Here is a 144,179-nt window from a genome sequence, read left to right as displayed (position 1 = left end):
GCGAGGTACCATAAGTAGCATGTACTTTACTTTTCTGTCTGTACGTACCTTTCCATTTATGTTTCAAAATTCTGAAAGTCAAATCTTACACAGGGCTATGCACACACCCTGTCACCAACCCTTTGTATTGTGGGGAGGCAGAGAGGACTGTAATGTGTACCCCTTACCTAAAAGTAGCAGATATTTCCTGGGGTTCTGGGCAGATGTGCAGGGACAAGCTATTTATGGTGCCTCCTGTTCAGTAAATGTTAGTCTGGGTAAGTTTTTTGGTAAGGAACTGCCACCAGAATGCAGTTTATTTGGATTTAACAATTTACTATAGTGCTCCAGGAGCAGAGGGGACTATACCTATTACCTAAAAGGAATCAGTATTTCTTGGGGTGCTGAAGTGTACATAAACCTGAGCTGAAAAGGCTGAGCTCAGAACCACTTTCTTCAGTCTCCTACAACTCCCAATTGCCTATTATACATGATTAGCAAATACTGACCATTATATTGTAGGTGTGATGGCAGGCCATAGCTTGACCTTCTGAGCTCCTTCAGTATTTGCATAACTGAGTACCCTAGGTTTTCAAGCTCGCAGTGTGCGCTGAAGAAATAATCTGAAATTGGTTGTGAAGCTTCAGTTCCTACTAAAATAAAGAAAGGGATGCAACAGACCTTAAAAAAACTTTTGTGGGGGTGACTGGTGGTTGGGATGTAGCATAGATGGAGAACCGACTATGGAATATAAAGGCACTGAACAGTAAGTCAGTAGATGTAAAATGACCACACAAGCACAGATAGGCTAACCAAAGTAGGGATAATTAAAGTGACACATAGCTAAAAAGTATATTTTAAGGTATGAGACATGTAACATTAAATACCTTTTTCCCTTGTATCCATGTGGCAGTTTATCAGCATTAAGAAATGTAGGAGAACCTTTAAAGCTACCATTTGCAAAACCAAAGAGGTTAGCTGTTAGAAATTCTGTATATAGCCCTACAGAACACACAGTGCACAGTCCACATGTGCTCTTCTGCTTCACTTCAACAAGGAAACAGGAAACTTTATTTCAGAGAAAAGACATACAGTTTACAGTACCATAGATGCAGCCACAAACGTATAAACACTGCTATCTACTTGCTGAAGACTATATTTCTACTAAATGCTGATGTAGTTGCTGCACAAAATACATGAACACCGTATTCCAACATTAGCAGACCTTGGTACTGAGTAGTGTGACTTGTACACATTGATATGAAGCTCAACCCATACCTGTATATGGACATATATATAACAAACTGTTAGCTGTTAACACAACAATGTCATTATACAGGTACAAGGCTGCCTAAACAACCAGTCAGCTGATTGTATGGTATGGACCTCATGGGGTCTTGTTCCAGAATGAACTGTGCATTCAAAATAGCTAATACTGAAGATGTCATATCACAGTAAATACTCTGAAAATGAGATCAAATTATTCAGCCTCTTTGAATACATCAATGTGCTGGCATATGTGTGTATGATCTAGTATATCAAGCCCAGCAAGTCAATTAGTTATGGGGAACAATACGACTGTTCATATGTGTGTTTAACAGTAAAATTAGTGAATTGTTTTTTGTGTACCTTCACATCATTATGTGCTGCCTGTTTAATGCATACTGGCACCTTGCAGATTACCCTCTCTTTGCAACCAACATCATAAAACTCTACCCATGACATTCTTTATGACATTTTTTTCTATTGATTAGACTCTAGTATCCTCCAGAGTAGGTTATGATGACAGGTATGATACAGCAGAGCCTGATTTGTTATAGTGTATCCAGAATTTCTTTAGAAGAGTGCTGGCACTATAGGGAATAAATGATTGTGCCTTGACATCCCTCGTATTTAATATCTCCTTGATGATAATGACTTTTGGTGCACACTAATCAAAAAAATAAATCCTTGCCAAAGGACAACTGGGTTCTTATGACATCTAAATGGTGAATATTTATAGCATTAGTCCTTGGATTTTATGGGCGATAAAAAAAATGGCCCAAATGGAAGAAATTCGATTTTCTTTTTAAACCAACTTTTTTATTTTACTTTTGTCTGTTATATAAATCTTTAGTTTAAGTAAATGATTAGCTATGAAGTATAGTATATTTTCCTTTGTGAATCAAGGTGTTAAAAAAAGGCAAAACAGACTTTTTTTTTAAAAAAAAAGGGAAAATGACTGAATGCTCCAAAAGCAGTACATATAAACCCTTTGTATTTTATAGTATGTATGCATAAATATAGCAAAGATAAGAAAAAAAAATTTTCAACTTCTATTAGGTTAGTTATCAATAAAGCAGAACTCCACAAAGTTTTGGATGGTGATGGAAAGGTTTGATTACCTGCAGGGTCTTTATGACTTTTTGTGACCCCCAGCTTACTCATGCTCTCAAAAAATCTTTTGTATATTGTAGCCTGGTCAGTGAAAGATGTAGTTTGATTGGCTGCTTTTGGTAACTGTTTTGTATTTCTTGGATTTTTGAACTGGCCCAATAATACAAGACCATTGCCAGTTGCTTACTGATTGTAGACTTCTGATTGGATAGATTGAATTAAGATCAGCAGGTGGACTAAAGATTTTATCCAAGGGAAAAGCTTACTGACTTTAAGTATTACAGGATCCATCTGAGTTGAGACCACTACAACCCTTGTTCTTACTACACTAGTCTCCAGTGGAAAGGCATCAAAAAAGTGTATTTGTTATCATTATTGTTTTATATTAAACTGCAAAGTAATAGTCTTGAAATGGTCTCTCAAAAAAAAATAAATGAGACATTTAACATACAGGTCAGTTTAGCAGTTCACATAAAGTAAGGAAACATAACATCATAATTCAAGCCATGTGTTTACTAGACAGTAGAAAGTTCAAATTACGAGGCTGTTATATTTATGGATCCTGTCACTGGATCCTCCTCTGACCAGTTAGTCGTGGAAAGAATCACATCATAATATTAACGCACGCCGTGAATATAGATTAACTGGAGGATATTTCCTATATGCTGGCATCTCAGGGACAGCAGAGGGCTCCTGCAAGAGACTAGAGGTGATTTCCCATCAGGCTCATAAAATGTCATAAGCCCTCAGTTGCTCGTAGACTATGAAGCTTGCTAGTGGTTTTATGGCTCATTATGCGTATCACTAAACTTTTATCTTCACTCTACTCTATAGATCGATAGTAAATGTGTTTTCATGTAATATAATTATCTATCAATATTATGCACCTGTACAGAATGCAGCTTACCACTTTTCTGTGTGTGAATAGCTCACATAGATGGCATTGTGAACCATGTGCATAAAGAAAAATAATAAGATCATTAAAGTCATGAGGTTACCTGTTCTCTCCTTTCTGCTTGTAATTGTATTTAAAAGTTATAGGACCTGAGTGCTGTCTTTGCTTGTTTGTCCACCATTACTGTACACATAGGACCACATGTATGTGTAAGGAAGAATGCTTACTTAAATCTGATTATAACTGATAGTCAATTATAGTGCAACTAATAACAATACAGAGAAAAAAGCAGTGCCTTCATAGTAGAAAAATCAACACTAATAGAATAGGGATGTATTAAACCTTTGTGAAATTTCTATTGCTGCCCCTGTCTTAATTACATTATTTGTCCTGGTGCTCATTGTCACCAGGACAGGAAGTGATGGGAAATCCAAATGTCTACAGTATACTGGAACAGGAGGAGATAGGACTGCAACTCCTTTTTTGGGTGACCACTCTCTAACAGGTGAAAGGATTGCAACACCTTTTTCATTGACAAATGTACATAGATACTCAATGGGGGAGATTTATTAAAACTGGTTGATGGAGAAATTTCATAGTTCTTTGTTAAAGTTGTCCCACAATATCTGAGAAAGCCTCCAATATCCTGGTTACCTTAGTTGACTTCATACCAAACTAATTTCATTACAAACTGACCAAGCCCTTGAAAGGCCATGTTGCTTGCATGGGGAGTTCCTTACATACAAGTCGTTTATATAACACAGCTAAAAACAGGGAATATTCATATATAAATATAAATAGCAGGACCTCACTGCAGATAACACAATATATAAAAAACTGAAAAAGTCCAAGACAAATGCTGGAACCTCACAAATCTTCTAATAGGGTTCTCCCATATAAAAGAATACAATTCTCATAAACTTTTGAAGAATACAATCCTCATAAAATTTTCAATAATCAGATAAGATGAAAATCTTTGTGAGCTTGTATAGAAAGAATCCCTTCCATCCGTGTGCTCAAAGTGCCAATAAATTAAATCACCACTAGTGAGGAACCATCACCTTCAGCCTCTCACCTGATGAATAGACCTACGAAACATCAGTCTAATCAAGCCTTTAACCCTATTATCCCTGGGTTATGGGAATATTCTTCATCTACGGATCCTCCAGATTGCCACTGTGAGCGGGTCATTGGTTTACATAAAAAGAAATGCTGATATAGTGTGTACCCATGTATATCATTTATTAAAAAAAGTTAAAAACAACACTCACAAGTAAAGTGCACTTTTATGGTGCACTACAGGTACCAGCGGTATCAGAACTAATCCTCCATATGACTGCCGCGGCAGGTGGAAACTTCGTGAGCAGGGTCAGTGTCATCCCTCCCTTCTTATCCCCTGGTGTTCTCCTGTCAATGTAATCTGTGTAGTCCAGTCAACAGGAAAGCGTTGTGCCGGTATAGCGTGTCACTCACTCCACATAGCTCCCTTACGCGTTACGCCTGCGTGGCTTCATCAGAGGTTCGTGGAATAGTGACAGATTGCCTTTTATAGATGTAGTGGTGGGCGGTTGTCACAGCAACTTCCTGCATAAATGCCATGCTGGTGTTTTAAACCTATTGGACTCATGAATATGCTATTAACAGCTGCAGACGAACGAATGAATCCCCTGGGTGGCCAAGATAATATGTAAATGTATGAAATAATATCAAATTAATGAACCAATCCACAAAATATACACCAATTGCCGCAGTCATTAAAATTAATTTATAAAACAGTTCAACATTCTAGCCTCTTGGTGTTAGCCAATATTCAACATTCTAGCCTCTTGGTGTTAAAGTTTTCAGTATAAAAGTCCACTTTGATTCTGCTTTACTCAGGGTTTTCCAGTTCTTTTTATATTTTTCTATACCCCAGAATTGCATTAAGGAGGGGTCACTATTGTGGTGTTCTTTAAAGTGTAGTGACAAGTTGTGTTTAGGGAAACCTCTAGATATATTATAAGAATGTTCCTTTAATCTTTCTGCTAGATTCCTTTTTGTCCTACCTATATATTGTAATCCACAGGGATATGAGATAGCATACATCACCCCTTCTGTCTGGCATGTGATACAATCCTTAATCTCTAATTCTTCACCTGTGACAAATGATGACAAAACGTTTCTCCATTTCTGGTTGCATTTGGACCTACTACACGCATAACATCTGCCACATTCATATAATCCTTTCATGTCAAAGAGGGTCATTGTGTTCTTCTTTGGTGGATCAATAACATTTTTAACTATCCTTTTTCTGAGAGTAGGAGCTTTCCAATAAATACATTTGGGTCTTTCCGGTAATACAGTTTTTAAATGTTTGTCTCTCCTAAATTTGCCAATATTTAATAAAGATATGTTCTACTACTTTATATTGTTTATTATAATCCAATAAAACTGGTAATAAAAATGTGTTATTAATGGGGAGATCTTTATCCACAATGAGGTTCTGTCTGTCATATTCACCTATTTTCTCAATCTGTGTACTAATTGTGCCATCATCATAGCCCTAATCTACAAACATTTACCTAAATGGTTGGCCTGAAGGTCATAATCCATCTGGTGGGAACAATTCCTTTTGATCCTAAGTAACTGGCCTTTGGGGATATTCATTAGCCATGTTTTATGATGTTGGGACATAACTGTTCCTATCAGTAGGTTTAAAATATGTGTGGGTATGAATGAATACCCCCCAGAGTCTTAAATATTTCCAAATCCAAAAAAATGGATAGTTTTTGTATTGATTTCCCAAGTAAGGGTTATATTTTTATATTTATATTTTTTGTTGTTTATATATTCTTTCCTCTTCCCATTTGGCCATGAAGAGGTTAGCAACTCCTCTGGTCTGTTTATAGTACTTGTCTTTGTATCAAAAATAGTTATGGTCCAGACAAAAGTCCAAACATTTAAGGCTGAATTTTTTTTGTCTGTGACACAGGACCCGATCTTGATCCAGGGCCCATTTGGCAGCATCGATAGCATCTGTATGGTCTATTATGGTGTATAAGGATCCCACATCTCCCGTGGCGAATGTTAACAAATGTACCTCTGTCATGGTATTAAGTATTTGTAATAAATGTTTAGTATCTTAAAATTATGCTTTCGTTTTTTTGGACAAGTGGTTGTAAATATTAATCTACATATTTTCCTACAGTATATGTTCATTAACTGATCCTATACCATTAACTATCGGTCGTCCAGGTGAAGTAATTTTATTCTTATGAATTTTTGGAACATGGTATATAATAGGGATCCTGCAAATTTCTGGTATAAGGTATTCTCCTTCTTTTTAATTAAGATGTCTTTCTCTAGTCCTTCTTTTATTCATTTTTTTAATGCCTTTTTATATTTAGTTGTTGGATCATGTGTAAGAATGTTGTAGGTGTCTGCATCCCCTAATAATCTCTCTATTTCTTCGGTGTAGTAATCTTTGGACAATAATACTATCCCTCCTCCTTTGTCTGCTGGACATATGATTACATCACGTCTCTCCTCAATGCTTTTTATACCCCTCCTGATAAATTTGGGGTCTCTGTGGGTATTGATGTTAATGTTATCCAAATCCTCTGAGACCATTCTATTAAAGACCTCTACAAACTTTTTTTCCTTAAGGTTGAAAGTGGATTTATTTTTTAAGTCACTGTGAACTATTCAAGAATTTGTCATCACTTGAGTATTTGCCAGTCCTCTGTGGTTGGAAATGAAGTATTATTGTATGTTAATTTGTCTTATAAACTTTTGTAGATTAACATAAGTATCAAATTTGTTGATGTTTTTATGTGGTGCAAACTTTAGACGTTTAATCTCCTCTGTGGTGAGGTCTACACCACTTAAATTGTAAATACCCTCCCCTAATTTTCTCTTTTCCTTTTTAGCTCTCTATCTTTTTCCTCCTCTACATCCTTTCTTCTGTCCCTGCTTTGTCCTCTTCCTTGGAGGTGTTTGGGATTGTGATGTAAATGATGATTCTTCCCATTCTCTAAAAAGTGGAATATTCAGTCTCCTCTCCAGAGCTTTATTATGCATATGGCTGGTCTGATTGTCTATGCCATGCCGTGCAAGTGGGCAGGACTCCGTGGCGAAAAAGGCATCATTAATTAAGTATTCTTGTTATATTTTCATATTTTCTAATATTATTACTTTCTTTATCTGTCATTACTTAATTAAATGTTATCAATTATATCAAAAGGGCGCCTGCTCCTGCCAATCAAATAATCATTAAAAGTGAAGCTGCCCTCTTGTAGTGATACAAAATCACTCTAAGTACCAAAAAAAAGGAAAGGAGTATAAAGGCGCTATTAGAATAAACATTAATATTAACACCAGTTTAATGAACATAATACGTCTCTAAATAAAGTCCACTGCCCCTGTGCATATAATTCTCCATGCTTCTATTGTCAGATCTTGTAACAGTGCCACCATGGTTCCCCACCACAGTAAGAAATACACACTCACCGACATTCCAGTGACCTCTGTTTTACTAAAGGTCAAAATGCGCTGTGGGTTATATAATTTCCTCCAAAGTAGGTAATGGCCATCTAATTCACTTCCTTCATAGTCTCCTTTCTTGTGGGAACATCCCTCCAAAAATTACCACCAAACCAAAGAAAAAAAAACGATAGTGTAGTTTTATTTATTAATATGTAGGAATAAAACTATTGCACTCACATAAGCTTGTGCCCAAGATTGGATCGGAAACCGGATATGACGACTCTCAAGGGCCTTGACTAGTTTCACTCATCGCGTCCTCTGGGAAGCCACCACACTACCAGGTGGCTTCCCGAGGATGCAATTAGTGAAACTAGTTGAGGCCCTTGAGAGTCGTCATATCCAGTTCCAGTGACGTCATGTCCGACGCGCTCCTTTCTGGTCGGTGGTACGCATGCTGATCCCAGGAGGGATCGCAATGCAACACAGGCTTTTTACACCTATGCCAATCTTGGGGGTCACTGGAATGTTGGTGAGTGTGCAGTGTGGGAACCGTGGTGCACTGTTACAAGATTTGACAATAGAAACACGGAAGATTATATGCACGGGGGGCATTTGACTTTATTTCCAGGCTTTTTATGTTGATTAAATGGGTGTTACTATTAATGTTTATTTTAACAGCGCCTATATACTCCTTTCCTTTTTTTGTTTGTAATTAAATTTTATACCTGCAAGTGTTTGTGTGATCTCTATTTGCCCATCTCGAATACAACCCCAAGAACATAAAGTATCACGTATCCATGATAAAATATTGGTGCACACAGAATCTGATGCAGCAGCGCATAATATCCAATCATCTTCTGGCTTAAACTTGTTCAATTTAACTTTTACAATAAAACCTAAAAGCTGATTATTAACCTTGCACAGCTGCACCAGAATCTGTGTGCAACAGTTTTAGTAAATCTCCCTTTCAATGAGCTGCTCTTGAGGATGTCACACATGAATGACAAAACGGATAGGGTGGGACTTCCAATAACATCGCTTCCTTTTTCCCATTTTCTGAGCCCTCGGCTTTTGTGTATTACTGTGTAAAGGCAATATTATTTTATCCTATGCTATAATAAATAGTTTACACTATGAGAAGATTTTCATTTCCTTTCCAGTGGACCTGCTATGTACATCCGGTGGCTCTGGGATTAAGCAAATTTAACTTTCTTGTTTTTACAAGAGGTCAATACGGTCTGGTGAATGCGATGTGTTGAATAAGATCACGGTGGAGTGGATGAAGCATTTTTTCTATTTGTAGCATGTGGGATTTTCAAAAATTGAGCACAATTATTAAGAGGATTTACTTAGACATTATTTTTGATATATTTGTGTTTATTTTAAGCAGAGTACAAGAGCTGTTTTACTTAAAGTGTTACTAAACCCACAACAGTAAATTCAGTCTGTATATGCAGTAAAGCATGCTTGTTATACTCACTGTGGAACCTAAGGGGTTAATCCTCTGTGTAAAAAGGCCGTTTGATCCTGACTTCTCTGCTCCTCCTCTCGTTCAACTGTCCACGTCTTGTCTCCTGATAAGACAGACTGAACCGTAGCCATTCTGCACATGCTCAGTTTAATGTGTATTGCTAAAAAGTTTTTTTTTCTTGGGAGAGTGCATGTGATCAGCACAGGGCCAATCAGCACTGTCCAGACAGAGGTCAGGGGTTTTGCATCCTCCTAGAGCAGAATGAAAAAGTATCCTACAAGTTTTAACCAGTGCTCTGCTGAACACTGATAGAAGTCGCAAGACTGCTCTAAGTGCTGAAAAGAAAAGGTATTTAGCAGTTTATATTTACTAAAATAATTGCACTTCCATGATGTGTGTACTGTGGGAGACCAGATATAGTGATTGCAGGGTCCTGGGTTTAGTAACACTTTAATTTATTTTAGTTTTTAGGCACATGGTTGTTTTATAATGACTGCTATACCTATGATGAGTTTTGTGGTTTGTTTTTCATTTTTATTTAATAGTACGGGTGCTGTAACAATATTTACAGTATTGGTAAGGTTAACTAAACATTGGTACAATGCAATGAATTATAATGTATGTGGGTTTTAGTTAGAATGTCCTTTAAGGCTAGGTTCACATCTGAGTTGGTGCAGAAAGGTGTATAATTGCAAATCTTCCCGCACCAGGAAAAAAAATGAGCTGTTGTTTAGGAGATACGTGGGGGGTGCCATTAATGCTAATGCCATCCCCTTGCACTGGACACTGCAGAACAGTTTCCCATCCTAAGAACCCTATAGCTCTATGAGGTTTCCCTGAGGCTACATTTGTGGAAAAGATACAGGGACCTTTTCCCTACATTTTCCGTAGGTACAACAGCCCATTCAAATGAATGGGCTGTGTCCTTGTGCAAACTTGTCCACCGGGAAACCAGCATAGTGTGAATTTAGGCTAAGAAACTTGTACTTTTTTACTTTAGAACAATATACAATATTTGAGGTTTGTCTTTAATGTGTTTATTTGTACTCCAGCACAGGAAGTGGGTGCCTGGATCAGCCACATGTGTGAGAAGCTCCATTTATTCCAGTGTACCATCAACTTAAATATATTACTATATGAATTGTCATAAGTGCCGAATATGCTAATAAAAAACACTGCCCTACTGTTAGACGTGTCCTGACATGACTTCTCACAGCTTCCAGGACATACATATGATATTGATACATCCAGGCATTAAATAAATGCTTTGTTTAAAGAAATACAATATCTTCTTGGTGTAAAGGTTTATACTTTGAACCGTTTTTTGGCACAGGTCTTCAGCTTCTCTTCAATGCAAACTTTTTGTTTTCACATTATTGTTTTAGTTTTACCTATAAGAGCGTGCTGTTTCAAACCAATCCAGTTATATAGATTTTTCTTTGAAGAGCAGTGCTCATGTTTATAAATATTTTTGTGGGTTAGCATAGGGCACTATTTTTCTGACACGTCTTTAGTCTTTGGCACACTATGAAATGTCAACTGTATTTATATATTTTTACTGCTATAAGATTTTGGGTGTCTTTTGCAATATTAACCTCCTTGGCGGTATGATTATCTCCGATTTTTTTGTGCTGAAAGCCGTACCATTTTTTTGCATGGAAATATGTAGTTTTTTATTGTAGGCTGTAATTTTTAGGAATAACTCACTGAAATCTGTCCGAACAAGAGTCTAGTAAACATTCCAGATATGATAAAACTTGAAACACGAAATCATAAATTATAATTTAATAAATAATCATAAAAAATAATAGTATAATAATAATAATAATATATTTAATTCAATAATATAATCAAACCAAAAACACTGAAATTTGAAATACAGAGACAAATTTGCACATCGCTGAGCAAAGTCGCAAAATCGTTTTCAGTGTCTGATGACGAATTTTCCCACAAATCATTATCACTCAATTCTGCAAGTGGTTCTGATTTACTATCGCTGTTCACTAGCTGGTCTAAAACTGCTTTTGACATAAAGGGACGCTTTTTGGACACCATGGACTTTTCTAAGTTTCCAGGCAGAAAGAACAGTCAAAATGCAGGCAGGGCACAGGACAAAGCAGTAGGGACAAAATATATGTGAAATGCATTGAAACAGCAATGTTTTACTATATAATAATCATTTTTAAAAAATGACATTTTTTAAAAATTTCAAATTTGCCGCCGGTTCCGGCGCCCATACGTCCCGACGTCACAGGGACCAGAACACGGAAGCCGGATTCCGGCATCGGCCAGAGGAGATGGCCGGGGACGCTGCAGGGGACACATCGTGGGAGCAAAGGACAACGTAAGTGCTGCAGGGACTCCCTGAGCAATGCCGCATGGTAAGCCCGCGTGTAGCTCGGGGTTACCACTCTTGGTACTCAAATTTTACCCCAAGCTACACTCGGGAATACCGCCAAGGAGATTAAATGCACATCAACATTTTTCAGGTGGTGATGACATAGTCCAGAGTCCTAAAGATTTTTTAGGTTTCTATGGTAGGAACAAGGCATTCTCAGGGGTACATATGTTCAGTTTAACAATGTATTTGCCAGGTTAGCCAATCAGAAAGGCCTCTAACTGTAAAACCCTGCTGTCATTAGGTTATGACCTAAAGCTGGGCATTGTTACCTATTATTGCACAGCCATTCCACTCACTACTGTTTGTAGGGATCTGCTGCCCTCTGCTGTCTGTATTTTTAAATGCCTGGACTGCTGACATATTTTGTATGCATTTCCTATCTCTGGGTTATTGGCTTGGAAATCCCAGAAGGAGGAGGTGGAGAGAAAAAGAGAAAGTCTGGGACACATGTACTGTCCATGCGAAAGCTGTTACTGAACCCAGACCAGAATATAGGGATTACTAGGCAAGTGCTTCTATGTTTAATAGTTTACTATTGCTATAGCTTCTAGGTGTGTGGCTCTCTGATTTTTACTGTATTAAATTGTATTGTAAATGCACTGTCTGCCCTTATGTTGTAAAGCTCTGCGTAAACTAATGCCAATATATAAATCCTGTATAATAATAATAATTATATACAGTGGGGATCGAAAGTTTGGGCACCCCAGCTAAAAATTTGTATTAATGTGCATAAAGAAGCCAAGGAAAGATGGAAAAATCTCCAAAAGGCATCAAATTACAGATTAGACATTCTTATAATATGTCAACAAAAGTTAGATTTTATTTCCATCATTTACACTTTCAAAATAACAGAAAACAAAAAAATGGCGTCTGCAAAAGTTTGGGCACCCTGCAGAATTTATAGCATGCACTGCCCCCTTTGCAAAGCTGAGACCTGCCAGTGTCATGGATTGTTCTCAATCATCGTCTGGGAAGACCAGGTGATGTCAATCTCAAAGGTTTTAAATGCCCAGACTCATCTGACCTTGCCCCAACAATCAGCACCATGGGTTCTTCTAAGCAGTTGTTTAGAAAACTGAAACTGAAAATAGTTGACGCTCACAAAGCTGGAGAAGGCTATAAGAAGATAGCAAAGCGTTTTCAGATGTCAATATCCTCTTTTAGGAATGTAATTAAGAAATGGCAGTCATCAGGAACAGTGGAAGGTAAAGCAAGATCTGGAAGACCAAGAAAAATATCAGACAGAACAGCTCGCAGGATTGTCAGAAAAACAATTCAAAACCCACGTTTGACTGCACGATCCCTCCAGAAAGATCTGGCAGACACTGGAGTTGTGGTACACTATTCCACTATAAAGAGATACTTGTACAAATATGGTCTTCATGGAAGAGTCATCAGAAGAAAACCTCTTCTACATCCTCACCACAAAAATCATCGTTTTAACTTTGCAAATGAACATATAGACAAGCCTGATGCATTTTGGAAACAAGTTCTGTGGACCGATGAGTTTAAAATTGAACTTTTTGGCCGGAATGAGCAAAGGTACGTTTGGAGAAGAAGGGGCACAGAAATTAATGAAAAGAACCTCTGTCCAACTGTTAAGCATGGGGTTGGATCAATCATGCTTTGGGGTTGTGTTGCAGCCAGTGGCACAGGGAACATCTCACGAGTAGAAGGAAAAATGGACTCAATAAAATTTCAGCAAATTTTGGATGGTAACTTGATGCCATCTGTGAAAAAGCTGAAGTTAAAGAGAGGATGGCTTCTACAAATGGATAATGATCCTAAACACACCTTGAAATCCACGGGGGATTACATCAAGAGGCGTAAACTGAAGGTTTTGCCATGGCCTTCACAATCTCCTGACCTCAACATAATTGAAAATCTATGGAGAGACCTTAAAAGAGCAGTGCGTGACAGACAGCCCAGAAATCTCAAAGAACTGGAAGACTTTTGTAAGGAAGAATGGGCAAAGATACCTCAAACAAGAATTGAAAGACTCTTGGCTGGCTACAAAAAGCGTTTACAAGCTGTGATACTTGCCAAAGGGGGCAGTACAAGATATTAACTCTGCAGGGTGCCCAAACTTTTGCAGACGCCATTTTTTTGTTTTCTGTTATTTTGAAAGTGTAAATGATGGAAATAAAATCTAACTTTTGTTGACATATTATAAGAATGTCTAATCTGTAATTTGATGCCTTTTGGAGATTTTTCCATCTTTCCTTGGCTTCTTTATGCACATTAATACAAATTTTTAGCTGGGGTGCCCAAACTTTCGATCCCCACTGTATACTGCTCAGCATAAATGAGTACACCCCAACAGATTTGTCAGAAAACCTTTACTTTCCTTTCAGAATCAACATTTTCTATGGGACACTATACTACAATATATTCCCACAAATGCAGGCCATTGATTACAAACAAGATTTGTTAATTTACACACAAAAAAGTATTTTTCCTAAGAAATTAATTCGAGACCATGTTGAAAAAATGAATAAACCCCAATGAAAATCTTAGGCGCAAAGCTAAATTAGTGTTGCATTTCTGAAGAAGAACAGAGTGAAAGTCATTCAGTGGCCAGGTATGAACACAATCGAACACCTATGGGGATTTGTTAAGAGACAAGTTGGGCATCACTCTCCACCCAGCATCCAGGCTCTAAAAGAGGACGTTCTTCAAGAATGGAAAAAGACCAATGTTGCAATATGTCACCAACTTTTTCATTCCATGCCTAGAAGACTTGGTGCTGTCATTACAAATCATGAAGGTCATACAAAAAACTAGATGGAGTAGTTTTTGTTGTGTGGTGTATTCATTTTTGCATCAACTAATTTGAGCAAAACCAAAGATTTTGTAATCTAAGTTATATGATTACCTCACTTTCATGTAGGGAGGTAAAAAAAATGTTCTATAAACCTTAGTTTTGTCAAAATTTTGGAAATTGTTCTTGTTTCATTGAGATATTGATTAAAATCGTAATTTTTAAAAAGGGGTGTACTCATTTATGCTGAGCACTGTATATATATATATATATATATATATATATATATATGTATATGTATATACACATACACTATATGTGCTACCCCCAGAGAATCCACTGGATTGTTTTGTGATTTCTGTGCACACCTGAAGATGACACACCTCACTTATTTACAAACACACCTTGGTATGTCAGAAAAAGTGTCACGCAACACGATAATGAATCAAATATCAACAACAACGTATGTAAGGATTCAAGCGTGAAAGAAAATATATATATTCTGTATACTGTGAATCTTCTCACTCATCACATGTAACCGCAACAGTTATTATTTTAATTTTATGTCAATAATTAATAAAAATGTATTTTAAAAAAGTGCATAGAAATATGTGACAACTCTATAACTATTGAGAAAAGAAACTACTAGTGCCTTGAAGTATTATATAGAATGTATTAGGCCAAGCATAGCCTAATAGAAGAGAAGATTAGCAAACAAAGTTATACAAACAATCAATAAGACATAAACGTTACTACACCTGTAGTATTCTGACTAACAGTGATTAACAGCCCTGAACTGCATTTAGTTAGACACAGTATATAAAGTCAGCCCTAACACTTGCTATAACAGTCCCAGTTTTATCACACTGGCTAGCAATTGATGAAATAAAAAAAAGTTGGTTAGCAAAGTTGGGGCCCTTGAAGAAAGCACAACAGTTCTCAGCAGAAAACAGATAAACTTGTACCGTTTTAGTCGCTCACCAGGCCCAGAACACCCTCTTATGGGTCTCCAAACATGTGTTCTAGCTCAGTTTAAGTCCTTAGACAGGGATAAGAGTTGCTGTAATTTCTCTCCTTCAATCCTGGTAAGACTGGGATGCTCTCTATTACAACCTGATCACACCAAATGTCCATCCAGTTCAACCATAAAAAAAAAAAATTATAATCCTATACCCACAGTTGATCCAGAAGGAAGCAAAAAAGCCCAGCAAAGCATTTGCTCCTGCAGGGGAAAAATTCCTTCCTGTTCCCCAGAGAGGCAATCGAATATTCCCTGGATCAACTGTACCTACAGTATACATGTTAGTATCCAGTTATATTCTGTATATCTAGAAAAGAATCCAAGCTATTTTAAAGCAAGCTACTGAGCTGGCCAGAACCAACTCTTGAGGGAGTCTATTCCACATTTTCACATCTCTTACTGTGAAGAAACCTTTCCGTGTTTGGAGATTAAATCTCTATTCTTCCAGATGTAAAGAGTGCCCCCTTGTCCTCTGTAATGACCTCAGGGTGAATAACTCTACACCAAATCCACTAAATTATCTACTGATATATTTATACATGTTGATCACATCCCCCCTTAATCTCCTCTTCTCAAGAGAGAATAAATTCAGTTCCTCTAATCTTTCCTCATAGCTGATCTCCTCCGTGCCTCTTATCAGTTTGGTTGCCCTTCTCTGCACTTTCTCCAGTTCCCCAATATTATTTTTGTGAATTGGTGCCCAAAACTGAACTGCATATTCCAGATGAGGTCCTACTAATGATTTGTACCGGGGTAATATGATATCTCTCTCTCTGGAGTATATACCTCTTTTAATACAAGAGAGGATTTTGCTTGCTTTAAAAACCACAGCTTGGCATCTTATTTCGTCATTAATGAATATTTATTTTAAGCCTGTCCACACTGCAGAAGGATAGTACAGCAGCAACAAAAGAAGAAGTTCTGCAACAGTTATCAGTTATACAGTCCAGGTTACAATTGTACATTATACAGTATATCTAAAAATTGGTGTCAGAAGCATCCCTGTCCTATTGTTACTATCTCACATGCATGATGCCAGATAGATAGGTCTGTGCTACTGTATGTATGTAGTGGTCATCTTCCAGTATATTAGTAGGAGTGAACCCATTTATTGCAATAGAGTTTATAGCCACTGTGGGAATGATTTACTAAAATTGGTGCACACAGAATCTGGTTCAGCACTGCATAGTTACCAGTCAGATTCCAGGTTTTATTATCAAAGCTTAATTGAACAAGCTGCATTTTTTACATTTTACCTAAAAATCAGAATGCTTTACAGAAAGCTGTTGTGTAATTTGGCAGGCCAGCCAAATATAAAAAGTGATCTTTTACAAACAATGCCATATAAATGTACAGTACAGCACATAGCTTTCTAACAGTTTACATTGCAATTGTGGGTCACTGCCCTGTGTTTGTGGCTGATATTAGTAAAGGTGAAGCTCTTTATCAGTAGTTAATCATATGCAATATTGTAGAGTAGAGATTATCTAATATGTCAGAAATTCTCACAGTGTAGGCCACAGACCACAGAATAATTTATAGAAGCAAAGAATTTACAATGTGATGACACTGGTGACACTATCAGATGGAATAGATAATAAATGATTAAGGGTCAGAGCCTAGTTCAGGCCATTGGCTGTTCCCACTGTTTCATCCTGATGAAAGAATGACTTACTAATAACTTTCAGCTGACATAGAATTAGCCACATGTATAAAAACAAGACAGTAAGGAAACATGGGAATCGGTTATGCTTTAGTAGAGTGTACATGATGGTACAGTGTATTCATATATCAAATATATTCAGAGTAAATAAAGAAACATATGCTGCAAATTCCACAGTACCCTATGTGTTTCCACTCATTGTCAATCCTCCATACAATGTATGTTATGTCTTTATTAATATTGAATATAAAGTGTAACCTGATAGGATGTATATCCTGCCTGTGATGGACCGCCTAGCACCCCACTTGATAGCCTCTGTCAGAGAACTGCTTCCTACTTTCCTTCTGCTGAGAAACAGGACCAAGATATTACAGTTAGGCATTGCACCCAAGGACTAGACGACACTATCTTAGGTGCAACTGGAATTGCTTATTGAACAGAAATACAGGTTTTATACACTTCAGAAACAGGGGCAGTCCCCACATGAACAATAAAAACAAATATTACACATTGGGATCAACATTTCATACTGATTAGATAACGAGGTAAAGTTGATACAAGACAAATTCCATCATGTAGGAACCTCCATGAGGACTAAACAACAGACAGAAACAATAGGTGACTCAATTTACTCAATTAACAATGGAACAAATACACACATAACACCTTAAAAAACAGATTACAGCAAGAGACCTCAGCATCAGGTTGTTTTGAGCTGATTATATTAACATCTGCTCTTAGTCTAGGATGGGGTTGAAGCAGTCAATGCTGGCTTGAGGCCCCAAATCTGTATCCAGGTCCTACAGTTCTCAGAGTCTGTGTGTTTCAGGGAGGCATGGACTTGAATCTGAAGTTAAACTGCTCCAAAGGTCCCCCTAGGCACACATCTCCCAAGAATAGAGCCCACTCAGATGCCAGGGCCCATGGTCGGTAGGCAAGAGGCTAGCCTGCAGTCCCCTCCAAAAGCCCCACTCCCAGTTGGGTCTGTCACACTGCCTATAACAATACATCAATCAGTGGCCATCCTCTCTATATCAATGTCCCAATCAATGTTCTACCTACCCCAAATATTGTATGTATCTACAGCACAGTATATGCAGTGTCGATCCTGCCTGTATCAACCCCCTTACAATACATATACTAGAGTGGTCACCAGCAGGAGGAAGGAAGTCACAATTCCCCTATAGAGATCTTTTGTGAGACCTTATTTCGAATACTGTGTCCAGTTCTGGAGACCTTATTTACAAAAAGATGTTGATAAGATAGAACGAGTCCAGAGCCGGGTAACAAAAATAGTGAAAGGTCTGACAGCCAAAACATATCAGGAGCTACTTAAGGAACTTAATATATGCAGTCTGGAGGAAAAAAGGGAAAGGGAGACATGACTGAAACCTTTAAATACATCAAAGGGGTGAATAGCGTTCGGGAGAGCAGTATTTTCAATATGAAACCAAGATCAAGAACATGGGGATATGACCTCAAACTAATGGGAGGAAAGTTCAAAACTAACATTAGAAAGTATTATTTTACTGAAAGAGTAGTTGATGCTTGGAATAAACTTTAAAAAAAAAACGTATAAATTAAACAAAAAAGGATAGACTCAATGGGCTGCTTGGTCTTTTTTCTGCCATCACTTTTCTATGTTTCTATGTTTCTACAAGAAGACTGATACTCTGAGTTCTCAAAAAGATAATTTAGTGCGTTTAAAAATAAAATAAGAATAAGGTGAGATCTTAAAGTAGAAGATCAGTCTAACTATAACTATTCTTAAAAACATTCTTCACTTTCACTTCTTCTTACCTATCCTGCATACCTGGTAAAAAAAAGGTCAGCACACTTACCTTTTTTTTAAGCCTGTCCAGTCTGGTCATATCATCCAGCAGCTTCAGCTGCTATGTGTCAGATAGCAGCTGCTGCAGGGGAAGGGAGGGAAAGCCAACAACAGATTGGTTATGGGAGTCTATAGATGATGTCACGACTCCAGGAATTCAGGGCCTCCCAGAGTGTTCCCTTATATAGAGGAGCCAGATCTGCTTTTCTGCCATATGATGCTCCCAGTCTTCTGGGTTGCCTGACAGTCTGCATCATTCATCCCACTTCCTCTTAACCCTGGCTATCATAGACCTTCCCCCAGACTGTGATTGAACAATGAAGAGGAAGCAGAATGAGTTCAGCTCTCTGTTATACTACTTTTTCCAGCTATCAGCTATATGTTGTCAACATATGAATTTATTTCTACCTTGTCTGTTTCTTCCTCTCTCAGTCTGTGTTCTGCTGTACAGAGACTACAAGAGGCTGATATCAGGTCAAATGCAGGTACTTTAACTAAGGCACCTTAACTAAGGCAAGTACAAACATTAGTGCTCCACCCCAAGTAGTCTGTAAGTGTTCTTTTCTCTCTTATCTCTTTCCCTCAGCCTTCCTCTTTATTTTCTCCTCACCCTCAACATGCTCTTACTAACTTTCCTTTTTGCTATAATGCCCTCTCTCCTCAAACTCTTGTTTTTTTGCCCATCCTTGCCACCTCATATCCTGCACATACCCTCACTTCTGCCCTCTCAATACAGTATTACTGCCAGGGGCGGACTGACCATTCGGGAGCACTCCCCGAGGGCCCGGGATCAGTAGGGGGCCCCATGAGATGCCCCTGGTGCCTTTCATAGGCTTTTTTGGGTGTGGTTTGAGTGTAGGTAAGGACACAGGGGCCCCATGATCCCCTATTGCCCCGGGGGGCCCCATGAGTTGTCAGTCCGCCCCTGATTACTGCACTTATCATCTAGACTTATTCACCTCACCAATCGATCAGCTACTGCTTCCCCTCTCTGCCAATCCCTTCACTGGCTTCCACTAGTCCAACATATAAAATACAAAATACTAACCACAACATATAAAGCCATCCACAACACTGCCCCTAGCTACATCACCAAATTCATCTGCAGATATCGTCCAAATCACCCACTCCGCTCCTCCCAAGACATCTTGCTGTCTAGCACCCTTGTCACCTTCTCCCATGCCCGCCTCCAGGACTTCTCCAGAACCTCTCCCATTCTCTAGAACTCCTACTCCAATATGTCCAGTACTCTCCCACCCTGTCCGTCTTTAGGCAATCTTTGAAAAATCACTTGTTCAAGGAAGCCTACCCCACCTCCACTTAAGAACTGTACTTGAATCACCTCCATCAGATCATCCCCCGCAGCTATCACTTATTGTATCCTCTCCCCTTCCTTTGGATTGTAAGCTCCAAGAGCAGGGCCCTCCTATTCCTTCTGCATTGAACCATATTGTAATTGTACTGCCCCCTATATATTGTAAAGCATTGCGCAAACTGTTGTCACTCTATAAATCCTGTATAATAATAATAAGACTCATGTTGTAAAGTTACTTAAAGAGTAACTCTACTTTTGTTGCAAAAAAAAACAACCTCCTGTGGGTGATCAATGTACATTGCAGAGATTTACATAAACTTTGTTGCAGATTCCTACCCATTTCTGCTCTGAAGATAAAGCTGTTTGTTGTCTGCAGAGTCAAACTGAATGCAATGATGTTTTTGTTATTATTCAGCTGATGCACTCACGGTGTTCTAATGAGGAAAGAAACAGGGTCTGCATCTCTTTAGAAGTGATTAGCTCTTTGCACTCACAAAAAATGCCATTTTGGTGAGATATTTCTATATTTTTTTGTTGCAGAGGATGCCTGAAATCTGACTTGTATCTTAGTGCACACTTCTGTAAATATGAGTAAGCCAATCACACAAGCAAGAAAATAAGATTTCTGTGAGTGTTTGGTACACTAATTGTGTACAGAAAGCCTCCAGGTAGCAAAGTTGCATAGAATTTTACAGAAAATTACACATCTGCAGATTGAAAAAAAAAACGTCATTTGTAATAGCATTCAATTACAATATGGATTGTGTAGCAATTGTACTGTATATGCTATATTATTTTTTATTTGCTATTTTTTTCCTACGAAAGTGGAGTTACTCTTTAAGAATGGTAGAACACTAGATCTGGAAATTGGCAGAACATAAAACTGAAAGTTTTGGGTATGTTGAAAGATTACAAATATCAAGCATAAAATTATGTAGTACCGGAAAATCCCAATGGGTTCATGAAAGGTAGGCTGTATCTAACAAAACTCCTTTTTATTTGGAGATAGATTGTAGTTTGTTTGTTGTAAATGTCACCGATGTAATATATTCAGGTTCAGCTGAAGTATTTTCCATAATAACTTGATACAAGAAGTAGGTGCTCAAGGATTAGAAAAACATGTATGTGTTGGTAATGAATGGTTTAGAGGACAGGAGACAAAGACTGCTTGACAATAGAACATACTCCAAATGTGATCATGTTAACAGTGGTGTCCCACGGGATCAATATGCAGCCAAGTCCTTTTCAATCTTTTAATTAATGACTTGATAGATGGAATAGAGAGACAGTTTGGTTTATAACACAAAACTGTGTAGGAGTATTAAAACTCAGCAGGGTACCAATACATTACAAAAGGATCTCACCAAAGTAGTATAATAGGCAGTTAAATAGTTCCCATAAATGGAGTACTTTGCAGAACCACTCGATATCTAGTGACAGCTGAAAAAGTAAATAAAATCCTGGGATATGTGAAAAGATACTGTATATGGAAAGAGGAATGAAACATCTGAGGCAAAGTTTGCCTCTTATTGAGTCAGCTATAGACTTAGAATGGTACTGTAAGAAGTACATAGTGTATTTGGAGAAGGTCCAAAGGTGGGTAACCAAACTAATAAATGAGATGGAGAATCTCCCGTACAATGAAAGACTACAAAAACCAAGCTTGTTGTGTTTATATTCTATATGATACTTGATGCTATATATCAGTGGTCACTAAATGGCAGATCGCGGACCGCGAACGGCCCCAGCAGCACTGCTGGACAGTCCGCCAGGACAGATCTGCCGCTGAGTAGGGAGGTCGTCACGGCAACATGACATCACATGTGTGCCCCGCCCCTTTCAGCTCACTGTCTCTCTGGCTCCCGCTCCCTACTCTGTACACAAGTGTCCAGCAAGGATCCCGGCACAGCTCCTGTCTGCCCTCAAGGTAGGGTGTAAGTTTACAGGGGGTTTCTGGGTTATACTTCTCTGATACCTGCCCTGACCTCAGACTGTTTCTAGGCGATGTTGTGCCTTGACCTCAGATTGTCTCTGGATAATGCTAACTGCCCTGACCACCATCAGACTGTGGACTTTTGTATTAGACACTCTTCTGCTGTGCTATGCCTCATGCCAGATCCTCCTCAAGATCATAGGTGCTGTAACCTGTGCTCAGTCCCTTGTGCCAGTAGGCCAGAAACTACAGCTCTGTGTACCAAGACCTGGGGGCAACCAAGAACCAGTAGGCCTGTTTGCCTTAAGGGGATGGGGGATTCTAAAGATGAAGCAGCACTTGCCAGCTATAGGTCCTCTCCTTGGCAGACATCACAGTATGTAGCCATTGTACAAAGGAAGGAAGGGAGATGTGCCAATTCTCAGTCAGCTGCATATTTAAATTTGAGTTTGAGCTATTAAGTCCTAAAAACAAGATTTGTTTTGTTCAACATAGCAGCTAAGACTAACCTGGTAAACATGCTAAGATGTTGTAAATAGATATCTAGTTGTAAATGTAAATATACTTAAGTGATTCTAAGGGCTCAATTATTATTGTTTTTTTAAAAAACAAACATGTCATACTTACCTGCTCAGTGCAATTGTTTGCACAGAGAAGCCCCAATCCTCCTCTTCCCTGATCCCCCACAGATGCTTCTGGCTCCACCCCCTTGCCAAGTGCCTTTATATCAAGCTGCTTGCTAGGGGGCACGTATGTGTGCTCGCTCCCGAGCTGGCTCTGTGTGTCCATAAGAGACACTGAGTGAGGCTTGGCCCCACCGCCCACTCCCTCCTCAATGGCTGACAGAGAGGATTAAGGTAAAAAAACATTTTAAACCACTTTAAGTTCTGAACATAAGTCACCACCACATCAGTACAGAGTTACCACAGCCAGTGCAGCCAGCAACAGTTTTTTTGACCATGCCATACAACTGCGGTGTTTCCACTGCCTGCTCCATGTAGTGACCTTGCCTGTATATTGACCACATTTCTGCCAGCTGCCTGTACCGATCCTTTACTTATTTACTGACCATGTCTCTGCCTGCTGCCTGAATTGTCCCATCTGCACACTCCACATACGATGAGACAATTCAGACTAGGTTCCTACGAGACACCAGACCCAGTCATACCCTGCAGACAACTGCACTTTTGGAACCACAGGAACTCCTTTGTTCACTCTTTGTTCAATTTACTGTATTTCCTGGCCAGTGAACATGGGAACAGCCATGTACCAGCAGGCTAGGCTTGCTTGGCTTATGGGAATGGGGACTGCTATAGGTTATGCTACACTAAGCTACACTCTCCAGCCACTTTATTAGGTACACCTTGCTAGTACGCGTTGGACCCCATTTTGCCTTCAGAACTACCATAATTATTCATGGCATACATTCAACAAGGTGTTAGAAACATTCCTCAGAGATTTTTGTCCATATTTACATGAGTTACTGTTGCCTTTCTATCATCTCGAATCAGTCTGCCCATTCTTCTCTGATCTCTGACATCAACAAGGCATTTTCATCTACACAATTGCCACTTACTGGATATTTTCTCTTTTTTATGACCATTCTCTGTAAACCCTAGAGATGGTTGTGCGTAAAATCCCAGTAGATCAGCAGTTTTTGAAATACTCAGGCCAGCCTGTCTAGCACCAACAACCATGCCACATTCAAAGTCACTTAAACAACCTTTCTTCCCCATTCTGATGCTCAGTTTGAACTTCAGCAAGTCGTCTTCACCATGTCTAGATGTCTAAATGCATTGAGTTGCTGTCATGTGATTGGCTGATTAACGATTTGTGTTACTAAGCAGTTGAACAGGTGTACCTAATAAAGTGACAGTAAGTGTATATTCCCTGACCACTCGCACAGAAGTGAACATTACAGTATACTGTTTTTTTCATACAATTGCTTGTGATACAAAGGATACAGTGTCAGGTACACAATCAGTCCAAACAGTGAAAGAGCCTCTCACATATGGTATACCATACTCTGGAGGAGTAGCAGAATAGATTAAACTCTCATTATTACAGTTACCAATATTGTCAGTATTCTCTTTCTAGGTGTCTCCAGGTAATTTTACCTGCAGCTGTTTGTGGGTAAAGGGCAGGATTTCTGCCACTTCTGCATCCATTCTGCACTCTTACATCTCATGAGGTCTGGCATTACAGCCTGTAATATCTCACCCCATCTACTGAATTCCCCTGGTACCAACTCACTCTGCTAAGGCCCCTTTCACACGGGCGTTCCGACCAGGTCCGCCTGTCAATTTTTCAGTCAGACTTGATTGGTAGGTCCATGCATTCCTATGGACAGGCAGGTGTAAGCGAACTTGTGTCCACTTACACCCATCTACCTCTGCGTCTGATCTGATCAGCTTTAAAAAGGAAAGGGATCCTTTCTCTTCCATTTAGGTGGATCAGATCAGAGGTTAGTTGGATGTAAACACATAGTGGAGTCCGTTTTATCCCAGCCGCCCATAGAACAAAGTGGAATAGAATCCACCCACTGTGAATGGGATCTAAGGAGAAAACACCCATGTATACAACAGCTGTGCCTTTAAGAATTCAAGCATTTTAAGTAATCTATCGGTCATATGAAGACACCATACTCAGGACTTTTCTGGGAGCTTTTTCATTCATTAGGGACGTGGAGGGGCTCATTTGCTGAGCCTCAAGAGGTTGAAATGTTTAAAGGGACCTAATTCCTACTGCGGGTAGCCGACACCACATCCTGAAGCTCTCCCAGACTGCTGCTAGGTGTGTGTCTCACTTTCATCCTCTATGGTTCAGTGTCAGTGAGCTGTTCCAAGTTATTAATAATGAGAATGTCATCTTGACACTCCAGATCATTATTCCTTTGCTTGGCTGTATACAAAAAAAGTGCCGTGCACTCACCCTTGTTTGGTCATTCCACCTGGAGGGGGATAACCTCAGTCAACACTCTCTCGACTACTGCTTGTTCTGCAGTCTATTCATTTGCACAGCAGTAGTAATATCCACCCAACCGTTACACATGGAATTCTTGTCCAGTATTGTGAATAATCTTTTTTACCAACCATCCCAGTCCATTGTGTTCCAACTGCAAGTGCTCTGCAGACCTGCCCAAGGATGCACAAACTGTGATAACACATTTCCAATCCAGGCAGCTTTCAATGCCCATCTTTACCAGTTGGCTCTGGTGGTGCTTCCTTAGCCACATCAACCTTTGTACTTTCAGCTTTATCAGGCTGAATTAACCCTTTATCAACCTGGTCACACTTAACTGACTGCACATGCACACTTATGCTGTACAGTACAGATTCTGCCAAACCAGCAAAAGAGCTGTCCTGGGCAGCCTCCAGTTCCAAAATGTGAAGATCTTGGGAAATTTCCAGGGACATCTTTGTTACTCTGTCTATAGTTATCATGGAACACAAACCATCTTCATCAACATTAGCGGTCTGCCCTTCCCCATTACCACCTGAAGCCTGTTCCCTGTGATCTCCTGATACCCCAGACTCTGAGGCCTTCAGATTCCATCTGTCCTTGGACTTACCTAGTTGTTTCTGCTCTCTCAGCCCTCCAGATTTTCCTAGTCATCTCAACACTCAGCCCTATGGACAAGGATTCTCTCCTCTCCAGCATGGAGTACTAACTCTTGAGTGGAGCACACCTAGCGGCAGCTCTGAGCTATGGTCAGGTACTGCATTATAAGGGCCGTGCACACCTGAGCTCACAGCCTACCAGTCTTCTGCAAGACAGGAACACTGGGTTGGAGACTTCTTCCCACCCGAAACTCATCAAAGTCTCCAAACGTCAAAACCCACTCCGGAAATACCAAAACCTCAAGAAGGCTGTAAAAACAGTTTTCTACACTTATAATTGAAACTATGGAGCACCTCACTCTGCATACGTGTGAATTCTTTGTCATTTCTGTTTCCATTTTCACAGTGGCAGGGCTTCACACTGTCACAGTAGTCAGGAAATTAGAAGGGTAATTGGATTTTGGACCCCTCTATGCAGTTGGCTTTGAAAAATTCTCACAAATGTGGTAACCCCATATTTAGGAAAAGTAGCAGAATGTGCCTTGGGTTGTGATTCTAAGTATGCCCATGATGTGTGTGAAAAACATCTTATTAACTGACAGCTGTGTGTAAAAAATACAATTTCATTTTCTTTCCACATTTTCCAAAGGTTTGCAGCAGAAAACTTACATTTTCAAAAGACTCACTATGCCTCCTAAAAATACCTTGGGGGTATATAATCTTCTACAGGCACTTCGTACTTATGGGGCTTCGTCCCATTTTAAAGTCAACCTGGCGAAGTCTTCCACACTAAACATCCCTGCAGACACGCCAACAATCTGCCACCTCAGGCCTTTCTTTTCTTTTACATGGGCTACTGGCCTGATTAGGTACCTTGGCTTGAACATTATACCAGATCCTTCCAAGCACTATGCCGCCAACTTCGAATCACTCCTCCTTAAGCTCAAAAATGACTTACTGCACTGGCACTCGTTAACCTTGACATGGTTTGAATGGTGCATCGTGCTTAAAATGACAGTACTTCCCCAAGTCCTCTGCTTGCTGCAAGCCCTTCCAATACGACTTCCTCCTATTTTCTTCCAGAGAATAAGTTTGTCTGGTCCCATAAGAAACCATGCCTTGTTTTTCAGCACCTTTCCCTGCCTAGGCTCTTTGGGGTAGTAGGCCTACCGGACATCTGTACTTAATACTGGGCAACCCATCTTACCAGGCTAGTTGATTTGCACTGCTACAGAGAGGCCAAACACTGGGTTGGCATGGAATTTAAAGATTACCAAGGCACTGCCACAAGTTGACCAAGGATTGCCTCTCCTCTGCCCAAAGAGCTTTGTGTACATCCTAGCACTCTTCAGGTCTCACGGGAGATGTTCCGCAACTCTTCAGTATCTCCACAAAACTCACCCATGATTTCCATCCTGGGAAACCCCGAATTCATATCTCAATGAGCTGTTCACCACTCTGTGATTCCTCACCTCCCCCAGCTTCTTACCCTGGAGGGGTGTCATTTGCCCTTGCTCCATCCTCATCCTGCCCCTCCAGTCTTTCCTCTCCTTCCTATTCTTCTTTTTTATCTCTGCTCCTTAATCTCACACCCTTCCTAACCCTCTTCCGCCTTTTTTCCTCCTAAACCCTCCCCTGTCACCCAGTGGACAACTTGGTCCCTCACCTGCAGAACCACCCTGCTCTTCTGTCACTCACTGCCCATTATTCTTCTCCTCCCCTCCTCTTTGAAGCCCCCCCCCTTCCCTGCAGCATTGCTCTATCTACAGTCAGGTCCATAAATATTGGGACATTGACACAATTCTAACATTTTTGGCTCTATACACCACCACAATGGATTTGAAATTAAACGAACAAGATGTGCTTTAACTGCAGACTGTCAGCTTTAATTTGAGGGTATTTACATCCAAATCAGGTGAACGGTGTAGGAATTACAACAGTTTGTATATGTGCCTCCCACTTGTTAAGGGACCAAAAGTAATGGGACAATTGGTTTCTCAGCTGTTCTATGGCCAGGTGTGTGTTATTCCCTCATTATTCCAATTACAATGAGCAGATAAAAGGTCCAGAGTTCATTTCAAGTGTGTTATTTGCATTTGGAATCTGTTGCTGTCAACTCTCAAGATGAGATCCAAAGAGCTGTCACTATCAGTGAAGCAAGCCATCATTAGGCTGAAAAAACAAAGCAAACCCATCAGAGAGATAGCAAAAACATTAGGCATGGCCAAAACAACTGTTTGGAACATTCTTAAAAAGAAGGAACGCACCGGTGAGCTCAGCAACACCAAAAGACCTGGAAGACCACGAAAAACAACTGTGGTGGATGACCAAAGAATTCTTTCCCTGGTGAAGAAAACACCCTTCACAACAGTTGGCCAGATCAAGAACACTCTCCAGGAGGTAGGTGTATGTGTGTCAAAGTCAACAATCAAGAGAAGACTTCACCAGAGTGGATACAGAGCGTTCACCACAAGATGTAAACCATTGGTGAGCTTTAAAAACAGGAAGGCCAGATTAGAGTTTGCCAAACGACATCTAAAAAAGCCTTCACAGTTCTGGAACAACATCCTATGGACAGTTGAGACCAAGATCAACTTGTACCAGAGTGATGGGAAGAGAAGAGTATGGAGAAGGAAAGGAACTGCTCATGATCCTAAGCATACCACCTCATCAGTGAAGCATGGTGGTGGTAGTGTCATGGCGTGGGCATGTATGGCTGCCAATGGAACTGGTTCTTTTGTATTTATTGATGATGTGACTGCTGACAAAAGCAGCCGGATGAATTCTGAAGTGTTTCGGGCAATATTATCTGCTCATATTCAACCAAATGCTTCAGAACTCATTGGACGCTGCTTCACAGTGCAGATGGACAATGACCCAAAGCAGACTGCAAAACCAACCAAAGAGTTTTTTAAGGGAAAGAAGTGGAATGTTCTGCAATGGCCAAGTCCATCACCTGACCTGAATCCGATTGAGCATGCATTTCACTTGCTGAAGACAAAACTGAAGGGAAAATGCCCCAAGAACAAGCAGGAACTGAAGACAGTTGCAGTAGAGGCCTGGCAGAGCATCACCAGGGATGAAACCCAGCGTCTGGTGATGTCTATGCGTTCCAGACTTCAGGCTGTAATTGAATGCAAAGGATTTGCAACCAAGTATTAAAAAGTGAAAGTTTGATTTATGATTATTATTCTGTTCCATTACTTTTGGTCCCTTAACAAGTGGGAGGCACATATGCAAACTGTTGTAATTCCTACACCGTTCACCTGATTTGGATGTAAATACCCTCAAATTAAAGCTGACAGTCTGCAGTTAAAGCACATCTTGTTAGTTTAATTTTAAATCCATTGTGGTGGTGTATAGAGCCAAAAATGTTAGAATTGTGTCGATGTCCCAATATTTATGGACCTGACTGTAGTTTTTTAAATATCTGATTGTTGAGCATACATTATACCACAGCATATGCTACTCATGCTGTGCATGAGAAATTACTCGTTAAATTGGCAACTTTGGCAAATAAAACTAAATTTTATTTACTTTCTTAATTTTCCAAAAACGTTGGAAAAAAACTAAAACTTCAAAAAACTCACCATACTTCTTAACAAATACCTTGGATTGTCTACTTTCCAAATATGGGTAATTTTGGGGTATTTGTACTAGCATTTAAGGACTTCAAGAAATGAGATAGGCAGTCAGTACATCACTGTTGATAAATTTCACATATTTTTTAAAAAGCCCATGCAAATTGTTAACAAATTGTCTGCCGGTGTTATTGAGTCCTGGTTAGGACAGGTCATCACAGATTCAGGGCAGAAGTACCCAAAACAATCTAGCAGTTCCTTCAGCTGGCACTACATTTGCTATAGTGAACCTAATGTTTTGCAATGTCATCCTTCCACTCAGAATATATCTCAGAATATATCCTTCATTTAGGGTTCAATTTTTTGCATATACAACAGATTCAGTCAAATACAATGTTTTAGAGTAAAGAAGGACAAACTTTGGCCCTCCAGCTTTCTCTGGTAGTCCTGCTTGTAGTTGTGAAAGTCTTGCAGTGCCTCTTGTAGTTCTGCAGCAGTTCAATTTTGAATAACCCCGTTTGAATACCCATGTAAAACGTACATTGAATTGTATAAAAGAGCAGTTTAGAACGTACAAAAATATGAGCTTGTTAGAACATTTAAATCTATTATTACTTGAGGCAGTATTTTGATATATACCATGAAGTCAATCTCACTTGAGTCTGAGGTGCTGGAAATGTAACAAGTGACCCTATTACTAAGCCCTTGGTGGGTGGGGCAAAACATGTCAGGAGGCGTGGTTTATCAAAGACATGTAGGCTGAGGCAGCTTCTCCCTTTTTCTGAGGGTATAACAATTTATAGAAACCTTTTTACTTATATAACTTTAAATGGCCTTTAAACATTTAATATTAAAGGAGAAATGTGGCAATACTAAAAAAATAAACATACTTACCTACCTACTGCAGCGTCAGTCCGATGGTCTGGTTTCTGACCCTTTTTCTATCTTCAAAATCAGTACCTCTGACAGTTTGGATACTGTTGGGATGCTGTGAGTGCTTATGTGGGTACTTCTGCAGAATGCTGCAGTTGCTCCGGGTATTATTTATTCTGTTAAGGACTAAAAAACAAAACATAACTGACAGGCATTATTTTATAGTTTTTAGGTAGATATGAAATATTGCACACAAATAATTTGTGTACCCATATGCAAGCAACAGATGGATCTCTCCATCAGCTGGTTTTCCTTATCTAGTTGATAAAAGTTAGTTGTTTACAGTGATCAATAGCTCAGTAGCAGAGGTCAGGAGGGTGGAGAAACATTGAAAAAAGGAAGAAAAGAATGAAATGGAATAGAGGAGGGCTTGGAGGTCACTATCACACAGCTCCTGCCAAGCTTTGCATCACCTGCTGTGTGTCCCAGGTGCAGAATTTGCATTGTTTTCTGTGCGAATTCCGCACCGCATCAGAATCGCACCCCGTTCTGGTGAACCGATGCGGGTGTGTATGTTAAGTTAATAAAACTCTGAAATTGGTCCGTAAAACATGGTGTGATGTGCAGAATCGGATCGCATAGTTGTCAATACCCATGCAATCCAATTCTAGTGTGGACCCATAAAAGGGTCCTGCACCTTTTTGGTGCGGGTGCGGTGTGATTTGAGCCATACAAAATGTATGGCTCCAATTGCACCGCATACAAATCACATGTGATTAGCACAGAAATGCGGTGTGGTTCCTGTGCGAATCACATGTGATATACCGCACCGCATTAGTGTGAAGCTAGCCTGAAGGTGAAATTATGGACCATTTTTATAGTTCTACTTTGTTGCTTCAGCATTACTGTCTGTCAGAGTTCAGATACAGTGGAGCAAGCTCTCCTAGACTCCTCCTCAATTCAGATGTGTCACATGAGGGATGCACTCAATAATACATACATAATCCTAACCCTTGCATTCTGTATTTTACACACTCCAGAACCCAGCAATCTGTACATTACAAAATACTGACCCCTGCACCTGTATGTTATATACTCCTGACTAGAGATGAGCGAAGAAATGAAAAATTCGATTCGACTGATTCGGCGAATTCGTGGACAATATTCGATTCGAGTTGAATAAATTCGCTGTGAATTTAACTTAAAAAAGGGTGTTTCTAGGCTTCAGAGAGACTTAATATTAGTGCAGAACACTGTACCTTTAATTTAAATGCCCTTGGAGTCTGCTGGGGAAGAGAAATAATATTGTCACTCAGTATGACATGCAGATGAGTGCCGTCGATCTTAGAATCACCGCACACTTCACTCATTTGGCCAGTCACGGGGCCAAAACCAGTGTTTGGAGCCACAGTGTGGCGGTGGAGGCAGCAGCAATGGGAGGCCATACAGCAACCTATGACAAAATGGAAACCAGCAGGAGTGTGAGGAGACCTGAAAGTGGCACATGCAGTGGGAGCAATGGGAGGCGGTACAAGGACCCATGTCACACTGTGGACCCAGCAGCAGCGTGACCAGGCGGTACGGGGGCCCATGGCAGATTACAGGCCTGGCAGCAGCAATGGGAGGCCCGTAATCTGCCAGCACCCTATGACAAAAAATGGAACACACCAGCAGTGTGTGAGGAGACCTGAAAGTGGCACATGGCAGAGTGTGGCGATGGAGACAGCAGCAATGGGAGGCCGTACAGGGACCCATGAGAGACTCTGGACCTGGCAGCAGCATGAGGAGGCGGTATAGGGGCCCATGGCAGATTAGGGGCCTGGCAGCAGCTATAGGAGGCCCGTAATCTGCCAGCACCCTATGACAAAAAATTGAACACACCAGCAGTGTGTGAGGAGACCTGAAAGTGGCACATGGCATGAGACACTCTGGACCTGGCAGCAGCATGAGGAGGCGGTATATAGGGGCCCATGGCAGATTAGGGGCCTGGCAGCAGCTATGGGAGGCCCGTAATCTGCCAGCACCCTATGTCAAAAAATTGAAAACACAAGCAGTGTGTGAGGAGACCTGAAAGTGGCACATGTTTGGGGCATGATTCATGGCGGATTTAGTCAGTTGTGTCAGGAACTAGTGGTTTGAAATCCAGACTAATCCACGCCTGATTCATTTTCACAAACGTGAGTCTCTCCACACTTTGGGTGGACAGTTGTGTCCTCCGCGGAGTTGCAATACCTCCTGCCGCACTAAACACGCGCTCCGATGCCACGCTACTGGCCGGGCATGACAGCCTTTCAAGGGCAAATTCTGCTAGTTGGGGGTCAAAGGTCAAAGTAGTCAAGGGGATTGTCTACCTCGGTTGGCAGGGTGCTGTCCAAGTAGGCCTAAGCCTGTTGTTTGAGGTCCTGCTCCAGGTCCACCTGATGCTGCTGCTGCTGCGGCTGGTTAGTAGTTTCCTCACTGCGCTGGTGAAGAAAGCTACTCATCATCGACTGCAGACTGAGGCAGCCGCTGCTGGTGGAGCTGCCACTGCTCCTACCACCCCACCCCTCCCCTGCTGCCATGGCAGCGGAACGCGAGCGCACAGGGCCCACAGTGTCTGAGGATGGACGTTGGCGCAGAAAGGCAGAGACCAGCTGACTACATAGGTGGTTTTTATAGTACGTTATTTTGGCCTCCCTCTCAGCAGGTGTGAAAAAGGCCACCATTTTTGAACGGTAGCGAGGGTCCAACAAGGTGGACAGCCAAAAGTCATCCCTCTGTCTGATGGTTATTATTCGGCTGTCGCTACGCAAGCAAGCGAGCATGCTATGGGCCATTTGTGCCAAGGAATGCGAGGGACTCCCTACCTCCATCTCCACAGCATACTGCCACGGTGCGTCTGGGTCCTCTGTCTCCTCCTCCTCCTCTACCAGATGCTCCTGCTCCTCCACTCCTGTCCGCTGAGTGGAAAAACCACCCATTTCACTCAATAATTCCTGAGCACCAATGTCCTCCTCTACCTCCTCCTCTTCTTCCTGTCCTGCCCCCACAGGGGTCATGTGGCGTTGAGATCTGTGCGCCACGTCTACCGCACCCTGACCAGCCATTGTTAACAGCATTTGTTCCAGGACGTGCAACAGAGGAATGACGTCGTTCATCCCATAGTCCTGCCGACTCACGAATAGCGTGGCCTCCTCAAAGGGCCTGAGCAAGCGCAGGTGTCACGCATGAGCTGCCAATGGCTGACATCTAAGTTACACAGGGAGTACCTTTATCCACTTTTAACATCAGGAAATCTGTGATGGCCTTTCGCTGTTCGTAAAGGCGGTCTAACATATGTAGGGTTGAATTCCACCTTGTTGCAACGTCACAGCATGAGGAGTCGGTACGGGGGCCCATGGCAGATTACGTGCCTGGCAGCAGCAATGGGAGGCCCGTAATCTGCCAGCACCCTATGTCAAAAAATTGAACACACCAGCAGTGTGAGGAGACCTGAAAGTGGCACATGGCAGAGTGTGGCGATGGAGACAGCAGCAATGGGAGGCCGTACAGGGACCCATGAGAGACTCTGGACCTGGCAGCAGCATGAGGAGGCGGTATATAGGGGCCTATGGCAGATTAGGGGCCTGGCAGCAGCTATAGGAGGCCCGTAATCTGCCAGCACCCTATGTCAAAAAATTCTACACACCAGCAGTGTGTGAGGAGACCTGAAAGTGGCACATGGCAGAGTGTGGCGATGGAGACAGCAGCAATGGGAGGCCGTACAGGGACCCATGAGAGACTCTGGACCTGGCAGCAGCATGAGGAGGCGGTATATAGGGGCCTATGGCAGATTAGGGGCCTGGCAGCAGCTATGGGAGGCCCGTAATCTGCCAGCACCCTATGTCAAAAAATTCTACACACCAGCAGTGTGAGGAGACCTGAAAGTGGCACATGGCAGAGTGTGGCGATGGAGACAGCAGCAATGGGAGGCCGTACAGGGACCCATGAGAGACTCTGGACCTGGCAGCAGCATGAGGAGGTGGTATATAGGGGCCTATGGCAGATTAGGGGCCTGGCAGCAGCTATGGGAGGCCCGTAATCTGCCAGCACCCTATGTCAAAAAATTCTACACACCAGCAGTGTGTGAGGAGACCTGAAAGTGGCACATGGCAGAGTGTGGCGATGGAGACAGCAGCAATAGGAGGCCGTACAGGGACCCATGAGAGACTCTGGACCTGGCAGCAGCATGAGGAGGCGGTATATAGGGGCCTATGGCAGATTAGGGGCCTGGCAGCAGCTATGGGAGGCCCGTAATCTGCCAGCACCCTATGTCAAAAAATTCTACACACCAGCAGTGTGAGGAGACCTGAAAGTGGCACATGGCAGAGTGTGGCGATGGAGACAGCAGCAATGGGAGGCCGTACAGGGACCCATGAGAGACTCTGGACCTGGCAGCAGCATGAGGAGGCGGTATATAGGGGCCTATGGCAGATTAGGGGCCTGGCAGCAGCAATGGGAGGCCCGTAATCTGCCAGCACCCTATGTCAAAAAATTCTACACACCAGCAGTGTGTGAGGAGACCTGAAAGTGGCACATGGCAGAGTGTGGCGATGGAGACAGCAGCAATGGGAGGCCGTACAGGGACCCATGAGAGACTCTGGACCTGGCAGCAGCATGAGGAGGCGGTATATAGGGGCCTATGGCAGATTAGGGGCCTGGCAGCAGCTATGGGAGGCCCGTAATCTGCCAGCACCCTATGTCAAAAAATTCTACACACCAGCAGTGTGAGGAGACCTGAAAGTGGCACATGGCAGAGTGTGGCGATGGAGACAGCAGCAATGGGAGGCCGTACAGGGACCCATGAGAGACTCTGGACCTGGCAGCAGCATGAGGAGGCGGTATATAGGGGCCTATGGCAGATTAGGGGCCTGGCAGCAGCTATGGGAGGCCCGTAATCTGCCAGCACCCTATGTCAAAAAATTCTACACACCAGCAGTGTGAGGAGACCTGAAAGTGGCACATGGCAGAGTGTGGCGATGGAGACAGCAGCAATGGGAGGCCGTACAGGGACCCATGAGAGACTCTGGACCTGGCAGCAGCATGAGGAGGCGGTATATAGGGGCCTATGGCAGATTAGGGGCCTGGCAGCAGCAATGGGAGGCCCGTAATCTGCCAGCACCCTATGTCAAAAAATTCTACACACCAGCAGTGTGTGAGGAGACCTGAAAGTGGCACATGGCAGAGTGTGGCGATGGAGACAGCAGCAATGGGAGGCCGTACAGGGACCCATGAGAGACTCTGGACCTGGCAGCAGCATGAGGAGGCGGTATATAGGGGCCTATGGCAGATTAGGGGCCTGGCAGCAGCAATGGGAGGCCCGTAATCTGCCAGCACCCTATGTCAAAAAATTCTACACACCAGCAGTGTGTGAGGAGACCTGAAAGTGGCACATGGCAGAGTGTGGCGATGGAGACAGCAGCAATGGGAGGCCGTACAGGGACCCATGAGAGACTCTGGACCTGGCAGCAGCATGAGGAGGCGGTATATAGGGGCCTATGGCAGATTAGGGCCTGGCAGCAGCAATGGGAGGCCCGTAATCTGCCAGCACCCTATGTCAAAAAATTCTACACACCAGCAGTGTGTGAGGAGACCTGAAAGTGGCACATGGCAGAGTGTGGCGATGGAGACAGCAGCAATGGGAGGCCGTACAGGGACCCATGAGAGACTCTGGACCTGGCAGCAGCATGAGGAGGCGGTATATAGGGGCCTATGGCAGATTAGGGGCCTGGCAGCAGCAATGGGAGGCCCGTAATCTGCCAGCACCCTATGTCAAAAAATTCAACACACCAGCAGTGTGTGAGGAGACCTCAAAGTGGCACATGTTTGAGGCATGATTCATGGCGGATTTAGTCAGTTGTGTCAGGAACTGGTGGTTTGAAATCCAGACTAATCCACGCCTGATTCATTTTCACAAACGTGAGTCTCTCCACACTTTGGGTGGACAGTCGTGTCCTCCGCGGAGTTACAATACCTCCTGCCGCACTAAACACGCGCTCCGATGCCACGCTACTGGTCGGGCATGACAGCCTTTCAAGGGCAAATTCAGCTAGTTGGGGCCAAAGGTCAAGTTTCGTTGACCAGTAGTCAAGGGGATTGTCTACCTCGGTTGGCAGGGTGCTGTCCAAGTAGGCCCAAGCCTGTTGTTTGAGGTCCTGCTCCAGGTCCACCTGATGCTGCTGCTGCTGCTGCTGCGGCTGGTTAGTAGTTTCCTCACTGCGCTGGTGAAGAAAGCTACTCATCATCGACTGTAGACTGAGGCAGCCGCTGCTGGCGGAGCTGCCACTGCTCCTACCACCCCACCCCTCCCCTGCTGCCATGGCAGCGGAACGCGAGCGCACAGGGCCCACAGTGTCTGAGGATGGACATTGGCGCAGAAAGGCAGAGACCAACTGACTACATAGGTGGTTTTTATAGTACGTTATTTTGGCCTCCCTCTCAGCAGGTGTGAAAAAGGCCACCATTTTGGAACGGTAGCGAGGGTCCAACAAGGTGGACAGCCAAAAGTCATCCCTCTGTCTGATGGTTATTATTCGGCTGTCGCTACGCAAGCAACCGAGCATGCTATGGGCCATTTGTGCCAAGGAATGCGAGGGACTCCCTGCCTCCATCTCCACAGCATACTGCCACGGTGCGTCTGGGTCCTCTGTCTCCTCCTCCTCCTCCTCTACCAGATGCTCCTGCTCCTCCACTCCTGTCCGCTGAGTGGAAAAACCACCCATTTCACTCAATAATTCCTGAGCACAAATGTCCTCCTCTACCTCCTCCTCTTCTTCCTGTCCTGCCCCCACAGGGGTCATGTGGCGTTGAGATCTGTGCGCCACGTCTACCGCACCCTGACCAGCCATTGTTAACAGCATTTGTTCAAGGACGTGCAACAGAGGAATGACGTCGTTCATCCCATAGTCCTGCCGACTCACGAATAGCGTGGCCTCCTCAAAGGGCCTGAGCAAGCGGCAGGTGTCACGCATGAGCTGCCAATGGCTGACATCGAAGTTACACAGGGGAGTACCTTTATCCGCTTGTAACATCAGGAAATCGGTGATGGCCTTTCGCTGCTCGTAAAGGCGGTCTAACATGTGTAGGGTTGAATTCCACCTTGTTGCAACGTCGCAGATCAGGCGATGATGTGGAATTCCGTTCTGCCACTGCAGCTCAAGGAGGGTGTGCTTTGCGGTGTAGGAATGGCTGAAATGCATGCAAAGTTTACGTGACATTTTAAGGATGTCTTGCAGTGGGATGGTGGATTTTAGGAACCGCTTGACAACCAGATTGAACACGTGAGCCATGCATGGCGCATGGCACAACCTTCCTTGACGCAGAGCAGACACCATGTTCTTTCCGTTGTCGGTCAACATGGTTCCGATTTTCAGTTTGCGCGGAGACAGCCATCTGTCGATTTCTCTGTTCATTACACTCAGAAGTTCCTCCCCTGTGTGACTACGTTCGCCAAGGCATACCAGGTGCAGAACAGCGTGACACCGTTGCGCCCTGCACATGTGATATGCCGGTCGGGTAATGGGACTTGGCACGGGGGTGGCGGCTGAGGACACGGCGGAAGAAGAGGTGGTAGAGGCGGACATCTTTGCCGGACCAAGGACGTGCAAACGTGGAGGCAAAAGCGGCGTGACCTGTCCAAGTTGCTGGTGCGGCTGTGACGGCACCACGTTCACCCAGTGGGCCGTAAATAACATGTACTGTCCCTGACCGTAGTTACAGCTCCACACGTCGGCGCTGCCGTGCACTTTGGCAGAGACCGACATGCTCAAAGACTGGCCCACCATCTCTTCTACATGTGAATGCAGGGCTGGCACTGCCTTTTTGGCGAAGAAATGACGGCTTGGCACTCTCCACCGCGGCGCGGCACAAGCCATCATTTCTCTGAAAGGTGCTGAGTCCACCACTTGAAAAGGGAGGGACTGCAGCACCAGCAACTTGGACAGGAGGACGTTCAGCTTTTGCACCGTCGGGTGCGTGCTCGCAAACTGTTGTCTCTTGGAAACGGATTCCAAGAAAGACTGCTGACGGAATCCGTGAAGAGGAGTAGCAGGAGAAGGAGCATCTGAACGAGCGGAAGATGCCAACGAGCGACAACTCCCCTCAGCAGAGGTGTTGGAGCCTTGACTGGCTGATGGAGGGCGATTGACGTCGGGTGACGGAGCAAGTAACGGAGCGGGTGATGGAGCGGGGGCTGGGGCGGGCAGAACCGCCGTATCTTTATCACGGTTTTCCCAGGCCACCAAATGGCGACGCTGCATATGCTGCCGCAACGCTGTAGTCCCAACATGGGCCCCCTGGCCACGCTTGACTTTCTGGCCACATAGTCGACATACGGCTACGTTTACTTCCTCGGGCGGCTTGACGAAAAATTGCCACACCGCCGAGTAGGAAACTTTGCCCCCGATACTCCTCACTGGCTGACTGCTGCTTCCTCCGTGCACACCGGCACCACTACTGGCCGTGGTGGTAGGCTGCAGTGGAGCTGGTGCTCTACTCCGTGGCCGTTTGGCTCCACTGACACTGCTTCCACTGACACTGCTGCGACCCTGCTGCTGTCTCCTGGGCAACCCACCGACTGTTTCGCTCACTGCCAAGCTGCCACCCTCTTCTCCTGATGATGCGGAAGAAATTGCCTGATGACGACGAGGCTGCCAAGTGCGATCAACCTCCTCATCAGCAAGTAGGGTCTCCGCCTCACTACTAGCCCCCTCGGCTGCGTCTGGGTCAGGAGACAGACCTGTCTCTAGACCGGCTACCGGGCCACTCTCCTCGCCACTACTTCTTCGCCTGGCTGCTGAAAAGGCGGATGTCTCCCCCCGTTCCTGACCGCCCTCTGTTAGCTCTTCCTCACTGTACAGTGGGGCTGAGCCCACAGCATGCGATACTTCGCTTGGTGAGGGAACACCAAAGGACAGGGGCAGGTAGAGGACACGTGATTTCAGTGGGCTTGGTCCCGGGTCATGCCAACTAACGGTTGTGTCTGACGTACCCACCGACCGTTGGCTGTAGGTGTCAGAGGTGACCTGGGAAGAGGAAGACGACCGAGCCAACCAATCGATGACGGCAGGGTTGTCGGTGGAGACACGACCGCTGGATGACACCGGGAGCACTGGCCTCTGGCTGCGAATAGTGCTGCCTCGACCCCTTCCTCTGCTGCCACGTCTGCTCGCTCCTAAAACATTGCCTCCTCTGCCACTCCTCTGCATGTTGTCTGACATACTCTTTAATTAAACGATTATGTGTCCCTGAGTAACAATTCTGTGTCCCTGAGTAACAATTCTGTGTCTGTGCGAGTAACAATTCTGTGGCCCTAAGTAACAGTTCTGTGGCCCTCAGTAACAATTCTGTGTCTGTGCGAGTAACAATTCTGTGGCCCTAAGTAACAGTTCTGTGGCCCTCAGTAACAATTCTGTGTCCCTGATTAACGTTTCTGTGGCCCCAAGTAACAGTTCTGTGGCCCTCAGTAACAATTCTGTGTCTGTGCGAGTAACAATTCTGTGTCTGTGCGAGTAACAATTCTGTGGCCCTAAGTAACAGTTCTGTGGCCCTCAGTAACAGTTCTGTGTCCCTGAGTAACAATTCTGTGTCTGTGCGAGTAACAATTCTGTGTCTGTGCGAGTAACAATTCTGTGGCCCTAAGTAACAGTTCTGTGGCCCTCAGTAACAGTTCTGTGTCCCTGAGTAACAATTCTGTGTCTGTGCGAGTAACAATTCTGTGTCTGTGCGAGTAACAATTCTGTGGCCCTAAGTAACAGTTCTGTGGCCCTCAGTAACAGGTCTGTGTCCCTGAGTAACAATTCTGTGTCTGTGCGAGTAACAATTCTGTGGCCCTAAGTAACAGTTCTGTGGCCCTCAGTAACAATTCTGTGTCCCTGATTAACGTTTCTGTGGCCCCAAGTAACAGTTCTGTGGCCCTCAGTAACAATTCTGTGTCTGTGCGAGTAACAATTCTGTGTCTGTGCGAGTAACAATTCTGTGGCCCTAACAGTTCTGTGGCCCTCAGTAACAATTCTGTGTCCCTGATTAACGTTTCTGTGGCCCCAAGTAACAGTTCTGTGGCCCTCAGTAACAATTCTGTGTCTGTGCGAGTAACAATTCTGTGTCTGTGCGAGTAACAATTCTGTGGCCCTAAGTAACAGTTCTGTGGCCCTCAGTAACAATTCTGTGTCCCTGATTAACGTTTCTGTGGCCCCAAGTAACAGTTCTGTGGCCCTCAGTAACAATTCTGTGTCTGTGCGAGTAACAATTCTGTGTCTGTGCGAGTAACAATTCTGTGGCCCTAAGTAACAGTTCTGTGGCCCTCAGTAACAATTCTGTGTCCCTGATTAACGTTTCTGTGGCCCCAAGTAACAGTTCTGTGTCCCTGAGTAACAATTCTGTGTCTGTGCGAGTAACAAATCTGTGTCTGTGCGAGTAACAATTCTGTGGCCCTAAGTAACAGTTCTGTGGCCCTCAGTAACAGTTCTGTGTCCCTGAGTAACAATTCTGTGTCTGTGCGAGTAACAATTCTGTGGCCCTAAGTAACAGTTCTGTGGCCCTCAGTAACAGTTCTGTGTCCCTGAGTAACAATTCTGTGTCTGTGCGAGTAACAATTCTGTGTCTGTGCGAGTAACAATTCTGTGTCTGTGCGAGTAACAATTCTGTGGCCCTAAGTAACGGTTCTGTGGCCCTCAGTAACAGTTCTGTGTCCCTGTGTAACAATTCTGTGTCTGTGCGAGTAACAATTCTGTGGCCCTAAGTAACAGTTCTGTGGCCCTCAGTAACAATTCTGTGTCTGTGCGAGTAACAATTCTGTGTCTGTGCGAGTAACAATTCTGTGGCCCTAAGTAACAGTTCTGTGGCCCTCAGTAACAATTCTGTGTCCCTGATTAACGTTTCTGTGGCCCCAAGTAACAGTTCTGTGGCCCTCAGTAACAATTCTGTGTCTGTGCGAGTAACAATTCTGTGTCTGTGCGAGTAACAATTCTGTGGCCCTAACTAACAGTTCTGTGGCCCTCAGTAACAATTCTGTGTCTGTGCGAGTAACAATTCTGTGTCTGTGCGAGTAACAATTCTGTGGCCCTAAGTAACGGTTCTGTGGCCCTCAGTAACAGTTCTGTGTCCCTGTGTAACAATTCTGTGTCTGTGCGAGTAACAATTCTGTGGCCCTAAGTAACAGTTCTGTGGCCCTCAGTAACAATTCTGTGTCTGTCCCTGAGTAACAATTCTGTGGCCCTAACTAAAGTTTCTGTGGCCCTAAGTAACAATTCTCTGGCACTCAGTAACAATTCTGTCTGTCCCTGAGTAACAATTCTGTGGCCCTAATAACGTTTCTGTGGCCCTAAGTAACAATTATCTGGCACTCAGTAACAATTCTGTCTGTCCCTGAGTAACAATTCTGTGGCCCTAATAACGTTTCTGTGGCCCTAAGTAACAATTCTCTGGCACTCAGTAACAATTCTGTCTGTCCCTGAGTAACAATTCTGTGGCCCTAATAACGTTTCTGTGGCCCTAAGTAACAATTCTCTGGCACTCAGTAACAATTCTGTCTGTCCCTGAGTATGAATTCTGTGTCCCTAACTAGCGTTTCTTTGTCCCTAAGTAACGATTCTGTGGCCCTAATTAACAAATCTGTGTCCCTGAGTAATAGTTCTCTGTCCCTAAGTATCGTTTCTCTGTCCCCAAGTATCGTTTCTGTGGCCCTAACTCTGTCCCTGTCCCTAATACAGAGCGGTCTGCCTCTGTTCAATGACTGCAGGCAAATGAAGAATTCCAAAATGGCCGCTATTTATAGCTCGACCATTACACAGTGCTAGCTGGCTGGCTGCTGATTGGCTGATGCGATCACATGTCGTTGAGGAATGCATTATGGGTCAGCGCGCCTTGTCTGCGCGCCTTCCCAGACATCCCCGCTCCGTCGCCGCACATGTCAGCCGCCATTTTCGGAAAAATTTCGATTCGCGCGTCCGAATTAGGCTATTTTTCGGATTCGGCGCGAATCGAAATTTTTCCGATATTCGACTCGAATTCCACTTCGGCTACTTCGATTCGCTCATCTCTACTCCTGACCCCTGCATTCTGTGCATTATACACTATTGACACCTAAACTATATACACTAAGTTATAGATTACATACTCCTAATGTAAGGAACTAAATTGCAACCTTAGTGGTGTCCTATGTTCACAATACATTTGGGTGCCTGCATCTCTTATTCACAAACAATGCTATGTACCTGTGGCACGTTAAACTCTAATCCTGCAGCTCACCCTTCACTCCTGTGACCCCTTAGCCTTTTGTCAGGTTTGTCAGTTTCGTTGTCAATTTCATGTGACTTATGGCTTTTTCTTTTTTTTTGTATTTTGTCACTTCCTGTTTACGCATGACCTCTGCTCCACTCTTCTGTTTTGCCATAGCAGCCAAGCCATGTTCTGAGACCTAGTCCCAGGCTATGTGATCACGTCTCAGTCTTCATACTTATTCTGCTCCACTTCCTGGTTGGTCTCCTACGACCAACTCTTACTAGTTTTAATTTTGTATGAATTACCTTAACTAATTAGATTTCTGACCCAGACTGTCCCTCAGCCTCTGCCAGTTTTTTGCCCAACCTGTCCTTCTGCTATGTTTACAGATTACTCTCTCTTGCTCCTCTGTATATTGCTGGTTTGTCTCCCCAGTTTCTCTCCGGCTTTATCCTGTGTGCATTATGTTCTGCTGTCAAGGGTAGTAATCACATACTTCTCTCTTCCGGGGTGCTGGCTGCAAAAGTCCATCCACACTGTTCTGACTCAACTACAAGACCAAAAACTTTATATCCAGCAATGTATACAGCTATATGACATTGTTAAATCTATCTCTTGCATCGGGTCAGACAGTTTAACTCAATGAATAAACTCACATTCAAATAGAAAAACACAACAGTGAGCGCTAGTCCTGAAAGCGGCTAAGCACTCTAAGCAACCAATATGTACTTAAAATGGAATAACATAAAATTAGTGCAGCGCTAAAAGTAGTGATAATAAGAAAGATATAAGTCCACTGAAAAGTCTTGGTATTGGACGTGTCCAGTGACAAATGAGGATTCAAAATTGGTGATCCGTGTGGAAACGGCTGAAAAACGCACTCACCAGAAGCAAGACATATAAACGCAGTGTGCATCTAGAGCTCATGGATCCTCAATCCAGAAGGGGATAAAGCTGGTCCAGTTACAGGAATGGTGGATCCCTCCTCTGTGGATGCAGCAACAGATCCTCCTCTCCCCAATAAGGTGTAGGATTCCAAGATCAGGATTCTGCAAATACGTATTTGGCATCCTTGCTCCGGCAACGTCTCTCAGTCATTGCAGATACGTCCACTCATCGCCCGAGTGTTCCGCGAAGAACTATCTGCACAAGTTCTCTTCTAAAAACAAAAAAAGACTTTGGCATGAAGGCACTTGGCATCTTCCCGTGGAAAACAAGCCACCTGGTTTACTGGCCTTGATGAAACAGCAGAAGACAGAAAAGAGAGAAAATAATGTTCGTATTAAGACTCTAAATGTGATCCTGTATCATGCGTTAACTGGCCTGTTGGGAACATCAGAAGTCAGTGAGGAGGTTAATGAATTGTGTATTGAACTATCAAAGGTATCTGTATCTTCAGACTTTTCTGTCTGTCGAGCGTATTGGTTGAGCAGTGGCAACAAAGACACTGATGCTGAAATTGACACAGTACTTCAGAAGCATGCTCCACGATTTAGGCATCTCATGATAAGCCATCATGTTCTTGGCAAAGTTCCACCAGTTGTGTTTCTGAGAGACAAAGAAGATGCCAAGAGGCAAGAGGAGCTTTTGCTTGCAGAATCCTGATCTTGGAATCCTACACCTTATTGGGGAGAGGAGGATCTGTTGCTGCATCCACAGAGGAGGGATCCACCATTCCTGTAACTGGACCAGCTTTATCCCCTTCTGGATTGAGGATCCATGAGCTCTAGATGCACACTGCGTTTATGTGTCTTGCTTCTGGTGAGTGCGTTTTTCAGCCGTTTCCACACGGATCACCAATTTTGAATCCTCATTTGTCACTGGACACGTCCAATACCAAGACTTTTCAGTGGACTTATATCTTTCTTATTATCACTACTTTTAGCGCTGCACTAATTTTATAATAAACTCACATGTTCTGGAAGTCAGATGAGGAAACCCATTTGAATGTTCAGTTTAATGGAGAATAATCATAGGTAGAAAAATTTTAACGTTGTAAGCCTCATGGAAAGATGCATACAGGTAGACAGGATACAGTGGAATGACTACAGAGAGAGGCAGGGAGGAGGTGTATACACAAGTATGGTAAGAGAGAGAGCTCAGCTTAGACAGGAGAAGACAGATTAAAGACACAAAGCAATGATAAAGTGATAGTCACAGAGAAATAATAATTAGTCAAGTAGTGTAACTCAACACACACCATCAGTAATTCTAGCAAAGACTCATTTTCTGGACTAACATTTATTATGACATTCATCATGATAGTAGATACCAAATCCATGCAATGCTCCTCAGCTCGCTCTTAGTCCCTGGACTTAATGCTATAGTGCATATTACATATTCCTAACCAAAGTGTTCATTGTCTTAACAGTTGCTGTCTGCTAAGTACCCCCTGACTACTTTAATGAAGTTCATCTTTAAAGAAGAAGTATTATCATTATTTTAAATCTTAATGGAATCCCCCAGGGCACCAAGTGCATGGAGCACTTGGTCCTGTTTTGACCTGAGCTATTGTAGCTGAGATAGCGTAGTCAACAGCTACAATGACCACTCCCCCTCACTGCTGTCTGACCAAGCTCCTCAGTAGGAGAAAAATTTATAATAAGGTCCGACTATTGAGCACAGAGGAGAGGGGCAGTTACAGAGGATCAGGATACTCAGTACACATATACAGGGGGCTCAAACTGTCTATCCAGAGCAGCTAGGACACCAGGCAGTTAGGAAACTTGTTGTCTTCTATAGAGTTGTAAGCCGTGTACCGGGGTGGGCTCCCCAGGATACAGTGAAGCCACGAATGAGGAAAGCAACCTCAGCACCAGCTTTTGCCACAACAGAATTTTACTTAGATGTGGCAAATAAACACAACCACAAATGCTGAGAACATACAATAAATTTACATACACCCAGCCCAAAGGCTGAGACCCTTGTGCTGCACAGCACGGTGCCTTCTGATGGATGAAGGTAGATAGTGAAGTAATTCACCTACTGGCGGGCACAACTAAGCTGCCACACCTTACCTGTTATTACCCTTAAAGAGCAGGAATCAGTGTATGGGTGTATGGTATGGGCTAGCCTGTGGTGCAGCACAACAGCTTACAATCTTACACAAATCTACAGTATTCCCTCTCCCATGACTGGCCCTGTAGCACGTGCCTGAGTATTCCTTCTGAGCAAAACGCCAGTCTGGCTTGAGTTTCTAGGATTTTATCAGCTCTCCAATGTGAAATGTCACTTTAAGTTGTGGAGTCCTTCCAATAATCAGTAACAACACTTGTGGCCTGAAATAAACAGAAACCCTAACTAACTAACTATAGGCCTGGATTCAGTCTCCCTCATCCCCTTGTGTTGGCGGTCAGTGTAATTTTGTTCTCTTGTGCCGGTGGTCAGTGGAACTTTGTCCCCTTGTGATGGCGGTCAGTGTAATTTTGCTCTCTTGTGCCGGTGGTCAGTGGAACTTTGCCCCCTTGTGCCGGTGGTCAGTGGAACTTTGCCCCCTTGTACTGGTGGTCAGTGGAACTTTGTCCCTCTGTGCTGGTGGTCAGTGGAACTTTGCCTCCTTGTGCTGATGGTCAGTGGAACTTTGTCCCTCTGTGCTGGTGGTCAGTGTAACTTTGCCCCCTTGTGCCGGTGGTCAGTGGAATTTTGCCTCCTTGTGCTGGTGCTCAGTGGAACTTTGCCCCTTGTGCTGGTGGTCAGTGGAACTTTGCCCCCTTGTGCTGGTGGTCAGTGGAACTTTGCCCCCTTGTGCTGGTGGTCAGTGGAACTTTGCCTCCTTGTGCTGGTGGTCAGTGGAACTTTTCCCCCTTGTGCCAGTACTCATTGGAATTTTGACCCCTTGTGCCGGTGCTCAGTGGAACTTTGCCCTCTTATGCTGGTGGTCAGTGGAACTTTGCCCCCTTGTGCTGGTGGTCAGTTGAACTTTCCCCCCTTGTGCTGGTGGTCAGTTGAACTTTCCCCCCTTGTGCTGGTGGTCAGTGGAACTTTGTCCCTTTGTGCTGGTGGTCAGTGGAACTTTGCCCCCTTGTGCTGGTGGTCAGTGGAACTTTGCCTCCTTGTGCTGGTGGTCAGTGGAACTTTTCCTCCTTGTGCTGGTGGTCATTCGAACTTTTCCTCCTTGTGCTGGTGGTCAGTGGAACTTTGCCTCATTGTGCCGGTGGTCAGTGAAGATTTGCCCCCTTGTGCCAGTGCTCAGTGGAACTTTGCCCCCTTGTGCCGGTGGTCAGTGGTACTTTGCCCCCTTCTGCCTTTAGTCAGTGGAACTTTGCCCCCTTGTGCCGTTGGTCAGTGGAACTTTGCCTCCTTGTGCCGGTGGTCAGTGGAACTTTGCTCCCTTGTGCTAGCGGTCAGTGGAATATCTGTTACTGTGTTTTTCTTTTAAGACAATAGATGTAAATGTATGGGTTTTTTTCTCTAAACTAAAACCTCAGTATTCAGGTTTAATTGCAGTGTTGGCACTTTGCAATAAATAAGTGGGTTTTGGGTTGCAGCTCGGGCACTCGGTCTCTAAAAGGTTCGCCATCACTGTTCTAGGTCTTTCACAATCCTAGCAACAACCCTGGAGGAAGACTAGGAGAAAGAAGAGGAGAATGACATAAAGATAAATAGGAGGACAGACAAAAGGCCACCATGGAATACAAACCCTTTAAGCAGTATTAAAGCTAAAACCAAATATATTGCAGTTTACCAACTCTTAGATATAGTGGCTACATAATTTTTTTTCCCTTTATTTTCACCTAGTAATCCTGCCAGTAGGTGTGTTATTTTTCAACTTACATTAATAGAGCAAGCTGTCCTGTGCAATTGGACAGTTGAGACAAACCATTTGCCACTGACAGGGGTGCTTACAATGATCAGCTTTTATTTATTTATGTAAAACCTTTATCCCATAAGAAAAGAAAACTGCAGCTGTAACTGCTTAAAAAGTGTTAGCTGGAGTTCAGCTTCAGTTTTTTAGTCTAAATCTGCAAGTCCTAACTTTACCCTCTCCCAAGAATGACAATGCTGCTGTCCAATAGTGTCTCTATTGCTCCTTCATCTACAGTGGAGACACCCGAAGACAAGAAATGTGTTGCTGGCCAGATTCTCAGAGAAAAATAAAGGGAAAAAACTCCCAAAAATAGAAAACAAATGCAGCCACCACATTTAAAGCGAAGCTGAACTCTCCTATCCTTTACAGCCAAGGAAGCTGCCATCTTAGCCTCTGTTTGATTTGCTGTTGCCATGGTGCTGCATATGTGAATAGCTATGATACCACTCATTTGATGGTTTGACAGTTCAGTTGCAAGCACAAGAAAATGTGCCAGTTAGCATTCATGACATGTGTAGCACCCTGCTATTTAGAGTAGGCTTCTGGTCCAAATTTAGTTTTAGCACTGTAATCAGTGGAGCAGGAGCTGATTACTTAGAGCTGTTCAGTGTCTCACAGGCTGTTGTTCTGCTACTTCCCCCTCTCTTCTAGAGATTTCTAGAAGTAAAATGGAAGGGAAAACAGGACAGGTGACCTGAATATTTATGAGTCTCCTGACAATTCCTGGGGAGGCATACCCAGTAGATGGAGGGAAAGGCCATAAATACTCTGAGGTCTGGCAGCCTGTAGAGATACAGGGTCCAGCCTTTTGGAGGAGACAGCTGTGAGATGGGCTCTGCCCCTGGGGCAGAGAAGCCTGAGGAGGCTATTCTTTTTGAAGATGTCAAGGTCCCAGCTTGACTTAGTTGGGGTGCCTACCCAAGAAAGAGATCCTGGGTCAGAGTCTGGATAGAGCCAGGGGAATAAGAGCAAGGAAGCTCTACTATATGGGACTGAATGAGTACTCGATTCTGTTACACAGTGGAGAAGTTTCTGTGGGGTGTTTCACCTACCAATTTATAGCAGTGCAACCAGGAGCTCTGCAAGACTGCTGTGAGTGTGCCATATTGTTTCAATGTGCCTAAAGCTGCCAAGAGTTGTACAATAGTTACATAGTTAGTCTGGCTGAAAAAGACAAAAGTCCATTCAATTCTACCATTAAAAAAAATAAATTAAATAATAATATTATATATATATTATAATCCTATACCCAGGGGCGTATCTACCGAGAGGCAAACGAGGTGTTTGCCTAGGGCAGCAATTTTTAGGGGTGCGGAATCACAACCCCAGAAGAAGGAACCTGGTAAGCGGACAAAGCCATGCAGGGCTGCCATCAGAGAGGTACCACTGGTTCTCCTATAGGTGGCCCATACAGCAGGAGGATCGGTGTGGTGGGGGAGAGCAGTTGCAAAACAATTCTCGTGTATCTCTCCCTCCAGCAGCTGAAAGCGCAGCTGAAAGCCGGTTTGAGGTTTCTCTTCCTCTCCCTCCCGTCGGCTTTCTGCTGCTGGAGGGAGAGACAGACCTGGCTGGATGGAGTGGTTGCCCTGGTGTTCCTGAGTGGCCACTCCCCGCTGAGCTCCTTCCCCCACCTACACTCAGAGACAAGACCAGGGGACAGCCTGGAGCAGGGAGAGGAGAAGTGGCAGAGAGGAAAGAGCCCAGAGGAGGTGAGCTGTTTTGTGTTCTCTGGGCTGTCCCTCCTGTCATCCATCCAGCACATGATACACGTTCACTGAAAGAACATATCTGACTGCACACACACAATATGATTACCACACCCTGCCCACATTTTCTGCTGCCTGGAGATCAGCAGCCCTTGGAGAAGGTGGGGGGTAATCATACTGTGTGTGTGTGCAGTCCCATATGATGAGAGAGAGGGGGAAGAGAGAGAGGGAAGAGAAAGAGAGGGAAGAGAGAGAGAGGGGTGGGGGAGAGGGAAGAGAGAGAGGGAAGAGAGAGAGATGGGAGAGGGGAGGTAGAGAGAGGGAGAAAGCGGAAAAAGAGGAGAGAGAGAAAGTAAGAGGGGGAGAGATAGAAGAGAGAATGAGAGAGGGGAGAGAGAGAGAGAGGGAAAAGAGACGGGGGGAGAGGGGAGAGAGAGAAGAGAGAATGAGAGAGGGGAGAGAGAGGAAAGGGAGAGGAGAGAGGAAAGAGAGAGAGAAAGAGAAAAGGGAGGGGAGAGAGAGAAGAGACAGAGAGAGAGGGAGAGATTGAAGAGAGAGAGGGAAGAGAGAGAAAGAGAGAGAGGGGAAGAGAGAGGGAAAGAGGGAAAAGAGAGAGGGAGAAAGAGAGGAGAAGAGGGAGAGAGAGAGAGAATCATATATACATACACACACTTATTGAACTCTCTCGCTCTCTCAGTGTGGGGGCACAACATTTTTGTGTTGCCTAGGCAGCACAAAATCTAAATACACCACTGCCTATACCCACAGTTGATCCAGAGGAAGGCAAAAAAAACCCAGCAAGGCATGATCCAATTTGCTCCTGCTGGGAAAAAATTCCTTCCTGATCCCCCGAAAGGCAATCGGATATTCCCTGGATCAACTTTACCTATAAATAGTATCCAGTTATATTCTGTGTATCCAAGAAATAATCCAGGCCTTTTTTAAAGCAATCCACTGAGCTGGCCAGAACCAACTCTTGAGGGAGTCTATTCCACATCTTCACAGCTCTTACTGTGAAGAATCCTTTCAGTGTTTGGAAATTAAATCTCTTTTCCTGCAGATGTAAAGAGTGTCCCCTTGTCCTCTGTGATGACCTCAGGGTGAATAGCTCTACACCGAGTTCACTATATGAACCACTGATGTATTTATACATGTTGATCATATCCCCCCTTAATCTCCTCCTCCAGTTTGGTTGCCCTTCTCTGTACTTTCTCCAGTTCCCCAATGTTCTTTTTGTGAATTGGTGCCCAAAACTGAACTGCATATTCCAGATGAGGTATTACTAATGATTTGTACTGGGGTAACATGATATCTCTCTCTGGAGTCTATACTTCTTTTAATAAAAGAGATGAATTTGCTCACTTTACTGTAGAAACCGCAGCTTGGCATTGCATGCCATTATTAAGCTTGTGATCTACCAGAACTTCCAGATCCTTCTCCACCATTGATTCCCCCAGTTGTACCCCCCCTAGTATGTATGATGCATGCATATTCTTAGCCCCCAAGTGCATAACCATACATTTATCAACATTAAACCTCATTTTGCACATAGTTGCCCAATTAAACAGTGCATTGAGGTCGGAAGTTGAAGACATCCTGTAAGGACATTATTCCACTGCACAGTACAGTCAGAAGTTGTACAAGTTCAGCCATGTGACAGTAGAGTGCAGTTTAAGGCAGTCCAATATAGCCAGCATCTTGTACAGAACAGAAATGTAGCAGTCCTTGAGTTTAACAGCCCTACAGTTTTGGAGTATCCCACAGTGCCCTGAACCCCATCCCAATTAACCTCCCTGGAGGTATTCCCGAGTATAACTCGTGGTAAAGTTTCAGCACCACAAGCGGTAACCCTGAGCTACACTCGGTAATACCTTGTAGCGTTGCTTCGGGATCTCTTCTTCACTTACCTTGTCCTTCGCTCCTGTGATTTCCCTCCTGCAGTGTCCCTGGCAATGTCCTCCGGCCGATGCCGGCATCCGTCTTCTGGGTTCCGTTGCCTGCGACGTTGGGACGTACAGGGGACGGAACGGCGGGAAATTTAAAAATGTGAAAAAGTGACATTCACTAAATACACTAAAATCACATAATAAAACGTTACTGTATCAAACCATTTCACATACATTTTGTCCCTAGTGCTTTGTCCTGTGCCCTGCCTGCATTTTTACCGTTCTTTCTGCCTGGAAACTGAGAAACGTCCATGGCGTCCAAAAAGCGTGCCTTTAGGTCAAAAGCAGTTTTAGGCCAGCTAGAGAACAGCGATAGTAAATCAGAACCACTTGCAGAATTGAGTGATAATGATTTGTGGGGAAATTCGTCATCAGACACTGAAAACGATTTTGCGACTTTGCTCAGTGATGTGCGAACTTGGCGCTATATTTAAAATTTCAGTGGTTTTGGTTTGATTATATTATGGAATTAAATTTATTATTTTTTTTATGATTATTTATTAAATTATAATTTATGATTTCGTGTTTCAAATTTTAACATACCCGAGATGTTTACTAGACTCTTGTTTGGACATATTTTAGTGAGTTATTCATAAAAATTACAGGCCTACAATAAAAAAAATACGTATTTCCATGCAAAAAAATGTAACGCTTTGAGCACAGAAATACTGACATAATCAGACCGCTGGGGAGGCTACTGCTGCAATAAACTTTAACCAGTTGCCGCCCGGCCTATAGCAAGATGGCGGCCGGGCGAACAGCTCGTCCCTCCGGGTGGACCCCATATGGCATCCTTTCTGGAACGTGCATTGCGCATACCCGCAGGGCCGCGCTGCGGCGCGATCTGTCACTAGCCATGTACCTCGGACATTGCCGATGACAGATCTGTGTACAGGCCCTGTTGCCAGTACCATGTGACCTGCTGTGACCAATCACAGCAGGTCACATGACAGTTGTATACAATGGATGGCTTCCTTTCATGCCATCCATTGTATACAAGTGTGTCTAAGTCTAACTGTGAATGGTTACAGCGATCACATGCACAAGCTGGGCCAATCACAGCCCAGCTGTGTCATGTGATTAGCCGTGGCCAAATCACAGCTAATCACAAAAAAAAAATCCTGAATGAATCAATTTCATTCAGGTAAATGCTTGCTTATAGCAAAGTAATTCTTTGCTATAAGCAAATTGTGTAAACAAAAAAAAAAAAAAAAACTGATCACTTCCCCAAAGTAGTACAATGTTACTATGGTAACATTATACTACTTTGGTCATAGTGAAATATGAAAAAAAAAATCTTAAAAAAGAGAAAAAATGTAATAAGAAAATTAAAAATAAAAAAATGTAAAAAAAATTATAAATTTTTTTTCGTACTGTCACCAGTTAGAGTCCCTGATCACCGCCATGCCAGTTATATGATGACGCTGTACTGCACTAATGACAGTATGTAAAAAAAAAAATAGTAAAAATAATATTTTTAATTTCTTCATTTTCTGAAAAATTTACAAAAAAAATTACAACTTCAAAAAACTCGCCATGCCTGGTATGAAATACGTTGGACTGTCTACTTTGCAAAAAGGGGTCATTTGGGGGATATCTGTACTGTTCTGACATTCTTGGACCTCAAGAAATTAGATTAGCTGTCACTACCTCAGGATTGATCAATATTCAGATCTATCCCATAGTTTGTGAACTCTATAACTTTCCTACAAACTTAAAAATACATCCTAATTTGGGTTATTTTCACCAAAGACATGTAGCAGAATACATCTCGGCCTAAATTTATGAAGAACAATTATTTATTTGCAAACTTTTATAAAGAAAAACTTTTTTTTTTCAAAATTTTTGGTCTTTTTTTGTTATTTTAGCAAAAAATAAAAACCCCAGTGGTGATTAAATACCACCAAAAGAAAGCTCTAGTTGCATGAAGAAAATGATAACATTTTAGTTTGGGTACAATGTTGTATGACCGCGCAATTGTCATTCAAAGTGTGAGAGCGCTGAAACCTGAAAATTGGCCTGGGCAGGAAGGGGTAAAAGTGCCCTGTATGGAAGTGGTTAAACAAGGCAATGCTTATGGACTGTGTTTCCAGTGTCAGTGTGAAGTTGCTGTTTGCCTGGCTGCTGCACTAGCAGGAATAGAACCAGGGACTTTAAGCTAACAGCCCTGGTGAGGGTCGCACTACTCATGCTGTGAATATAACGATTTGGTGAAACAGTCAATGGGTTTGTTTTTGTGTTATGAATTAGTAAGCTGTAATATTTTATATTTTTGTTTTTAGCTTTAATACCGTTTCAATTATTACCTATTATTACCATTAGAAAAATTTATACCTAGCATATCAGTGAGGCTCTGCAGTCATGCAAATCTCTTCTATCTCAACTATCTACCATAAAATTGCTACTATCGCTATGTTTCATTGACAAAATCTGTATAAAAGTGGTGTTTTGTGGCCTCCAGCATCATCTCAACTTTCAATAAAAAATGACTCAGTTTTATATCCATTCACTTTTTACTTTTCTTTTGTGCATGTCCCCTGTTTTTTCCCCAATAACAGTACTTGAATCCATTTCTTGGTAATAAAAGAGTTTTAGCTTTCACTATAAAATGAGAAAAGACTAATTCAACAATGTCAGTGCATGTGAAATGGAAAGGACGCTCTAAGGCTTGCATGCTATTGCCATCTTGTGGTGTCATTATGAAAAGTGCCCACTGCAAAGCAAAGCCAGCTGAAATGTCATTATATCATGAAATAGTTTTCACTTAATAAAAAGTCTAATTCTACACTATATTTGTGTTTTGTATTTAAAGCTGAACGCTGGGCAGATATAAAAGACAAAAATTAATGACGCTATGTAATTATTAACCACTTGCCCTATACAGCACAGTGTTACTTTGACAATTACGCCATCATGCAACGCTGTACCCAAATGAAATTTTTTCCTTTTTTTCCCACAAACAGAGCTTTCTTTCAGTGGTATTTGATCACCTCTGCATTTTTTATTTTTTCTGCTATGAACAATGAAAGACCTACAATTTTGAAAAAAAACCCAAAAAACATTGTCTTTTTGCTATAAAACATATCCAGCAAACATTTAAAAAAAAAATCAAATTTCTTCATAAATTTAGGCCAAAATGTATTCTGCTACATGTCTTTGGCGAAAATAACCCAAATTAGTATTTATTATTTAGTCTGTAGGAAAGTTATAGAGTTAAAAAGAAAAACCCCAATACATGTAAATTAATTTGTTTTTGTGAAAGATTTAACTTCTACAAATGGTGGTATATACTGGAATTGTAATTTATTTGTATACTAGTAATGGCGGCGATCAGCGACTTATAGTGGGAATGCAGGGCTGTGGCAGGCATTCTGACACTGGGTGGGAACTGACTAACTGCCACTGACATCCCAATGACACTAATACAGTAATCAGTGCTAATAAAAAGCACTGACACTGGGCAGGAAGGGATTAATATCTGGGGTGATCAAAGGGTTAACTGTGTGCTGTTATACGTTATGTGCTGTGTGTGTTTTGGAAACATGCTGCTTTGTATTTAATTGCTGTGCAGAGAAATACAAAGCAGCATGTCCTTGCTGGCAGGAGAGAGACCTGTGTTGTTTACACACAGGTCTCTCCACTGTCAGCTTTCCCCGACGGGGAAATTTCGGCCGGGACCCGGTGATTGACATCCCTAGCTATGGCCCCTACCCAGAAATGCAAATCACGTATATATACATGATTTTGTGCAGCCCTGCCGCCCTGTAGCAGTAGTTCTACTATAGAGCATCGGGAAAATGGTCAATGCTCTGTTCACACTCGTGCAATCTCTCCTGCATCTGCTGTCGCGCTGCATTACACAACAATGTAAGTCACATACCCTATGATCCCTGTTCACATCAATGTAACATGGCGCACTGTGATTTTTGAAAAGGTGCAGGTGCTTTTTTTGGTTCAGCATTGTGCATGCATTTTTGGCAGGGTTTTGTGTTTAATAACCAGTCTCTTCCTCTTATCAAAAAATGCATGAAGCATGAAAACCCATCAAAAAAATATACAAAAAACACTATAAATAAACAATATATAAAAACACACTAAAAACAGAAGGTTATGCAGCAGTACTAGTGTGAACCAAGGAGCAAGAAGCAGTCCATGGAGCCAATCAGTTCGTGCTGGCAAGAAACATGCTGATAGGGGAATGACAGAAAGATGAGCTCATCACTGTGCTGATTCTCCCTTCACCATGCACTAACAGGCTGAGGAGAGTCCATGATGACCTGGGCTCAGAGGATGTGGGGTGAATGATGCTGGCTAACAGACTGGGGACATCTAATGGTAAAATAAAAAAGTACTGTGGACCAAACTCTGGATTGAAGATGAATACTGCCGCAAAAGCTGATTTTACAATTTTATCTTTTAAACAGGCTATTCATTATTATCTTTTTTTTGCTTGAGTTCTGCTTTAATAAGAATAACTGCTAATACTAAATCTAAATATTAGTAAGACGTGTATAGAATAAATCTTATAGTCTTAATCTACATGTTGAATCTCTAATTTATTTTTCATTATGGAGGATGTAGCAGAAGTGAGACTTCTACAGAAGGAGACATCTTGCCATAGTCCATGAGGCCATAGGAAATTGATATATGATTTTGTCCTTTAGTGTCTACCTGTAGCTGAAATATATATTTTGTGTGAACTGTTCCTTTAATAAAATGAATTAACAAGTGACAAAATGCATCTTACGTTTTAATATAAAAGTGCATTATAAAAAGATGAAACGTTGTTTGATCAGGATATGGGCACTGGTTCTACAATTAAACAAAAGTTGCATTGGGCTACATTCACACATTCACGACTCAACATGTTTTAAAACACCTTTATTTTTGCAAGTTTGCCGTGTGACAACATAAGGCAGCCCATTCACTTGAATGGGCTGCCCTGCATGCACCAGATTTGCCAAGGTAGCTCCAGCACCTTTGTTTTGCAGTCTTCATGCTCTTTGTCTTATGACAAAACACATGACTGATACCCATGTTTGGGGTGCCATTAAAAAATTGTGCAATGCGTGTCTGGGAACGTGCACAGAAACACGTGTTTCCGTGAGGGTTCCAGGGGAATCCAAGGTGTGAAGGGGGCCTGTGGGTCTTCCATGTAAAGGTAGTAATATCTGTGTAGCAGTACATTTAGGGCTCAGTTCTTGCCATTTCCTTGCTGTATATCACACATTAAAGCACCACTGTTCCCCTCCTTCTATCCAACACTGCCATTTTTAAAAGATGATGTCAGTGGTGGCCATTTTTCTACTTCCTTGTTCTATGCCAGCCCACCAATGACGTTGCTTGTGATCTTGCTCATGTGTCACACAAGATTGGGCTGGCTTGTTGTTGAACAATAAAAAGCCGTTCTAGATCACATAAAGTGCATGCACAAGATCAGAAGCATTGTCTTTGAAGGGCCAGCCATTGGAGAAGCCAGCCACTGATGACGTCTTCTTTTAAAACTGGCAGTGTGGAATAAGAGCAGGGGGAAGAGCTATTTGGTACAGTGCATGACCTGGCACAATATTGTTCAAAACCAAGCCACCCCAGATCATGTACTGTGCATGTGCCAGAACAGGCTTGGTTACCCTGGAAACACTGGTGGCATGGCCTTCCCAAGTTGCACCTGGAAAACCTGGAAGAAAAAAAAGTTAATTTTACAGAAATTTTTAAATTTTTAAAATGGCTTGTGGGTGGATGAGTATGCACTGATGCATACACCATCAATGTTTCTGTTAGGGAGGTAAAGGTCCCCTTTAAAGTCAGTTTTAAAAAGCACAAATTGATGCAGCTCTGTCATCATTGTTACATCATTTAATATATTTTTAAAAGCAAGCAGTGTGAGTACCTGAATTTGACTTGGCATCAGCCTCCTGCAGTCTACTGTACAGTTTGTACAGCAGAGCTCAGTGATGGGGAGGGATTAGCAACACAAGTGATGAGCTCATCAGCGTGCTGCTTCTCCTTTCACTGTCCAGTCACTATAGGGATGGGCCTGTAAGTAAAAATTAAACCGCAGCACAGAAAGACTAGGTCCTTTCCTCCTGACTGAATGCAAAGAAATACATACCATTTGGCAGGTAAAACAGCCCCCTTATCAGGGGTGTATTTACCACAAGGCAAACTAGGCACTTGCGTAGGGCAGCATTTTTCAGGGGGGCAGCACCTCCCCCTAGAAGAAGGGATGAAAGAAGGGACAAATGCACCATGGGAACCAGGTGGAATCCAAGAGAGGCTGTGGGCTGTTTGATGGTGTATGTAGAGCCTGGCTCTCGCTCCTGGGGATGTCCAGAGCTGTGAAGATGAGTGTCTCTCTATCACCGGGGGGGGGGGTAGTGTAAGGCTCTCCCAGGTGGGGTGCAGGGGTGTTGTAGATCAATGTAATTTCTCTCTCCACGGGAGGGTAAGGGGGAGTTGTGTTGGTCGGTGTCCATGTGGGCAAACAATTTTTGTGTTGCCTAGGGCAGCACAACACCTAAATACACCACTGCCCCCTATATGTAATACATCTGTGTATTTAGCTTTGTATTTGTCTGTAGTTCCGCTTTGAATACTTCCTGAGTCACAGACCAGCAACAGGTTTATAGCAACTGATGTCAATGCTTGAATTACCATGCCAGAAACTACTGAAGTTGTTAAACCTGAAGGATGACTAGAAGTAGTGGTCAACCACGTCTGCATTTTCAGTGTTTGGACTTCATGTGAGTAGAGAACATAGAAGACAAAACACTACCTCATTATGATTGATAAAATGGTAAACGAGTGCTAGAGATGGCAGCTAGCATAAAAGGTCAAACCTCCAACCCTCTAAACAATAAATATAAAAAATGCAGTGCACAAATGAATAAAATTCTAGTACATCAAAACATATATAAATAAATATAAATATAACACAGATGCGTATATAAATGCCATACCATCTGTGTTATATTTATATTTATTTATATATCTTTTGATGTACTAGAATTTTATTCATTTGTGCGCTGCATTTTTTATATTTACTACCTTATTGTGGCTCATGCACAAACTCAACTTATTATTGCCCTCTGCTGATGGCATATGGTGTGTAAAGGCAATAAGACCTTTTCACACGGGCTTTACAATCATCTGTTTTTCAGACAGACCAGATCAGAAACTCCATGGTGGATGTAATAGGAGGTGTGGTTTACTTGCACCTATCGATCCAGGTCTACAAAAAAAATTAAAAAGGACTGCATCCTTTTCTGTTTTTTTCTTGTTCAAATGTTTTATTGGCATTTTAACAGGGAGGAAAAGAAGGGATATTGGAGATAGACATTTCTCAAACATAAGATTATAATAATAGGCATCAATGACAATAGTGTCTTTACAAAGAAGGGGAGAGGAGGGGAATGGTGGTTTGACAATAAGACATTTTCAAGAAACATAAGATGGGTAAAGCTAATAGCTTAGGTACATACAAAATGTTAACAAGTAAATAGGCGCGTTCCCCAATGTTTCATAGGGGGATCATAACATAGGAGTGTAGAGTTATACAGGATGGTTAGGGGGAAAAAAGGGGGAGGATGGGTCAGGGAGGTCAGAGGGTGAGAGGGGAGGGGTGAGAAGGGGTAAGTGACTCCACAGTTAGCAGCAGTAAATGGAGGAGTATGTGAGATTGGTAGGAAATGGTACCAGAGTAGTATGGAGTATTTATCACGGGTTAAGAAGTGAGTCGTCAAAGAGGAAACACTCTACCCAGTGGTTCCAAACATTCCGGAATTTAGGGATAGTTTCTAGAATTGTGGCTTTCACTTTAGTGTGAATCATGGCCTGGGTAACTTTATTTTTAACTACTGCAATGCTTAGGGAAGGAGATTTCCACGACTTAGCTATGACCTGCTTGGCTGCCGTAGTAACTTGTAGAATAAGTTTGAATTGTGAGTTAGTTACACCAGGGGGGCGTAGATTGAGTAACGCAGTAACCAGGTTCCTTTTTCCATTTTTTTAGGCCAAAACATGATGGAACAAAGGTAGTTTGATGTAAATGGACACAAGTCTGTTTACATCCAGCAGCCCATAGATCCAACTTGTCAAAATGTGAACAAAAAAACTGAATGGGCACAGATGTCACATAAGTGACATACATCCTGTTCTGCTCTGATTCAACAATGCGCCTGTTCCTCCCAGTACACCAGAGACCGATCATTCAACATGGCTGCTGTTGTGAACGAGCCCTTAAATAGGGGGGAAGTCTCATCTCCTGAGTGTCCAGTCATTCTACCAAATATATTGACTGCAGCAAGTGCATGGTGGAGCAATATCGATCAGGCTCCCTAAAGCGTGACTGAATTTTAATTTTATAAATGACACAATGACTTTTACTGCTAACTTTTTTTTGAGACCTTTTTTTAAGCTTAAAATGAGCAGCTTATCATATTCCCGATGCTTGCAGAATGACCCAAAGCCCATTCAGCAATGTACTTCCGGTCCCCATAATACCTGTACAAGAAATAGGGGATGTGGTTGTACCTGGAACAGGACAGCAATAGGTGTCTCCTATAACATCCTGTCCTGGCAGAAAGAGAGGGGAAATCTCCCTAACAGGGACACAGATGAAAGTAAAAACATGCAATACATCAAACCACCACATAAATCTCCTATAATCCATCTAAAGGGATGGTTGCTTGGTTAAATGGTGACACTGTGCAAATCCAAACATAGAAAAAAAGCCAGCACTCCAATTGAAATTCCAAGATGGCTGTTTACTGAAGTCCCATATCAGTAGAAACACTAAAACAAAAGATTGGTGTTTCTACTGACATGGGACTTCAGTAAACAGTCATCTGTGAAGTTCAGTTGGAGTGCTGGCCTTTTTCTATGTTTTCTTGGAAAAAAACTCTTAACCGTTCTATACATACCAAATATTTGGCTAGAGTTGGGTTTTAAGATCATTCCTACATCAACATTTCCAAGGAACGTTTTCTGCTCAAGGAATGTATATATTAAATTTTTGAAAAATAAATTAAATACACTAATTGCTGCAGCAGATAAGCTGCCAGGTGAAAAGCTGTTCTCCACAATGTGTCCTCCTGCAGAGCCCAGACCAGTCCCTGGAGTTCCCCACAGGCACACCCCTTGCATTGCAAACCAAAATACAGTTTTCAGGTGGAGGTGCGCTTTAAGAGACAACTCCAACTTTACGACCATGTTTCATGTTACATCCGATTACCATGAACACCTCCCCACCCCCAAACAATTACTACCCTCCCTCCTTTTGGCACCCCAAATCATTTTGCAGGGTTTTTGTGAATGGAAACACTATCAACCATCATAGCAGAGGGACTGTAAAGCCTACTGAAGCACATGTTCATTGATGTCACTGGCACTGCATTGATACTTCCTCCACTTCTGTATCTTCAGGTTCATAGTTTGGAATGTACCAGGAGCTAGTGGAACCATCTGCAGGAGCCACAACATTGCACCCAAGATCCACTGATTACACTGTTCAACAAATTTTTATTTTTTGCCAGTTTTGGAAACAAAAGGATCCATTTCTTAATGAATTTCACATTCTGAGTTCAAATATAACAATGAAATTTGTCAATTGGCTCTAGTTTCTCTTTTGGCATAGTGCATTTCTCTCGCACGACTGTCCCACTCACAGAGGAAGCAGCAGTACTTAGTATATCCACCTTGAATTCCAAGTAGGATAGCAATCACCTTCAGGTCACCACAAATCGACCATTGATGTTCATCATAGTTGATGCACCTTAAAACCTCTTTCAAGTTTTCATACGTTTCTTTCATTGAAACTGCGTAAGCAACTGGAACTGACAGTAGCTGATTGCCATTATGGAGCAAAACAGCTTTAAAACTCGCCTTTGAAGCATCAATGAACAGCCTTCACTCATCGGGATCATAGCATACGCCGATGGCTGAGATTAAACCATGAACATTGTTACATACAGCAATATCACCTTCCTGGACGAAGAATGGGATCAGATCTTTCTGACGATGACGGTAGAAAGACGTATGAACATCACTTGCTAGGAGATTCCACTGTTGTAGTCTTGACCCCAAAAGCTCTGCCTTGTTCTTCGGAAGATCCAGGTCTCTGATAAGATCGCTCAATTCCACTTGTGTAATGAGGTGTGGTTCAGTGGGTGTGGATGGAAGAAAGTCTGGGTCATGTGAGGTTGACGGTTGATGACTACACGCTTCAGGTTCTTCCTCACTTGACTCAACCACAAAGGATTCTGGTGCTTTAGGAATTGTTAGCCCCTCTCCATGAGGAACTGGACGTATTGCCGATGGAATATTTGGATAGTGCACAGATAACTTTTTCTTCTTATTTAGCCCTTTTGTTGGAGGCACCATACAAAAGTAACAATTACTAACATGATCTGTTGGCTCTCTCCAAATCATTGGCACAGCGAAAGGCATAGATGCCTTTTTTCCATTCAACCATTGCTCCAGTGCCGTCCCACAAGAATTGCAGCATATATGTGGTGCCCAGCTCTTGTCCTGGTCTCCTATCTTGCAGCCAAAATACAAGTTGTAGGCTTTCTTAATCATTCCTGTTATCCTCCTTTTTTGTGAGATAAAAGTTATTTCACCGCAGATATAGCAGAAATTATCTGCTTTATTCACACAAGTTCGAGGCATTACTGAGTAGCCTATATAAGCATAAAACGAAATGTAAAGACGCTGTCGAACTACAATCAGCTACAGATACTGCAGCTTTTATGCAGTGAAGTGATGCAATTAAAGGCTAATATTGCATCATCTCAGTATACATGCAATTTTCTATTGGTCACCAGTATCAATTGCGCAATATGCAGCTGAAGTTGCATCATAATTTTGAATGGCTTACGTCATTAGATGGGTGAATATATCATGGAAACTAGAGCCAATCAACATTTTTTAGGGTCATTTTCGTTTTCAGCACCCCAAAATTATGTAAGATTAGCTAATTTTATGCCCAAAACTTTTTACCTGGTGAACAGTGTTATGGGCACAGTGTTTTGCAGCCTCAAATTAAAAAAAATGAAATACACATTTTTGCTTTTTTTATTCAAACTTGCATTTATTTTATTTAATTTTTCTTAAAAAGGTGGAATTCTCCTTTAAGGTACCCCTAGACATAAGATGACTCCGTTTATCAACTAAAGCAACATTCTAAAGTTTATGAGCTACCTGCAGGGACCGCCAGTTGAGGCTTCTCATGGGAAATTAAATGGGTCATTGTTTGGGGACAATGATACAAATACTGTTGGATCATGACTGTAGGTCTGACCGTACTGTAGTGTCTATAGCCAGCTTTAATTGTAACACGATTTAAATGTGAATATTGAGATTAACTGAAACAAAAAACACGAGGTCTTTGTCAGACTTGATTACCTTTACTGTTAATGACTCACAGCCTAACACATCCACTACATACATTGGCCAACAATTATTCAACATGTTTTGGTGACAGAACGCTCTGAGGTTTCACAAGAGTGTTCTAGGGTCGCGGGTCTCTGGAGTGACTGTGTTGCACAAGAGTTTATTTTATAATGCCTTTATCGGGGGGAGTCATTTCTTGGAAACTGTGTTTAATGTGAAATCAAAATAACAGAAATACACAAAGGGAAACAATGGTCAATTATAGAGCTAATGAGAAACAGATGCACACTGCTGAATGCTTAGTCTACAGTACTCTGGCTGTCTTAGTTCATAGAACTCTTGTCCACAGCCTCTGAGGGGCTCCCTCTCATCTTCCAGATAATTGTCTTTTGTTTTAGGGAAATAGGTGGCAGAACATTTCCTCTGGTAAGGTCTGTCCATAGATTTTAGATGGATCAGCATGTGGAGAGCATAGGCGAGGACTAGTAGGAGGATAAGTGACATGACTAGTCCCATAAGAATAGCTGGAGAAAAGTAAGTTGTACAGTCTTTGGCATAGGAAAACACTCCTTCTTCAATGTTAAATCCTTGTATCTGCAATACAAAATAGGCATCACACTCACATATTAATACATGCACTGGTCACCTGCAAAAACAAATGATCTTAGAATAAAGTTCTGTTTTGGTGTGCCTGTTGCTGTGTATCCAGTATGTGCAAAATCTAAGTTTTTGTTCATTTGTACGGTTATTTCTTCTGTACAGGTCACACCTGACAAGCTGCAACTGCGACTAGACAGGGTTGCATACATGGAACAGCTAGGACAACATCTGTAGTTTTCTTAACAGACCCTAAATTTGTCAGTCTCCCCTATGCTTTCCTACAGCAATCCAATCCAGCTTTCCAGTTCACTGACACTATAGCTGCTCTAGGCCCCTCCACCTTTTAGTGAAGGGGCTGCCCCATCTAAAAGCTCCTTTATTGGTCCTTCCACTGCTACTGACCATAGTTCAAAGGCTATGCAGTGCATTATGGAAAATCTGCACAAACAATTTGCCAGTACCACAAATGCTGATGCTGCAGAATTTGCCGCAAATCTGAACCTTACTACAAGGAAGAAGCTGACAGAAGCAGGGAGCAGAGTAAGGGCTCATGTACACTGCAGCTGATAAACTCACGTTTACGATCTGTTCAGTGTTTTTTTCAGCAGCCCCTGAACTCACCCTAATGTTTTCCTATGTGTCCATGTACAGTATGTCGTTTACAGGCAGTTGAGTTTTACAGTCATTTTTTTGAATGCAGAATACTTGCGTTCAAGAGTAGATTTTATCAGCATTTCAAACGCTTGTAAACGCATGTAAACGTGGCTAAATGCAGCTAACCGCATTTATAAGCGTTTGAAAATGTTTTTTTAACTCTTCCATTTCCAGATGCTGTTCAGAGCCTTTTTTCATCATGAAAAATGCATGCAAAGTGTTTTCCCGGTACTCAAATGGACCTGGTACACCATACTTTGAGGTTTCGCATGAAAGAAAATATGTTAGACACTGCTTCAATAATTTCTGCACAGAAATGAGCTGGAACACATCCAAACACCACAAAAAAAAAGAAAGCTAATCTCAACAAATACTGCTCTCTCTGCTCCTGCTCTCTCTATTTCTCTCAAAATGTCTGAAATAGTTAATTTTTTACTGTTTTTCAGTACCCATACTTAAAGTGATTGCAAATCTTTATTTTCTTTTTTAATTAAAATAATAAACATGTCATGCTTACCTGCTCCGTGCAATATTTTGCACAGAGGAGCCCTGATCTTCCTCTTTTCGGGTACCCTGCTGGCACTCCTCCTCTTCAGCCAGTGGCTCTATAGGCAAATACAGCGGGGCTAGGCCCTGCCCCCTCCCTTAACGCAGAGTTTGATTGTCAGCAGCAAGAGCCAATGGCTCCCATTTTGTAAGGAGGGAGAGAGCAGAGAGAGCCGCTGGTTTTGGACACAGCACTGGATCGCAATGGGGCTCAGGTGAGTATAAGGGGAGGGCTGGGGAGAACCAAGTCACAGAAGGTTTTTTACCTTAATGCAGAGAATGCATTCAAGTAAAAAACGTTACGGCTTTACAACCACTGCAGAAATACCGGATCTGTCAGGACTGTTCCCACAGCCTCAATCATCCACACAGAAAAAAGCACTGCTGCTCACGAGATGCGTTGGGGTGCCATTAATCCTAATGGCACTCCCACACACTGGAAATCGCACCACGACTTCCCGCACTGGGAAACACATTGCACTTGCGGTTTCCATGCGGGCAACATTTTCAAACATGCAGGGTCAGGAGGCACAGCAGTCTATTCAAATTAATAGGCTGCCGTATCTGTGCAAATGCAGTTCACAGAGTCGCACAAGTGTGAACATAGAGCAAGTGGTTTTATTTATTTTACATTCTCTTTTTGATATTGCAGCAAAGCTTTGTTGGGCGATTACTGTCAGTACCATCAGCAGTTACCATCTGGGGGTCGATATGCTCAGTTCCAGCATCTTTACTTTGACCAAAGTTCCCAGCAGCCTGTAGAAATCTATTCTATTAACCACTCCTCATACAGAGTTTATTTTTGATAGTACATATTGTTGCTCATTTCTCTTTTACGTTTCTTATAGAGTTTGCCCATTTTAGTTTTTACCGCATCATTTTCATGCAGCTGTAGAGAACACCTTTCCATCAGCCAATCTGAACTCTGCTGCATAAGGGACTGCAAACGATTTAGGTCAAGACAGATTCCAGACAGATTCAACACTAGTACACTTAAAAGTCCATGTAAATCCAAAATGTATTTTCCAATATTTTTGCCAGCATACAGTGCTTTGAAAAAGTATTCATACCCCTTGAAATTTTCCACATTTTGTCACGTTGCAACCAAAAACATAAATGTATTTTATTAGGATTGTATGTGATAGACCAACACAAAGTTGCACATAATTGTGAAGTAGAAGGAAAATGGTAAATGGTTTTCAAATGTTTTACAAATAAATATCTGAAAAGTGTGGAGTGCATTTGTATTCAGCCCCTTTAGTCCTCATGCACACAGCTGCTGTTTTTGCCTTTGAGGTTTCTTTTCTACAGCCAGTAAACCCCCCCCAGCATGCTATTCTATGTGTTCATGCACATCAACGTTTTTTTTGGCAGGGGTGTTTTTTGGCTGGAAAAGTTTTTCTATCTATAAAAACGAAACGCTCTAATGCTGCAAAACGCTGTAAACTGCCGTAAATCGTGGCGAACCAGTGTTTTTGGACTTTTTTTGTAAAAAAAAAGGTGAAAGAATGCAGATGCGCCACTAAACGCTAATGCAAAAATGCTAAAAAATGCTGAAAAGAGAAGCAAACAAGAGGCCCATGGTATCTGGAGGAGCTGCAGAGATCCACAGCTCAGATGGCAGAATCTATCAACAGGATAACTACTAGTCATACACTCCACAAATCTGGCCTTTATGGAAAAGTGGCAAGAAGAAAGCCATTGTTGAAAGAAAGCCATAGAACTTCCATTTGCAGTTTGTGAGAAGCCATGTGAGGGACACAGCAAACATGTGGAAGAAGGTGCTCTCGTCAGAGGAGACCAAAATTGAACTTTTGTGGCATAAAATCAAAATGCTACGTGTGGCGGAAAACTAACACTGCGCATCACCCTAAACACACCATCCCCACAGTGAAACATGGTGGTGGCTGCATCATGTTATGGGGATGCTTTTCTTCAGCAGGCAATCTTAGAAGAAAACCTGTTAGAGTCTGCAAAAGACCCTTCCTCTTCCAGCAGGACAACCCTAAACATACAGCCAGAGATACAATGGAATGGTTCAGATAAAAGCATATTCATGTGTTAGAATGACCCAGTCAAAGTCCAGACCCACTGTAAATCCAATTGAGAATCTGTGGCAAGGCTTGAAAATTGCTGTTCACAGACACTCTCCATCCAATCTGACAGAGCTTGAGTTTCAGTATGTTAAAAAAGAAGAAAGGGCAAAAAGTTCACACTAGATGTGCAAAGCTGGTAGAGACATACCCAAAAAGACTTGCAGCTGTAATTGCAGCAAAAGGTGTTTCTACAAAGTATTGACTCAGGGGGGCTGAATACAAATGCACACTTTTCAGATATTTATTTGTAAAAAAATTTTGAAAACCGTTTATTATTTTCCTTCCACTTCACAATTATCTGCCACTTTGTGTTGATCTATCACATAAAATCCCAATAAAATACATTTATGTTTTTGGTTGTAACATGAGAAAATATAGAACATTTCAAGGGGTATGAATACTTTTGCAAGGCACTGTATATCTGTGTATACAGTTTTCATAAGCAAATATTTTTTTTTTGTAAATCTGTTGCAAAGTTTTTGCCTGAAGGTCCTGCCAGTAACAATACTTCTGGTTTAAAGCTGACAAAGCTAATGCAGGCCATAGACGGGTCGTTTATCGGCCACATTCTTGTCCGCACTAAAAATTGGCCTATATTCACGCCATTAGTGGGGCCAGCCTGTCGTCCGTTTTTCATGGATCTTCACATTTATTTTTATCGGTCATGATGGAAAATCCACGAAAAACAGATGTTTTTCGTGGACATTGGTGGCAGCATCAGCAATGGGGCTGACCGATTTTTTGTTTATCGGCCGAAAATTCGGCCGATAAACGGCCCGTCTATGGCCTGCCTAAGCCACTGTCTTGAAATTAGCAGTAGTGTTGTTAGTCTGCTGTATAGGTGGCTTTTGTGCTGCCTATCAGGTCTTAGTTGATGTGCAGACCTGATAGGCCTCTAAATGGCCAGCTGAAGGACAAAGTAGGCTGACAACACTGCTGCCCATTGTTGTTAATGGCAGGATCTCTGGTTAATAAACTTTGCAACAGATTCACAAAAATGATTTGCTTAAGAAGACTTTATACAGTGAAGCATGATGCCACACATACTGAAAAAAGAGATTCAAGGTTTACACACACATTACTCCATTACTACAGAAAAGAAGCAGGTAAGGATCTTCAATAAATGCTGCTAAAATTCTTGCAATGTAAATAGCTAAACTGGAGGGAGCTGAACTTTTAAACCCTTTGACTGGAATCACTTTGGTCACAAAGGTACAAAATATTCAAGATCATGATGGCGTTAACGTTCCCACAGGCACAGTAGATTCCAATCACTTGTGCTGGCTGTAAATGACTGCATGTCTGTGGACACTCACTGACCTCTCCAGACATTACCTGGCCAACTATTACTTGTGGGCAGAATCAATCAGCTAGATTTTCTCCGCTTTCTCTTAAATTAATGGATGTCTTTCTGCTTTCATTCTCTGTTCTTCAAACCAAAAGCTTGACCACCAAGAACATCAAATTTATGTGTTTTCTGAAAATATTTTAGTGGTCAGACTGAACCTGAACGTCTGACCGCAGTCTGATATCTGTAAATAGTCATACATTCTGAGAAGATTACCCTCCAGCTGTTCAATTTCCAATTCAGGATACAAAATGATGCCTACTATGAGTTTAATTGCTACAGGCAAGGTCCTATTGAGTCATGTCTGTAATGTTGTAAACTTCTACTCATATGTCCCATTGTACATTACAAGGGAAAGGAGGTTTCAGATTGGCAATCATGAACGGTCATGTCATTGCCTGAACAATACTACAGCAGCATTTAAGGTATTAAAAGACTTGAAAGCTGCAGCAGAAACATCAGCTACTTGTAACATCATCAATCTGAAACCCCCAAGGCTTTTAGCTTGTACAAGAAAGTACATAATACTCTAAGCTACTCTTTACCTCTATTCTCATTCTTAATACGCTGGTGCAATGGTAGAAATAAATCTGTAAAGCTCAAAGTCTTTTATTACCTGAAAATCCAGGAAGGTGACATCCCAGAGTGCCGAGCTGTTGTCTGAGCTGGGAAATAACAGAGAATCATATTTCTGTAGGCTGCTCACATGCTGACAGTGGTAAGAATAGCTGATTGGAGCAAATATTTTGGTACTGTTGAACGTTGCTTGCACACTATGGTTGAAGAGGATCTGAATGCATTGCAATTGATACCAATTTTGGACTGAAAGTTTGTAGTAGCTTTTCACCAATAAAAGCCTTGACAGATAAAAATAGAAAACAAAATGATTGAATAGGGAGATCAAACAAAATATTAAAAGGTACCATACTATATTTGACAAATCTGTCTTTAGAAAGACACAAACCATCTGCCAAAATGCCTGTTTTCTACAAACACAGGTATAGTCAATCATTCTTTAAATCAAAGTGTATTTATTGGCTATCAGGAATCAGGTAAAGTGTTCGAATACTAGTCAGAACCCACCTGAACTATCCCACCAGGTAGGTGCCACTGTGGTTCGCCAATCATAATTGGCCAAGACATTCCCTGCCCAGCAACACACCTCTTGTATATGTATAGCAGCGAGGCAGTGAATGCCACTGCCCATTATGTTTGCCAGTCCGCAGTGCCAGCTTCCTGGCAGGAAAGCTCAGGTGGGTTTGGACTAGTGTTTAAACACACCTGAGCTCATCCCTATTGGCTTTGAGCAGTAATACAACTATTTGCAATGGTGCATGAAACCAATGAATTACTGAATTAATGCTTCAAACCTGATTTTTCTGTCCAATAATTCTGACATTTTTTGGGAATATACTAGTAGGACCGGTGCTACCAATAGGCAAACTAGGCAGCCTCCTAGGGTGCACTGCAGCCTAGGGCGCAGCCACGTTTGCTGGTCTTGGCCCTCAGCCTCTGCCCTACGGTGACTACACCTTCTTTACACAGAACATGGTTAGCTCCGCCTGATGATGTGTGACAATGTTCCAAAGGTATCATGAGTTAAAGTCCATCTCTGGCGCTGATAATGCTGCTGAGGGGCAGGACCATAGCATGTTCCAGGGACCCACCATATGCCATGATCCACTGCATCCCCTCCGGTCGAAAGTTTACCAATCACCCCCCCCCCGAGCTTCCATGGTTCTATTCAGGCGTGGTGACCCTCCCATCCTACGCTGGACCTTGTGCTAACAAACCGGGCAGGAAACAGAAGCTCCTGCCACCTCCCCCACTGCCACACAGCCTATCCCCTGTGGTCCCCAACACGATCCTCGCCACCTCTGGCCTCACCATGCCCCTTCTATTGGCGGCGGTAGTCTCCAGGCCGGAGTCCCAGCAACAGCACAGCTGATGTCTCTGTTTGATTGTCCCATCTGCTTCGAATATGTGCTGCCCCCCATCCTGCAGTGCCAGGCCAGACACCTTTTCTGCAACCACTGTCACCAGAAGCTGAGCTGCTGCCCAATGTGTCTGGCTTCCCTCACCCCCAGCATCTGAAACCTGGCCATGGAGAAGGTGGCCTCAACTGTCCTCTTCCCATGTAAGGTAAGTGCCTGCACTGCCAGATCACCATGAATGCCCAGCAGCTGCAGCCATTTCCTTTAGCCCCTGGCAGGCTGGATGGAGAACTTGCAGGCTGTGTAGTTGGAGATCAGTGTATTCTAGGACTCCATATACCTGATGGATAATAAGACAGGCAGTAATTATATGGGTTCCCATCACTCCTATGATGTGGTCAGTCTCAGAGGTTATACCTGGTCTTGCCTAGGGCGCCAAATAGTCTAGTACCAGCCCTGTTACCAGAACTATTGTTCATAGCTAACAAGCTGCAGGTATCAGGCAGATGATGTTGAAAGGTACTAAATGATAATTTGCAGGATCTACACCCCTTTTATCTCTTACTGCATTAGTTAAAACCCATAAAAAAATCATGCATTCATAAAATAAAATATAGGTTAGCAAATGCAACTTGTATTAGGCAAATGCAGCTTGTATAAGGCAGAAGAATGGTTGGTCACAATAGATAAAGACTGTCTGGCCATAGACATTCCTGCTGAACCAGCCGAGTTTTGAACCATGTATGGGCAGATGGAATGTACTCAAGTATTCAATTTGTCAACTTGGGTACAACCAACCTGATTTTGCATGCGATTATCCCGAGCGGCTGTTATAGCTGTTAGCAATAATCATTGTATTCTCCCATTGGGGACAACAGCCCATGGTTGCAGGACAGAAATTCTCTCCGTGTATGGCCTGCCTAACTCACATAAAAACAAACATTGTGTAACTATTCTGTCATCTTATACAGTTGTGTTCAAAATAATAGCAGTCAGACATCACTAACCTGATCAATCACTGTTTTTGGTAGAAATGATATTTCTAATCGGCAAATAATTTACTAGCAGGTGCAGTAGAGTAATAGAAATCCAACAGACCCAACAGTCATGACATACATGCTGCTGATTCTGTGTAATTGAATCACTAATTGAAAGGGGCATGTTCAAAATAATAGCAGTGTGGAGTTCTATTAGTGAGGTCATTCATTCTTTGAAAAACAGGTGGCAATTATTGCCCTTATTTAAGGAAGGAAGGCAGCAAATGTTGTACATGCTGGTTACAGTGCATTTCTCTCTGAAATTCTGAGGAAAATGGGTCGTTCCAGACATTGTTCAGAATAACAGCGTACCTTGATTAAAAAGTTGATTGGAGAGGGGAAAACATATAAAGAAGTGCAGAAAATGATAGGCTGCTCAGCTAAAATGATTGGAAATGCTTTAAAATGGCAACCAAAACCTGAAAGACGTGGAAGAAAGCAAAAAAACTACCATTCGAATGGATAGAAGAATAGCCAAAATGGCAAGAAGACGCCTATGTGAAGCCAAGCTATCTGCAAGAAGCCCCCGCAAAGTCTCACTGTTGAAAAAAAGACATGCTGAAGAGGTTACAATTTGCCAAAGAGCACATTGACTGGCCTAAAGAGAAATGGCGCAACATTTTGTGGACTGATGAAAGTAAGATTGGTCTTTTTGGGTCTAGTGGCCGGAGACAGTTTGTCAGACGACCCCCAAACACTGAATTCAAGCCAGAGTACACTGTGAAGACAGTGAAGCATGGTTGCGCAAGCATCATGATATGGGGATGTTTCTCATACTACGGTGTTGGGCCTATTTATCGCATACCAGGGATCATGGATCAGTTTTAATACATCAGAATACTTGAAGAGGTCATGCTGCCTTATGCTGAAGAGGAAATGCCCTTGAAATGGGTGTTCCAACAAGACAACGACCCCAAATACACCAGTAAACGTGCAACATCTTGGTTCCAGACCAACAAGATTGACGTTATGGAGTGGCCAGCCCAATCCCCGGATCTTAATCCAATAGAAAACTTGTTGGGTGACATCAAAAATGCAGTTTCTGAGGCAAAACCAAGAAATAGAGAAGAACTGTGGAATGTAGTCCAATCATCCTGGGCTGGAATACCTGTTCACAGGTGCCAGAAGTTGGTTGACTCCATGCAACACAGATGTACAGCAGTTCTCAGAAACAGTGGTTATACAACTAAATATTAAGTGATTCAAAGGAACGCAAAATCTTCAAACATTTTTCAGTTTATATAGTGAATATATAGTGAATGTTTGAGTTTGTAAAGAAGAAAACAAACACTGCTATTTTTTTGAACAGTCTAATATTCACTTTTCTTCAATTTTTTTAGAGGAAGAACACAAATTTGATATATCTTTCTTCATGTTTTGATTTGGAATAGAATGCATAGTGTTCCCAATGCATTTGTGTGTATGGAAATAAAAGCTATTAGAAGGATTTTGAGCTTTATTCACTTTTTTCAACACACTGCTATTATTTTGAGCACAACTGTATGTGCTACTGAACATCAGTAGTCCTGTGTCCAATACTCCATGGCACTGGAGGGTATCCCATCTGCTTTATATGCAGAACTGATATTTAACTATACTTGTCCTCAAACCTGTCTGCAGTCATCCCCTCCTTGATACCTTCAATTTTCATGCTAGGACAACCCACTAGTGTGTAGCAAGAGACAGATAAACAGATAATGTTTGAATTTTTGGACTGCAATAAAAAATATATAAATTCACCTTTTTTTTAGGGTAAAGTGAACATTCACCCAAACTATATACATATTTTGATTACAAAATTAAATATTTCTTATGCTATAGTGGAGCTCACATGGTACAGTTGGGTAAACGTGTATAGGTAATACTATCCCAAACCTAAATCAATATCAGAGTAGAAACAGAAATGGCATAAAGGAGAGTAGCAAAAATATACTCTTTAATCACACACAAACAGTTTTTGGAGCAAACAATTCCAATGTGTGGGTAAAAAAAGAAGCACAACATTGTCATACTCAAGCAGCCACATAATCAGATGCATTCATCATGGAGACAAAAAGCAGCAATGTGGGAATACAATATACCCCTAAATATTAACATAAGCTATCGGTAAACACTAGTGAATGCAATAAAATACTAGTGAACCAGCAGTAAAATCACTTTAGAACAAGCCATCACTCACCTCTGTAGCTATAGGAATTTTGGATAAAATTGTCTGAAGTTTCACAACAGAAGCACTGAAGCTCCATTCCCCTTGTTTTTCTGCCAGCCTTCTAATGTAAACAAACACCAGGAGCACAAAAGCTGTCAGAAATTGATTGAAACCAGACTTTAGAGCAGCATTCTCAAAAGGAGTGATATCTGCATTCTTCAGGGGTGCCTAAAAATTGCCCCAATACAGGCAGACAGGTGGATCATGCCTACATTTTGTACACAGAGCCAAACCCTATGCTGGGCCACCTGTGTCCTACTAACCGATGATGTCAATGGTTGTTAAGGAGCATGTCTGGAGACTACAAAGTGTCGTTGGTTGCCACTTCCCTGATTCTTTCCATTAGTGCTGGGGCCACATTAGCTGTGTGATGGAGAGAAACAGAGGGAGAAAGACTGTATAAGGGCTTCCTCTCATGAGCACTGCAAAACAGCATTAAAGCTGTCCAGAAGTGTGACTTAGGACTATGGACCAGGAGCTGCACACAGAAGGTTTTTTTACCTTCATAAATAGAATGCATAAAGGTAAAAAAAAAACCTTGCACCTTTAGAACCACTTTAACAGCTCATAGGACAGCAATCTAAATACCAGCAGACTAAAAGCAATAGTTATTGGAGTAGGTTAACTGATCATTCACACATTGTAACTTCTGCCATACATTTTAAGGGAAACGCACATCCGTTGTTGCAATTTGTGCCTTTTTAAAAAATGTCTGTATTGCTAACTGTTACACCCAGACAGAAATATTTTACCCTATAGCATCTTCTTCAAAGAGTAAAGTTTTTTCATTTCTAATTAGAGCATTCAGAGATTCTGCTTAATGATTATTAAACGTCTTTTTAATCAACAGGAAAACAGTGCCAAAACAAAACACATATAAACAAATATAAGCAACTAAGCAGCAGTAAAACAAAAAGGTTTAAAAGTGAAAAAAACACTTAAGTTGTGTCTGCCTTGTGTTTGGTTCAGTGCAAAGTTTGGAGTCCAATCTGTTATGGCAGAGTCACTGTCCCTCAGAAACGTGACTCTCAATATCCTTGATAGTTTTGCTGTCAAATGAGAGCTCAGAGCTGCTAATGCAACAGACTTTCCTTCTAAAGCAGTCATTTTGACCCTATGGTATGCAGCAGTACATTTGGGAGTGCTTGAGAACATTTTTATAATGGTGGAAAAAGTCTGTGACAGAGGAGAGTTAGGCAATTTACTGGTCAACAGAGTAAAACAAAGGCCATGGCAGTGAGAGTCAGAGACTTCGCTGTGTGCTGTTGGTCCACATAGTAATCCAGTGGTCACATTTTCTAGTGATAAATGTATAGCTCTGGCTGTTGGCACTTTAGTTGGTCCCCAGTGAAGGGGGTATGCCCTTCACCTCTATTAGGAATAGATGCTGCCTTCTGGATTCTACTGAAGATAAAGTGGTGTGGGACAGACACAGTGAGCACTGAGTCCTTTGTATTGTGCCCTATGTCCTAAGCCCTGCATCCCAAGACCAGTGTCCAGCATACTGAGTACAGCGTTTAATTTCCTGTGTCCAGAGTCCAAAAGACATGTTTCCATAGTCCAGATTACTGGTTTCCTGTGTCTAGGGCCTAGATTCCCGAGTCATGTGTCCAGTTCTGTGTACAGTTTCCAGAGTCCAGAGTAATGTGTCCAGAATCATATGTCCCCAGTCCTCTGTCCAGTGTCCTGAGTCCAGAGTACTGTGTCCTGAATGCAGAGTAATGTGTCCATAGTCCCGTATCCTAAATCCAGAATCATATGTCCCCAGTCCTCTGTCCAGGGTTCAGAATCCAGGGTCCTGTGTCTTGTATCAAGAGATCAGAGTACTGTATTGTGAGGCCAGAGTCCTGTGTCCTAAGTCTAGATTTCAGTGTTTTGAGTAAAGAGTACTGTGATCTGAGTCCATAATAATGTGTTCAAGGTCCTGAGTCCTGTATCCTAAGTCCAAAGTCTTGTATCCTGAGTCCAGACTCTTTTGTCCAGAGTCCAAAGACTTGTGTCTGAAATCCAGTGTCTTGAATCCAGTGTCCTGAGTCCAACGAATAGTGTCTTGATTCCAGAATCCAGGGTCCTGTGTCCTGAGTTCAGAGTGAAGTGTCCAGTATCCAGTGTCCAGCATCCAGTGTCCAGCATCCAGTGTCCAGCATCCAGTGTCCTGAGTTCAGTGTTCAGAGTCCTGTATCCTGAGCCCACAGTCTAATGTCTAAAGTACACTGGCCAGAGTCCAGTATCCTGAGTCCAGTGTCCTGTGTCCTCAGTCTAGTATCCAGAGCCTTGTTTCAAGAACCCAGTGTCCTGAGTGAGGAATACTGTGGGAATTTTTGTTTCAGTCCAGTGATTCAATATACTGAATGTGCTATGTTAATAGCTCAGGTTGAAGCAATTACACATACTATATATAAAAATAGTTGGTTAGTTAGGGACTCTTATATACAGTAGATTCTTCATGAGCCACAAACTTTATATATAGCACTGGCACTATACCTGAACTTGAAAAAAGTGTCCACAGCAAAGACATATTAGTGGCCTTCTGATACTTAACATACAGTATGTTAGTGCACTCTCATTCATGGATAACTGTATTTAAAAAGTGAGTCTACAGTAAACAGACAGAAGCAGTGACCTTTTTATTTTTATATTAAATCAAATCTTTATTTCCACCTCAGTTGTGGGTTTATCCTCCATAATATTGTATTGGAGGTTTAGTCAACTGTTACAATGTCTCTGTATGCCATCTAACTTTGCACCTGACTTGTGAATACTGGCAAAAATAAGGGGGCAGGAATGGAGTCCAGTTCTACTCCCCCATTCTCTCCACACAGCTCAGGGTCTTGTCAGACACATCACAATACAATCTATCTAATTGTCCCAATGACGTGTTTAATCAAACCTGTAAATAATGGATATTCTGATATTTTGAACCAGAACAGAGATAGAGGAAATCTTTCAATGGGGACACGTATTCCAGTGACAACCTCACTTCAGAGAGCTTTTTCGCATTTCCTGTTGTGCCTACAGGATAGGAATAAAAGGAAATCTCCCCAATGGATCAGAGCTGGTCCCCATAAGAGCTTTAACCATTCCTTACTCTAATATAGATAATAAAAAAGGACTAAGATTAAACTGGTATTAAACCCAAAAGCAAAAATGTGTTATATTGCAGCTTACCAATTTTTAAATGTGATGGCTGCATTCGTTTTCTTTATTAGGTTTTCTTTCTTCTGTTTGCACCTGGTTATCTGGACAGTAAGTTTGTTGTTTTTCAAAAGAACAAGCTATCTTCCAGATGTTTCAGTTACAGAGACAAAACATTTACCACTGACAGGAGTGCTCACAATTATCAGCTTTTATGTATGTAAAACCTTTATCCAAAAAAGGAACAAATCTGTTTGCTGTAACCGCTTATAAAATATTAGCTGATGTTTGGCTTCGATTTGTTAGTGTATCTAAATCTGCTAGTCCATCTAATATTTCCCTCCCCACAGACTAACAATACTGCAGTAAAAGGGTGCCCCCTGTGCGACTTCATCCAGAGTGGGCAAGGGAGAATGTCACCAGCACACCGAGGATTACCAATATGGGTCCAAAAGTTTTAATGAATGATCACATTGTTACAGCAAGTAACCACATGTCACATGTCTGATGAAGGGGACCTGCGAGACTCCGAAACGTTGCCTTGCTGTAACTATGTGAGTGTTCATTAAAGCTTTTGGACCCATATTGGTGATCCTCGGTGTGCTGGTGACATTCTCCCTTGTTGATTCTGTTTGGTTCCAGCCGACGGCCGCTGCAGTATCCACTTATACACATTGCCATTTTTAATGCAGGAACGTGTGCGTTTGGATTGTACACCTGCATTCATCTGGAGGTATTCACCAGGTGAAAACAGAGGGAAAAAGCAAAAAGGTAAACTAATGTGGCCACAACATCTAAGGATTGGTAAGTTGCAATATATTACATTTTTGGTTTTTGGTTTAATACTGCTTTAACTTTATACCTTTATACCTTGAGATTTACATATGAAAACAGAAGGGTCTACAATGAAGCAAAATGTTGTCTCCTAAGATGGGCTTATCATGAAATATAAGAAATTGTTGGAAAGTTAAAGAAGACAACTTTACACGTGGGAAAAAGTTCACAATATAAAACAAAATTAGAGAAGTTAACATTAGTTGGCAGTAAAATGTCATAGCAAGCTTTTCCAGCAATAAAGCCCAAGAAATACTAATTTAAATTTATATCAAAGTAATTAAATATTGAGTTGTTATAAGATTGGCACAAACAGTATTGTCAGGTCCAATAATAATATTGCAAACTCAGAACCATGCAAAACAAAACTGGCAGTTAGTTGCTCATTAAAGCTTGCTGTGCTACATCTGAAATCACTTGAAGGAAAATGTCAAGAAAATACAAATGCTGCCTAAAACTCTTCTCAAGTAAAAAAAAAAAAAAAAAGATTTTGCTAGTTTATAGATCAAAAAAAAGCCTCAAGCTTCTGTTAAATTTCTGTTTTTTCAGTTGCTAAGGCAGAATTTGTACTCAGTTACTTGCTACCATTGGAGCAAGGGTTTTAACCTTTCCCATTCCCACAGGGCTGAGCTGCCACTTTTGTAGGCTCACCGTGCTGAATTGCAAATGCATCCCAATGTATAAGAATAAGTGCAAAAGCTCTTAATCAACCAAAGGGTTGGGGATGGTGTCATAGTTCCAGCCTGATGGTCTCTGATACAGATAACTGCACTAAACCAGAGGGCACAAATTGTCAAAGCAGTGCACCTGTCTGCCACTTTATAAGGGAAGATGCACTTGCAGACAGTTGGTATTTGGATGGATGAGCCCTGACAGTAAAGGCAATACAGATTGTTTGGCTTCTCTATGTTTATCTTTGATTCTACATCCCTGCATTTTTCTCTAGTGTCCAAAGAAGCTATAAACCCCGCTAGCTGACAAATTTACCCAACCGCATCACTCATTCACAGCATTCTGCGAATGAGAGACTACAAGTCCTGGCAGCCTTAGGGGCTGTCAGCTTGTAGTCCTCAATGAACTAGCATCATAGTAGTTAATTGATTCTTCCTGTCAATATATCTGACTGCTCATACATTCCATACGAGCAAGCAGATATTATAATAGATCTGCAGAAGACCTACATGGCACTAACGATCTGCTGATCACTGGTGCAATGCTTTACAGGCTCCTGCAGACAAAAATAATAAATGCACATTTTTTACCTGCAACAAAATGTGCATTGATTATTTTTTACTAAAAGGTGAGCTTATATGTTAAAGTGACACTATAGGATAACATTTTTAGGGTAAAAAAAATTGTGTTATACTTACCTACCCTGTGGAATGAAATTGCACAGAAAGGTCCTTTACTTCCTCTTCTGGCAGTCCCCTGCCGGTGCCTTCCACTCCTCCAGGTGACTTCTTAGGAAGCCAGGTACACACACATAGTGCAGCAATTCATGCGCCCACTCCCTCCACATAGGAGTTTGCTTGACAGCATCAGGAGCCTATAGCTATGTCTCAGGAAGTGAAGGAAGCAGTACTGCAGCCGAAACAGCGCTGGAATGGTGACTGGAGCCAAATTTATTTTATTATACTTATATAGCACCATCAGTTTATGTGGCGCTTTTACATATATATTGTATATCAGTCCCTAACCCTCAAGGGGCTTACAATCTAAGGTCCCTGACTCACGTTCATACATACACATACTAGGGCCAATTTAGATAGGATCCAATTAACCTACCAGCATGTCTTTGGAGTGTGGGAGAGAACCAGAGTACCTGGAGGAAACCCACACAGGCATAGGGAGAACATGCAAACTCCAGGCAGGTGGTGCCATGGTTGGGATTTGAACCAACAACCCTAGTACTGCCAGGTGGAAGTGCTAACCATTTAGTCACTGTGCTGCCCAGATGTTTATGGATTGGGGGGGGGGGGGGGTTTAGCTCAATGCAGGGAATGCATTAAGGTAAAACATGTTTTGGCTTTAGAACCACTTTAAGCCTCCCTTTCTCATTATTGTGGTTATACCTACCACTCTAATCAATAAAGAAATAATTGGTGGTGTTTGATTCAACACCCCTGAACTTTTTTAGTGTGCCATAAATAAAAAAGCCATAAACATTTGGGGAAGGGGGCAATTTATCTCACCCCATAAGGCTTTTCTTACACAAGATTCTCTCTACGAATATCACATAAATTACAACAAAAAGTACCAGATATTGGAAATGATCATAATAATTATTATTATTAGCATAATTAGCAGTATATGTATGTTTTTTTCACAATTCACTATGATTGAATAAGATTTATGCAGACATTAACATGACCATAATTATTAATATTATTTGCAATAATACTTTTGTTGTTTATCTTTTCTATTTACCATTGTGTTGGGAAACCTACCTTAATGTAAGTCCTTTCACACGTGTAGCCTTATGAAATGTCAATGAAAGTCTACAAATAGAAAAAAAACATGCATTTTAATGCATTGCTTATTCATGCCAGTCATCATTTTTTTTCCAATGTCACATAACCCTGAAAGACAAGCCTGTAACAGTGTTGTGATAGTCAGCAAGGAGCGCCGCATGTCAGAGAACAGCTGTTGTTCATGTAGTCCATGGTACATTATTATAATGGAATCTCCTTCATAAACATACCCAATGTGTTGACCAAACCAATTGTGTTTAGCAATAAAATTACTATGTGTGTTACAGTATTCCTTGCTGATAAGTAATGAAAATCATTATCATTTTTTGTGGTTGACATCATATCCCAAGTAAAAACAAAGTATTTACAGCGGTGATTTGGAAACAGAATTTAACTGATGCTCTTTTCACATTACATACCACTGTGAGGCTGGATACACTACAGGGTCGTAAAATCACTGAATTATAGTTCATTTCCCTAATGCACATTTTATCACACTTTGCTCTTTTGGTGTGTTTTTATGCATTTGATGCACTTTTGACTTTTATATTGCTGTTAAAAACACACAAAAAAGTATACTAGAGCAGAGTGAAGTGCAGCAAAAAAGCGCATTAGAGACTCACTCAAAAAAGCAGAGTTTTTTATAACATTATATTGTAGCATAGCACAAATCCATATTTTAGAATGAATGGTAAGCTGCCTACATTCTTCCAATCACTCGCCCTAGCAATTCAATTCTGGTTGACCGTGGTTGAAATGACCTGAAAATTGCTACCTGTATAGCTAGTATTAGAACCTAGGAGGTTCATTATTTAAAGGACTACTCTAGGCAAAAGGTAAAATCACTCTGTGGCTGTCAGTGCTATCCAGGGCATATTTTGACTGTGCTAAAATTATCCAATACACTGAATTAATATTTCATTCGAGATGGATGTCTAGATAGAAATGGCAATTGTCAATAAGAAAATGAAAAGTGCTCAGCAGGAAGATTGTGTTCCCTGAGCTGGGTGAAAGTCAAAGTTAGGGCACTAGAATAAAAGTCTTATCTTTTAGACGTAACTCCAGAAACCCTCCTGCACATGCAATGAAACCCTTCAATTTTAAAAAATAAATTGTGATAGAATTGTTAAAATGCTTCCAAAAGCATGTCATATGATCTCGCTGGTTTGCTCCCAAACAATTAAAATGATGAATCCTAGGGGGAAGGATCACTGCAGAAGCTCAAATTGCATGGCACCCAATCAGCTTCTTATTTTCAAAACTTAAAGTGATTCTAAAGGTTGTATTTTTTTTAACCACTTCAAGTCCAGACACTTTCACCCCCTTCCAGTCTAGGTCATTTTTCAACTTTCAGCACTATCACACTAAGCCACAATGACTCAGTCATGCAACACTGTACCCATATGAAATTTTTATAATTTTTTTTCAACAGATAGAGCTTTCCCACTGTATTTGATCACCACTGTGTTTTTTTATTTTTTTGCTATATAAATGACCAAAACATTTTGAAAAAAATATATATTTTTTTTAGTTTTTGTTATAAAATTTTGCAAATAAATAATTTTTCTTCATAAATTTAGACCAACATGTATTCTGCTACATTTTTGTGGTAAAAAAATAACCCAAAACAGTGTATATTATTTAGTCAGTGTGAAAGTTATAGAGTCTACAGACTCTGGGGTATATATCTGAAACTGAACCGTTGAGACCCTAAAATGCCGAATGCCGGTATGATGTATGGCAGTGATCAGGATGCTGGTATGGGGTATGGCAATAATCAGGCCATTAGCATGAGGTATGGCTGTGATCAGGACGCTGGTATGGGGTATGGCGGTGATCAGGAGGTTAGCATGAGGTATGTTGGTGATCAGGATGCTGGTATGGCGGTGATCAGGATGCCGGTATGGGGGTGATCAGGACACTGGCATGGGGTATGGCAGTGATCAGTATGATGGTATGAGGTATGGCGGCAATCGGAATGCTGGTATGGCATATGACAGAGATCAGGATGCTGGTGTGGGGTTTGGCGGTGATCAGGATGCTGGTATGGCATATGGGGTAATCAGGATGCTGGTATGGGGCATGTTGATGATCAAGATTCTGGTATGGCATATGGCAGTGATCAGGATGCTGTTATGGTGGTGATCAGAATGATGGCATAGGGTATGGTGGTGATCAGGATGCTGGTATGGGGTATGTCCGGAATCAGGATGCTGGTATGGGTATGGTGGTGATCAGGAAGCTGGTATGGCATATGGAGTGATCAGGAAGCTGGTATGGAGCATGGCAATGATCAGGATGCCGGTATGGTGTTTGGCGGAGATTAGGATGCTGGTATGGGGTATGGCGGTGATCAGGAAGCTGGTATTGGGCATGGCAATGATCAGGATGCTGGTATGATGTATGGCGGTGATCAGGATGCTGGTATGGGGTATGTCAGGAATCAGGATGCTGGTATGGGATATGGCGGTGATCAGGACGCAGGTATGGCATATAGAGCGATCAGGAAGCTGGTATGGGGCATGGCAATGATCAGGATGCTGGTATGGTGTATGGCGGTGATCAGGATGCTGGTATGGGGTATGGCAGTGATCAAGACGCTGGTATGGGGTATGGCAGTGATCAGAATGATGGTATGGGGTACGGCGGTGATCAGGATGCTGGTATGGAGTATGGGGGTGATCAAGATGCTCGTATGACATATGGGGTGATCAGTATACTGGTATGGCGATGATCAGAATGCTGGTATGGCAGTTATCAGGGTGCTGGTATGGTGTATGGCGGTGATCAGGGTGCTGGTATGGCATATGGCAGAGATCGGGTTGTTGGTTTGGGGTATGACAGCAATCAGGGCGCTTGTGCAGGGTATGGCGGTGATAAGGATGCTGGCATGGCGGTGATCAGATTGTAAGCTCGTATGAGCAGGGCCTTCTTAATCCTCTTGTTTTTTTATTGTATTGTAACTGTACTGTCTCCCTTTATATTGTAAAGTGCTGTGCAAACTATTGGTGCTATATAAATCCTGAAAAATAATAATCAGGACATTGGTATGGTGTATGGTGGTGTTTGTGTGCGCACTGGGACAGGTGACAGGTGCTGACTGCATTGTTTATCGTTCCTACACTGGGGCAGTGATCAGGGACACAGGGGCAGTGATCAGGGACACTGGGCTGGCTGGCATTGTAGTCTGTGAGTCACAGGCTGCAGAATCACTTCTCTCGGCTCTCACATTGAGAGACGAGAGAAGCGATCTTTAGTTTTACTTACGAGTGTTTACTATGTGATTGCTGTGATTGGACACTGCAATCACATGGTAAAACACTATGTGATCGCCCGGACACAGCTATAATGTGATCTACTGTGTTCAGGTGACATATCGATCACCAGGTGACATATCGATCGCTGGGCTCCAGGGTGCGTGCTCTGTGAGTCGCAAAGGAGCCACCGATGTGGGCCGAGTGCCCCCAGTAGCAAGCCTCTTGCTATGGGAGCACTAAAGTAGCCTCGCTTCTGCGCCCTGATCCTGTGAATGGACTATGTCCCCCTTCTCTCCTCATTGGCTCATTGGCTATAATTGACAGCAGCAGGAGCCAATTATTCTGCTGTGTGAGCAAATGAGGAAAGAGAGTCACAGGGGAGCCTTGGCTTGGCTTCGAAGAACTCCGGAGGAATGCCTGTTGTACCCAGATGTTATTGATGCAAGTGTAAAGGTGGGGAAAGAAAAGTAGGTATAATCAAGCATAATATAATCAAGTGTGAGCGGGTGCAATTCATGCCACACGTCAGATAGACCAGCTGATGTTAGAGGTTCAGAAAGCGAATGGAGTCAGGGTTGGAATGGTGAGCAGCACCAGTGGATTTGTCTAGTATTAGGTGCATGACTACATTTGAGACCCTGCACAGGAATACAATACCCTTCACTTGGGAAGACAAGAGAGCAAGCAAATGAGATAAGTAGGGGACATTGGAGGTGTTTGGGGCATAATAGACACCTTGAAGGGAACGCTGAAGCAGGAGATATCTGTCTTGGGGGTCCTGACATTGCTTCTGGCAAAGAAAGGATATCCCTTTATAGAATGCAACCAATATGCCTCCATGCTTAGTCAGGGCCAAGACCAAGTAAATCGCTGGATAGTAATAATTAAAGATCCAAGGAACAGAAGAGGTGGAGAAATGCTTCTCCTGAAAGCAAATCACATTAACACTGTAGGACTGGAGGAAATTAAAGGTAGTGCATCATTTGGAATGAGAATTTCATGGTGGATATGGTGGAACAGGAAGCTTAACTGGTTTATGCTGCAGCAAGAGGACCGGAAGGTGGATCCTGTGTGTGGGGGGAACCAGAGGGAGAGGGGAAGGGGCCGAAGAAGGGGGAAAGAGCATCAGAGACAGAGGACTAAAGAGAGAGGCAGTAGAACAAGGGAGAAACAAAAGAGAGAAAAAAGTACAAAAGAAGCAGAGAGCAGCACCAACTGGCACAGTAAGCTAAAAGCCAGAATGGGCTCTAAGGGATAGCAAGTATTGTTGATCAGGCCAGGGACCAGGTGACAGAGTCTTAAAAGTAGATTAAAGGACAAATGGCTCCAATGGTGAAATGAACTTTAGGAAGGGAGCTGGTGGATGTAGAGGAACAGACCTCGTTACAGCTGAAAAAGGCAAAGGACAGTATAAGGTGACACAAATGGTGCAACTTCATCAGTTACACTGCACAGTGGAGTTGACAGAGGGTGCTCTCCTAGCCTGGGTTACCCAAGGAAGACAAGGCCATAATGGTTTTGGGGAGGAGGGGGATATGGGGAACAATGAGAGAATAAGAGAAAAAGGGGTGGAAAGGGAGGGGGGATGCAACTTGGCAAAAGAGAAATCAAATACAATACAATATGCTCAATTTAAGTCTAAACCAACCATCTGTACATGCATTCACAGCAACAGAAACAAACCCCCAGGCCCTGTCCATGTCTGCAGCAAAAAAGAAAGAAGAGGGCCATGACTGTGCTGATCAGATCTTCCATCATTTCAGTAAGGCCCTGCATCCTCAATTTCACCTGCAGGCTCTGTTTTCCATGTCTTCAAGGTGATCCTTGAGAGCAGCAAGCTCCAGCTGGGCCTCTTCCAAGTCCTGTTCAATTAGTTAGGTACTTTATTAACCTTTTATAAACCTTTTATTTCCATCAATAGAATCTGAAGGTAGCATTTCCAAACTGCTAAAAAGGTCATATAAAATGTTATAATCTGAATATCACACACAGCATACTCTATTATCTGCCCCATTGTTGAAATTTGCAATATAATAATAATATAGTATATATAAGTGTGATATTCAATCCACTTCCCGACCGCCCTATAGAAGTTTTACTGCTACAGGGCAGCTGCTCTGCACAGAATCACGTATATATGTGATTTTGTATTTACGGGTAGGGGGTCCACACGCTGTCCTACCCGTGCTGTCATTGGCTCCCATAGGTGTCAATCACCAAGTCCCGGCCAGTTCGGCGGAGCAGCTGATTGGAGAGAGATTTGTCAGCAGTACATGCTCGTTTTTTATCTGTCTGCACAGGAGGGAGATAAAAGTCAGCACGTCCCCTAGTGAAACACAACACGGTACACAGTCTAATCACTCCCTAACACACAGCTAACCCTTTGATCGCCCCAGATGTTAACCTATTCCTCCCCAGTGTCATTAGTACAGTGTCAGTGCTTTTATTAGCATTGATCACTGTATTAGTGTCACTGGAGACGTCAGTGTCAGTTCCCACCTAATGTCAGTTAGTGTCAGAATGAAGTACTATCGCAGTCCTGCTAGAATCGCTGATCCCCACCATTATTAGTATATAAAAAAAAAATTCCAGTATATATACTGTTATTTGTAGACACTATAACTTTCATTCAAACCAATTGATATATACGCTTATTGGGATTTTTTTTTACCAAATGTAGCAGAATACATATTAAATGTTTTTGGGTTTTTTTATTGAATATGTGTTATAACAAAAAGTAAAAAATATTGTTTTGTTTTTTAATTTCGGTCTTTTTTCATTTATAGACCAAAAAATAAAAAACACAATGATGATCAAATATGACCAAAAAAAAGCTCTATTAATGCGAAAAAAAAACGATATAAATTTAATTTGTGTACAGTGTTGCATGACTGTGCAATTGTCAGTTAAAGTTTAATTTACAGTAGGAGCATTTTAGAATAGGTAAAATTTGAATATGTTATCAGTTCAAGGACAATGCATACTTGCTGATGTAGCCCAGTGCTGGTCAACTTATCTGTGCCACTGCAGACATTTATTACAAGGACTGTGTTGAATTAATGCCCCCTCTATTGTCCAGCTGTAATAGTGACCTTGTTTTGTGTTGTGTCTGGACAGTGTAGAGAGTCTTTAGCGTGTGAGCTACAGACTGCCCACCAGAGCACCTGTCTATAGTTTCTTGTCGGCAGAAGTAACTGAGCCAGATGTGAACATAGTCACAGCCTCAGTTACAGCAGAATCCCAGTGTCTCCAGGTGCTAGGCCGAGTGTCCCACACTGTTTGCAGATTCTGCAGGAGCTTTCCAGTACACCCCGGATCCCTGGAGCCGAGGTATCATCAGGATTGGTGAGCAGGCATAATCCCACAATGTGTACACTCATCATTAAGGGACACTGCACACAGACACCTTTTATATCTCACACCTGCTTACACGTTTGTGATCTTTACATGGAATCATCTACATAGAATATTGATTATTGCTGGTCGCCATTGCACAGCAATCCTTCTGGCCTTTATGGAGCTAGCTGAAGACCCGGGACATTTTCCTTAATACTCCTCAATCCCAGGACTCTGTGCTTATCTCTGTACATATGTTAAAAAGGGATTCTATTTAGAATTGTTCATACCATAGCTCATACATGCAATTTACAGAGTTTTCAGGACCTGTGACATCAAGATTCTGAGGGAGCAGGCTTACACCATAAAGTCTTTCTTTTCCCTTTTTCTACATGAAGTCAAAGGCTTCCTACTGAACATATTTGAAACCTTGCTTGATTTTTTGTGTTCATCTCTGCCAAGTTCACCTGTGTTCACAGTTTGAGTTCCAACAAGGTGGTTATTGCCTAAAGAGGTAAACGTTACTTACTGTTTGCAGACTGGACAATTCTCAATAAATACTCAATTGCATTACTGCATTCAAGTGCCTGTGCAATTGTTTCCTCAGTGCATTATGTCTGAACCCAGGTTGTCAGAGCTGTAGGGTGGCTTGCAAGGTCAGGCCAACCTTTGGGGGCCTATATCTTACAGCAGCCCTCACGAGGGTAGTGCTACATTTGTGGACTCGTCAAGGATACCCCTAATGTTTGGCCCTAGCATGCAGACTGATGAGCCGAGAGATGGAGAACGGATAGATCCAGCAGTGAAGGCCACGTGGTGCCAAGAGTAAGGTAGCTGACTGGAGCTGTGTACAGTGGCGGAAACTGGGACTGAATGGATGGTAAGCGGGATCCGGTATCTAGTGAAGATAGCTGTGTCAGCATGGTTTGCTTCAAAAAGGACATTATGAGTTTAGAGGAAGGGGTTGAAGATCAAATAATACCCCTGATGCTCATTGGAGACCTGGTAGAAGATCACTGGCAGGATGGAACCGTGAGTCAGGTGTCGGTGGAGACTGATGTACCCACGGCCAGTCTGCCCTCTGCCTCCTTTTACACTAATATGAGCAAGTTAGTGGAGAGCTTAGTAAAGAATAATGCAGCTTTGGTGAGTCAGGGATACCGGAAGCTTTGGTTCTTCTCAGGATAGAGTCCAACATCTGCTGGAGAGGAAGAGCTGAAAAGCTGGATGGATTAAGCCCTACAAGCAGTGGAGGACTGGGGTGACCCAGAGGTGGTGAAGAAACAGACAGAGAGCCTTAGGGGCCCAGCAGTTGAAGTGATTCGTAGTCTGTGGATGGGGAAGCCAGACTGTGTGGCTATGGATTACATTGAAGCTTTGTTCAGTATGGTGTGTTCGGTAGGGTAGAGAAATTCCCAGATCTGAAGTACAAGTTTGAATACACCCATCAATGTAAGTGTGAGAAGCTGTCTAACTAAATTACTAGAGTGTATCGGGTTCTACATCAAATCATCCTGAAGAAAGGGATTGATCACCGAGATACTGACAAGGGCTGATTAGAACAAGTTCTGCAGGGTGCTAGGCCTAATCACCCAATCGTGCTGAAACTGTTACTCAGGGGGATGAAAGTGGTCCCCACCTATCCTGAGCTGGTGAAACAAGCAAGGGAAGAAGAAGCCATACTAGCTGAAAAGAATTAGGGATTTAAAGAGTTGCCTAAACCTAATACCAAGGAAGAGATAGTGTCCAATTGGATGATTTAAGTGGAATAGGGTGTTCCTGCGGATGACAGTGATAGGTGACTGAGGTGGAAGAGTGCTCGAATCCTCCCATCAGTAAGGCAGTCAGTGAGGCAGCCCCAGTTGAGCTGTTGACTCAAGTCACTCATGCTTGAGACAGGATGCAACAGGCCCTACTACAAGAGATAGAGACTCAGGCTAAACTGCAAGTGACTTAGCCTGATATGAGAAAATGCTTCTGCTGCAAAGAGCGGGTCACCTTCAAGCTTAGCATCCAAAGAGAAGGGAAGATCCAGATCCCGCAACTGAGTTACTGAAAGCATTACAAAAATTCATGCTTGCCCAGAAACCTCAAGGGGTCTCAGTGAAGGAGCCAGCTGAGAACCCCGACACAGTCCGAAGCTCCAAAAGAGGGAGGAAGAGGAAATTCTCACAGCTGTCCCTATACCCCATCTGGAGATCCAACCACCTAAGGCAGGACTGAGGTCACAGGGAGTCAATGCATCACCATCGCCCCCCCAGAGGCACTGCTAGGTCCTTTCAGCAATCGGCAAGGGAAGGAGGGAACTTAGCCAGCTCTAAGGGGAGAGCTAACCTGCCAAGAAAACCCATAGGCCCCTCTCCCATAGTGTCAGTACAAGTGAAGGGATCTACACCAAATCTCTATTGAAAACTGGTGCACAAGTGATACTGTTATACAGGGATTTCTGTGATAGACATCTAAAACACTTCCCTATGTGCAAGCTAGAAGAGTTAGAGATCTGAGGAATTGGATACGAAAAATTCCCTTACAACAGATACATCCCAATAAAGATTACCTTTGGGCCTTCTATAGCAGAAAAAGACAGAGACCTTCGACTCATTGGTTGTTGTGTGTCTTCGCCCCGGGTGGACCAGAACTCGATGCTGATAAGGACCAATACTGACCTGGTGAGGAGGCTACTAGTTCCACTGGCTGAAAAGGAAGATTCTGTGACCATAGGAATACATCCTCAATTGCATCAGGCTTACACATTATAACCAGTACCCAGTCAGCTGAAGAGGAGAGAGAAGGGTCTTCAAGTTCAGAGGTAGAAATCCTACACGCACATGAAGTGGCCAATGCAGTTAAGATCGAGACAGTTAGCACACCAAATGTAGGGGGAATGGAAGATCTAATCAATTTTAATGATAAAGACCTCATTCAACCCAGACTCGATAACCCTCCTGCATTTGAAGACACACCCGCAGATGTGGAGTCGGAGCAAGGGATGGGATCCCTCAAGGGCGCAGCCCATGTAAATCCTGCCCTTTAGAATACTGAACTTTTTCCTATTGAGATAAATCCATCCCAGCCTCTGTTGAACTGTTATAGTCTCATTAATGCTATCAATACAGATGCAGACTCTATGCCTGTGCTAGAAGACCCTTCATCCATCCAACTGAGGCAAAACATAAATATGCCCAAAAGATTAGCCTATGATGCATTAGGAGAAAACGCAGATGAACTAATACCTACTATCAGACTACAAAACCCTGTGCCAGACCCCTCTATCATTCATTAGGTAGGAGCTGACCTTGACTCACCCTCTGACACCACTGGGTGAGCTATAGCCCTGGCCTGTCAACAGCTTGAATGTGAGTTAATGGGAGGTATAGGCACATGGCTTCAGCAAAACCCTGAAGTATGCCAACTGTTGTTGAATTTAAGTTGATGTTATCATAATCTGTGAATACAGCCTTATTATTTATCAGTTAAAATAATGTTTGATAATATTTCTGTCTCGTTGGGAACCAACGTTTTCAAGTGGAGGGAGGATGTAGCCCAGTGCTGGTCAACTTATCTGTGCCACTGCCAGACATTTACAATAAGGACTGTGTTGAATTAATACTCTCCTAATGTCCAGCTGTGATAGTGACATTGTGTTTAGTGGCACAGAGAGAGAGGAGGATCCCACAGAGAGCACAGAGAGAGATTGTGGGACGAGAGATTGTGGGACGAGAGATTGTGGGACATATAGTCTGGGACTACAGGTTGAAGGTGCAAGCAGAGACCCGGCTGCTGCAGAGAGCTAAGCAGGCCGTGGGGTCTGGATGGTGTAGAGAGTCTTTGGTGTGTGAGCTACAGACTGCCCACCAGAGCACCTGTCTACAGTTTCATGTTGGCAGAAGTGACTGAGATGTGAGCATTGCCACCACCTGAGTTACAGCAGAATTCCGGTGTCATCAGGCACTAGGCCGAGCATCTCATGTCGCTTGAAGATTCTGCAGGAGCTTTCCAGGACACCCCGGATCCCTGGAGCCGAGGTATCATCAGGATTGGTGAGCAGGCAGAATCCCACAATGTGTACACTCTTCATTAGGGACACTGCATGCAGACACCTTTTATACCTCACACTTGCTTACACGTTTGTGATCTTTACCTGGAATTATATACATAAAATATCTACTATTGCTGGTCCCCATTGCACAGAAGTTCTTCGGGCCCTTATTGAACTAGCTGAAGACCCAAGACATTCTTTCCACCAAGACTCTCCTTGATACTCCTCGATCCCAGAACTCTGTGCTTATCTCTGTACATATGTTAAACTCTGTTTAGAAATGTTCATAGCATAGCTCATACATTCAATATACAGAGTGCAATGTTTTCAGGACCTGTGGCATCAAGATTCTGAGGGAGCAGGCTGACACCATAAAGTCTTCCTTTTCCCCTTTTCTACCTGAAGTCAAAGGCTCCCTATTGAGCATATTTGAAACCCTGCTTGATTTATTGTGTTCATCTCTGCTAATATCACCTGTGTTCACAGTTTGCGTTCCAACAAGGTGGTTATTGCCTAAAGAGTTATTAATATAAACGTTACTTACTGTTTAAATGTGAAAGAGGAGGTGCAGCGCTATATAACTAGACACAATAATAAATAAACCACTAGTGATACACAATAGTGATAAACAGTGACTGAAATTAATACCGCCACTAGATGGTGGCCATAGAGTGAGGAGAGTGAAACAGTCCAATGAAGGAGTGCTCTTGAGATCCGGGACGATCTTCAAACGTCCTATATAAAGGACCAACAGGTGATAAAATATGAAGACTGCGCACTCACCAGATACGCAATCTTTATGCGCATTTGTGTAAAATATCACTGGACCTCCTGTATCCTCATCCTGGTCTGGTCAGATCTGGTCAGCATATCCCTCAAGGCCTGGTATCCACATAGATGTAGCTTTTCCGTAGATTTGGCCGGTTTTCACCAATGCTCAAATAAATAGAAAGGGCCACATAGTGTAATATCCTCAGGTGTCTTTATTAGAGGTACAGGATAGCAGGAAAACTGACAAGCAAAAGTATACTGACCAAATGAAAATCAAAGATGGCCGCCGGGGCCCCTCGTGGCGCCGGCGGTAAGGCGTCCGACCTGCTGTAGCTTTCCCTGACGCGTTTCGAGCAATGGCTCGTACTCATAGGGGTGCACCCCTATGAGTACGAGCCATTGCTCGAAACGTGTCAGGGAAAGCTACAGCAGGTCGGACGCCTTACCGCCGGTGCCACGAGGGGCCCCGGCGGCCATCTTTGATTTTCATTTGGTCAGTATACTTTTGCTTGTCAGTTTTCCTGCTATCCTGTACCTCTAATAAAGACACCTGAGGATATTACACTATGTGGCCCTTTCTATTTATTTGAGCATTGGTGAAAACCGGCCAAATCTACGGAAAAGCTACATCTATGTGGATACCAGGCCTTGAGGGATATGCTGACCAGATCTGACCAGACCAGGATGAGGATACAGGAGGTCCAGTGATATTTTACACAAATGCGCATAAAGATTGCGTATCTGGTGAGTGCGCAGTCTTCATATTTTATCACCTGTTGGTCCTTTATATAGGACGTTTGAAGATCGTCCCGGATCTCAAGAGCACTCCTTCATTGGACTGTTTCACTCTCCTCACTCTATGGCCACCATCTAGTGGCGGTATTAATTTCAGTCACTGTTTATCACTATTGTGTATCACTAGTGGTTTATTTATTATTGTGTCTAGTTATATAGCGCTGCACCTCCTCTTTCACATTTATGCTATTGAAGGTCTGATACGGTGCCTTTGTTTGGTGTACAGCTGCTGCTCATTATATATTCACACAAGCGCTCACTTATCTTTTGCTTTTTTCGGTTACTTACTGTTTGCTGACTGAATAATTCTCAGTAAATACTCAGTTGCATTACTGCATTCAAGTGTCTGTGCAATTGTTTCCTGTGTGCATTATGTCTGAATCCAGGGTGTCAGAGGTGTTGGTGGCTTGCAAGGTCAGGGCAACCTTTGGGGGCCCATGTCTTACAGCGGCTCTAACGAGGGTAGTGCTACACTTACGTGGTATTTTCTTCATTACAGTTTGACTCCTCCATGTTCACAGAATCATACAAGCTTAAGTTCGTACTTGTCAAATCCAGCTGAGTCTGATTCTTGAATCTGATTATCATTCTCTTAAATCCAAAAAGAACACAAGTTGTGCCGTCTATGGTGACATTGACAATGTTCCTGGGATGCAAGTTATTTTCATGGATCACTTCTTTGGTCATTGCCTCCTTTTTTATTATGTTGTAATATAATTCCTGTATCATAAAATAAAATGTATTAACCGCAACATGTCAAATGTTCATAGCATTCAAAGCCATATGTCTGATAAAGAGAATCTTTGCTCAGAACGGATTCACATTACACTGAAACTGCGCTACAACAGATGTTTTCGTGCATTAGTCAGTCCATTCGAAATGTATGGGCTGTAATGCACTTCAGTACAGGAAAATTTAGCACGTTCCATTTTTTTTTTGTTTTGCCTTGTGTTTTGCTGTGCATTGCAGTATAGGCGCAGTATAGAGGTGAACTTGGGTGCCATTCAAAATTTTCATTTTTTTTTAACAACACTCACCCACACCCTACTCCTACTCTTCTATACAGTATGTCAAAATAATTTAAGTCGTAATTGTAAAATTATATAATATTAATGATAGTCAGAAAAGAGACAGAAAGAAAAGATTTTCATTACATGAATGCAGTATATATTATCATGCCAGTAAAAAAAAAAAGTTAAAAAATAAAATTTCAAATTTTACAGTTTTGGATAAGTATTTTGGCACCAGACATTTCGGTGCCATAACAAGAAAAAAAAAATTTGCAAAAAGTTGCACTTTGCATGGGAATTTTTCACAGAGCTTAGTGCATGAGGCGAAGCTCTGTTGGCTTCCATCATCCAATCATATGCAAGCAAAAATACAGTTTTTTTTTTCCTACATGTGATTTTGCAAAGTGATACATCACCACATTCACTAAACTCTTGGGAAACTTCCCTTGCAAAGTAAACAGCCTGTTTGCCTTTAGTAAATCAATCTCATAGTGTCATGGTTTGATAGTGACAGGCTTGCAGAGGATTCAGTTATAGTAATATGGTCCTTTAAACAGTAGTGACTTGAAAAAATGTAGAAAAAAGTGGCAATGCTAACAATTCAAGATGGCAATCATATAGAATACCTAGGCAACAAACTGTTAATTGTTACGCTATACAGGCAAGAAATGGTCAATCAGTAAAACATAGACAGACAATATGCTGACATGTGACAATATGCAGGAAAATATGTCTATCTATCTATCTATCTATCTATCTATCTATATATATATCTTCTGTAGATATAGCTTCTGTAGATATATGAGAATATAGTACACTGTCCCACCTTTTTCAGCCCTGCATGGTGCACCTGTAATGTATCTTGTTCAATGTTGTGGAGGTCGGGATATCCTGAAAAGACAATAGTGGATACTTAATCAGTTTGATAATTTTTCACTTATTCCAATTATTTAAAGCTGAACTCCAGGCAAACATCTGCGCAGGGGCGGACTGACCATTCGAGCACTCGGGCACTGCCGAAGGGCCTGGGGTCAGTAGGGGGCCCCATGAAATGCCCCTGGTACCTTTTATAGGCTTTTTTGGGTGTGCTTTGAGTGTGGGCAAGGAGACAGGGGCCCCATGAGTTGTCAGTCCACCCCTGCATCTGCGTACTCCATTGAATCACATATATAGAAACAGTTTACCTTCCAAAGAATTTGTATTTCTTTCCATCGAATGCTAAGATTTACACAGTCCTACCACACAGCACAGCCAGCCTGGTGACCTGCATTTTTTTTGCTGCAGTCAAGCAACATAGCTTGGTCACCTCCAAACATCTACATACACCATTGAAATGCATATATATGAAAAAGATTTGTATTTCTTTCTATCCAGTTCAGAGATTTAAAATGGTTATAAAGCCTAAACATTTTTTACCTTAACGCAAATGTTTAGGTAGTAGTATCGCTTCTCACCCCCCTTCGTTATACTTACCTGAGCCCTCATTCAGTCCAGCACTGTGCATGTTTGCAGCTCCCCTCACTTCCTGGCTCCTGTGCTGTCAGTCAAAGCCAGTGATGAGGTAGTAGGGTTATAGGCAGCGCGGCTTGGGAACAAGTCCGCCTGAATGCCTTCATAGGAAGCCACTTTCTATGGGGCCACTTGCTGGAGAGGAGGAGACAGAAGCACTGTTTGGGGATCCAAGAAGAGGAGGTTTATGGCCATGCTGTGCAATTCCACTGTACAAAGCAGGCAAGTATAAACTTTTTTGTTTTTTAATTTTTTAAATTTACAATTACTTTAAACTGGCTATACATGGATTGAAATCTGGCAAGTTCAGCATTTGGCCAAATTTCAACCTATGTATACAATAGCTGGTTGCACACAAATGATCTATCAATGTCGGGGTTTTCCCAAATGATCAGTGCCACCGGCTGTAGCCAGCACCACTGATCACTGTATTCTGCTGGTAGGGAAGGCTCCCCAACAGCAGAATACAAAAGCTCAGCAGGAGTGTTTTCCCCATCCACATCGCTACATTGAATCTGTTCATTTTTTCCTTTCAACCTCCTGGTTGAACAAAAAAAAAATGAATCATGTATGGCCTAAATCACACAAACACACATTTCTCACCTGTAATTGGACAGTGTAGGAGTAGGAACAAACTGATAGGTCATCTTTTTTTTATCTCTCCTATCAAGAGAATGCTCCTTATCAGTACATGTGAATGGAGCACACCTGATCGGCTCCTAGAGCTACCCCATTCCTTTTCTTACCTGAGTGCTGTTGTATAAGGGATTCAGGTATTTACATCATAGCATTATATATACCAACACATTTAATTTATTTATTGAATATATAACTGCATTAACTGTTAAAGAGGAAAGGATCAACCCTACTCCCAGCCCAGGTGAACAAACGGCATCAGGCTACATGTCTCCACTACACACCAGAGCCCATTATCAGCCAACTCTGGGTCACAGGATGCAATAGTAATTGCGCACCTTTGAATAACAAGAGAAGTATGGCCAAAAAAGCTTTAACCATACTTCTCTTTTAATTAAGCAGTATACTGTACATGTCAGTTCAGAGACTTCGTTTGTAATTCTTTGGAAACGCATGTCCTTTTAAAGTGTGTTTGAACTAGAGGCAAAGAAGACCAAAATGTAACTCAACTGATCAAGGGTTACATTTTCCATTTCAACACAGCTGCATGCGTTCAAATGGTAAATGCATCATTTGACATGAACCAAAAGGCACCCCTGAAATAGAATTTTATTTTTTCGTGGGAAGCCTTCTTGTTTACACCTCAGTCACATCAGGTGCGACTTGGCATGCGATTTGCATGCCATGCGACTTGTAAATCGTATGCATAGTCGCAACCTATTGTCTGCTATTCGAGCGGTCAAATCGGTGCGGTTCCGACTTGGTTGGAGCCGTGCCGATTTCTAAAGTAGTGCATGCACTACTTTTGGTGCGATTTGCATAGACATCTGTGTCAGATGTCTTGCAAATCGCACCTCAAATCGGCAAGTCAACCGACTTTGAAATCGTGTGACTTCACTGTAAGTCACACGATTTCAAAATCGGCTTTGATGTGACCGGGATGGAAAGGGTTGCAGGCACTGCAGTTTTTTTTCAAATTATATTTATAATTAGGGATGAGCTGAAGTGTATTCAGATCCTAGTCCAAACCCACCTGAGCTCGCTCACCAGGAAGCTGTCACTGTATTGGATCAACATAAAGCGACCAAGCAATTCCCAGCCCTGCATCCACAAGTATACATGCCCATTGTAACCAGTAAAAGAGAAAATCCAGAATCTGCTGCACTTCTTCCACTTTATTGATGCTTTCATAAAAAATATCACACACAGTGACGGAAACAAAGAAAAGTTAACGCGTTTCGCGCTTGGAACTACCGCTTATTCATATGAGAGGAGGTTATGAGTAAGCGCTAGTTCCAAGCGCAAAACACGTTATCCTTTCTTTGTTCCTGACACTGTATGTAATATTTTTTATGAAAGCATCAATAAAGTGGAAGAAGTGCAGCAGATTCCGGATTTCCTCTTTTCCTGAGTTACTGCAGATGATCTACGCAGGCACCTTCGCCTATTGTGGTCAGTGGGAGACCGACTTTAATCACCTGGAGCAGCTTTGATTGATATATACACACCCATTGTATACGTGCAGCTACTGGATGGGGAAAATCCCTTCCACAGAAGGTTGGCTTGTACAGGTGACAGCTTCCTGGAAGGCAAGCGCACCAGGGTTTGGATCTTAGTCCAAAAATGCCTCAGCTCATCTCTAGTGATAATGAAGGATTGCTAAAATCCTTGTAATGTATTATATGTAGTTCATGTGGTGGGAATAATTTTTTCCCTTCTAAAAATTAATCACACTTTAGGGTAGGTTACATACACTCATAATACAAAGCATCTACCAAAAATTATAGTATACAAACAATACACTAGGTTAGTCTGAATATATGCGATATCTCTACACATTACACTTACCATAACTCCAAGATAATTCTTTACCTGAAGTTGACTGGAAATTATACCTGTAAAAAAAAAACATAAAAGAATGCAATCACAAATATACTGTATATTTTATATGTTGTCTACATAATGAGGAATCAGGGTATACAGAACCTTATCAGAAAATACCTTTAGTATACACTACATGCGCAGCACTGTCCAGATCTCTTCTTATCAAATACCAACTGTAGAATGGTAGCGTTGTCATTTTAGTGAGTATACATGTGCATGGCCAAAATTTTCATTTTGTTTTATCCATTAATTGAAGAATTTACTTTTGTTTTATTCCTTATGTTGAACCAATTCATTTTCGTGATTTATTTTGTATCTTCGACAATCGTTTCGTATATCCGTTTTTATCGGAAGGATTCAATATTTTCTAATCTGAATTCATTGTGAAGAATAGCTGGTTGTTAAGAATGCTGTGGCTGCCCACTTCTTAACAACCATGAATAACAAACAAGTGCTGGGAAAAAAAACAGCTTGGGTGTCCCCCCCAATCCCTTTGGGTCTGGTATGTATTTTAAAGGGAACCCCATGCCAAACTTTTTTAAGAAATGGTGTGGGGTCCCCCAAAATCCATACCAGACCCTTACCTGAGCATGCAGCCTGGCAGGCCAGAAAAGGGGAGGGGGGGACAAGCGAGCGGCACCCCTCTCCTGAACCATACCTGGCCACATGCCCTCAATATGTTGATGGAGACAAGGACCTTTTCCCCACAACCTTTGTCATGTTTCTCTGGCTTTTTTTTTTTTTTTCATGTGGGTCAGTGTTCATCGTGATTGATGTTGGATTCAGTTTGGGGGACATTTTTTTTTTAAATATAATGTCAAAAACTGTGTTTGTGTTTTTATTTACTTTTGACACTTTTTCTAGGGAATAATTAGGGGTACACAGTACCCCTACTCATTCATATGGGGGTTGGGATCTGGGGCTTCCAGATTCCAATAAGCCCCCTGCCCACAGACCCCAACAACCACCACCTAAGGGTTGTGGTGAAGAGGCCCTTGTCCCCATCAACATGGGGACAAGGTGATTGGAGGGAGCCCCCCTCCTCCAAAGTACCCCCCCATATTGAGGGTAGGTGGTCTGGTATGGCTCAGGAGGGGGCACTCGCCCGTTCCCACCTCCCTCTTTTTTGGCCTGCCGGGCTGCACTTTGGGAGGACCCCATGCAGTTTTTCTTTTTTTTTATTTTGACATGGGCTTTCCCTCAAAATCCATAACAAACTCGAAGGGCCTGGAAGGGTATGGATGGGGGGGAAACCCCCATGCTGTTTTTTTTTTAAATGCCAGCACTTGTTTACATTCGGCTATTAGCGTGGAACCCTGCTGACAGAAGATGAGTCATGGTAGTTAAAGACATGGCAGCCGCCCGCTCTTTAACAACCAGCTATCAAAACAAATTGTACATGTTGATTAGTGAGCACTATCCCACCTCCTACACATAACAGGCAGCACTTTCCAGTCTTTTTTTCTGTCATAGATTTCAGCTTCTGATTTTCAGATCCTTCCATGTGTTTGTTTTACTTTGTTCCAATAAACACTGATTTTAAAAACACTGTAGTTTAAAACACACATTCTTACAAATGTAAGGGAGGTGGGCTGAGCTGCTATTGGCAGCTGTAAACCATGCACAATGGATCCCTAGGAACAGTCAAAGCAGATTTTTTTCTGTACTTTTACTCAGCAAGGCTGCAAGCACCATTTTAATGAAAAAAGGATTTGTACACCAAGTCCATAGTATTAAACAAACAAAACATCTGCTCATATAAGTCAGTAACTAACAACTAGGCAGTACATGTCATTTTTAGTGCTCTGTCAGTACTCAGCCTTCTCACACAGCCGCACATTCCGACAGCAGAGAGTGAGAGACAGCTCTCAACATCACCCACATCACACATATAAAGGCCCGTAGACCACTATACCCAAAAATGAGGTTTGAATACCAGATGTGGACCTAGAAATGGAGGCTTTGACTGACCTAAAGTTCTACAAAGCCTCCGGGCTCCGGAACTTATTTAGATTTTGAGAAAACAAAAAGGTTTGTTTTTTCAACATTAGTAATAAGCGCTGGAGCCCCTCATCATGGGTAGGTAAGAATTCTAGGTGACCAGTTTACAATCCTGCCAGCCAGTGCGTCACTAAATAACCTATATAATCAATATTCTGAGAGTGCATATCAAGCCTACAATGTACAACATAAAATCATATTTTATTATCTTATTTGATTGCTTTTGAACCTGTAGTAGCCTCAACTGAAAATCTAATGTAAGATTTAGAAAACGCCTAATAGTGATTCTTCAAAATAGAATCATTGAGGACCATGTAGTCCAGACCCTGCTGGTACATTGGTATAAACTACCATTTAATTATTACAACTATACAAGGGCTAGTTGAGGATGAAACGAGCTAGACTAACAGTATGCTTTGGGGCTCTGAAAAGAAAGCAAAGTAGATAAGAAATCCATGCAAACGTGGGGAGAGCATACAAACCTAACGAATATAGTATATTTGATAGTAATCAAACCTAAATTCCCAGAACTGGGGGGGCGCATACGCGGCCGGCACGGGATGGACGCGCTTTAGAGACAGCTCCGTCCACCCGCCAGCAGAGAAGCGGCACACTACGGCCCCAGGGAAAACAAACACACAAATCCACTTACCGGAAGGTGCCTGCGGTCCACTAGACATGCCCCGCAGGAAAAAAAGTCCGGGGCAACCAGGGAAACTTACTAACTTCTTCCCGGCCGTTGTGCCGGGAATCCAAGATTGCGGCCGCCATGCAAGCACACAGGGAGAAAGCAGAGGCCAGGAGGAGGACTACAGGTCCCAGCCAGTCGATCCCAGGCTGCAGCATCAGCTCTATTAAGGGGACCCTGGTGAGTTCTCACCCCCACTCTCACCCACGACCTGCAGCCCAGTTAAATCAAGGCCACGCTTAGATAGTGACCCTGATGACACCTGCCAGGCCCTAAACTTTCCACCTCAGCCACCACAAGCCACTTTGACTGGTATTGACGCATTCCCAGCCTCTGACCAACCATTGACGGAAATCTGCATGAACATGCTGACGTCACTGCGCCAAACTCTGCATAACGATATATCGGCGCCGCTTACCCAAATTACCACACTGGTGCAAAGACAAGAACGCAGAATCCGCCATATTGAAAACAATATAGCAGACATAGTAGAAGCGCACAATGATTTGATTGATGCTCATGCAGACCACGCATCAGATATCGAACAACTCAACCAAAAATTGGCCGACATGGAGGATCGTTCGCGCCGCAAAAATATATTAAATTTAGGGGGATCCCAGAAACGGTCTCCAATGACGCATTAGTGCCGTATTTGCATCATTTCCTCAAACTTCTAATCCCAACACTCTCTGAAGTAGAGGCCATAATCGATCGAGCCCACCGACTACCTAAGCCTTCATTCCTAGCAGCATCCGTCCCTAGAGATGTGCTCGTTCGAATACACTTCTACCATATTAAAGAGAAAATTATGTTGGCGGCTAGAAATCCACCTCCACTTCCATCCTCACATGCGAATCTGCGTCTCTACGCCGATTTATCTAAGGCTACACTTTCCAATCGGAAAAAAATGATACCAATCACGAAAGCGCTCAGAAATCACAACATGGCCTATCAATGGGGATTCCCCACTAAATTAATAGTACGACACCAAGGCAGAGTCTATACTATTAAAAGCTTGGAGGCCGGTCTGGACTTCCTTAAGGCCTGGAGTATTTTGCCTGCAGACCCACAGAACAACAACCCTGGATCCGTCCAAAACATGGCAGCAACTTGAAAGACTGTGCGGCACATGCTGCGTTTATACTACTTAATTGTTTTCCCTGGTGGCGTTCTCTGACCACCCCTATCTCTGGCGATCGGCCTACACCCAAAGACTACCACTTTTACAGTTTTGTGTAGGTGTGACCCTCCCAGAGGTCACAACCGGTTTGACTCCCCCAGTTTTGAAGTAGCATTCTTGGCTACATAGCGTACTTGCATTATGAGCAAGTGTTTTTTTAATGTTTTTGCTTTCCGTTACACCTGTTCCTTCCCCTGGCACCATCAAATATATATCCTTGGCACAAGACCTCAACCTTGTGATCCTGATTACCACCAAAAAAATTTCCCACATTTGTTTCTACTCAGAAAACCTGCCTACAAATGATTACCATCACTTCTCTTAATGTGCGAGGCCTCAATTCCCCTTTCAAGAGATCAATGCTTTCAAAAGAAATTAGAAAGACTCAAACAGATCTAATCTTCATACAAGAATCCCACTTTGCCACAGAAAAGACCCCTAAACTCTATCTGCACCGATTCTTACAGCTATTCTTGGCAACGAACAAAAAAAAGAAAAATGGGGTAATTATTGCCGTTAATGACGCTCTCTCTTTCCAACCTACTTCCACTGTAATCGACCCACAAGGTCGATATATTATTTTAATATGCCAAATCAATGAGATTACTTACACTTTGATGAATGTTTACGGTCCGAACAACAAGCAAATAAGATTTTATCATAAACTCTACACCCTTATCTCCCAACACAAACAAGGCAGACTCATCATTGGCGGAGACTTCAATGTTCTTAGTGATTCACTCTTGGATTCCTCTTCTAAAAAGAAATCTATTAATCTTGACCTCAACCGCTTCCTACACGACCATGATCTATATGACATCTGGAGATGCCAACATGGTACAGAAAGAGACTACACCTACTTCTCACCTCCACATCTCTCGTACTCTAGAATTGACATGTTTCTAACCGACAAATGGACGTTGCAACACGTTTTATCATCCAGCATTGGAATTATAACATGGTCTGACCATGCACCGATCACCATATCCTTGGACGATTGCCGACGATCAGCGATCCCACCTATCTGGAGACTAAATTCTACTCTTTTGAATCATCCGGAAAACCAGAAATTTATTCTGGATGCCCATCACCTCTTTTTTGAAACCAACACCACCCCGGACATTACTATTACTACACTTTGGTTAACATATAAAGCTTATATGAGAGGTATCCTCATTCAATTAAATTCTCGCCTTAAAAAACAACGATCCCAGCAAATTGACCAACTCCTAATTTCCATACGCCGGAACGCAGATTCTAATAAACAAAATCCGAACCCCGCTACAACCGCGGCTTTAAACCGAGATAGGAATACACTACACTCCATCCTATTCCATACTTATGACATGAACCTCCAAAAAACGAAATCCCAATTCTATGCGCTGGGTAACAAAGCAAACTCTCTCCTTGCCAAAACCATTAAACAAAAACGGCTTAAAAACAAAATTGCGAAGGTTCAACACCCAATTTCAAATGTTTCATTGTCCAACCCACAAGATATTGCTAACGCATTTGCGTGCTACTACCAGTCTCTATACAATATTAAGGATGACGCAAACACGACCCAACCTACAAACACGTCGATCGAACATTTCCTACGTCATACCGATCTCCCCCATCTTACGCCTTCTCAATTAGCCTCTATCTCTGTGCCAATTTCTCCCACGGAGATCGAAAACGCCATTAAGAAACTTCCCATGAATAAATCACCGGGTAACGACGGCTTTACCAATGAATTTTATAAAACGTTCACGTCCAATCTCAAAACACACCTATCTGATCTCTATAACTATGTCGCTTCTAAAGGGCAATTTCCTCCTGACATGCTACAATCAATAATCTCCACTATCCCCAAACCGGGCAAAGACCCTCAATTAGTTCAGAATTACAGACCAATTTCATTACTAAACACAGACCTAAAAATTTACGCCAAGATAATAGCTCAACGACTGCTCCCATACCTTCCCACGCTAATCCATTCTGACCAAGTGGGATTCATACCAGGTAGACAAGCTCCTGACGCGACTTGACGAATTATATCACTATTACACCATCTTGAATCAAACAACCAACCCTCACTCCTCCTTTCACTTGATGCAGAAAAAGCATTTGACCGCATTCACTGGCAATTTATGACTCTTTGTCAGGGATCTCCTCGATCCCCGCCGCGATGGTCCCGGCGCAGGCGCAGTATGCCGCCCTGTGCAGGGACGCGGGCTCTAGGTCCGGGCCGGCCGCGGCGCGTGAGTTCGCGCATGCGCAGTAGGAGCCGCGGCCGCCCGCTGGGCACCAATGGCAGCGCAGGGCGCGATATTTAAACGGCCCCGAGCTGTCATTCAGTGCCTTCTGGTCTTGTCCTTGCCCTGTATCCTGTATCCTGAATCTGAACCTGTACCTGTAAGTTGCTGACCCGGATTGTACCTGACCACTGCTGAATTCTCCTGCCCAGACCCTTGCTTTGCCTGACCTCTCTTCCGTATGTCCCCTATTGGATCTGACCTACTGTTGTTGACCTGGCGTGTGACCCGACTATTCTCTGCCCGCTGCCTTGTACCGTGCTGTCCTCGCCGTTACCGACCCGGCTTGCCTGACTCTGCACTTGCTCCGCCATCCATCCATCCATCCATTCCTCCCAGCGGGGTTCCCAGACCTCCTCATATCAGGCTCTCTCCCGTGGGAGCCCCTGGCGACCACCCCTACCACTGACGGGTGTCCTCAGTAAGCACGACCTGGTCCCGGGGTACTCCAAGTCCATCCCCACCATCAGGGGCTCTGGTGAACAAGTACTCTGGGACTTAGACTCCGTGCGCTGGGGGCGCCTGATTAGTGGAGTGCTAGTGGTGTCGCCAGGCGGTCCCTTACAGTACCAGAAGGCCATGACTGAGCCTAGAGGAGGGCCCTCCCCGCTGGAAGAAATTTGCAGGCATCTATCTAACCTGACGCAGGCCGTAGCAGCCCTGCAGGATAAATGTATGCAGCTGGAGAACCGCTTCCAGACCTGCTCCCTATCTGACCCAACCCCACAGGCCCCAGTTTCTGCACCCCCGGCTGCTCTTGAGCCAGCAACAGGGGCCTCCGCCCCGCTACCCATGGCGGAACCCCGGGTACCCCTACCGGAGCGTTTTCACGGGGACCGCACACGCTTCAGGTCATTCCGTGAGTCCTGCCTCCTATTTTTTGAACTTCAACCCCGTACCTTTTTGACAGAATCAGTGAAGGTGGGATTTATAATCTCACTGTTGCAGGGCGAACCCCAAGATTGGGCCCATCGGTTAAGGGGAAACAATGACCCACACCTAGGAACAGTCAAGGACTTCTTTGAGGCGATGGCCATCCTATATGATGACCCGCAGCGGGCTGCTTCTGCCGAAGCTATCTTATACACACTCCGACAGGGCCGTCGGGCGGCAGAGGAATACGCCTCAGATTTTAGGCGCTGGATGGGGGACACTCGCTGGAACGAGTTTGCTTTGTTGCACCAGTTCCGCATGGGGCTATCAGAACCCCTAAAGGATGAGCTGGCCCGGGTAGAGGTTCCTGAGTCATTAGAGGACCTAATTGCCCTGACGATAAAGATTGACCGACGACTGCGGGAACGCAGGTTTGAGAGGTCCGGCCAGGGTCGTGGAAACAACTGGGGTCCATTCCTAGGCCCCAGCCAACCACCCAGACCAAGTATCCAGAATCCACTCCCAGGAGATGTTCCAGAACCCATGCAATTAGGCCTGGCCCGGCCAAAATTATCGCCAGAAGAACACCAGCGGAGACGCTCGCAGAACCTCTGCCTCTACTGCGGGGAAGCCGGTCATATGGTACGATCCTGCCCTCAGAAAATGAGTAAGTGTACCTCTTTTTCTTCCTTGTCTATTGGCAATGTCAGTCCTTCCCAATACTTAGTTGTACCCCTCTCCTTTCAGCTTCCCGAAAGGACCGTGGAAGTAACAGCCATAATTGATTCGGGGGCATGCAGTTGTTTTCTGGATTTAGACTTTGCTCGTCAGCAGAAAATTTCCCTCCAACCCAGAAAGAGGGGTTTTAACATATTTTTGGCCGATGATTCCCAGATAAAATCAGGAGTGGTTAATCAGGAAACTCCCCCCATTGCCACTACCATTGCCAACCAACACCAGGAATTCCTCCGCCTGGATGCCATTGCGTCACCTCTGTTCCCAGTCATTTTGGGGCTCCCTTGGTTACGGGCCCATAACCCCCAAATTGACTGGGAAACCGGGTCAATTTTGTTCCCTTCCCCATACTGTCAGGAACACTGTCGCACTTCAGGCCCGGCAGGCCCCCAGGTCCTCCTATGCTCCGAGGGGGATTCTGATCTGAAACAGGTTATTCCCACAGAATATCACGAATTCCTGGACGTGTTCAGTAAACGGGGAGCAGATGCCCTGCCCCCCCACCGCCCGTATGACTGTCCCATTGACCTGTTACCCGGCTCCGAGATTCCTTTTGGGCGAATTTTTCCCCTATCGGAACTTGAATTGGGGGCCCTGAAGGAATACATAGAGGACAGTCTCCAGAGGGGGTTCATCCATCCCTCCACTTCACCAGCAGGGGCGGGGATCTTCTTCGTGGAAAAAAAAGACAAATCTCTGAGACCATGTATAGACTACCGGGAGCTGAACAGGGTCACGATTAAAAATCGTTACCCATTACCGTTAGTGCCAGAGTTATTTCAGAGCCTGAAGGCTGCGGTCATATTTACTAAACTTGATCTAAGGGGGGCGTACAACCTAGTTCGCATAAGGGAGGGGGACGAGTGGAAAACTGCGTTCCGCACACGGTTTGGGCACTTTGAATACCTGGTCATGCCATTTGGTCTGTGCAATGCACCAGCCACATTTCAGCATTTTGTAAACGATATTTTTAGGGATTACCTGGACATTTTCGTTATCGTTTACCTGGACGATATACTGATTTTCTCACCCTCCCTGAAGGATCACAGGATACATGTGGCGAGGGTGTTGGGGCGGTTACGTCAGCATGGGTTATACGCCAAGGCAGATAAGTGTTGCTTTGAGCAACCTAGCATTACGTTCCTGGGGTTGATTATCTCCACCGCGGGGGTCGCAATGGACCCTCAGAAAGTCTCGGCGATTTTGGAGTGGCCGGTACCCGCGGACAAAAAAGGCGTTCAGCGGTTTATCGGTTTTGCGAATTTCTACCGGAAGTTCATTAAGAACTTCTCGGGTCTGGTCTCCCCCATAACTCAGCTGACCAAGCTTGGAACCCGGTTCAGATGGACGCCGGAGGCTCAGGAAGCCTTTGAGGCCTTGAAGAAGCTCTTCACCTCGGCACCCATTCTGGGCCACCCGGACGCTGCCCTGCCATACATCTTGGAAGTAGACGCTTCAGAGAATGCGGTGGGGTCCATCCTGTCCCAGCGAAAGGGCACCAAAGAATTGCTCCATCCTGTAGCGTTCTTCTCAAGGAAACTTACCCCAGCAGAAAAGAATTACGATATCGGCGATCGAGAGTTGTTGGCCATCAAAACAGCTCTCGAAGAATGGAGGTACCTGCTAGAAGGTGCCTCACACCCCATCTTGATCTTCACAGATCACAAGAATCTCGAGTACCTGAGGACCGCCAAACGCTTACGCCCACGGCAGGCAAGATGGGCATTGTTCTTCTCCAGGTTCATTTTTCACATCACGTATAGGCCCGGATCTAAAAATACGAAACCTGATGCACTATCTCGCATGTTTGAAGACTCCAAAGAAGATCCGGTACCTGATACGATTCTGTCTGCAGGAAATTTCTTGGCGCTCCAGACGGACCTTCGGTCCAAGCTATTGGAGGCATCCACGGCCGCGTCAGTCCCAGTTGGTGTGTCCCTCCAGAACAAGGGGGGACTCCTATGGAAGGATGGGTTGGTCATGGTCCCTGAAGAGGTCCGGACCCTTGTCCTGGGACATTGCCATGACCACCCGATGGCGGGACACTTTGGCCCAGCCAAGACCCTGGAGCTTCTCCAATGCTCTTTTTGGTGGCCAAGTATGGCCAAGGATTGTAAACTCTATGTAAGATCCTGTACCATCTGCCAGAAAAACAAGCCATCGAGGAACAAGGCTTGGGGACTGCTGCGTCCCTTGCCGATTCCTGAACGACCGTGGCAAGGGATCGCAATGGACTTTATAGTCGAGCTCCCACCATCCCAAGAACACACCGCGATCTTCGTGGTCATCGATCGATTATCGAAAATGGCTCACTTTGTACCATTAAGGAAGACTCCGTCTGCATCCGAGACTGCGCGAATATTCATCCAGGAAATCGTAAGATTACATGGAATCCCGGAGGACATTGTCTCGGATCGTGGGGTCCAATTTACATCTAGATTTTGGAGGGCCCTGTGCAAGGCCCTGGATATCAAATTGTCCCTCTCCTCTGCTTTCCACCCTCAGACCAACGGACAGACCGAGAGGACCAACCAGACCCTAGAACAATACTTGCGTTGCTACACATCCTTCCTTCAGGATAATTGGTTACCACTGTTACCTTTAGCGGAATTTGCATATAACAACGCAAGCCATTCAGCGACAGGGCAATCTCCGTTCTTCTCTAACTACGGATTTCACCCTGTCTTTCTTCCTGATTTGGTCTCTGAATGCCCAGTTCCGGCAACGCAAGACGCAGTAAACTTCTTCTCCTCGAACAACAAAGTGCTACAGGAAGCCATCGCTCGGGCCCAGGAGGATAACAAGAATGCATATAACAAGAAACGAAGAGGGAATCTGGTGCTGAAGCCTGGGGATAAGGTATGGTTGGCAACAACCAACTTGAGAATGCTTTGTCCCTCAAAGAAATTGGGACCTAAATTCGTGGGGCCTTTTTGTGTGAAGCGAATGATCAACGAGGTAACATATGAACTTACCCTCCCTGAAACATTCAAGATTCATCCTGTTTTCCACGTGTCCTTACTTAAACCTGTGATCCCGGATGCCTTCCCAGAACGAGAATCCAGACCTCCGGAGGCCATAACGGTGGAGGGACAAGAAGAATATGAGGTGGAAACGATCCTGAAGTGCCGAAGAAGGGGGGGCCAGACCCAATTTCTTATAAAATGGAAGGGCTATGGCCCCGAGGACAATTCTTGGGAACCAGCCCATAATGTCCATGCACCCAGACTTGTCCGGCGGTTTCTTCGTGACCACCCGTGGTGGAGAGATCGGGTGGGCATCCGGAGGTTGCCCGTAGGGGGGGGGCAATGTCAGGGATCCCCTCGATCCCCGCCGCGATGGTCCCGGCGCAGGCGCAGTATGCCGCCCTGTGCAGGGACACGGGCTCTAGGTCCGGGCCGGCCGCGGCGCGTGAGTTCGCGCATGCGCAGTAGGAGCCGCGGCCGCCCGCTGGGCACCAATGGCAGCGCAGGGCGCGATATTTAAACGGCCCCGAGCTGTCATTCAGTGCCTTCTGGTCTTGTCCTTGCCCTGTATCCTGTATCCTGAATCTGAACCTGTACCTGTAAGTTGCTGACCCGGATTGTACCTGACCACTGCTGAATTCTCCTGCCCAGACCCTTGCTTTGCCTGACCTCTCTACCGTATGTCCCCTATTGGATCTGACCTACTGTTGTTGACCTGGCGTGTGACCCGACTATTCTCTGCCCGCTGCCTTGTACCGTGCTGTCCTCCCCGTTACCGACCCGGCTTGCCTGACTCTGCACTTGCTCCGCCATCCATCCATCCATCCATTCCTCCCAGCGGGGTTCCCAGACCTCCTCATATCAGGCTCTCTCCCGTGGGAGCCCCTGGCGACCACCCCTACCACTGACGGGTGTCCTCAGTAAGCACGACCTGGTCCCGGGGTACTCCAAGTCCATCCCCACCATCAGGGGCTCTGGTGAACAAGTACTCTGGGACTTAGACTCCGTGCGCTGGGGGCGCCTGATTAGTGGAGTGCTAGTGGTGTCGCCAGGCGGTCCCTTACACTCTTACTCTCCAAAAATTCGGAATCACGGACTGGATGCTGTCAGCAATTCTATCCTTATACTCCAAACCCTCAGCTAGAGTCCTCACCAATGGCACGCTCTCACAACCATTCCAAATCTCTAACGGCACTAGACAGGGTTGCCCTCTCTCCCCCATAATCTTCGCTTTACTCATTGAACCACTAGCATCCAACCTTAGGAATGACCCCAATTTCTCGGGAATTAAATTTCTCAAGCATGAATACAAAATCAGTCTTTTTGCAGACGACATTATATTAATGATCACAAACCCCTATAAATCGCTTATTTCAATACGCTCACACATACATGCCTATTCAGATGTTTCATATTATAAACTTAACGAACCCAAGTCTTCTATCTTAAACCTCTACACCCCTGCCCCGACCCAAACCCTGCTTACAAAACGCTCCCCTTTTAAATGGGAACCACATAATATACCCTATCTGGGAATTAAACTAACTCCTAAAACCAACCAGCTCTACGCAGCCAGATTTAAACCGTTACTTGACACAATTCCGCGGGAGATTAAGAACTTACGTACAACCACTCTATCAATGTTAGGCAGAATAGCTACTATCAAAATGTGTATATTACCTAAAATATTATATATCTTCCGTACATTACCTATTCCTATACCCTCCTCTTTCTTCTCTACACTGCAAAAAATTTTAAATAAATTCCTATGGAACTCCAAACGGGCTAGATGTTCCACAAACCTCCTGATTCGTCCTCCTTCCAGAGGAGGAGCCGGCCTCCCACATTTAAAATCCTATTACCAAGCGGTCTTATTGGACCAGCTCTTCTACTGGTGGCACCCTACCCATGACAAAACGTGGACAATCATGGAAGCTTCCATGTACCAGTCAGGTGCCCTGTCAGATCTATTATTTACGCCACGTACGACGCAAACTGGACCTCTACACACACACCCTTGTATTCAGGCCTCTCTGATAGCTTGGCATGATTTCCTAACACATACTCACTCACACAAGACTAACATACGAATGCCTACCCCAATATCTTCTCTGCAGCTCCTATCCCCCCATTTGAACCTCACCTCCTGGAGAGCGTTTGGCATACAGTATATCCAAGATATCTACAACATTCATGCACCAGATTCTTTCCAAACTCTGCAGAAGAAATTTCATCTTCTGGATACGGAGCTATTTACTTTTATGAGACTATCCCATCTACTCCATAGAATAAACATACCACTTGAAATTGACCTCCCTGCTACTGCGCACCATTTCTTTCACAAGACTATTTACCCAAAGAAAGGAATCTCTACCTTCTATACATTACTAACCGAAGCACTTTTTATAACCCATACATCATCCTTAACTAACTGGGAGAAGACTCTGATTCTCCCAACAACCCCGCAATCTTGGCAAACAACCTTTACCATCACATACAAAGCCTCAAAATGTAGTTCCCACTGGGAAGCATATTTGAAAATTCTGCACCAATGCTATTTAACCCCTACCAAATTATCTTTATACTATCCACATCAATCACAATCCTGCTGGAGACATTGTGGCGAAAGTGGCTCGCTCTTTCATTTGCTCTGGTCATGCAAATCCCTCAAGTCGTATTGGAATAAGGTGTTCCAAATAATCTCGTCAGTCTCAAATTTACCAACACCCCCAAATCCAGCTATAGCACTCCTTCATTTAACAATAGAAAAATTTCCCGTACGTTCACGCATCATTATAATACACATCCTAGTAGCAGCAAAGACCAACATTACAAAACTATGGCGAACTACGTCACCTCCCCTACTATCCCGTCTAGTTGCTGATCTCAACTCACAATGTGAGATGGAACGCAGAACGGCCCTCAGAAACTCTTCCTACCATAAATTTATACTACACTGGTCTCGATGGTTGCAACACCCCAATTGCTCAGTTACCTGATTGCTAATCAGAACTCTTATAGGATCCTATATTTGTAGCTCATCGGTGCCCTCATTTCCCCCTCTCCTTTTTTCCCTTTTCCCTCTCCCTATTACTACCTAGTCCCTTAAGTTTCACGGTTTTTTCTCTTAGTACGGTTCACAAACCAATGAGCATACCTCTCATGTAAACATGATTACGGAAAATCGGGCTCCCAGCCAGTAACAGGAGGTCGGTTACCTCTTTTTGCATTGCAAATACTGTTAATCTCCTAATGTGAACCTTGTACTCGACTTTTTCTATACAATGTTATGTTTGTCATGTTATCTGAAAATTTCAATAAAAACTATTTGAATATAAATTCCCAGAGCTATAAACAGTGCTAAACACTGACAGCCTTATTCAATAAAGAGCTGGGTGTCCATTCTAAGGTGCAGTAACTCTTAGCAACCAGTCAGAATTAACTTTGCTAAAATCAGGTCAGGACAGGAGGAATTCCGTTTGGTTGCAGTACTTCAGAATAGAAGCTTTGTTGAATATTGCAAGGCCACTTACAATAATTTCACAGGTATTTCCACATATCTACACTGCATTCAGCAATACTATAACATAACATAACAGGCACCTAAGAGTCCATGCACTAGGTGGCTGAAAAAGGCCAGAACCTCTGGCAGAAAAAGCAGCATACAAACCATTCATAGTGGCTCGTATTGCAAGAATTTATGTGTGTTTATGGGCATTTGATTTTTTTAAGCGTTTATTTCCAAAACATTCCCCTCTGCTCATTTTTTACTATAATCAATGTACTATTGAAAACTCCAAATGCTCTTAAATGCTGAGTTTAGGCGCATTTATGCATGTCAAGCATTTTCTTCTGCCCGAAAGCTCCTCTCAAAATGCACTTGTGATTTTTTTTCAGACTGAAAATGCTCCTGTGCAAATATGCCTGTAAACGCCACATGTGCATGGACAAACAGGCTAACAGAGTTGTTTATACAAACTGTGCATGAAGCCTAAAAAGGCCTTAAAAGTATACACTTCAAATTCCACAAGGATTTCTGGGAACTCTTCTGTGTACAAGGGCCATACCACCAGCTTTCGTTCTCATTAGGAAGGCAAGCCCATGGAAAAATATATTAGAAATATACCCCCCTCGAACCCCTCAAAAAGATTTCTCAGACGTTTATAAACCACCACAACAAAAATGGCTGTTATCCATCCCATGCACAGTAAATAGTCATGATTTAGGTTAGGAAACAAATGGTAGAGAGGGTTTCAAACCTTTTAGAAATGTCAGTTGCTAAAGTGTGACTTTGGGGTTGTCTTGATGAAAAAACAGCTCTTTGGTCAACTTTCCAATTATACAACTTTCAAATGATACAAGGTTTCCCTGTGATATATTCCATATATGCCATTATAGATATGGAGTTAGGAGCTTATGGACCCAATGGGCAACAAACTTTATGCCAGATGTTCTTTCAGAATGCAATCATGGACTGTTCAAGCCATGTCTTTTATCTCAGTAAACTGACCAGCAAATAAAACATTTTGGCTTTAGATATACTTTATTTTTACAGAACTTCTCAATCATGTCCATATTACAGTCCTTTTTTTCTGATAGATATACATGATTGAGAGTGCTTTGCGTATATTATACATCAAATCCCTACTTTGTAAAACAATCAAAAGGAAGCTATGTTTAAAAGTGCAGTGTGGTAACTTTAACCATCCCTGTGCACCAGTTACAGCTTTCACAATTCTGAGTCTTTAGTTTGGAAAGAGTTGTCATCCCCAAAGAAGCATGTAAAATCTTGTAATATTCAGGTAAAGGCAACAGTGAGAGTGACAAGACTCACACACAGCATCAACTCAACATCAACTCTACAACATCTCCTTATCGCCTATTATTCACTAAATCTAAGCTACCAGTATGTACTGTACACCTTTCTTAATTTTCTGACAAATAGAGTTTTTGGCTGTAGCACAGAAAATGCTGTACTGTAGATTTTTTTTCTTTTCAATTGCATGCTTATTTACCTTATATTGAGATGGGCTCCTCTAATTGATTACTTGATGAAGGCATTGTCTGAGGTGTACCCAGGAGTCAGCAAAGTTCTAACACCTACATTGTATCCACACTAACTAGGAGTGCAACCAACCCTGAAACAGACAGCTATTTTGTAAATTTGGTAAAGCACAAGTAAGTTCTGGACTAGTAACAAAAGTGTAAATGTACAGTTCATAAAAAGCTAAGACAGTGGAGTTGATTTACTAAAGGCAAATAGACTGTGCACTTTGCAAAAGAGTACTCTGCAAGTGCAGTTGCTCCAGCACTTAGGAAATGAGGTAAAGCGTCACTTTGCAAAGAATACCCAATCAAATGCCAGTTTAAAAAAAACAGCATGTATGCTTGCACATGATTGGATGATGGAAGTCAGCAGAGCTTCTGTTCATTTATTAAGTTCTAGAGTAACTGTTTTTGCAAGGTGCACAGTCTATTTGCCTTTAGTAAATCAACCCCATAAACTCTGAAATTGTATTCTGAACAGAAAAGATGGACCATTTTCAATACCTTTTATTACATCTTTTATTGCAACATTTTTATAATACAAGGATGTGGTTTTCTTAGTCAACATTTTGCAACTGAAAAAATTTAACAAAACACAAGTAGTAAAATAATCTGAGAAAACCCTGTAAAATGTACTACCCTGTTTTACAAATATGACATCTGTTAAACAAAAATCTATTTCCCTCTTAAAGCAACCTGCTACAATAACAAACACATACCCTGGAATTTATAGACTGGAACAGATTTTTGCAAAAGTATCTCTAATGCGTTATAAAAGTGGCGCAGCATGCACCAAATTCATATACCTGTGTAGAATTTATACTTGCATTTTTCTGCACCACTGTTAGAATGCACCCGATACACATACACAAAATCTGACCTGTCTGCACCAGTTTCTCTCTCTGGAAATCTCTGTAAGAAAAATTAGCAAACACTTATTTAAAAGTCATAGTGATGTGCTTTAGGGCTCATGTTGATGGACACTCTTTTCAAAGTCAGTGTTTGACAGAGGCATCATTGGCCTGTATTGACTGCAGTTCAAACACATCTCAAAAGGGCATACTGCATACAAAAACACACTATACAAGGCAGGTTAAACAAGCCTCTGAATTGCTATGAGTACTGCTCAATTAAAATTAATGATTTATTGCCTGGCCTGAAGTGCATTTCAAATGCAGTAAGGAAACACACTTCAACATGAGCCTACACAAATATGCTCTGCACAGAACTAAAGATTGAAAGAGAAAAGAAAGCTGGGAGAGGAGCTCAGTCATGTAACCTGTCAAAGTCACTGCTGCTTGAATTTTATGAATGGGTGAACTATGGCTTGAGGAGTGAATTGGAGTATTCCAGTCCTGTCACATGGGGTAACATCTATAGTCCTGTGTAGATATGTCACATTTTCAGACATTTTTAATCCATGAGAAAAAAAATAATTATTTTAGGACAAAAATGGAAATTTTCGGAAAAAGTGAAAACATTTTTTTGTAGTTTTACAAATTGGTGAAGAAACACTTTGTGATAATCCAGAAGCAGCAGAAAGAGTATTTCTGGAATGGGAACTCTGGAGGGAAAAGCTACTTGCACTCTCATTATGGTCCTCATCATTTCATTCCATAAAGTATTTGCAATGTCTTTAGGGCACCTCTGACATGCAAGGATGTGTTTTGGCATCCTTGTCATTTTCCTTTTAGCAGAAATTGCACTGTGGAAATGTTTCCAAACTCTAAATGTTGGTCTCACCATTTTACTGACAGGATGAAATAATTTACTGACCAGACTTTAGGGAAACATTATGCTCTGATGGTGGAGTACATTAATAGGAATCATTTAAAGGTTATAAAGATGAACTAATTTGTCAGACAACTTCACCATCTTACCTGTCAATTAAAGCCTGCAACAAAGACAAAAAATATCATCTACTGTATTCCAACAATCACCCAACTGTAGGAGATACAAGATGGAGCTCACAAGCAATGGCTCCTGAGCTGTCAATCAAATGCAGTGAAAAGGAAGTGAGGGTCGGGGCTAAGTCCTGATGTGTGTCTGTGGAGTACGGCTCCATAGACACACAGCTCGGGAACGCACAGACACTGTGTGCACCCATAGCAAACAATGTCCCAAGGCGGACACATAAAGAAGAGGAAGAGCCAAGATTGCCGATTAGGGACCCAAAAAGAGGATGATCGGCATCGCTCTGTGCAATACCACTGCACAGACCATATAAGTATGACATGTTTGTTATTTTAATTTTAAAAAAAACTTTAGTAACATTTTAAGACTTTACATAAAGTCTAAGGAATCTTTCATTAAGGTCATGTTATATAGTAAGAATACCATTTTGTAGATATATTTATCATTGTAAATCTCTAGTCCTGTGTATGCGTCAGTAAATCTGTGTATCACAACATAACCGAATGAAAGTTCTGAGAAAAAAAGAAAGCTGAGAGAAGAGCCCAGTAACTTGACCTGTCTACATCACCACGGGCTGAATGTTATGAATAGGTGAGCTATGGGATGCATAGCGAATTGGAGTATTCCAGCCCTTTCACATGGTGGTGGGATGAAGCCTTAGTCCCATGTATGCATCAACTGAAGAGTCTCAAAGCATATGTAAGGCATATCATATCTCTGCTTCTGGCAGCTGAATGGAATAATGGGGGGGTGAAGGACAGTTGAGTACATGATGCTGGGAAAGGGAGCATTGAAATGAATGGGCAAAACACGAATTTTAAAGATCAACTTCAAGAAAAAAAAATATTCCCTTTTAGTGTAGATGGAGCAGTACTGCAAAGGTTAAATGCTTGTTTAAGTCAAGAGGACAGGAAAAGCACTTTTACTTACCTGATCCTCAACTTCCCTGGCACCCACCACGCTCCCCTACGCTCCAGCGGTGGACTGTTCCTTGGCATCCTCACGTCCAGTGTAGGACTATGGGTTCTGCACTGGTCTTGATGACTTCAGAGTTCCTGCAAATAATTGTCTGTCACCTTACAGTGGATATCCAGTGAAAGCATTGGTTTCTCATTTGTGTGTCAGTACAAGTTAACCATAAATACTTCTCTACCCTCCACTGAAACTTCAGTACCAAAAGAATAAAACTGAAACTGACTTTTATATATTTGTCACATAAAATTACTAAAATAAACATAACAAATCCAATAACTAGCAGTGTTTTGCTTTTTTTATCATGTATTAAAAGATAATGACTAGAGATGAGCGAATTGAACATGGCGAAGTGGAATTCGTTTCGAAGATCAGGAAAAATTTGATTCGCGCCGAATCCGAAAATTAGCAAACTTCGGATGCACGAATCGAATTTTCCCAAAAATGGCGGCGACATGTGTGGCGACGGAGCGGAGATCTCTGGGAAGGCGCGCAGACAAGGCGCGCTGACCCATAATGCATTCATTCATGACATGTGATCGCATTAGCCAATCAGCAGCCAGCCAGCCAGCACTGTGTAATGGTGGAGCTATAAATTGCGGCCATCTTACAATTCTCCATTAGCCTCCGGTCATTCAAGAGAGACAGACCTGTCTGTATTAGGGACAGAGTTAGGGCCAGAGAGACTTTAGGGCCACAGAATCGTTACTTAGGGACACAGAATCGTTACTCAGGGACACAGAAATGTTACTCAGGGACACAGAATTGTTACTCAGGGACAGACACAGAATTGTTACTCGGGGACACAGAATTGTTACTCGGGGACACAGAATTGTTACTGAGGGACACAGAATCGTTACTGAGGGACATAGAATTGTTACTCAGGGACACAGAATTGTTACTCAGGGACACAGAATTGTTACTCAGGGACAGACACAGAATTGTTACTGAGGGACACAGAATTGTTACTCAGGGACACAGAATTGTTACTGAGGGACACAGAATTGTTACTGAGGGACACAGAATTGTTACTCAGGGACAGACACAGAATTGTTACTCAGGGACACAGAATTGTTACTCAGGGACACAGAATTGTTAGTCAGGGACACAGAATCGTTACTCAGGGACACAGAATTGTTACTCAGGGACACAGAATTGTTACTCAGGGACAGACACAGAATTGTTACTCAGGGACACAGAATTGTTACTGAGGGACACAGAATTGTTACTGAGGGACACAGAATCGTTACTGAGGGACACAGAATGGTTACTCAGGGACACAGAATGGTTACTCAGGGACACAGAATTGTTACTCAGGGACACAGAATTGTTACTGAGGGACACAGAATCGTTACTGAGGGACACAGAATCGTTACTCAGGGACAGACACAGAATTGTTACTCAGGGACACAGAATCGTTACTCAGGGACACAGAATTGTTACTCAGGGACACAGAATCGTTACTCAGGGACACAGAATCGTTGAATTAAAGAGTATGTCAGACAACACGCAGAGGAGTGGCAGAGGAGGCAATGTTTCAGGAGTGAGCAGACGTGGCAGCAGAGGAAGGGGTCGAGGCAGCACTACTCGCAGCCAGAGGCCAGTGCTCCCGGTGTCATCCAGCGGTCGTGTCTCCACCGACAACCCTGCCGTCATCGATTGGTTGGCTCGGTCGTCTTCCTCTTCCCAGGTCACCTCTGACACCTACAGCCAACGGTCGGTGGGTACGTCAGACACAACCGTTAGTTGGCATGGCCCGGGAGCAAGCCCACTGAAATCACGTGTCCTCTACCTGCCCCTGTCCTTTGGTGTTCCCTCACCAAGCGAAGTATCGCATGCTGTGGGCTCAGCCCCACTGTACAGTGAGGAAGAGCTAACAGAGGGCGGTCAGGAACGGGGGGAGACATCCGCCTCTTCAGCAGCCAGGCGAAGAAGTACTGGCGAGGAGAGTGGCTCGGTAGCCGGTCTAGAGACAGGTCTGTCTCCTGACCCACACGCAGCCGAGGGGGCTAGTAGTGAGGCGGAGACCCTAATTGATGATGATGAGGCTGATCGCACTTGGCAGCCTCGTCGTCATCTGCCAGGCCCGTAATCTGCCATGGGCCCCCGTACCGACTCCTCATGCTGCTGCCAGGCCCGTAATCTGTCATGGGCCCCTGTACCGCCTCCTCATGCTGCTGCCAGGTCCAGAGTGTGTCATGGGTCCCTGTACGGCCTCCCATTGCTGCTGTCTCCATCGCCACACTCTGCCATGTGCCACTTTCAGGTCTCCTCACACTGCTGGTGGGTTCCATTTTGTCATAGGGTGCTGGCAGATTACGGGCCTCCCATTGCTGCTGCCAGGCCCGTAATCTGCCATGGGCCCCCGTACCGACTCCTCATGCTGCTGCCAGGCCCGTAATCTGTCATGGGCCCCTGTACCGCCTCCTCATGCTGCTGCCAGGTCCAGAGTGTGTCATGGTTCCATGTACGGCCTCCCATTGCTGCTGTCTCCATCGCCACACTCTGCCATGTGCCACTTTCAGGTCTCCTCACACTGCTGGTGGGTTCCATTTTGTCATAGGGTGCTGGCAGATTACGGGCCTCCCATTGCTGCTGCCAGGCCCGTAATCTGTCATGGGCCCCTGTACCGCCTCCTCATGCTGCTGCCAGGTCCAGAGTGTGGCATGGGTCCCTGTACGGTCTCCCATTGCTGCTGTCTCCATCGCCACACTCTGCCATGTGCCACTTTCAGGTCTCCTCACACTGCTGGTGGGTTCCATTTTGTCATAGGGTGCTGGCAGATTACGGGCCTCCCATTGCTGCTGCCAGGCCCGTAATCTGCCATTGGCCCCCGTATCGACTCCTCATGCTGCTGCCAGGCCCGTAATCTGTCATGGGCCCCTGTACCACCTCCTCATGCTGCTGCCAGGTCCAGAGTGTGTCATGGGTCCCTGTACGGCCTCCCATTGCTGCTGTCTCCATCGCCACACTCTGCCATGTGCCACTTTCAGGTCTCCTCACACTGCTGGTGGGTTCCATTTTGTCATAGGGTGCTGGCAGATTACGGGCCTCCCATTGCTGCTGCCAGGCCCGTAATCTGTCATGGGCCCCTGTACCGCCTCCTCAAGCTGCTGCCAGGTCCAGAGTGTGTCATGGGTCCCTGTACGGCCTCCCATTGCTGCTGTCTCCATCGCCACACTCTGCCATGTGCCACTTTCAGGTCTCCTCACACTGCTGGTGGGTTCCATTTTGTCATAGGGTGCTGGCAGATTACGGGCCTCCCATTGCTGCTGCCAGGCCCGTAATCTGCCATGGGCCCCCGTACCGACTCCTCATGCTGCTGCCAGGCCCGTAATCTGTCATGGGCCCCTGTACGGCCTCCTCATGCTGCTGCCAGGTCCAGAGTGTGTCATGGGTCCCTGTACGGCCTCCCATTGCTGCTGTCTCCATCGCCACACTCTGCCATGTGCCACTTTCAGGTCTCCTCACACTGCTGGTGGGTTCCATTTTGTCATAGGGTGCTGGCAGATTACGGGCCTCCCATTGCTGCTGCCAGGCCCGTAATCTGCCATGGGCCCCCGTACCGACTCCTCATGCTGCTGCCAGGCCCGTAATCTGTCATGGGCCCCTGTACGGCCTCCTCATGCTGCTGCCAGGTCCAGAGTGTGTCATGGGTCCCTGTACGGCCTCCCATTGCTGCTGTCTCCATCGCCACACTCTGCCATGTGCCACTTTCAGGTCTCCTCACACTGCTGGTGGGTTCCATTTTGTCATAGGGTGCTGGCAGATTACGGGCCTCCCATTGCTGCTGCCAGGCCCGTAATCTGCCATGGGCCCCCGTACCGACTCCTCATGCTGCTGCCAGGCCCGTAATCTGTCATGGGCCCCTGTACCGCCTCCTCATGCTGCTGCCAGGTCCAGAGTGTGTCATGGGTCCCTGTACGGCCTCCCATTGCTGCTGTCTCCATCGCCACACTCTGCCATGTGTCACTTTCAGGTCTCCTCACACTGCTGGTGGGTTCCATTTTGTCATAGGGTGCTGGCAGATTACGGGCCTCCCATTGCTGCTGCCAGGCCCGTAATCTGCCATGGGCCCCCGTACCGACTCCTCATGCTGCTGCCAGGCCCGTAATCTGTCATGGGCCCCTGTACCGCCTCCTCATGCTGCTGCCAGGTCCAGAGTGTGTCAAGGGTCCCTGTACGGCCTCCCATTGCTGCTGTCTCCATCGCCACACTCTGCCATGTGCCACTTTCAGGTCTCCTCACACTGCTGGTGGGTTCCATTTTGTCATAGGGTGCTGGCAGATTACGGGCCTCCCATTGCTGCTGCCAGGCCCGTAATCTGCCATGGGCCCCCGTGCCGACTCCTCATGCTGCTGCCAGGCCCGTAATCTGTCATGGGCCCCTGTACCACCTCCTCATGCTGCTGCCAGGTCCAGAGTGTGTCATGGGTCCCTGTACGGCCTCCCATTGCTGCTGTCTCCATCGCCACACTCTGCCATGTGCCACTTTCAGGTCTCCTCACACTGCTGGTGGGTTCCATTTTGTCATAGGGTGCTGGCAGATTACGGGCCTCCCATTGCTGCTGCCAGGCCCGTAATCTACCATGGGCCCCCGTACTGACTCCTCATGCTGCTGCCAGGCCCGTAATCTGTCATGGGCCCCTGTACCGCCTCCTCATGCTGCTGCCAGGTCCAGAGTGTGTCATGGGTCCCTGTACGGCCTCCCATTGCTGCTGTCTCCATCGCCACACTCTGCCATGTGCCACTTTCAGGTCTCCTCACACTGCTGGTGGGTTCCATTTTGTCATAGGGTGCTGGCAGATTACGGGCCTCCCATTGCTGCTGCCAGGCCCGTAATCTGCCATGGGCCCCCGTACCGACTCCTCATACTGCTGCCAGGCCCGTAATCTGTCATGGGCCCCTGTACCGCCTCCTCATGCTGCTGCCAGGTCCAGAGTGTGTCATGGGTCCCTGTACGGCCTCCCATTGCTGCTGCCAGGCCCGTAATCTGCCATGGGCCCCCGTACCGACTCCTCATGCTGCTGCCAGGCCCGTAATCTGTCATGGGCCCCTGTACCGCCTCCTCATGCTGCTGCCAGGTCCAGAGTGTGTCATGGGTCCCTGTACGGCCTCTCATTGCTGCTGTCTCCATCGCCACACTCTGCCATGTGCCACTTTCAGGTCTCCTCACACTGCTGGTGGGTTCCATTTTGTCATAGGGTGCTGTATGGCCTCCCATTGCTGCTGCCAGGCCCGTAATCTGCCATGGGCCCCCGTACCGACTCCTCATGCTGCTGCCAGGCCCGTAATCTGTCATGGGCCCCTGTACCGCCTCCTCATGCTGCTGCCAGGTCCAGAGTGTGTCATGGGTCCCTGTACGGCCTCCCATTGCTGCTGTCTCCATCGCCACACTCTGCCATGTGCCACTTTCAGGTCTCCTCACACTGCTGGTGGGTTCCATTTTGTAATAGGGTGCTGGCAGATTACGGGCCTCCCATTGCTGCTGCCAGGCCCGTAATCTGCCATGGGCCCCCGTACCGACTCCTCATGCTGCTGCCAGGCCCGTAATCTGTCATGGGCCCCTGTACGGCCTCCTCATGCTGCTGCCAGGTCCAGAGTGTGTCATGGGTCCCTGTACGGCCTCCCATTGCTGCTGTCTCCATCGCCACACTCTGCCATGTGCCACTTTCAGGTCTCCTCACACTGCTGGTGGGTTCCATTTTTTCATAGGGTGCTGTATGGAATCCCATTGCTGCTGCCTCCACCGCCACACTGTGGCTCCACACTCTGGTTTTGGCCCCGTGACTGCCCAAATGAGTGAAGTGTGCGGTGATTCTAAGATCGACGGCACTCATCTGCATGTCATACTGACCGACAGTATTATTTCTCTTCCCCAGCAGACTCCAAGGGCATTTAAATTAAAGGTACAGTGTTCTGCACTAATATAAAGGCTCTCTGAAGCCTAGAAACACCCTTTTTATAAGTTAAATTCGCAGCGAATATATTCGACTCGAATCAAATTTATTCCGCGAATTCGCCGAATCAGCCGAATCAAATTTTTGAATAATTCGCTCATCTCTAATAATGACCAGAAACATTTCTGAAAAAGGGTTTATTTATAAGTATACGCTACTGGAGTTCTAGTGGGTGGCAGACAGTGGAAGACAAATGTTATAAGCTGTGACCTGTGGAATAATTTACAGCTGGGTATCTGGCACGTAATCGAAATACGATTACTATCGCTAGCCTGTGTCCTATAAACCAGCATTCATGAAAGGGTTTGACTTGAGGATTGCAGATTACTAGATGGCTGCAAGTTTAAATATTTCTCAAAGCAATTAAGAATATCAATCTTCAGTTTATTTCTATAGAATGGGTGGACAGCCTTCAGATTAGGAAGTAAGGAATTTAAAAACATTTGTTCCTCATCTTGAATACGGGCAGGACTTGTACTTTTTTCACCGACTTTCATTAACAAGTCCTTTAGATCTATATGGACACTTTCCTTTTCTTTTGTTTCTTTTTGTTTTTGGCTTTTTTTAACCGCTGTTGCTGAACTTGAGATGTTGTTAACCTTAATTCTTCAGTCCTGTGTTTAGGGATGATATCTTCACCTGAACTTGTCCCAACAGAAGAAGTGGCCCTACAAAATTATCGCATTGTTAGTTCAGATTTAAATTCTGATTTTATAAACATTTTTATTGCTAGTGCAATTTATATACACAGTTAAAGCAACTCAATCACATATGAAGCATAACACAATATTGTAGAGTTAATTAAAACAATGTGCAAATTCATTTTACTATTTTTTTACACAGCAAGAGGAAAATCTTTTATGGCCTGACAGTAGGTAATGTTATATTGCTGAAATAATAGGTAATGTTATGTTCCTGGAATAACAAGTGGATTGTTGCATACAAAAGCACTTTCATATTAGTGACAGATTCCTAGTAATGCAAACATAATACTATAAATTAAATAAAATTGCTTATGGCTCCTTTCTCACGGCCTCAATCTGCACTTCTGTCACACATGAAACTGTTATTTTAATATTTACAGCATACATGCAAGCTCCCGCTTCCCTCCCACCATGCAGTACATATTACCACAAGGGCCAGGTCACTAAGCCAGACAAGTAGACAGTGCATTATGCAATTACTGATTTTCAGAAACCATCTGCCTGAAATGGAAGAAGTCTGCGCTAGGGGAATTGTCCTTGGGAGCATACTGCCCCAAACGTTAGTACCACTTGGTGCACCATCCAGCCACAGCAGCTTTCAGTCTCATAAAGAGTTGTACAGGCTGCTGGCAGTGGGGCTAGATGGTTTCGCCTGTGCCTTCTGCCCCCTGATAATGCCAGGATCCCATGCTCATGGGCTAAACGCTTTAAAGAGGAGCTCCACCCAAAAGGGGAAGTTCCGCTTTAAGCCTTTGTCTCTCGCTCCCCATTAGCAATTGGCAGCTTTGGGGAGCGGGGGGGGGGGAGTTTGACAGGTACCCGCTTGCACTTCCTCTGTCTGCGATTGCCTAGGGGACCAGAAGCAGAAGCTATCTTCCCCCCTCTCTTCCTGTAGCCTTCTGGGACACGTGACATTTCCCAGAAGACTACGGGGCCATTCATAAAGCACAGCGCTTCTCAGGTATGTGCAGTGGGCACCCGACTGTAAAGCCGCAAGCTGTCACAGCTGGGTACCCACACTGAAGATGCTGGTGATGGGGAGAGAAGACGGCCGGTGAAACCAGTTGTGGTGAGGACACCGCTGGACCGAGGGACAGGTAAGTGTCCGTATTTTCAAAGTCTGCAGCTACAGTTTTTGTAGCTGCTGCCTTTTTTTTTTTTCAGGTTGAACTCCACTTTAACCACTTGCCGACCGCAGATAGCCGAATGATGGCTACACTGCGGCCCGCCAGTTCTGGAAGGGCGTCATATGATGTCCTCCCAGAACGCACTCTCCTGCCTGCCCCCGGGGCCGCGCACCCGGCGATCTCCGTGATCGCTGTGTCCTACGGACACAGCGGATCACGTGCTGTGGTAAAAGGCCAATCACAGCGGCCTTTTACCACGTGATCAGCCGTGTCCAATGACACGCTGATCACCGGGAAATGCAAGTGCCGGTTCTCGGCTGCACTTTCCTCACACTGTCAGAGCGTGAGGAAAGTACTGCCAAGAACTGGCAGTTGTCAGAGCAAGGATCGGCACCGATCATCAGGGCACTGATGATCAGTGCCCTGATGATCGGTGCCCAGCAGTGCCACCCACCAGTTCTGCCCACCTGTGCCCAGCAGTGCGCCCACCTGTGCCCAGCAGTGCACCCTCCTGTGCCCAGCAGTGCACCCAGCAGTGCCACCCAGCAGTGCCACACACCTCTGCTCAGAAGTGCCACCTACCTGTGCCCAGCAATGCCACCCACCTGTGCTTGAAAAATTTTATAATAGAAACAAAGAAACTTTTTTTTTTCAAATTTTTTGCACTTTTTTTGTTTATAGCGCAAAAACTAAAGTGCCCAGTGGCGATTAAATACCACAAAAAGAAAGCTCTATTTGTGAGAAAAAAATGATAAAAATTTCATATGGGTACAATCTTGCATGACCGCGCAATTGTCAATCAAAGTGCGACAGCGCTGAAAGCTGAAAATTGGCCTGGTAAAGAAGGCGGTATAAGTGCCCAGTAGGCAAGTGGTTAAGGTAATGAAAAATCAGCTGCAAAACAGAACATTTGACTATAGAGATGTTTAATAAAATACTTCAGTACAAAGAAGTAAACTAAAACATACAAAAGTATTCCTACATTCCCCTGATAAAAAGTAAGCTTTAAGAGACACACAAAAAAAAAGATATAGATATGTCTGTTTGTCATTGAGCCAGTATGTATCAGTGGCATCTCGAGGCAGGTGCGGGGACTCTGATCCATTATGCTCAATCCGCAGATCTGATGCATCCTGCGGGGATCGTCGGCTTTCTTTACAACTTACCTTTTCTTGGAGTGGGTCCGGTGTCACCCCGTATAGGTTGCATGCTGACGATCCTCGTCGGCATGCAACCTATACGGGGTGACACCGAACCCGCTCCAAGAAAAGGTAAGTTGTAAAGAAACCCAACGATCCCCGCAGGATGCATTGCATCTGCAGATTGAGCATAATGGATCAGATTCCGATCCATTATGCTCAATCTGCAGATCCGATCCATTCTGCGGGGATCGTCGGAGGGGGTGTCACCAAGTGTTACCGCACCGGGTGACTCCAACCCTAAGAACACCTCTGGCATGTATATTCAATAAGTGATAGTCATTGAAACATTCAGCAATGAGGACATATTATTATTAAAATGGTATTTCTAAAGTATGCTGAACAAAGCAAACTTCAGTCTGATTTACTAAACTAAGCACACTAGAATGTGCCAGTCCAGCTGTTCCTTTCCCCAAAATTCACCCAAAGATTTAAGCACAAAGGCATCAATACTTTCAAGATAAATACTATTTACTTGCCCAATGTAATTTTTTTACTAACTCATAAGGTAGGAAAATGTTCTTCACCAAACCCCATTGCAACCAGAATAGTCCTTCATAATCCTGTTTCTAAACACTGTCTGGTTTCCACTGCTGTAGTTTACTTTCTTTCTTGACCTGGTGACGCCTCTTAAATTAAGGTGTAGTACTATCTAAGCATATTTTAACCAGAGTTATAAGCTTGTAATGAAAAAGCAGAGATGAGCATGACACTTAGCAGTAAGTTAGATAACAAATGTACAGAGAAGGAAGCAGACATTTTAAGCAGAGAAGATATCTCTGAATCGGAAGCAGCATTACAACATTGGGGAGAGTGTTCCTTACACAGGTTTTTGAAGGACTAGGTGGCTTCCCCTGTTTCAGGAGAAATTTAACAAAAAAAAGTCTACTTACGGACGATGTTCCATCATAGGAAGAAGAAACTGTAGTTGCTCCCAGTTCATGTATCAGTGTCTCGTTGATGATCCTGACCCACTTCCAGCTTCTTCTCTTTGTGCTTGTAGTTCTTTTGTAAACAAGTCCTTCATAGACTTCCAATGTCTATTTACCCACTGGAGTAATAAAACAAAAAGCATAAAATGTGGATTCCAGCATATAAAATTGTGGATATTTCTGAGTTCTAATACATTACAATACAATACATTACAATAAAGCAATACAATAATAAAACAAATAAATGTAAATAAATGCAAGTGCAGCTTCACATACCCTGAATTCTGCCCGATTCCTATACCAAACTTCACAAAACTTCTCTTTAAACCTGGATACTCTACAAAATGACTTCTAAGTTAATTCATAAATTCAATTTCAAAATCATGTAGTGAACGCCAAAGTGGAAGTCCAGACAGGAAAGGTAATTCAAACAGCATAAACTGCCCCACTAAATTCTAAATCAGTAAATTAATTTTAGTGCTTAGTTAAACAGGAATCAAGAGATTGCTGTGTATAATACTGATTTATCTCTCAGAAGATCCTTGTTGACAAAAACAAGATTGATAAACAGCACAATAAACACCCTGCTACTGCAGAAATATGTGGTACTTTCCTCTATATTAAAAATCCTATTACTCTTTATTACTATTCTGCTACTTTACCTGTTATTAACAATCATATTCCTGTTTATTAGTATTCTGTTACTTTCTTCTTCAGGAACAATCTTATTACTGATTATTAAATAATGATCTGCTTTACCCTTAACTGATTTTTTTTATACTGTACAGCAGCTGAATATTAATTCTGAGGAACATTACCCTTACTACCTTTTGTTGACATCTTGGTTGCATCTTGGTTTATTAGATCCTGTAAGGTTCAAGGTATATACATATATATTATTTATTTATTTATTTATTTCAGGTACTTATATAGCGCCGTTAATTTACTCAGCGCTATATACATTTGTAATAGACCCTGGAACTTCCCCTTTCCTTTTTCTTTCCTCCTCCACCCATTCACCTTTTTCCCTTCCCTTCCTTTCCTCTCTCCCTTTCCCTTCCTCCCCCTTTTTTTCCCTTTCCTTCCTTTACTCCCCCCCTTCCTTCTCCTCCTTCCCCCTTTTTCCCCTCTTTCCCCCCCCCCCCTTTTTTTTACTCCCAGTGTTTCCTTTCCTCTCCCTTCACTGTCCCTAGTCATTCGTAACGATTATTCTTTTTATCCCTTTAATATTTTTTTTTCTGCTTCTGAATGGATTCGGGATGTTCTATTATTATAGATAGGGTATGTTTTGCAGTACAATGATATTGTAACAACTATTGTGAATGTTTCTAACACATACATTTTTGTTACTGTTTTAGTGACTGCCCCTGTTTTCCCCCATTATGAAGCGGGTTTTCCCACGAAATGCGTCGACCTATATGAGTGATCTCTGAGGACTCTACAACCTATGTTCTCCTGCTACAAAACAAGCAGTGGTATTGGTGTCTGTTAACACATTTTATCTATTTTATACTTATATGGTTCTTTTACATGTATAAAATAAAGATATGGTTTTTTAAGCTATTTCTGTTTTACTAACCCTTGGAGGTATATTAAAGGCCCCTCGCCTTATTTTTGGACCAGTTGTATTCAAAACATAGATACTGCTGTCCAATCTACCCAAACATTGCAAAAGAGGAAAAGTCTACACATAGCCACAAGAAAGAGAAATTATAAATCTGTTTATAAAATATGGTTTTAAAAATCTGGAATGGCACGCAGCTAAAAATCTGATAGTAACATAAAAAATGTTTTATGTTAAATTTAACAAAACATTTATTACTAATAACTCAAGACAAGTTACTCATTAAAATACATTCTAGTTTCTTCTAAAACAAACTAAGATCATGAAAAGAATGTAAAGAGACATTGCAAGCAGCAGGTATATCAGCTTTGATCTTCTGCATGGTGCCCTTAGATTTCCAATGCCATTGCATGCTATAATGAAAACAGAGCTATGGCTCTGGTCCTTCTACCTTTTTACCTTACGTTTTGTTCCTGATGCCACATAGTAAGGCCCAAGCAGTGGGAGTACAGACAGAAGCTGGTTAATGTCTTCATAACACCATGGGTTTTAAAGGTTCCTGTGTGCCATGCAAGGGATTAAAACTGAGGCATCTGGAGCTGCCTGGTTTTTGGAGTAGGTGTCAGTGACACTCTCTTTAATGCGCTTTTTTTTTTTTTTTTTAATTTAAATGTAACTAGAAATTCTGTACTTTACATGTCCTTCTACAAATGGTTAAACAGTGGTAAGCGAATCTACAAAGCAAAATGTAAAGCTTACATACCTTTGTCAGTTTTTTCATTGCTGTCCAATATGTCCCAGATCTTGAAGACAGCACTGCACACTTCTTCCCAGAGGCGAACTTTTACAAACTTGTTTGAATAAACTGGAGATTTGAGAACATAGAGTCTTGGTCTGCCTTGGATCTCAGCAATTAACTGGTCTGCATTCACATGGACACGTGAATAGGCCATTCTTTTAATGGCTGCAGTTTACCTTGTTGTTTTCACAATGCTCCTGATGGTTGAAGATTACCTAGGAGACTTGATATTCTCTTATTAGCAGATTAATAACCATGTGTTGTTAAAATGTTGGTAAAGTTCCTGGATTGGTGACTTCCATATATCCAAATTGTATTCATGCCGATGATACAGTTACACATTTGCTTGCTTCCCAGCTTCTTCAGATGGTTGGCAATTAGCTGAATGCCAATAAATTGCCTGAATATCAGCTGAAACGTTGGACTGTCTGTTGAGTCTCAGAAAAAAAGCTTCATTAGGGAACAATGTGAAGCCTACTGCTTTTTGAGAAAAATTCTTGAAGCATTTTCTCCATGTTCCAAGAAATAAAACCTGACCAGGGAGTAAACCCTTGTGACAAGGTTACCGGTTGAAATTTAAAATAACCCAATAACGCTTGAAAAGTAGACAGAACTTCTCCCAATAAGATGACCAATGACGAAAACTATTTTAAACACCCCAAATATAATCATATATTCATTCACATCTAGAGAAGACTATAGAATAATTTTAGTTTGTGTTCATTACATTAAGCCAAAGTGGACTAGCTGAATTAGTTATATCTGATCTATGAGACATGCGGAGAACTATATGTTTCACAGCATTAGGAATGTCACTATAATGAGAGCTGTTCACAGAGCTAATAAGGTGCTGGAGCAAGTGTATGGGTCAGGTAAGGAAAACTTGGGTAGTGTGCGGTAATATTGTTTATTTCCAGTGCTTGATTTAGGGCTGGAGCAGATGCTTTGTTCTGTGCCAACTCAATGTTTTTATAGAGTATGTCCAAACAAATTAAGATTTAGCAGTTTTGGTTTCAGCCCTGTTTCACACTGATGCGGTGCGGAATTTGTGTTTTCAGTGCAAATTCCATATCAGAATCGCACCACGTTCATGCAAACCGCTGCAGGTGTGTATGTTAAGTTAACAACACCCCGAAAGCTTTCAGCAAAACGCGGTGCGATGTGCAGAATCGGATCCCATAGGTGTGAATACCCGTGCAATCTGATTCTAGTTCGGACCAAAAAAAGGGTCCTGCACGTATTTGGTGTGGGTGCGGTGCGATTAGAGCCATACAAAATGTATGGCTCCAATCACACCGCACACAAATCGCATGTGATTTGCACAGGAATGCGGTGCGGCTCATGTACAAATCACATGCGATATACCGCACTGCATATATGTCAACCCAGGCTGAAGGTGGTATATACAATAACTTGATGGCTTTTGAAAAACAAAACTTGGATTGCAGAGGAGACATCCTTCCAACTAAAACCTCTAAACACTTCATATAATATTTAACTTACTGATCAGTGGTGTCACCATTTCTAGCTGGATTATTCACGGGCATATTTGGAAAAAATGCAATAAAAGTATATAAGCATAACTTGCCATCAATTTTAGCCAAATAGCAGAACACAGGGTTACTCTAAAGCCTATGAACCACCAGTTAATATAGGAAAGTTTATACCCAAAAGTGAACAATTAGGCTTCCAGACACTTACTTAATAATAGACTTTAAAGAGAAAAATGTATTTTGTAAGAGGAGTAAGGCCTCTTTCACATGGGGCAGGCTCCATTTGGATCAGCAGATGATCTGTCTGCTGATACCCCGCTGATTGGAGCAGAGCAGGTGTCCACTCGGCTTCTGCAGAGCAGACACAAACAGAGTCCGTTCTGCTCTATGAGTGGTTGGGCATAAACAGACACCGCTATCCATTTACTGCCCTCTGATCTGCCTAGATGGGATTCGAGGTAGGCTGGTGTAAAACAGACCATTTACACCCGCTGGTCCATAGGAATACATTGGCCATCTGATTAAGTCCACTTGAAAAACTGAAAGGCGGATCTGATCGTATCACCCTGTGAAAGGGGCCTAAATGAAAGAAAACCTGTCATGACAGGAACACCTAATCTGTTACTTTTACATTCTTCAGAAAATACTATTTGTTGACCGTCTTTCCATATGCAGCAAGTCAGAACAACATAACTGTTTTAAGCCAGTGACTCAAAAAATAATGTACCAGGGGTTCAGGTTGACAGCCGGACAATTTTTTATTTTCGTTCATGTTAACAACAGTAGCTTTCTTCATTTCTCTAATGATCCCCATCAATATTAGTTTACACTATATCCCTCTTGTGTATATTTGTTTACCAACAATCGATTATGCCCTGCCCCACACCTAATAGATAGCAATAAATGTACTACATGATACTACAGTATTTTGTTTGTATGCCTAGTCTACCAGCAGATGGTGCAGCAGAAACACAATATGCAATAGCTCAACAAAAGTGTGGGTCTTATCCAAATCACCCTAATCGCTACACCGAATCTGGTTAGGAAGGCTTATTAGTGCTATTAAGTGTCAAGTCCTGCTTAATAGGCTGTGTTATCCATTAAGCAGGTTGGTTTTGTAGCTTATCTTATTTCTGAACTAGAAACCCCTTAAGAAAAAGAGGATTTATTTTATTACTAACATGTATTTCTATAATACTATTAAATAGGACAGTATATTAAACCAAATATACTCTTTAGGCAGCAAATGAAAGCATGATATAAATTAATGTTCTGGATCGGTTTGTCCTTCCTTATGGATCCTATTATGAAGGTGCTCTAACAAGGTAGATACTATCTCCTGTATCTGCACAGCAGTGATGTAGACAGAAGTGGCTGCTCAACACAACGCAGTTGCACATTTTGCAGTTTGTGGATTTTACAAGTTAGCAGCATTTGCAATGTCCAACTAATAAGTGTGCATTTAGTAAGTACCCTAAACGTATTCTTAAAGTAAAGTGCATGGCAGGGCAGAAAAAAATAAATGCAGTGCATCTCTATAATACATGCACATTTAACTATGTTTCATCTATTTTTAACCCATTTCTACCATATAAAATTACAACTGTCACTATTTTATTCTACAGGACCCTTGCTTTCAGAAAATAAACTTTATATCAATGTTTGGGGGTTTAAAGTGATTCTAAAATCATAAGGTTCTTTTACTTGTTTCTTCCCCGCACACCTCCCTGTATATTTACAATGTACTTGAGTCCTGTATCGATCCAGCGCTGTGCCTGTCTGCAGGACTTCTCTCTTCTCTCTGCTTTCTCACAGGCTTGGCTGAGAGCAGTGGGACCCACTGATTTCTGTTGCTGTCAGTCAAATACAGTGAGGAGGGAGTGAAGGGAGCAGAGCTAAACCACGCTGTGTGTTATAATGGACACACACAGCCATAGTTCCCAACTGTCCCTGATTTCGAGAGACTGTCCCTGATTTGAAACAAAGTTCCTCTGTCCCTCACTCCTCCTTATTTGTCCCTTATTTTGGTCTGACCTCTATAGTTGTATATAAAATGCACTTTTTATTTTCAAAAAGTGCTTTCCAGTGCTAAACCTTTCATCCAATTTCTAAATCGCTGTATTTGTAGATTTCAAAAGCCAGAAAAAAGGAATAGTAGTGGTAATAAAAGAACTTGTGGGTTGACCTAATCTTTTTTTTGTAGAATTCTCCTTTAAAGAAGCATGGCAGGGGGTGTGTCCTATGCTTAAATACTTTTGCTAATAGATGTCCCTCGTTCCAATCTCAAAAATGTTGGGAGGAATGACAGAGACTGGCTTGGGACTGAGCCTGCACAAGTGCCACAATAGGAATTCACTGGAGTTTTCACACTGATAACATGTTGCACATATTGCTATTTGAATACTGTAGCTATTTTACACTGGCTTTAAAGGGGTTGTGTAACAGTTTGTATTTATTATCGTTTGATATCTTGCATGTGGGTATCATGTGGGCAGCTCCCAGCTTGATTTTGACTTCGTTGGAGTTGCACGATTTGAAAAATAGTTCCTGCACTAATTTTGGTGATTTCAGGTGCGACTTCCATAGACATCTGTGCATGAATTTGCACAGATGTCTTACAAGTTGCACCTGAAGTCGCGCTGACACCTGACTTTGAAATCATGCTACTTCAAGTGACTGTCGTATTCAGCGTAAACCCAGGCCTAAATATAAAACAAAAACCTGCTGACGTGCCACAAATGCAATATCAAATAATTTAACGTAGGTGACTGGTAATCACTGTATTATATTTCTAAATTATTATACAGGATTTATATATCGCTAACATTTTCGCAGTGCTTTACAATATAAAGGAGTACAGTACAATTACAATACAGTTCAGTACAGAAGAAATAGGAGGGCCCTGCACATGAAGCTTACAGGTGGGACAAAAGTTGATACCTGCAGGGGATGATTTGATGGAGGTGACTCAAGTACAGTTCTTAGTTGGAGGTGGGGGTAGGCTTCCCTGAATAAGTGAGTTTTCAAAGATCGCCTAAAGGCAGACAGGATGGGGGATGACTGGACATACTGGGGTAGGAACTTCCAAAGATTGGGAGAGGTTCTGGAGAAGTCCTGGAGGTGAGCATTGGAGGAGGTGACAAGGGAGCTAGGGAGCAAGATGTCTTCGGAGGAGCGGAGCAGACGATTTAAACGATATCTGCGGATGAGGTTGGGGATGTAGCTAGGGCAGTATTGTGGATGGCTGTGTACGTTGTGGTTAATTACTATATATAGTTGCATATCCATGCTCTCCCTGCTAGATCTTTCCCCCTCTTGGTATTCTCCCATGTCTGCCCCACGGGGATCTAATAACACTGGGCATAACACAAGGCAGTGGAACTCCATCCCTGTCCACTGTGAGTATCCCTGGCATGGCTAGCATGAAATTGATATCCAGATGTATATTTTGTAGTGTTTTAGTGTATGTATTTTTGCATGGGTTATCATGGATTTATAAATAAAGGGGTAAAAAGTGAGCGCTTGGTTGTCTAGCTGCTTGCATAAAGGTGAAACCTCTTACCCTCAAAATAAATATATATATAAAATGCAGCGCTGAAAGAAAACAATAAAGTGACTGGCGTGGGCGCTTGATAGCGCTTTAAGTGTTAAACGGTATGAAGTGAACCGTCATGTAATGATGTATAAGCAAGTGAAATAAATAAATAAATAAATAAATAAATACAAAGTGACTTTAGTGTTTGATAAATATTGACATAAAATCAGCAGGATAAATAAAGTCCAAAATTCAGGTGATCCGTGTTGGTGAAATCCGTGATTGAAACTGGTAATATGATTGCACTCACCAGAAGCACAAAATTAAAGCACATGTATATATATTATCCTATTGTGGTCATCTGGGTACAGGTAAGGATTGTGGAATCATCTGGCACACGGTCAGCATACAAGGCAACTCCAGACCTCTCTCACAGGACCCTCTCAGCATCCAGGGACAGCTCCAAGGAACTCTCAAACCACCAGATAAAAAGCTTAGAAAAGTAAGGATCTCTCCACCTTGGAGGCTCGTTAGTAACAAGCCAGAAACAATAAGGTGCTAATAGTGTAGTAATTTTATTAAAAAATGGGAAGTTGCAGAGCAAAATAGTTGTCAGCACATACTCTAGGATTAGTCAAAATGGCCGCCGGCCTTCCATGCAGCCTCTGCGGTGTGATGTCACTGCGGCAAGGCTCCTCCCTAGGATAGATTATTCTTCATTATGGATAGAGTAGGGGTTATAACCCCTGGCAGTTTTTTTGCCATCTCCCATTGGGGAGATTTACCTTCACTCCGTGTCTCATAACCAAAACAGGAAGCAAGTGGAAATCTCTGTGACTGAAGGGAATCTATTGGGGCCCCCCATTTCACCAGAACTAGTGTCCCCATTGGAAGATTACCCTTCTATTACTTTTCTGGGGAACAACCCAAACCTTGTGATTTTCCTTTACAATCACTTTTGATAATAATGATAAACAGGACAGAAAGATAGAATGATTCTCCCTTATGGGGGGCAGAGGTAACACTACTCAAAACAATTGTGCCTTTAGTTATACTTTACGTCTTCCACTGTTAACCATGGTTTACCTCTTTCAATCATTTTTGGGGGGATTTTAAAGATTTCAGAGCACAACCTTATACAGATATGCAAAACCATTCAAATCTTTTTGTATTTGTATTAAGTATTACTGACTCATCACTTTCATGATTTCCACATAATTTATCAGTGGTTAACATTTGACAACCCTTGTAACTGCAATATACACTCACCAGCCACTTTATTAGGTGCACCTGTTTAATTGCTTGGTAACACAAATTGCTAATCAGCCAATCACATGGCAGAAACTCAATGCATTTAGGCATCTAGAAGTGGTGAAGACGACTTGCTGAAGTTCAAACGGAGCATCAGAATGAGGAAGAAGGGGGATTTAAGTGACTTTGATCGTGGCATGGTTGTTGGTGCCAGATGAGCTGGTCTGAGTATTTCAAAAACTGCTGATCTACTGGGATTTTCACACAGAACCAACTCTAGGGTTTACAGAGAATGGTCCGAAAAAGAGAAAATATCTAGTGAGTGGCAGTTGTATGGATGAAAAAGCCTTGTTGATGTCAAAGGCCAGAGGAGAATGGGCAGACTGGTTCAAGATGATAGAAAGGCAATGGTCACTCATGTCAATATGTACCAAAATCTCTGAGGAATTTTTCCAACACCTTGTTGAATCTATGCCAGGCAGAATTAAGGCAGTTCTGAAGGTAAAAGGGGGTCCAACCCGGTACTAGCAAGGTGTACCTAATAAAGTGGCCAGTGAGTATATATCTAAGCAACCTATTATCATTCCGATGTAAACATTTCAGCGATAATATCGAACAATTATCCATTTACAAACACCTTGTCAGTATATAAATATGGGATATGCTATTGCTGATTCATTAGAAAAGTTCATGCCCCAGGCCTGAAATGTCATTCATCCTTCATAAAGCTGGTCATAATTTTTTTTCATTTTTTTTCATTCAGCCAGTGGGAAAATAAAAAAAGATTCCTCCATCCACACAAGCAAAGTGGATAGAGGAATTTCCCAAACACCCCCATCAGGATGCTGTATTCTGGAATCTCTACTGTCGGAATACATTGATCGACAGCTGCAGCTGCTAATCAACAACATTTTTCCAACATCCACACTCAACAGAACATCCATCACACTGAAACGGCTACACATCTATGGCTAGCTTTACTTGGGAAGTCACTAACCTGGAAAGTTCCTGACAGGTTCCTTTAAGGGCATGTTCACATGCATGTTTACCTGCATTTAAAATGCATGTCAGTAGAATCCCATTTACCCAACAATAAACTCTGGTCTGACACTAAACTCTGGATTAAAAAGAAAAAATACTCATTGAGAAATTAGGTAATCAATCTGCAAGTTCTCATTCTACTGTCCTCTCAAAGGGACAATATCTGTAAATACAGCTTAACTGCAGCAGTGAAAAATCAGGTATCCTGTCAGGAGCTCCCATTGAATTATTTACCTCTTTGACTGGAGTTTAATTTAAAGGCATAATTCACCTTTACCAAACAACTGCCTATGCAGATAAGCTCACTCCTGTGATGGTGGTGGTGAATTGTAATGGCTGGAAGTGTCTTAGTAATGTCCTAGTAACAAGGCAAGACAAGGGAAATTCATCTTAGTCAGGCTTCAGGGGGTATGCATATGGCCTACACATATAGTAAAAGCATTATTTTTCTTTGGTCAAAGCTGCATTGTTTGTTTTTATCTAAAGACATGACTTTTCTGCATAGGCTTTTTTGGTGTAGGAAAGTATTTATAGACTGGAGCACCAGGGGTGAAGACTTTGCTGCTGAAGTGTATCCTGGCAAACTAAACAGACGCTATCACCAGTGGGCCTTGCAGGAAAGTCTGGTGGCTAGTCCACTGAACAACTGTGATATAATGAAACTGATCTACAGTCTAAAGAGTACAGATTACTGGTCCTGATCTTAAAACCTTTTCTGTATTTGCTGTAAGTAGAGTTTGAAAGTCTGATATTTTTTGGGGTTGTTTTTCGAGTATCCTGTGCCCTAACCCCTCTCCCCAATTTTAATCTGCCTAATAAACTCTGTTAAACTTTATAAAATGACTAGTGCCCAATATTTTACCCAACTACAAGCCAAGGATCCTAACCAGAGGTTTTGAATGTTAGCAACCTGAACACCTGGGGGCCCAATTCTGTTACCTGGGGGTGTGAAAGTGCTACATTCATCTTGCACATCTAGATTGTACCATGTGTATGGAATATTTGGTCAACTGGTATCTTTGTTATCATTACTAGAAAGTGATCAAAATCTGCTTCTTTGGTCCTGCAACTATAAAACTATACTATAACTGAACACAGTGAATGGCCACTGCATGGGTGACTACTGCTGCTAAAGCCAAGAAATGACCACCACTCCGGCCAAGAAACAACCTCTAATAAATTACAACAGCCAAGGAGTAAACACAGCAACGAATGACATAACTATGACATGGGCCTCATTGCCATGTGTTTGTGTATATTTTTATATACACACAGGTGAAACTCGAAAAATTAGAATATCGTGCAAAAGTTCATTTATTTCAGTAATGCAACTTAAAAGGTGAAACTAATATATGAGATAGACTCATTACATGCAAAGCAAGATAGTTCAAGCCGTGATTTTTCATAATTGTGATGATTATGGCTTACAGCTCATGAAAACCCAAATTCACAATCTCAGAAAATTAGAATATTACATGCAATCAATAAAACAAGGATTGTACATAGAACAATATCGGACCTCTGAAAAGTATAAGTATGCATATGTACTCAGTACTTGGTTTGGGCCCCTTTTGCAGCAATTACTGCCTCAATGCGGCGTGGCATGGAAGCTATCAGCCTGTGGCACTGCTGAGGTGTTATGGAAGACCAGGATGCTTCAATAGCGACCTTCAGCTCTTCTGCATTGTTCGGTCTCATGTCTCTCATCTTTCTCTTGGCAATGTCCCATAGATTCTCTATGGGGTTCAGGTCAGGCGTGTTTGCTGGCCAATCAAGCACAGTAATCTCACGGTCATTGAACCAGGTTTTGGTGCTTTTGGCAATGTGGGCAGGTGCCAAGTCCTGCTGGAAAATGAAGTCAGCATCCCCATAAAGCTTGTCTGCAGAAGGAAGCATGAAGTGCTCCAAAATCTCCTGGTAGACAGCTGCATTGACCCTGGACTTAATGAAGCACAGTGGACCAACACCAGCAGAGGACATGGCTCCCCAAATTAGCACAGACTGTGGAAACTTCACACTGGACTTCAAGCATCTTGCAGTGTGTGCCTCTCCATTCTTCCTCCATACTTTGGGTCCTTGGTTTCCAAATGAGATGCAAAAGTTGCTCTCATCAGAAAAGAGGACTTTGGACCACTGAGCAACAGACCAGGTCTGTTTTTCTTTAGCCCAGGTAAGACGCTTCTGACGTTGTTTGTTGTTCAGGAGCGGCTTGACAAGAGGAATATTACATTTAAAGCCCATGTCCAGGATCTGTCTGTGTGTGGTGGCTCTTGATGCACTGACTCCAACCTCAGTCCACTCCTTGTGAAAGTCCCCAACACTTTTGAATGGCCTTTTCCTGACAATCTTCACCAGGCTGTGGTCATCCCTGCTGCTTGTGCACCTTTTTCTTCCACAATGATGGTTTTCTGCACAACTGTCAGGTCAGCAGTCTTTCCCATGATTGTGATTCCTACTGAACCAGACTGAGAGACCATTTAAAGGCTCAGAAATCCTTTGTAGTTGTTATGGCTTAATTAGCTGATTAGAGTGGGACACTTTGAGCCTAGAATATTGCACCTTTTCACAATATTCTAATTTTCTGAGATTGTGGATTTGGGGTTTTCATGAGCTGTAAGCCATAATCATCACAATTACGACAAATCACGGCTTGAACTATCTTGCTTTGTATGTAATGAGTCTATCTCATATATTAGTTTCACCTTTTAAGTTGCATTACTGAAATAAACTAACTTTTGCACGATATTCTAATTTTTTAAGTTTCACCTGTATATCCCACCTCACCGACAACAACCTCCTTGATCCCCTACAGTCTGGCTTCCGTCCCCTACAGTCCACCGAAACTGCCCTACTCAAACTCACCAATGACCTGCTAACTGCCAAAGCTAATGGCCACTATTCAGTGCTCCTACTCCTCGACCTCTCCGCAGCTTACGACACGGTTGACCACCCCCTCCTCCTCAAAAACCTACACTCTCTTGGCCTCAGAGACTCTGCTCTCTCCTGGCTCTCTTCCTATCTATCACACAGCACTCCTTCAGTGTTACCTATAATGCTACTACCTCCCCCTCACTCCCCCTCTCTGTTGGGGTCCCTCAAGGTTCTGTCCTCGGGCCCCTTCTCTTCTCCATCTACACCTCCTCCCTTGGCCAATTGATACACTCTCACGGCTTCAACTACCATCTCTATGCCGATGACACGCAAATCTATCTCTCTACCCCTCGCCTCACCCCTTCAGTCTCCGCCAGAATCACTAGCCTACTGAACGACATATCGGATTGGATGTCACTCCACTTCCTCAAATTAAACCGTTCCAAAACCAAGCTCCTAGTTTTCCCCCCAGCTCGCGCCCCCCCCTGACTTTTCCATCACGTCCAACAATACCACCATCAGTCCCACCCCACAAGCCAGAGTACTGGGTGTCATCCTAAGCTCCAACCTGTCTTTCCAACCCCAGGTCCAATCGCTGACAAACTCATGTCGACTCCACATCCGCAACATCTCCAAAATACGTCCATTCCTAACCCCGGAAACTACTAAGCAACTCATTCACTCCCTTATCATATCACGACTGGACTAGTGTAACTCCTTCCTCACCGGCTTACCTCACCACAGGCTATCCGCGCTTCAGTCTATCCTGAATACTGCGGCCAAACTCATCCACCTTACTAACCGCTCCGTATCCGCCACCCCCCTCTGCCAATCCCTCCACTGGCTTCCGATTGCCCAACGGATACAATTCAAAATGCTAACATTGCCGTACAAAGCTGATCATAACACTGCCCCAAACTACATCACCGACCTGATATCCAAATACCACCATAAACGTACTCTCCGCTCCTCACAAGACCTCCTACTCTCTAGTTCCCTGGTCTCCTCCTCCCATGCCAGTCTCCAAGACTTCTCCAGGGCTTCCCCCATCCTCTGGAACTCCCTAGCCGAATCCATCAGACTTTCACCTACCCTCCTCTCCTTTAGACGCACCCTGAAGACCCATCTCTTCAGGGAAGCCAACCCCGCCCTCAGCTAATTGCCGATCTCCTCCACTCTTCCTACCACTCCATCCCCCACAGCTATTTCCTCCTATACCACTATCCCCTCCCTCCCAGATTGTAAGCTCCAAGGAGCAGGGCCCTCGAACCCCCCGTGTATCGAATTGTATTGTTACTGTACTGTCTCGTGTACTGTCTCCCATTGTAGTGTACAGCGCTGAGCAAACCGTTGGCGCTATATAAAAACTGTGTAATAATAATAATAATAATTATATATATATATATATATATATATACATACATACATACACACACACACCTACATATACAGTGGGTAAAATAAGTAATGAACATGTCACCATCTTTCTCAGTAAATATACTGTATTTCTAAAGGTGCTATTGACATGAAATTTTCACCACATGTCAGTAACAACCCATGCAATCCATACATACAAAGAAACCAAAACAAATAAGTTCAGAAATTAAGTTATGTGTAATAAAATGGAATGCCACACAGAAAAAGTATTGAACATGCTATAACTGAAATGTATTTATTCTTCGTACAAAATCCTTTGTTGGTAATGACAACATCAACACACCTTCTGTTTGGAGAAGCTAGTCACATGCATTGCTCAGGTGTAATTTGGCCCATTCTTCCACACAGTCTTCAAATCTTGAAGGTTCCTTGGGCCTCTTCTATGAACTCTGATCTTTAGTTCTTTCCATAGATCCAAGTCAGGTGATTGGCTAGGCCATTCTAGCAGCTTTATTTGATTTCTTTGAAACCAATTGAGAGTTTCCTTGGCTTTGTGTTGGGAATCATTGTCTTGCTGAAATGTCCACCCTCGTTTCATCTTCATTATCCTGGTAGATGGCAGCAGATTTTTATCAAGCATATCTTGGTACATTTTTCCTTTCATCCTTCCTTCAATGATATGAAGTTTGCCAGTACCTTTATGCTGAAGAACAGCCCCATGCCATGATGTTCCCATGGGGTGATGTGCAGTGCCATTTGACCTCCAAACATGGTGAGGATTATGGCATCCAAAGAGTTCAATTTTGGTCTAATCTGGCTTGTCTAAATGTTATGCAGCAAACTTTAAACAAGTTTCAACATGCTTTTTCTTCAGCAATGAAGTCTTGCATGGTGAGCGTGCATACAGGCCATGGCAGTTGAGTGCATTGCTTATTATTTTCTTTGAAACCTGCTAATCCAGGTCTTTCTGAAGCTCTCCACAAATGATCCTTGGCTCTCGGACAACTCTTCTGATAATTCACTCCACTGTCAGAAATCTTGCGAGGAGAACCTGGTCGTGGACAGTTTATGGCAAAATAATATTCTTTCCACATCTGGATTATGGCCTCAACAGTGCTCACTGGAACATTCAGAAATTTAGAAATCCTTCTGTAACCAATGCTATCAGTATGTTTTGAAACAATAAGGTTCACACCAATGCAGAGCGGGAAACGCTGTGCATCCTCTGCGTTTTCAACACTGCATTGCAATCACATCGCATCCATATGATCTGGTGCCAATGATAAATTAATGACACCCCCAAAAAAAACACGAAATGCAACGCAATTGCCAGAAATCGCATCACATGGGTGAAAACACCCATGCATTGCGATTCGGGTGCGGATTTAAAAAAGGGTCTTGCACCTTTTTGGTGCAGATGTGATGCGATTTGAGCCATACAAAGTGTATGACTTAAATTACACCTCACAGACATTTGCATGTAATTTGCACAGGAATGCAGTGCGATTCCTGTGCGAATTACATGCGGTGTCCCGCAACGCATAATGTGAACCCGGGCTTAAAAATATATTTAATGAGGAAAATATGGGCAGCACAGTGGCTAAATGGTTAGCACTTCCGCCTGGCAGTACTAGGGTCGTTGCTTCGAATCCCAACCACGGCACCACCTGCCTGGAGTTTGCATGTTCTCCCTGTGCCCTGTGTCTGCATGGGTTTCCTCCAGGTACTCCGGTTTCCTCCCACACTCCAAAGACATACTGGTAGGTTAATTGGCTCCTGTCTAAATTGGCCAATGTATGAATGTGAATTAGGGATCCTAGATTGTGCACCCCCCGAGGGTTAGGAGCAATTGTGAATGTACAATAACTGTATGTAAAGCGCTGCGTAAATTGAAGGCACTATACAAGTATCTGTAATAAATATAAAATAAAAATGGTGACATGTTCAATACTTATTTTACCAGCTGAAACTATATATATATATATATATATATATATATATATATATATATATATATACACACACGCACACACATACATACACACACACGACAATTCTATAAATAATGCCCCATGCCTTCCAAGCAGCAGTGGGTCAGGTAGGCACACAAGTAGGCTTGTACTGTAGTTGGTTGTGAGATCCAACATGGCAGCATGCCTGGGTGATGTCGTAAAACTTTGGCTACGTACTGTACACGTGGGGATGTCAGACTGATCTATACTGTGATGTATTCATATAAGAAGCTTTTCTTTAGAATAATCACCTTAGAAGTCTCAGCATCAAGCTTCTATATGATCATGGAATTCTGACGTAACCTCTAACATTTTCTTAGCTTACAACAGAAGGATTCCTTGCTATAAATAGGTATTCATCTGCAGCAAGTATCATTTGCTCTGTGTATTGATGCCTAGACCAAAGAGGTATATTTTCTATTATTACAACTATGAAATCCATCATAGACACTTTCTAAATGTTATATATTTTACAGTATTAACAACACTAGTGTGATGATTTAAGTTACGAATGTATACCATCACTATTCTACAGATGAGAAATAAAGTATGAAACACCAGGATATAATGTACTTGCGTTCACATTACTGGTACATCATATAACAAAAATCCACAATGTCTGCATTAAACAACAAGAATGGATGTCTTGGGCTTTCCACACTTTCTTGCTCTCACATGTCTATTAAGCGGGTTTAAACAACCGCTAATTAAAACTGTGCTGGATATGCAGTGGCAAACATACTAAATCTTTTATCCGTTATTGACCCAAAGTCGTCTTAATAAAAGATTAAACAAATCACCACATGTCCATCCTGCCCTATATCCAGAGCTCTGACTCCCTGCGGTGTCTACTTCTACGATCACATACTCCTATATACTTGGACAACCTTATGAACTGTAACACTGCACAAACAACGAAGAGATGTGACCTAAGGTAATGCAGCAATAAGAACCATTACATACAGCAGCTGCTGCTACATTTGGAAACTGCGTGTTACAAATGAAGCAAACCTGTACAAAACTTATAAAATATTCAATGATTCGGGGGAACAGTTCTGTCCTTTAATCCCAGATCATACGGTTCTATTTTAATTAAATGAAACTACCGGAAGGCAATCACAAAGATCTAATATATCTTATAGCTGCAGTAAAACAGTTCACAGAGGCACATTCACAAGTCTTTACACTCTTCTCTTATTAAAAATCTAATATCTCCCATAGCCTCAGTGCAGGACACATTATCATGAGATGGATTCTGTTGCTCACCTGTCCTGCAGGCCTGCGGATACCTGTGCAATGGAGCAAAAAATTCCCATCCCGATAATAGCTACAATAAAACAGAGCCTATTCCTTTCCATTGAAGAAGAGCTGATCTTGTCAGATCCCGTACATTTGTTAATCTGTGGTAGCAGAATGAAAGAAGTGACCTTCTCATCATGTGTGACAGCGTACACACCAATAGGAGGCAGTGTGTGTGACAGGAGGACTATGACATCGAACTTCTCATCCTCATTAGTGCTTCCCCCATACTTCCTCCTAGCTACACTGAATTCACTTAGCACTTTTCAGTCCCACTTCTCCTCTGCCATTATCACTGTGTTAATCTTTAATTATCTTTGTGGAATTAATTGCTCTTCTCAGAGAGACGGAAACTTGGTGATTTTTTAATTCTATATTTGTTACGTGTCTTGCTTAGGTTGTCCATGCTTCATCAGGATATTGCAATTGATCTATCATTTGCAACAATCAGGCAATAAGGGTTTTAAAACAAAAATTTAAATAGACAGTGCAAGCCTCAGAACTGTTCATTATTGATTTATCAGCACAAAGAAAATATGTGAGAGATCAACAATGGCTTTTTTTTTTTTCATCCATACAAACAGTCAATTACCTACTGAGTCAAGGAGAAAAAGAACAGACTGGTCTGTAGCTGAAATAAATACATGCATGCATACATTTAAAGAAAAGCTTCAGTCTCCACCCAAAAAATAAAAGCCAGCAGCTACAAATACTGTAGCTTCTGACTTTTAATAAAAGAACACTTACCTGTCCAGGGATCCAGCACCATTTTCACCTGGGCCAATTCTTCACTGGTCTTCAGATCCCTGACGATGGTATGTTTAATAGAGGTACCAGTTGTGAAACTGCAAGGCAAGAGCCATGCTTCACTTTGTAAATGGTCGCACAGTCTTCTGGGATCTGTGATGTGCCCCAGAGGGCTGTGGGGGGGAGGGGAGAACTTCTGCTCGGTAGCAGAGCAGAAGTGGGAGTGGGTACCTGCAGGGGTGGACTGACAACTCATGGGGCACCCGGCAATAGGGAATCATGGGGCCCTTATGTCCTTGCCCAAACTCAAAAAAGCCTATGAAAAAGGTACCAGGGGCATCTCATGGGGCCCCCTACTGACCCCGGGCCCTCGGGCAGTGCCCAAGTTTCCAAATGGTCAGTCCGCCCCTGGGCACTTGTTAAAACCAGGTACCAGCTCCTCACGAAAAAATTACAGTTTCCAAAAGCGGCAGAGGAGGGAGGAGGCGGAAAAGTGGAACTTCCCCTTTTGGGTGCAGCTCTGCTTTAAAGCAGGCTTCCAGATGAAAACAATTTTTAGAAGTTAGATTGGGCCAGCTTAGTTACCTTTATTGATTGGTATCTACTGTTCAGAGGGCTTTCGGGGAAGCTAAGATTCTCAGTTGTACAGTTGCAAGAAAAAGTATGTGAACCCCTTGGGATTACGTGGAGTTTTGCATGAATTGGGCATAAAATGTGCTCTGAACGTCATCTAAGTCACAACAATAGAAGAACACAGTCTGCTGAACATAATACTACACAAACATTAGATGTTGCCATGGTTTAATTGCACATAACATGTAAACATTCACAGTGCAGGGAGGAAAAAGTATGTGAGGCCCTAGCTTAATGACTTCTCCCAGAGCTAATTGGAGCCAGGAGTGAGCCAACCTTGACTCCAATCACTGTGATGATATTGGATGTGTTGCTGACAGCTGTCCTGCCCTTAAAAAACACACACCTGTTTTGGGTTTACTGGTTTCAAGAAGCACTGTCTGATGTGAACCATGCCTCGCAGAAAAGAGCTCTCAGAAGACCTACGATCAAGAATTGTTGACTTGCATGAAGCTGGAAAGGGTTACAAAAGTATCTCCAAAAGCCTTGATGTTCATCTGTCCACGTTCCACAGCACTACTGGCAAAATATACTGTGGACAGATGAAACCAAGATTGAGTTGTTTGGGAAGAACACACAACACTATGTGTGGAGAAAAAAAGGCACAGCACACCAACATCAAAACCTCATCCCCACTGTAAAACATGGCGGA

The 144,179-nt window shown here is 43.1% G+C and overlaps 2 protein-coding genes across 3 annotated transcripts; one reads left to right on the top strand and one right to left on the bottom strand.

Annotated features, from left to right (window-relative positions):
- The first annotated feature begins 43,354 nt into the window (after positions 1–43,354).
- On the top strand, positions 43,355–43,981 carry LOC149449466 (putative ribosome-binding factor A, mitochondrial). The gene has a single exon (XM_089693200.1). The coding sequence runs from the start codon at positions 43,355–43,357 to the stop codon at positions 43,964–43,966; it is 612 nt and encodes a 203-aa protein (XP_089549326.1). The 3' UTR covers positions 43,967–43,981.
- An 18,224-nt stretch (positions 43,982–62,205) lies between these two features.
- On the bottom strand, positions 62,206–142,334 carry LOC149449465 (V-type proton ATPase subunit S1-like protein). 2 transcript variants are annotated; one of them, XM_089693237.1, is made up of 8 exons: positions 142,115–142,304; positions 124,867–125,024; positions 96,277–96,323; positions 93,110–93,174; positions 91,752–91,993; positions 79,052–79,102; positions 68,072–68,312; positions 62,206–62,805 (listed from the first exon to the last, which is right to left on the bottom strand). In XM_089693237.1, exons 2-8 carry the CDS (start codon positions 124,914–124,916, stop codon positions 62,479–62,481), a joined length of 1,023 nt encoding a protein of 340 aa, XP_089549363.1. In that variant the 5' UTR covers positions 124,917–125,024; positions 142,115–142,304; the 3' UTR covers positions 62,206–62,478. The 2 variants fall into 2 exon arrangements, with proteins under 2 accessions (XP_089549363.1, XP_089549362.1); XM_089693236.1 differs by lacking the exon at positions 124,867–125,024 and having other exon boundaries at positions 142,115–142,334.
- Between the last annotated feature and the right edge of the window lie 1,845 nt (positions 142,335–144,179).

The sequence above is a fragment of the Staurois parvus genome, unplaced genomic scaffold, assembly GCF_062004578.1.
Source record: "Staurois parvus isolate SC_StPar_1 unplaced genomic scaffold, SC_StPar_1.0 ptg000618l, whole genome shotgun sequence".
NCBI classification, from domain to species: domain Eukaryota; kingdom Metazoa; phylum Chordata; class Amphibia; order Anura; family Ranidae; genus Staurois; species Staurois parvus.
This window is presented reverse-complemented; position numbering and strand designations above follow the sequence as displayed.

Bases quoted from the DNA above. Each gene is read 5' to 3' on its own strand.
- LOC149449466 (XM_089693200.1), top strand. From the start codon at position 43,355: ATGCAGCAACAGATCCTCCTCTCCCCAATAAGGTGTAGGATTCCAAGA.
- LOC149449465 (XM_089693236.1), bottom strand. From the start codon at position 142,206: ATGGAAAGGAATAGGCTCTGTTTTATTGTAGCTATTATCGGGATGGGA. The intron at 96,324-142,114 runs GTGAGCAACAGA...TTTTTTTTACAG, and splicing joins TCCGCAGGCCTGCAGGACAG to GTATAATTTCCAGTCAACTT. The intron at 91,994-93,109 runs GTGGGACAGTGT...TTTATGATACAG, and splicing joins ACCATGCAGGGCTGAAAAAG to GAATTATATTACAACATAAT.